Below are 144,179 nucleotides of genomic sequence, written 5' to 3'. Positions count from 1 at the left end.
AAATTGTCTCAAATCATAATGGTGACCATCTATTTACTCAAATTGAAGCATCATTTCAATTGTACAAAGTTTTTCTTATAAAATGACAATACACCATCATTTTGGGATAAGTTTCCATTAGATTATGCTACCTTATCCTACAAATAGATGCAATACTCTTCACTATCAACCTCTTTTCAATACCCAACCTTTAATTAGACAAATAGTTGGATAATCATATTTCACATTGTGTATATATGATGAAATAACACTTCCTTGAATGTTTAATCACAACATATCATAAAATTTCATCATTGAACCATGTCAACTAAGATTTTTTTTTGGGAAAAATGCTTTCACCTCTTTTAACACATATACTATGATTTATTTATTTATAATATGAAGAGGAGTTAATAAATTAAAATGGGGAGACTACGCCCATGGAATATATAGATTAAAGGGTATAGAAAGAAGATGACCAATAACAATGCATTCCATTATGATTTAAAAAAACAAACAACAACAACATTAGCAACATATACAACTTTCTTTTTGGTTACTGTTCCCTTCTCCCACTTTGAAGGTATGCTAGTTTATTTTAATAGCTATTGTAAGAAAACATGAGAATGAAAAACATGTAAAATAACATTATGGAGCATTACTAATCATTGCTTTCCTGCTTTCCATTTTAAACATTAAGGGATATATAATTAGATTTTTCTAAAATATAAAAATAAAGTATATAAATTATATAAATTAAAATGATTGAATTACTTTAAATAATATTTTTTTTTTAATTTATACTCTACAGTTTTAAATTAAAATAATTTATTTATTTTAAAATGTTTTTTTTTTTTAATTTGAATTTTTAGTAGTTTTAATTTTTTGTCATAAATGTAGGTAGTCTCACATGATTTGAATAGCACCATGTTATTTTATAATAAGAAAATTGTAATTGGGCATTACTTTCTCTTATCTAATGCAAAATTGAGGGAAAAATGAGTAACATAGCACTAAGTAAACACATGAAAGATAGTGCAAAATGTGCAAAATCTTGATGGTGTAATTTCTATGTATAACATTTGAATGATTTGTTTGGCCATATATACATAATTTTCCTTTAAGGAAGTTGGAAAGTAATTGGGAAAATACAAGATATTATAATTATATTTTGTATAATACTACTTGTACCTATTTTTCTTATCAATGTTGGAAAAAAGTAAAAAATTAGAATTGTATTTTGTGTTTTACTCAACACAATTATACTATATGAATATTTTGTATCTTTTTTAACAATTAATAATGTGTATTGTTGTTATAATACAATATGAGTTTGTTTGTATTCTTTTTGTTCAAGGCCCTATTTGAGTTAGACATTTTCATATTATAGATGTGCATCTAGTATTTTTTCCGTGTTGAAGCTTGGAAAGAATTTTAATATATTATGGAGGAAAATACATTGGTTAGAATGATATGACATAATCCAAGTCTCTATGGGAATGCCATTAATATATTTTCTTTAATTTGTCATTTTTGTGTTATATAGTATTACAAAGTATTTGAAAAAAGAGCAATATCATTGTTTAGTAATGACTCAATGAACAAATAAAACTTGTATCTTCAAGAGGTTAGTCATCAATGATTCTTCAATCTTGTATGCAATTTCTCATGAGGTTGCTTGGTGGGCTCGATGTTTGTTTTTAGTTAGTGCTTTGTTTCTTGAGTTGATTACATTGAAAAATAGCTTAATATATGCCACTTATCTCTTTGAGATCTTCCATTAAATCTCATAATTTCTTAGCCTTGATCAATTGGTCATGTAACATAGTTACATGGAATTTTTTTATTTTTTATTTTTGCTAGAACTAAGAAATTTGTATTAGTAAAATATGTGGCTAGAGTACATGACAAGAGTACAACAAAGGATTTCAATTTCAATTCTAGCTATACTACCTTGGTATAGGGCGTAAGCTTCTACCTAGTTATTTGTTGAAACTCGAATATTTTGCAAGAACAAAAAAGCAAATGTCATCCTTGATCACAAATAACCCTCCCATGCCCACCACCTTGAAGTTCAATGGAATTATTATCAATTTGGACCAAATACCCTTTTTTTTCACTTCTTGGAACTCAAGCTTTGGTTTCATCAGAATTTGTGCTTAGAAGGCATAACAAGAGTGCAGGAAAGGATTCCAATTTTAGTTCTAGTTATAATACCTTGTTATAGAGTGTAAGCTTCTGCCTAGTTATTCGTTGCAACTCTACTATTTTTCTATAATAAAACACCAAATGTCCTCCTTGATCATAAATAAACCCTCCCACAACTACCACCTCGAAGTTAAATGGAATTGTTATCAAGCTGCAACAAATACCATTTTTTGTCACTACTTGGAACTCAAGCTTTGATTTTACCTGAATGTAGCTAGACATCCTCTTTTTCAACAAGAAAAGTTCAACCTTCCCTTTTTTGGCTACATACAAAGTGCCTTCTTTTTTCTTCACAAATAAAGGGCTAAAAAACCATTTGTTATGGCAGGAACATGATAACCCCCCTTGTTTTGTAAGGTACCTACCCACTTTGTGAAAGGCCCTTTTCATAGCTTGTCATGTTGCAATGGTAATCCATGGTGTTGTCCTTTCCAAAAAAATGTGTAATTGATTTTAAGATTTTTGTACTTTGAGTGTTTGAATGATCCTACAAGTAGTTTGTATTTAAACTATCCACTAGGTGTGAAGTCCTTAAATTGGGCAGAATGTCATGCCATGTTGATGAGGTTTCTATTGAAAATGTTATTATTGATGTCAAAGGTTTTCCAAGTGAAGGAGAATGTTTCATAATGAAATAGAATATTTTAAGGCTTTTATGATGATATATGGCATGCCCTCTAACTCCTCATGGTTGAGAATAAATTAATATATTTAATATCCTACCTTTGCCCACAAGTCGGCCTAGCCAATGTACAAGTCAACCCCCTTGGCCCCCCACTTGTCTGGTATAATTTTTGTCATGTGGCTAATTTTATGTATGGAACTTGGTGATGGTGAGAGAAATAATGCCAGAAATACACCATGGAAGAAGGTCGATCTTGAGGAGCAGCGAGTATATTGTTAGGCTTCCAAGGAAGGATTATTGTTCCCCACCACTTGTGGGTGACACCCATATGCTAATTGTTTTCTCCTAGATTGTCTTCAGTCGACACCCATCGGATAGCTAGATGTGTCATCATCTGCACCACCAAATACAACCATTATATGCCCTTGCCCATCTGTTATGATCGTATGTTTGAAGGTGGGCCTTCTAACCTTGAAGGTATAGATTTCATTATGTAGTTGGATATTTTTTCTTACTGATCATCGACAATTCTCGTCATGGATTAGCGAAGGGATTTAGTGGAAAGAATGGGCATATACATAATAAATATGAAGATATTTGCATATACAAAAGTTGTTCATATATGAAAGTCGCACAACTTCTATATTGCACATTTTTTGAATCACATATCTTTCATGTACGCATGACTTCCAATTATGCACATGTCGTTTGTATATGTGCATATACAAAACATATAGAAAAGTTGTGCATATACGAAAAATATACGCATATGCAAAAATTGTGCATATACAGAGGTTATGTATATCCGAAGGCTACGTATATACGGAGGTTGAAGTTTTGCATAACTTCTATATATGCACATATCTAGAGGATGAAGTTATGCATAATTTATGTCTATGCACACACCTTTCATATATGTATAACTTTTGTATATACACATATCTCTTGTATATGTGCAACTTCTATATATGCACATATCTTCTGTATGTGTTTGTATCTTCCATATATATACAACTTCTGTATATGCACATATACGGAAGTTGTACATATATGGAAGCTATGCACATACATAAGTAATGTGAAACTTCCATAATATGCCTATGTTACAACCTTCATATATGCACAGTTTCCCAATATGCACACATTTTTTGTATATGCGCAACTTTCTTGTACATATATGGAAGCTATGCACATACATAAGTAATGTGAAACTTCCATAATATGCCTATGTGACAACCTTCATATATGCACAGTTTCCCGATATGCACACATTTTTTGTATATGCGCAACTTTCATATATGCACATATACGAAATATGTGCATATATGGAAGACAAACATCTTCTAGATATGCGCATCTTTTGTATCACGTATATTTCACATATATGAAACTTTCGTATATGCGAACATCTTCTGTATGTGCGTAACATTCATATGTGTATATATAGAAGTTGTGCACATACAAAATATATGCACATTTGCAAAAGTTGTGTTACCAAGGTTAAAGTTGTGCATAATTATGTGCATATATGGAATTTGGGCATATGTGGAAGATATATGCATATAGGGAATATATGTGCATATATAAAAGTTGTGCATATATAGAAGATATGTTCATATACGAAAGTTGCACATATATGGAATATATGTGCATATACGAAAGTTGTGGATATAGAATATTTGTGCTTATACGAAAGTCGTGCATATATGGAAGTTGCACATATGGAAGTTTCGCATATACAGAAGATATGTGCATATACACAAATTGTGCATATACAAAAGATATGCCCTTGGTAGTACAAGTTGAGTTTAAATTAAACCTTGGAGCTTAGGGGCTATAAAATTTCAGGTCGTGCATGAAATTATGCACATTTCATTTTTGTGGGAGTTGGAAAGCTCTAACAACGTCGTTGAAAGTTGAGTTGATCCACTGTCTTAATTTGTAGGAGATAAACCTAGCCCCTATATTCAGAGGCATAGTTGGGGAGATCGATCAACACCCCATCAATGTAACTACAAAGGATACTTTGTTTAAGGGAATAATTATGTTCTACATTGGATAGTTAATGTGACATCCTTAAAATAAATGTTGTACTTGATAATTTAATTTGTGATGATGATATTCCAATATTGTTAGATAACATAAAGAGGGTTTAATTGATATCCTGGAAAATATATTTAAAATTAGTTTCAACATTGTAAGTTTTAACATACTCAATTTTTGTATGGAATAATCTTTCTTCACAAATAATTTTAAGAAATATATGGTCATTAATTAACAATGAAATTTGATGGTGGAGATCTATGATATCAATTCTTATGGTTAAGAGAAATGGAGGGTAGTTCAGAGACAGAGATCAAAAAATTCAATGGACAAGGTTTCAATCTGTGGAATCTCAAATGGAGGATCTTTTGGTGAATAAATATTAGCATATCACTCTAGGAAACTATGCATATATGGAGGTTGTCGTATTTGCATATTATAGAAGTTGCACATTACTTTTGTATATGCACAACTTTAGTATATGTAAACTTTTGTATATGTGCATATACAGAAGTTGTACATATATGGAAGATACACACATATAAGAAAGCTGCATATATACAAAAGATATGTGCATATATATAAGTTGCGCATAAACGAAAGATATGCGTATATACAAAAATTTTGCATATACAAAAGAAATGTGCATATATGAAAGTTATGAATAACTTTAGCCTCTATATAGGTGCATATACAAAAGATATCTAGAACATCAACCTCCGTATATAAATAGACTTCGTATATACATAGCCTTCGTATATGCGCAACTTCGTATATGTGTACATATTTCATATATTCACAACTTTTATATATGTTTTGTATATGCACATATATGAAAGTTATGCATATATGAAAGACATGTGCATAGTTGGAAGTTAGCATATATGAAAGATATGTGATACAAAAATGTGCCTATATAGAAGTTGTGTGACTTTCGTATATGCACAACTTATGTATATGTGCATAGCTTCCATAGATGCACAACTTTTGTATATGCACAACTTCTGTATACACGCATATCCTCCATATATGCCCAACTTCCGTATATGTGTAACTTTTGTATAGACATATTATAGATGTTACATAGTAATTTGTCACTGCCTTCACCTCAGTCCTTCTACTATGTCATGTATCTAGTAAAACATGCTCATATTAAAGAAATGCTCTCTTATGTTTCGAATTGACCCTATTTTCCTAAGTTTTCTGCCTCGTCGTGAGAATACATTTAATACACGTGACAGACCCCTGTCATAAATAGTCCTTTCGCGACCACATCGTGGGAGTACACCTGTTTCTAGCGACTGTCGATTTCAAGCCCTGGTGCGATGCTATTAGCTATCTTTAGACCTTTTGCATGTCTCTAGACCTGGTTGTTGGGTTAGTTTGGGTCACCCTTCCCCCTCTGGCATGGTAGTTCTGTCTTTTGTGCTACTTTCGCTGAGGATAAGCTCCCTCTCCCTCATTTCATGGAGACTCCTTCTCCTATAAAATCACTCACCATTGCTATCATCTACTAGTTCTTTTGGTTGTACAGTGCTGCTACTGCTTTTGGGTTTGGTAGATATTTTCGGTGTGAGTGTGACAAGTGTGGGATTGCTATATATTTTGCAAGAAGGTGTGGAGTGCCCTTAACGTTGTGTTAAAGCTTGTGAATAACAGAGAGAAATATATTGCCATTTGGGAGACCCATCTTTTAGAGTGAATGCTTGAAGAAACACACTGGTTGGATGCTCTGAGAAGGCTTGCGACGTCAAGACTTGGTTGTAAGCTTTGCTCTTGATTTATTATTAATGCAATCAATGATGATTTCCTATGTCTTGTATGCAATTTACTTGATAGCTCATGACTTCTTGACTTTATGAGTAAATAGATCATTTTTGTTTCTCGGTTATGTGCTCTGTTGTTTCTTTGTGGTGTTTCAAGTTGATCGTTCATTAAGGAGAAGGAAACAGAAGCTAGAGCAGCACAATGTAACTTCATTAACCATCGGTTTGAGGTAGGCCTCCAACGATGACTATTTAAGGGAATTAATTATTGTTTTGTCCTTTTTGTGACTAGACCCACTCTAGGGCTAGAGAGGTTGCCTCTGTCCACAGAGGGAACACTTTCCTACATCACAATAGAGGTTTCACATTGTTTATGTATATGCACGACTTTTGTATATGTGAAATTTTTATATACACATATAACATAGGTTTCACATTGTTTTTGTATATGAGCAACTTTCGTATATGTGCAAATTTTGTATACACATATTACAGAGGTTTCACATTGTTTTTGTATATGCTCAATTTCCCTATATGCGCATACATGGAAGATATGTGCATAAAACAAAATTACACCGAATTTCAACCTGCGTATAAGTGTAACTTATGTATATATTTTGTATATATGCAAAAAAATATGCTCATATAAAAAAATTACGTATATAAGAAGCCTGCAAAGATATAGTGGTTGAAGTTGCTCATAAATTATTTATATTTTCATCTTCCATATATGCATAAATTATGTTAATATGAATTTACCGTATATGTGCAACTTCTATATATGTGCATGTATGGAAGCTATCCATATGTCCATAATCACAGTTCCACCCTGTTTTATAACTTTGACCTATAATGACAAAATCACTATAAACTGACAAGGGGTTTTCCATTTTCTTTGTTCCTCCATATATGCCTACATTTTCTCTGGATTGTGTGCAGAGGAAGATAATGTTGCTACACTACATTCTGACAGAGGAACAAGATGCTGACATTTTGAAAAAATATTTGTCAAGAGGGAATTTTGAGTTCGACATGTGAAAGATAGGGGTGGTTGATAATACCTTTCTTGCTGAGAGGGAGTGTTGAAAAAGGGAGAAAGAAATTCTCAATTTGATTTTATTATTATGTTATTGTGACATGTAGAATGCATATTTGTGACATGTTTGACGAAATGAAGTCATTCTTGATCTTATTTAGTTTCAGTCCTTTATCAAGTATTTTGTTAGAGGCTTTTTCTTGGTGTCATTCATTGTCTCAGAAAGTCTCATCAAGTTCCAAGCAAAGGTTTGGAGTCTAGCCCTAAAAAAGTGGATAAAATCTCATAGTCTCTAGCACAAAAGTCGTTGAAAAAGGTTGTAGTCTCTCCCTTGCAAGAATTGTAGGAGCGACTGTATGGCTCTAGTCGCATGCATTCCTTGTTATGGGAGAGACTAGGAGTTTAATTCATTGAAAGGCTGGGTTAACTCATGGGTTAGGCACCAAGAGTGTTGGATTAGCTCCTGGGGTCTTGTAGCACCCAAGGGAGGTCTGTAAAGTGTTGGTTAGTCGGTTCCACTTCCTTTACTGCACTTAGGGAGTTGAATCATATCATATTAATTCTTCATAACATGTTTATCCTGGTGGACAAGTTAGCTTGGGTAAACTTGGAGGAGGGTGTGACATAATATAAATTTTGTATTCAAGCATAAGCTTGTTTATTTATTTGTCTTGTTTTTACATCCTTATAATTTCCTCTAAATAACAAGAACTTCTCTCCCTAAACTTTGTCATGTAAGAAAATTGTATCATGACTTGTGCAATGAACCACCCAATCATGTTAGACATTGGCTTTTAGTCTTTCTTCATGTTGGAGTGCACCAACGATGTCGCAGAGATAAAACTACATGCATATTGGGGTTATTAAAGAAGACGGCTTGGTAATTTTTGTATCAGTCAATTCTTCTTGTGGGTGATATGTTGCAGGAAAAAATCATGGAGGAGGGTTACTTTGTATCATGCCATTTAAGGGTTACTTTGTGTCATGTCTTGTATTAATCCTTAGTGTTGTAGTGGTTGGAACGCCCTCCAAAATTTTGGCCTACATACAATTTCGAAGGCTTCCTTGGGTTTTTCCTTAATGTTTGCAAGCAATTGGGCCCAACCTGTGAGCTCGTGTTAAGTCTTTGCACCCTCCTCGCTTGACCATTCAAAGGACATATTCTTTCATATTGGTCATAATGTCATGCTTGAGGTCATTTTCTAGCCATACATAAGGTTCGCCTTCGTGTGTACAAGTTGTGTCGTCTATTTAAACATTCGTCACACTCACACACGAAGTTGTATTCACTCCCGTGCAAGCATCGCCGCGGTTGTTCAACGATCTATAACAAGTGTCACGCTTGTCGCTCACACCGTCGATCAGACACACTGAGTGTATGTTGTCTTCTTGGTTTGAGGTGTCTTGTCGACAAGTCATGTTGAGTGTGTGTTCGCGAGGTCATGCATGTACGAAGTCACTTGTTCACATTCTTAGTAATTTTGTTGAATTTTATTGACGAGACAATCATCCAATAGTCGCACATTTGCTGAGCTGTGTTGCAAACTTTCAACTCTTAGGTATTATGTATTGCTTCCTGGAATTGTACAAAACTTGAGGCTGCCTCATGGGTAGTCTGCATTGCGCAAACCTGTAATTGACTCAACCGACTCTCACCCAGAATAACGCAGAAGTTCCCAACAATCCATTTCAATCTCTGTTTCCCACAAGCACATAAACCAAGCCTCCAGCTGGTCAAACAGAGAGTTTGAACAGGCAGTGACCCCGGGACTCACTGCCCTCAAAAATTATGCAAAAGTTGTAGAAGTTGCCCGATCCAGTGACTGAGGAAACTATGCAGACAGTACAAACAGAAACCCAGTGTCTGTCCTATTTCCCTCATAAATTTGTGCATTTTTCCCAGCCAGCCACCAATTCAGTCGGTTAGCTGCTCACCTAGAAAATTGCACAGACTTCATGGGCAAGCCCCTCTTCATCCCAACAACCTGTTCAACTTAGAGACTGTGTAGAGGTGTTCAGCAGGTCAGCCTCCTAGCAACTGTGTAGTTTTTGACTCCAACCTTCTCGCAGCCTGCTACCACCTCCCCCAGGAGCTGCACAAATTTTTCTCCTAAGCCTCCCCGCAGCCCGTATTGCTTCCCTCTAGAAATTGTGTAGATCTTTCCTCCAGCCAAGCCATATCCCACGGACGGTCACTCTTGATCGAGATTGTCCATCTCAGGCTCCTAGTGACTTCTGCGCAATTTTCACCAACATTGCTTGGAGCCCACATCCCATCTTAAAAATTGTCTTGCCAGTTTCGTAGCCTTGTCCTCTCTCTCGATCACCTACATCTAAAAACAAGCAACATGCATCATGTTAGAATAAGAGTTTTATGGATTTGATGTCGTCTTGTCATGAGTGATTGCAGACAGAGGTACATGGATATGACATGACACGACGACGGATGGGATTAACAAAGAGAGTACATGCAAGGAGATGTGGTCGTGAATGGATGAACAATTGATGCATGCGAGAAGAGCCTTTCGTGAATGGACGAACATGTCAAGAATGTTAGAGTACAAGAAAAGGAGCAGCATGCACATGAAACATCAAGTGAACACCCATACCATCAGAGATCCTGCACACCTTGCCATGTGGAGGTCAAGTTGTGATACACCCAGAGTGCATCCATCACTTAGCAACATTCTAGATTGACATGGACACCACCACCAGCATGGACATACCAGCACTGTTGTGTCGAGTCATGTCATGAGTCATGTCGACCACATCACTACTGTGGGCCATATTGTGTAAATAAATGTAATATGACATGGAATTCCAATAGACCTACTTGTAATATGAAGAATCATGTAAAGTTGAAAAGTGAAGAAAGTCAAACAGTCATGAGGGAAGTCAAACAATCAAAAGGGCCAGTTTTACCCTTGTTTATAAATACCCCTCATTTGTACATGTGATGGAATTTTCACCTTGGCTCCTCCCACATAGCCTTGAGAGACTGTAGTCTTTTCTTTTAGGAGCGAGCAATGGCTCCAACGCCTGGCCCATGGGGTTAGTGATGTATGATGTACTGATGTGTCTTGGAACTTTCGCTTAATTCAGAAGCCTGATAATAGGATAACATATTTTCACACGTGTTGTATTTGTTTGTATGATTAATCTTAAACAATTGTAATGCATGTTTCTTTAACCTATGTTAAACAATTGAATTCATTTAGTTGCTCTAATACATATATTTATGAAAATGTGTTGTATAAGTTGTAAACGTTGTCCTTCCCGTGTTGGTTACATCCCCGAACATCAGACAAAAGATTTGACGTAAACTTGTTATAACAATTGTCGCACTCGCGTGGACTGTACCACTGGGTGTTGTACGTGCCATCTTCCCTTGTGTGTTATGACTGCTGCATCCATGTGCACTACTCCTCTAGAAGCTGTGAATGTCCTATTGTGTTGTGTGTCTCTGATAGAGTTGGGACTTCCTCCTTTTCAACTAGAGACTCATTCCCATCCTCTCTCTCTGCGGTGAAAGAACCCTTACACACGTAACACTAGCACTCACCAAGCACGCAAACCTCGCTATTTAAAGACAAAGCAAACCACTCTCACGTGCTGACAAGAAAGAGCTAAGGCAAACATTTATGATAACAACAACTGGGCCATCATACTGGATGGGATTCCCACACCAAATGATGTGAGGTTTAATTGGGACTTCATACCGGGGTGATCCCTTGAATGTTGGCGGGTCCAACACTGTCAACACTTAGTTATATATCAAATAATTATATATTCTAACAACGAGAATTATTTGTAAACGTGGTTGGATTCATGGAAATGTTGGCATCTAAAGTATATCCCTTCATAATCCAATTTTTGGTTGCACACATATCCTAGGTATTGGGGTGTCAAATTTACCACCAATCCATCCCTCATGTCGAGATAGACAAGGACCCTAGCATAAGACATTTCCCCCATCTCCGAGTATGATCTATCAAACTCAAGATAAGTTCTGCGGTCACCCTGTTGCGCACGGGATCCCCCAAGGGATGTTTTGGGGCTAAAAGCCCAGATTTCGCCTAAAAGGTGTAAATCCAATGTAAAGACTCTGCATTTTGTGGGTGTGGAGCACGAAGTTGTAAATGAGTCATAGGGTTGTCTGCCCTCAATTTTGTAATGTAATGTCAGCTTTAGGGATCTACCCATGGTACATGGACCATGGGATTGTATAAATAGAGCAAGGCTCTAAGTTGTAAAGAAGTCAATAGAATGAGAATAATGATGGAAAAGAAGGATAGCTAAATATCTAAGTGTAGATTCAATTATTTGGGTCATAGAGTAGGAGAAGGATCTGCAGCTAAGTGCGTAGAGGCCTAGTAGTCTGCAACTGAGTGCACGGACCCCTGCGGCTGAGTTCGCAGGGCAGGTTGAGTCTGTAACCATTGAATCATTAATAAAGAGAAGTTTTGTACCATTCCTGTGTATTTATTTACTATTTTCTACATTGAATATTTTGGGTATAAAGTAAATTTATGTTTTTTATATGATGCGTGAACATATATGATTGTGTTGATTAAGTAAATGTGAGATAAACAAGTTGTTTACGTGGAATTAACTAACATTTGTAAGAAGATAAGTACGATACAGAGTGTAACTTGGGGAAATAGCTTAGATTGCTGCCATAGGTGGCGCGAAAGCACCTCAACCCCAGTGAGGGTTGCGCAAGGGCGGTTATAACAGATCGTAAAGGTATCCTAGGTCAGGATAATACATGAAGTGACCTATGCGAAGGTATTCACAATTGGACTAATCGACCCCTTAGACATCTCGAGGGCATGGAAACTTCTGTCCAACATCCACCCTATACTGCTTTGGGTGAGACTTCAGTTTGCACACCATGGGCTGTTTCCGAAAGGGTCAGTAGTGTAGGGATTTTTTTAGCTAATTAACTCAGAACCTGGGTCAGGCCCCATCAAGCCAACAAATGGTTCCATTGTCAGGACCAGAATCTGCATAGAGATGTCTGATGTTGTATCATTGGAATCCAACTAAAAGGGAAATTGAAGGTTGGTTGGACAAGAGGATTCACGAGTTCGTGGCATAGGAGAATGGAATCTACGACTAACAAGTGAAGAGTGGTTAGACTCCTACCTATACACAGAAATCCATGAGATCTTTTTCGTATCTTTCCCTACTAAGCTGTATGAGTGGATCACGAAACTAGCAAATGGCCAAGGAAGGTGGAAACTCGATAGTCTTATTGTGTGGACTCCAAAGTTGGTGCACATATTGAAAGCATCGAAGGATCACTAGCTCGATGGGATTATAGCAGGATTCATTACTGAGTTTGCGGTAGACACTTCAGTTAGCTACAACAAGGTATAATGACACTTTCTCAAAGGACCGCGAGGTAAGTACGTAAAGTCTCTGAATACTTGGATTAAAATGCTATTGTGTGAAAATAAGGTTATGCAATTACCTTGATGTTTGGAGCTATGTGAAGTGGAAAAACCTACAGAAATGAAGGAAGTAAGGGACTAGAGAATAACCCTTTGATTTCACCTCTGCGAGGTGACGGGGAAGAGATCGTGAAGGTCTCTCCACAAAGTGCAGTCCATTTGATAAGGCAGAGGATTCCGCGAATACCACCCCGACCCACATCGCCACCAACTTCACCACCATCATCTCCATCTTCACTTGTACCACCTCTGCCACCATCGTGACTCAATATGGCAAGTACAATAAAGTTTCTTGTGTTCAAGGGATTAGGAAGTGAAGATTCAGACCAATTTTGGTTCATGGTAAGAGCCGTATGGGAAGTGCATGGAGTTGTAGATGATAATATAAAGAAAGTGATGCTGGTCAACACTCTGCAGGATCGTGTGCTGACCTGGTATATTAAGCACTCCAATGATAATCCAAATGTGGGGATCGCGAATATCCAAGCATCGCTAAAGAGAGAATTTAGCAGGCCAAAGTATGAAGCACATTTGATCATTGGGTTCAAAGAAATCATCATGCTACCAAGCGAAACTCCTTGGGAATTGGATAAGAGGTTGAATTGTATGATTCGTGAAGCTAATATGAGTCTGACAGATGGATAACATCGGAAATGGTTTGTAGCATCGCTAATGACACATTTAAGGAGTGGGCTATCACATCAGAAGTTAACGACTCAGGCAGAGGGCTTCGAGATTACGATGAGGTTGCATGAGATCTGGATGTAGGATCCTAACTTGGGGATTCAGCAAATCCATGTGCACTTGAAAAACTTATGCCTTGAGATACAGAGTCTGAAACAAGACAGGACAGCCTGACCAGAAGTGTGTGACGAGGTGTGCTGCGTAAAATGCAAGGGTGAGGGTCATGATAAGGACCATTTCCTGATGTTCGTAAATTACCTTGCAGGAGCAGGACTGATGCCATTAAGGCCGAAAGCACAAGTACGACCTAGCGCAATGCCTACTTTGTGGTGTCTGATTTGTCAAATAGGAGGGAAACATGGTACAGACAACTGCCATTTGTTATAGAAGTATACATAATATTCGCAGCAATTGTTTTGTAACATTTGTGGGTAAGTGGGACAGGATGAACGCACTTGTAGAAGCTATGAGCTAATGATGGATAGAACTCCCACCTACAGATTTCATACCGAAACGTGACCCCTAGACCAAAATGTAGGAGTGGCGCGAACAAGATTTCAGCAGCATGGACGAGGCCGAGGTGAAGGAGGACCTGGAAGAGGTAGCGAACAGCTAATATGCTACAATTGCAGAGGGCCAAGACATTATGATCGTGATTTACCGAACCCAACGCATCCATCATCTCTGTGTTGTACCTTGTTTGCTCATGAGATGGAAGATTATCCTACGCTAATAGATAGGATACGTGACAAGGGAGCGTTGCCACCTCCCTTAACTCAGACCCCGCAGATGATGAGGTCTGAGTCACGCGAGGAAGATCCAAATGTGAACATTGTGCTCCGAAGTCGAATTGCGATGGGAGATGACAAAGGAAAACAGACTAAAGATCTTAATTGGGTTTACAAAGCTCCGGCCAAAGAAGCGGAGTTTGATTTGGAGCACACTAAGGAAACCTTCATGGAAGCTAAGAAGAGCTTCGCTAATGCCTCCACTTCAATAGGCAAAGATAGACCGGAGCCGAAGATGGACCCATATATGCTGATGATGTTCCTAGAAACATCTTTGAAGTTACTGTGCGACAGTAAAACTGTAAAAGGATTACAGGAATTCATTAACAGATGCGGTGGGACCATGCCAAGAGAACTGCACGTAGTCGGGAAGGTTGGAAAGCATAAGACGAGAACAGGAAGAGAAATGAGGTTAACTGCGCAAATTGGAGGATATGAGATGGACCAAGTAATTCTGGATTTAGGATAAGACGCAATTTTTTTGTAGAAGCAGACGTGGGAGAAAATGGGGAAACCTATGCTACAATGGTCTCCTATTCAACTGCAAATGGTGAACCAGTAAAAGATAATACCTATGTGGATATTACAGGGAATCACTGTGGATATTGAGGGAGCGAGCGCGCTAGCAGACTTTGAAGTAATAGAGATTGTTGATGACAGAAATACCTACCCCATGCTCTTAGGAATTGATTAGGACACTGACATGAATGGGTTGATTAATCTAAAGAAGCGCAAAATGATTTTTGAAAAGATAACACTACGCATAGTTATACCTTTCGACCCTGCTGAGGGATCACGCTATATAGAGCCAGTGCACGACTATGAAAGAGATGATGATTTGGACTGCATCTATAAGATAATAGTACGAAAGTAGGACTGGGTGAATCCCACTGTGAATCGACAACTTGCATGGGAGCGCAAAAGCTCATGTATGTTGGATTCTGATGAGGAGATAGGGCGATGGCAGAACCGGTTACACGAGGTAACCATGATGAACTATACTATGATAACAAGATTGCTACGCTGCGTATCGATAGAAGAAAGAGACTTTCCTACTTATGATGGGTTATGTGAGGTAGATACTTTCTTAGATAGATTTGAAAGAGAAGTGCTGGAAAAGCAATGCTTCCAGGCCTTGAATTGAGTATTGCACGCTATGCCCATGAGATGGTGGGGTAGCACAAAGAGAGATTTGAGCACTGGTGCAAATGTAGAACGATTAAGCGCACATGTTTTGGGAAGCCTAGAGTGCAATTGACAGATAAATACAATGGGCAGGATAATCTGTGCGCACATCTAGTCAGGTGGATGGTGATATATGGAAAAAAACCTACGTGGATGTACATGACCTCTGCGCTCAGAGGTATCTTCAATAAGTGTGTGTTGGAGGGACATATGTGCAGTTGGCTCTTAAGGTTAGACAGACAGTATGTGGGAAGAACAGTCATGTAGAAGGTTATCCATGCGGAAGCAGTTGATAAGGTGTGCAATGTTTTGAACAAGATATGCAACGCGTAGGGAAGTGGTTGGGACCTCCGCGTACTAGTACTGACACATTTTCGGCTGGTATATGGAGTGGAAGTAGTAATGCAGATGGAATACATCATGCATAGTCTACGTATAGCACAGTTCATAGGTATGACAGACTACAGAGCCCTGGAGGAGAGGCTCGCAGTTGGAGTAACTCGAGGAAGAACAATTTTTTGCTAGCTTTCACTGTCAGGTACAAAAGTAAGACGAAAAGGCCTGGAATGATCGACATATTAAGTTGCACACCTTCAAGGTGAACAGTTTGGTGTTACTATATGATAGTAAGTTTGAAAAATTCCCGGGAAAATTCAGAATGCATTGGCTGGGACTGTATTTTATTAAGGAGGTCACAGATGGAGGCGCGGTGCAGTTGGTAAAGTTAAATGGAGAATCATTCCCATGAAAAGTGAATGGCAGTCAATTGAAGCCATACACAGGTGGGCCTACTATCTGACTAGCCGATAAAAGCATAGACTTAGAACTCTAGGCAACTGAAAGGAGGTGTGGGACTATAAACAGGTTCAGGGAAGTAGTTCATCTACAATAGTTTCTGAACAGCGTGTTCAAGAAGTACAAAAGGCAGCTGCTTGGTGCGTTGCCGATCATTTAGCAGTCTAGGCAGAATTGGGATGTCTCTACTTGAAGATCTCCCCACCGATAGAGTGACTCGAGGGTGAGTCATGATTTTTATGTTGGGGGCCTGTTGGGCACGGGATCCCATAAGGGATGTTTTGGGGCTAAAAGCCCGAATTTTGTCTAAAAAGTGTAAATCTAATATAAAGACTCCACATTTTGTGGGAGCAAAGCGCGAAGTTGTAAATGAGTCATAGGGTTGTCTGCCCTCAATTTTGTAATGTAATGTCGGCTTTAGAGATCTACCCATGGGCCACGGACCATGCGATTGTATAAATAGAGCAAGGTTATAAGTTGTAAAGAATTCAATAGAATGAGAATAATGATGGAATAGAAGGATAGTGTATGATCTAAGTGTATATTTGAGTCTTTAGGTCGTACAGTAGGAGAAGACTCTGCAGTTGAGTGTGCGGACCCCTGCAGTTAAGTGCGCAGGGCAGGTTGAGTCTGTAACCGTTGAAGCATTAATAAAGAGAAGTTTTATACCATTCATGTGTATTTAATTATTGTTTTCTGCATTAAATGTATTGGGTATAAATTTTATTTCTATTATTTATACGATGCACGAACAAATATGTTTGTGTTGATTAAGTAAATGTGAGATAAAGAAGTTGTTTACGTGAAGTTAACTAAAATCTATAAGAAGATAAGTAAGATACACAATTTAACTTGGGGGAATAGCTTAGATTGCTGCCATAAGTAGCACGAAAGCACCTCAGCCCCAGTGAGGGCTACGCGAGGGCTGTTATAATAGATCACAAAAGTATCGCAAGTCAAGATAGTGTGCGAAGTGACTTACAAGAAGGTATTAACAGTTGGACTTATCGACCTCTTAGACATCTCGAGGGTGCAGAAACTTGGTTCCAACATCCTGTTGGCATTATGGCTAAAGTGTTGTCCTTGATGGCAACCCATTCAGGTGATAGATCACAGTACTTCAAGTCAGCAGCAGAGATTGATGATCAGCTATCAAATATTGAAGAAAATAAGGGGTACGCAGGTACACCTTACATAAGGTGCGTACACGCAGGTCGGTGTTACATAAAGTGCGTACATACCCGCAGTTATCCCATTCAGGAGGTGCATACCCCCAGTGCACACATTTCAAGGCAGAGAAAAGCACACGTGGGGTTTCTTATGTTTAACCTTTGGTATTTAGCCGATGGTTTTGTGTTATTATTGTGTCGGCCCGTGGTATTAATCCATGATTTAAGGAAGAGATTTCCTATATAAAGCAAAGGAGATCATTTGGCTTGAGCATGTTTTGTGTTGAATATCTTATGAGGGCTAGATCTGAAATATTATGATCTCTTGGGAGTAATGTCTAGATCTAAATAAGGCGAATCTACTGATGGATTGAGATCTCTTCGGCGCATGTTCAGATCTGTAGATCTGACTGTCTAGGTTATTTCTGAAGTCTTGAAATCATCTATGCCCGAAGGTACGCAGGTACAGTGAAAGAAAAGTGCGTACATACGTAGGAACGAAGCGTTTCAGGTGCGCTGGTACGCAGGCACAGAAGGGTTGCAGGTGCGGAGGTCCACAAGCAGTTCAATGGATACAGTGCGTATGTAAGCAGGCGAGCAGTTGAGTAGGGTGCGTACGTAAGCAGGCGAACAGTTGAGCAGGGTGCGTACGTAAGCAGGCGAGAAGTTGAGCAGGGTGCTTACTGTAAGCAGGCAGTACATGGGTGAAGCTGCTTACTTCTCTTAAAATCTCTGTTTATCATTGTTGTGTTCTGGGTTTGGTTCTATTATTGTTGATCTGGTTACTACAGTTGACTGGGTGATTCTCTTATACTTGATGATCATTTGATGCTTATATTTATGAAAGGTGGTCCTTGTAAGAAAAGAAGTAGGGGGTTGTAGCTCCCTTCCAGGAGAGACTGGAAAACGAGAGAGAGTTGTAGCTCTCTGTAGGTTGCAGCCTGCGTACTGGTAAAGGACTGCACCAATACAAAACCATTGTAAAAGGAGTTTCTAATTTGAAAGAAGATAGAGACATATTGCAGCAGGTGGTTTTCACCCACATTGGGTTTCCACCTTACATCTTGTGTTCTTTGGTGTGACTATCTGTTTTCTTTGTTCATGCTCATTATTTTATGGTACTGACATGAAAAACTAATTCAAAGAACAAATAAGGAAGATTTATTAAAAGAATTAGATAATAATGATTCATCCCCCCCTCTCAGTATTATTTCCAACAATTGGTATCAGAGCAGGTCCTTCAGAGAAGCTTGATCGCTTGAAGGTAGATCGTTCATCATGAGCAACTATGAGAGAGAAGAATCAATCAGGCCACCAGTTTTTGATGGGACAAACTTCAATTATTGGAAGGTAAGAGTTACTGCCTATCTTCAATCTCTTGGTACAGAAGTTTGGGACATCGTAGAGACAGGCTACGCTTTTCCTTCAGCTACTCCTACAGATGCAGCCGAGAAAAAGAAGTATGAAACAAATGCGAAAGCAGTCAGTACTCTATTAGGATGCATATCTCAATCAGAATTCATGAAGGTAATGCACTATAAATCCGCAAAAGAGATATGGGACAAAATTGTCACGAGCTATGAAGGAGATGAACAGGTAAAGCGTGCTAAACTTCAAACTCTCAGAATTCAGTATGAGACTCTCAAAATGTATAATGACAAAAGTGTGGCTAACTATTTTCTTTGGGTAGATGAGGTTGTTAATTGTATGAAAAATTTGGGTGAAGAAATAAAAGAGGCTATTGTGGTTGAAAAGGTTCTAAGATCATTGTCCCCCAAGTTTGAATCTAAAGTATCTGCAATAGAAGAAAAGGAAAATCTACGAATTCTTACTATGTCTCAGCTACATGGAATTCTAACTGCTTATGAAATGAGAAAGGGAGGTCCATCAGACATAAGAGAAGCTGCTTTCAAGGCATCAGGCAAAGGAGATTATTATGAAGCAAGCCACGTCCCAGAAGAAGAGGAAGAAGAATCAAATTTTGTTAGAAATCTTCAAAGGGGTTCTGGAAGGTTCAGAGGTAAGTTACCTTTTAAATGATTTGCTTGTGGAAGAGTAGGTCATTATGCTACAAAATGTCCTTATAAGGATAAAGGAAAGGAACCTGCTAGATGGAACAAGAAACAGAACGCAAATAAGAAAAGCTACTACACTCATGAAGATAGTGATGGTCTATCAAACAGTGATGAAGATGAACAAGGTAATGAATATAAGTTGTTAATGGAATTTGAAGATGATGATTATATGGATGCTATAGATGTGGATAACATTTATGATGAAATTACTAGACTCAAGAGATGTATAGAAGAAAAGAACATGATCATTGATAATCTACAATTTCAAATTGATGAAAAGGAAAAACATCTTGAAAAATTAGAAGGTGAAATTGTTGGTCTTAGAAAAGAGATTGAGAAATCAAAAGCTATTAATCTCAAGTTTGTCAAAGGATCTGAAGCTTTGGATGAGATTATCAATCTGCAGCGGTCTCCACTAAACAAGACAGGTCTGGGCTATAATGGAGAAACTTCTCAAGCATCCACCTCAAAAAGTTATCTTGATGCAGCAAGAAGAAATGAGCAAAAGCACAATGAAGATCATCAGGTAAAGCAGGGACGAATTACAAATAGAAACTATCAGGGGCAATCCATCTTAAGGGTGAACAAAAGCTACAACCAGCCACAGGTAAAATCTTCTCAATTTGGTTCAAGAATAGATGACAATAGAAATTACAATCAATTGGCTGGTAGATTCGATAACCGCAGAAGTTTCTTCAATGGACAATGCTTTTCTTGCCATAACTTTGGTCACAAAGCAGCTCAATGTGTTTCATATAAAACAATCATGACTAGGGAAGCTCAAAAACAAAGAAGTATGACCGGGATTACAAAAAGGACCTATAACAACTTTTCGGTTCTTGAAAATGAAGTTGAATGTTCTATTTGCAATAATTTTGGTCATGAAGACTCTGAATGCAGGAGCAGGTTTCAGCAGAAAAAGGAACAAGCCTCAAGCACCAAAACATGGAGAATAAAGGAACCACAAACAGAAAGATGTGGGATAGCATTTTATGCAGAGGGACAGGAAAATCTATGGTACATTGACAGTGGATGTTCGAAGCATATGACAGGTGATAAAGAAAAACTTGAGTCATATTCTGCTCTAGAAAAAGGAAAGAAAGTCTCTTTTGGAAATGATACTCCTGCAACTATAAAAGGAAAAGGCATTGCTCAGTTAAAAGAAAAGGTCAAGGCTGGAAATGTTTTGTATGTTGATGGATTGAAGCATAATCTTCTAAGTGTCAGCCAGATGTGTGATCAAAGAACCGAGGTTATATTCAGATCAAATGGATGTCTTGTTCGTGATCTTGATACAGGTAAAACAGTGATCAAAGGCAAAAGAACTCCAAATAATCTGTACATATTTGAAGAAGGACAACAACAATGCTATCTGAGAAAGGATGATGAGCACTGGTTATGGCATCGGAGGTTGGGACATCTAATCTTTTCACAAATAAGGAAAGCATGCAAATATCAGGCAGTTCGCGATCTTCCAGATATCAAAATTCCTAACAACACCATATGCAAATCATGTCAGTTTGGAAAACAAACCAGAACTAACTTTCCAGAGAAAGAAGGTTCAGCTAGCATGCCTCTTGAGCTAGTACATACAGATACATGCGGTCCTTTCAGGAAAAGAACACCTCGAGGAGAAGAATACTTGATATTATTCATTGACGATTTCTCCAGGTTTGTCTGGTTAGGACTTATGAAGCACAAAGATGAAGCATTCGAAAAAATCAAATCCTTCAAAGCCTTGGTTGAAAATGAATCAGGTCACAAAATTAAGTGCCTCAGATCTGACAGAGGTGGGGAATTTACTTCAAATGAATTTTTCGATTTTTGTGAAGAACATGGGATAAGAAGAGAATTCTCTACAGCGAGAACCCCTCAGCAAAATGGAGTTGTGGAAAGAATGAACAGAACAGTCCAACAAATGGCTCGTGCTATGCTTGATGAGTCAGGAACTCCCGCAACTTTCTGGGGTGAAGCTGCACATGCTGCGGTTGTTATTCTCAACAAAACAAATGTCCGGGTGAACAGCACTCAAACTCCTCATGAGCTCTGGAGTGGTAGGACTCCTACGGTAAAGCACTTCAAAATCTTTGGGAGCAAATGCTATATCAAGAATACTGATGAGCAGCTTGGCAAACTTGAACCTAGAGCAGATGAAGGCATTCTTCTTGGTTACTCTCCACATAGCAAAGCATAGAAATGCTACAATAAAAGACTTGGCAGAATTGTTGACAACATTGATGTAGTGGTTGATGAGAAGGGATACATTCCTAGGCAAGTACATCATGAAGACATCGAAGAAGATGAAGGCTACCCCCAACGACAGAATGATGAAGAAGAAGAACCTCAAGAAGAACCTCAAGAAGAACCAGAGGAGCAAACAAGAATAGAAGAAAAGACTCCATCCAGATATGTTCAGAAGAATCATCCAGAATCTCAGATTATGGGGCAGAAAGAAGTAGGTGTACAAACAAGAAGAACAGTTGCAGAAGCATCAAGCTATTTGGCATTACTCTCCTCTGCTGAACCACAAAATGTGAAAGAGGCATGCAAAGATGAATGTTGGGTGAAAAAAATGGATGAAGAACTTGAGCAGATCGAAAAGAACAACACTTGGGAGCTGGTTTCTAGACCAAAGGATAAGAATGTTATCGGAACAAAATGGGTCTTCAAAAATAAATTGAATGAAAATGGAGAAGTAATTAGAAACAAAGCAAGACTTGTTTGTAAAGGGTATGCGCAGCAAGAAGGAATAGACTTTGAAGAAACCTTTTCTCCTGTTGCAAGACTTGAGGCCATCCGAATGTTCCTTGCTCTCTCAAGTTTTCAAAACTTCAAAGTATTTCAAATGGACGTGAAATCAGCCTTTCTGAATGGAGACTTGGAAGAAGAAGTATACATTGAACAGCCACATGGGTTCATTCTTGGAAATGATCCAAATCTTGTATGCAGATTGAAAAAGGCTCTCTATGGTCTCAAACAAGCTCCAAGGGCTTGGTACTACCGTTTGGACAAATATCTTCATCAACAAGGTTTTTCAGAAGGATCAGCAGATAGCAATCTTTACATAAAAGTTGAAAATGACAAATTGCTAATACTTGTTGTGTATGTAGATGACATTATTTTTGGGAGCAATGAAGAAGCTATGAGTCAAAGCTTTGCCTTGGTCATGCAGAAAGAATTTGAAATGTCCTTGCTAGGAGAACTGACATATTTCCTTGGTTTGCAAATCCAACAAAAAGAAGGAGGAAACTTTTTATCTCAAACACGGTATCTCAAACAGATTTTGAAGAAATATGGTATGGAAGATGCAAAACCAGTATGTACACCCATGGTCACAGGATGTAGCCTCAGTGCAAATGATGAATCTGCAGCAGTACATCAACCAACCTACAGATCTATGATTGGAAGTTTACTTTATTTGACAGGTACCCGACCGGACATCATGCATGCAGTTGGAATAGTTGGAATATTTCAGGCAAATCCGAAGGAGACTCATCTTCAGGCAGTTAAGAGAGTTTTCAAATATCTTCAAGGGACTCAAATTTATGGCTTATGGTATCCTAGAGATACAGATCTTACACTTCATTCTTATACAGATGCAGATTGGGTTGGAAGCGTGGATGACAGGAAAAGCACAAGTGGTGGTGCGTTATTTATGGGTTCCAGACTGGTATCTTGGTTCAGCAAGAAAAAGAGTTCAATTGCCTTGTCTACAGCTGAAGCGGAATATGTTGCTGCTGCATCTTGTTGCACCCAACTCCTTTGGATGATGCAGAATTTGCAGGATTTTCAAATCACTTGTACACCACCAATCCCCATCTTATGTGATAACACAAGTGCAATCAGCATCTCAAAGAATCCTGTTATGCATTCAAAAACCAAGCACATACCAATCAAGTACCATTTTCTCCGGGAACAAGTGCTTGAACAGAAGGTCAAGTTGGAGTATGTTCCTTCTAAGGAACAAGTTGCTGATATTCTCACCAAACCATTGCCCAGGGACACTTTTGAATACCTCAGGCAAAAGCTGGGGGTTGTTGATGCATCATCTTATTGCTGAACCTCTTCTGATTGATGGTACAGGTTCAGGGGGAGCATATAATGCATTGTTGGCATTATGGAGGATGTGCAAAAGGAGATCTTGGAAGTAGCTGCAATATGTCTCTATCTCTTTCATGGTGGATTATGGTTCTTCGTTGCAGATCTAGTTCATATTCAGGGGGAGCATGTTCTTAGGGGCAGCATAACCCTTTGCCCTTGATGTCAAAGGGGGAGAATGAAGATGAAGTTTTGAGGTTGCCATCAAGTCCAAAGGGGGAGATTTTTGGCATTATGGCTAAAGTGTTGTCCTTGATGGCAACCCATTCAGGTGATAGATCACAGTACTTCAAGTCAGCAGCAGAGATTGATGATCAGCTATCAAATATTGAAGAAAATAAGGGGTACGCAGGTACACCTTACATAAGGTGCGTACACGCAGGTCGGTGTTACATAAAGTGCATACATACCCGCAGTTATCCCGTTCAGGAGGTGCATACCCCCAGTGCACACATTTCAAGGCAGAGAAAAGCACACGTGGGGTTTCTTATGTTTAACCTTTGGTATTTAGCCGACGGTTTTGTGTTATTATGGTGTCGGCCCGTGGTATTAATCCATGATTTAAGGAAGAGCTTTCCTATATAAAGCAAAGGAGATCATTTGGCTTGAGCATGTTTTGTGTTGAATATCTTATGAGGGCTAGATCTAAAATATTATGATCTCTTGGGAGTAATGTCTAGATCTAAATAAGGCGAATCTACTGATGGATTGAGATCTCTTCGGCACATGTTCAGATCTATAGATCTGACTGTCTGGGTTATTTCTGAAGTCTTGAAATCATCTATGCCCGAAGGTACGCAGGTACAGTGAAAGAAAAGTGCGTACATACACAGGAACGAAGCGTTTCAGGTGCACCGGTACGCAGGCACAGAAGGGTTGTAGGTGCGGAGGTCCGCAGGCAGTTCAATGGATACAGTGCGTATTTAAGCAGGCGAGCAGTTGAGCAGGGTGCGTACGTAAGCAGGCGAACAGTTGAGCAGGGTGCGTACGTAAGCAGGCGAGCAGTTGAGCAGGGTGCTTACTGTAAGCAGGCAGTACATGGGTGAAGCTGCTTACTTCTCTTAAAATCTCTGTTTATCATTGCTGTGTTCTCGGTTTGGTTCTATTATTGTTGATCTGGTTACTACAGTTGACTGGGTGATTCTCTTATACTTGATGATCATTTGATGCTTATATTTATGAAAAGTGGTCCTTGTAAGAAAAGAAGTAGGGGGTTGTAGCTCCCTTCCAGGAGAGACTAGAAAACGAGAGAGAGATGTAGCTCTCTGCAGGTTGCAGCCTGCGTACTGGTAAAGGACTGCACCAGTACAAAACCATTGTAAAAGGAGTTTCTAATTTGAAAGAAGATAGAGACATATTGCAGCAGGTGGTTTTCACCCACATTGGGTTTCCACCTTACATCTTGTGTTCTTTGGTGTGACTATCTTTTTTCTTTGTTCATGCTCATTATTTTATGGTACTGACATGCAAAACTAATTCAAATAACAAATAAGGAAGATTTATTAAAAGAATTATATAATACTGATTCACCCCCCCCTCTCAGTATTATTTCCAACACATCCCCCCATACTGCTTCGGGTGAGACTTTAGTCCGTGCACCACGGGTTGTTGCCGAAAGAGTCATTAGCGTAGGGATTTGTTTGGCGAATTAAGTCTGAACCCGGGTCAGGCCCCATCAAGCCAACACATCCCCTATACACTGAAAGACATCTTCCATCCAATGTTGAAGGGGGAGGCTCGAGAACATGAACAATATTGGCCTTTCACCTAACTGTTCTCGCTCTGGGTCAAAGAGGGGTTTCCACCTTTTCAAATACACAAGGGACATTTCTATGTTTCATATCTATGTGTATATATAGAATTTATACATATATGAAGGCCATCTTTTGTATATGAAAAATTTCATATATATGTGCATATACATATGTTGCACATATATGCAATTCATATTCTTTTTATATTTGGTTTCTGTATATACTGTATATACAGAAAGTGACTTTTTTATACGTGCAACTTCTGTAGACACGCACACACACACACACAAAGATATGGAAGCATGCATATATAGAAGATAATTTCTGTATATTCAGAACTTTTGTATATTCTCAACTTCTATAGATGGACCAACTCTCTATTGCATAAAAAATCCCAATAAAATACATACGCTTAGAGAAGCACACTAATGTCTCTCAATTATTCACTTGGTTTGAGCTTATTTTCATGTATACAAGGCACAATTTTTACTATTAAACATGCATATATAGAAGATGGATCATGTATATGTACATAGATATGGAAGGCATATTATGTATATGCACGCTTCCATATCTATGTGCATATAAAAAAGTCGTGCATATATAGATGATCGCTTCATTATATGTAGATATTCTATATATGCACATATATATATATATATATATATTATATATATATATATATATATATATATATATATATATATATCGATGTGTGTATATACAGAAGATTCCTTCTATATACGCACAATTTCTATATATCCACATACATACACATATATATGGAAGTCATCTTCTATATATACATGCTTCCATATATGTGTCCATGTATAGAAGTTGTGCATATAAAAAAGTTGTGAATATATGAAAACTATCTTCCATATATAAACGCTTCCATATATATGTGTATATATACAGAGGATGGACATATAAAAAAAGTCATCTTCTATATCTATGATATATATTGAAATCAATTACAAACAAAAAAAGACTTTTGTATCTGTGCAACTTCTATAATTCCACATATATATGAAATTGTGCATATATAGAAGATGACCTCCATATAGTCATAACTTCTACATATACACATAGATATGGAAATCATCTTTCGTATGTGCATACTTATAGATCTATGCTATAGAATATGCACATATACAAAAATCATATACTGAAGTTGCGCATATACAAAAGTTATCTTTCATATATGCACACTTCCCTATATAAGTGCATATACAAAATATGCACATATATGGAATATGGATTTCTTATATGTGTGGCTTTTTTATATGCACATATTTATGGAAGTGTTGGGATAGGGTCCCGTGCGGTCAATTTTGGGGAAAAAGCTTAGGTTTTGGGGCAGAAAGCCCAAGTTTTTGTGATGTAAAGTGTAAAGTCTCCGCAAGTTATGGTTGTGGAGCGCATAGATAGTAAGTGTCATAAAGGGATTTTTCTTCTTCTATGTAAGTTGTGTTGGCTTGTATATTGTATAAAAAGGATAGTCTTAGAGAGTCTAAGGTAGTTCATTTAAGTTCATAGTTGATGTGATGGTTCATTAAGAAGTGATGAGTGAAGATTCCTAGAGTAGAAGAGAGGCTTTACAACTGTGTGCACAAAGGCCTAGAGTAGAGTCCACAGTTGAGTGTGCGGACCCCTGCAACAGAGTGCATAGTTCAGTCTTAAGTCTGTAAGAAAATTTGGAGCATCAATAAAGAGATTATTATGGAAATATTTGTGTTTTTTCTATTTACTTATGTTATGAAGGAATGCATTTATGTTATGATGAATATTGGGTTTATGATTTAATACTGTATTGATGCATGATTCTGCATGGTTCAAATTGTTGTACGAATGCAAGTAATAATATTTGTTTACGCGAAGAATATCTTAATCGATACTAAAGATATTAGACACTTAATTCAAACTAGGTAATAATAGACTTAGGAGTGACTACAAAGGCGCGTAAGTGGTTGATTTGCCTGTTTAGTGTCCACGAAAGGCAGTCGTAGACCTTCGCGAAGTTCTAGAGGTTGGTAAGAAGAAGTTATATCGATAAGACTCAAAGGCTTATTGATCTATGTGAAGAAATTTTTAGGGCATAAACGACACCACAATCATCTCTGGGTGTAGAAACTTGGTTCTAGAACCCCCCCATACTACTTCAGGTGAGACTTCATTCTGTGCTCCATGGATTGATGCCAAAAGGGCCAGTAGTGTAGGGATTTATTTGGCAAACTTAACTCTGAACCTAGGTCAAGACCCACTAAGCCAACAGAAAGTGTGCAAATACAAAATATTCCCTCCATGCATGCACAACCTCTATATATGCACATAGATATGGAAGCATGCATATACAGAATATGAATTTTGTATATGCACATCTTATATATATGCACATAGATATGGAATTCATCTTCCATATATGCACAATTCCATATCTATGCACATATATAAAATTTGAGCATACAAAATATGACTTCTATAAATGTACATATTTTGTATATGCACAAACACACAGATATGGAAGAGTTCATATACGGAAGATGACTTTTGTATATGAACACTTTCATATCTATGTTATAGAAAATGTGCATAGACATAAGCTATATATTGAAGCTACACATATATGGAAACTATCTTACTTATATGCATGATTCCATATATATATATATATATATATATATATATATATATATATATATATATATATATATATATATATATATATATATATATGTATATATATGTATATGTATATATATATATATATATATATATATATATATATATATATATATATATATATAGATATGTCTCTTTGTGTGTGCTTATACAAAATTTGCACATATGAAGAAGATGGCTCCTTTATATTGAAGCTACACATATATGGAAACCATCTTACATATATGCATGATTCCATATATATATATGTCTCTTTGTGTGTGCTTATACAAAATTTACACATATGAAAAAGATGGCTCCTTTATATGTGTGACTTTTGTATATGTACATATGTATCGAAGTGTGTATATATGGAATATGACCTCCATATATGCATAACCTTTATATATGCACATAGATATTGAAGTACGCATATATAAACTATGGCCTCCCTCTATGTGTGTATTCTATATATGCACATATATATGGAAGTCATCCTTTGTATATACTTCCACATCTATGTGCATATACAGAAGTTGTGAATATATGGAAGCCATCTTTTGTATATATATGTTTCCATATATATGTGTCTATATATAGAAGTCGTGCGTATAGAAAATCATTTTCTACATATACAATATATACGTAAATCAAATATATATAGAAGATGACTTATATATATGTGCAACTTGTATATAATTAGATATATATAAAATTGTTCATTTACGGAAAATGACCTCCATATATGCACAACTTGTATATATACACAAAGATATGGAAGCCATCTTCTGTATATGTACACTTCCAAATCTATGTTATAGAAAATGCACATATACATAAACCATAATAAATTTGTGCATATATGGAAGCTATCTTTCGTATATGCACACTTCCACAGATATATATATATATATAGAAATTTCATGCTATCTTTCGTATATGCACACTTCCAGATCTGTGTTATAGAAGATGCACATATATAGAAGTCATATTGAAGTTGCACATATATAGAAACTATCTTCCATATATGCATGCTTCACACACACACACACACACACACACACACACATATGAAAGTGTGCATATATAGAAGATAGCTTCTAGATATGCACAACTTTATTATGACCTCTCTATATGTGCATCTTCTATAACATAGATCTAGAAGTGTGAATATACAGAAGATGGCTTCCATACCTCTGTGTATATATAGAAGTTGTGCATATACGGAGGTCATATTTTGTAAATCCATGATTTCATATATATCTAAATATACAAAATTTGCACATATATAGAAGTCATCCTCTATATATATTTGATTTTTGTATACTTCTCTATTTGGTGTTCATATCCATAGGAAACCTCCATCCACCGTCTCAGAGGATGTTTTAGAGCTTTCCAATATAGGAAAGCAATGACTTTAGGTCAAGATTTACAAGGTTAGAAAATTACTTCCCTTGAAGCTTCATTCATACATAATTATATAAGTTAATTTCAAGGGTGGATTGGTCGAATCTCTAGGAATACCAAATTTCATTTTCCTTGTAAAGTAAAATATTTTCTGTGGCACAACTAAAAATTTATTCTTGTTAGATTTGCATTGAAATAGAACACCATTCCTAGCAAGAATAACACCTATCAAGATTGTTTAAGGTTTAGAGAACCAAACTAAAAACATTTTGTATTCATATACTTTGGGTGCAATTATGAGATGAGGGCCATTTTAAAATCCTTTTAGTGACTGACATGAGCCCCTCTAGGTTTCCATGGATGACAGGAACGATAGGTGCTTAGTAGTTTTATTATAATAAAGTGTTTGGATATACTATAATGTTTCAAGATATAGATGATCCAGAGTCGATTGTAATAGATTGATTACTTCCTTCCAATTTTCTCATAATTTGAGTATGAAAAGACCCCTGGTAGACATCTTGGCTTAAGTTGTAGGTCCATTAACAATCACAAATTTCACAATACCACTTTCTATATGCCCATCACAAGATTTTACATGGCTTTAAATGTTGAAGTAATTCCTTAATATAAGGAGATTCTCCCTTTTTCAAGAAACATTGATATTCATGAACATCTTGGATGCTTAAGTAGGCTGAGTTTCTTCCTCATTTTGTCCATTTAGAAATATATATATTTTTAATATGATTTATACATGTAATATATTTACAATATTTATTATATTTTTTTAAATTTCCTTTTTTTTGTTAGAATCAATTAGTATTGAACTAATAACACAAACATTATGAAGTTTTTTAAGAATACACTCCATCATCATTTATGTATGTTTCTATGAACCATAATTTTTTTTAAATTTTATGAAGAAATATTAACTTAATATATGTTAATGCATCCATAAAATAAAATAAATACATAATTATTCGCATAATACTTTTAAAAATGTTACATAATTATTATAAAGGATTCTACCTCGGGAAGTGAGGATAAGCAATCTGAATAAATGGACCCATCCATGCTTACTACCTTTCTAGAGACGTGTATGAATCTTCTACGAGATAGCAAGGACATGAAAGGATTACATGAGTTGATCGATAAATGTGTTGGTAAATAAAATACTCCCGGGGGATCGCGCATGGTCAAGAAAATGGGTAAGCATAAGGCAAGAACATGGAGTGAGATGAGGCTCATCACCTAAATAAGAGAGTATGAAATGGACAATGTTATTCTGGATCTTGTGTGAGATCAAATGTTTTTCCAAAATAGACATGGGAGATAATGGGGAGACTTTTCCTACAATGGTGTCATATTCAATTGAGGATGGCGAAACGGCAAAACATTATCCCCATGGGAATATTTCACGGAGTGACAGTCCATATTGAAGGCACAAGCGCATTGGCAGATTTTGAAGTAATAGAGATTGTCGATGACAAAAATCCCTACCCTACACTACTTGGGATCAACTGGGCTATCGACATGAACAGGGTGATCAATTTGAAGAAGAGGACAATGTCATTTGAAATAAAATCGCTCTGCGTATTCACGAATTCAGATGAGGAATTGAAACACTGGCAGAATCGATTGCACAAAGTGCCTACGCTACACTGTAACATGATGACCAAATCATTGCGCTGCGTATCATCGAAGGTAATAAGTCTACCTTATTATGATGGTTTAACTGATGTTGATAAATTTTTGGATGCATTTGAAAGTGAAGTGCTAGAGAAATATCGATTCCAAGCTTTACACTTGGCACTGCGTGCTACGCCCGCAAGATGGTGGGGTATGCATAAAGACAATTTTGATGGGTGGCACGAATATAGAAGAATGATGAGTGTGCGGTTTGGTCACCCAAAGGTGCGATTTTAAAAAAAATAAGATCGGAGGAGTGATCCATAAGACGACTTAGAAAAATTGACTGATGCTTATGGAGAAGAACCACAACCAGAGTGGGTGCATATGTCCTGTCACACTTTCGACGTAATACCAATGAATTGGTACTTGGAAATAAAGCTCCACCACGACGTAGATGAATGGGATATTTTGAGACAGTGATTCTTTATGGCATTCATATTTGAGGATGGATTCGAATGCATTGATGAAGCATTGTAGGAGGTCAAGGTAATGATATTCAAAATTCAAGCATATTGGACCACCCAGTTGCGCCATGCGTTGGAGTGCTACAATGTGACTGCTAAAGAAAAAGAGGAGGATCCAGGGAACATTAATATCCCAGAGATAGAAGGTCACCACAAAGTTGAGGGGTCGCAGATAGAGAATCCAGATATCACCGCGCTGCTGAAAACTTGACAAGTGAACATTGGGATAGATGCAGAGCTGAAGTTTGTGAAGGTAGGGGATTATTGGGATGATGAAATTGTGGATATGGTCACTGAGTTTCTCCATGAGTACCAGGATTTGTTCCCTACAAATTTTTTGTACCTGAAAAGGATAATAGGTGATTTCGAAGCAATGAAGATAACGTTGAAACCATACTTGGAGCCTGTGAAGTAGTGACCATATCGCCTTAATCCCAAGTATAAGGAAAAGATCTGCTTGGAGTTGGACAAAATGTTGACAGTAGGTATCGTTGAACTAATGGAGGAGTCTGATTGGGTAAGTCCTATGGTAGTTTAGGAAAAGAAGCAGAAAGATGAGATAAGGATCTGCGTAGATCTCAGGACGCTGAATGATGCTTGTGTGCATGATCCTTTTCCAACTCTATTCACCGACGAAGTGCTGGATAATGTAGGAGGACATGAAGCATAGTCATTCATTGATGAGTTCTCTGGATACCATCAAATCAAGATCACATTGGAAGATAGGAGTAAGACGACCTTCAAAGCCTAGTGGGGATGTTTTCAGTATACTGTAATGCCTTTTGGACTGAAGAATGTGCCAACGATATTTTTTTGTGTAGTCATTTTGGCATTCAAAGAGTTCATTCACAAGCTTTTGGAGGTATACTTTGATGATTGGACGGTGTTTGGATTGGTCAAACGTCATTTAGCTAGTTTTCCCTTGAGGTTGGATACGTGCTGGAGGTATCAGATCGTGCTCAACTTGAAGAATTGTCTATTTTGCATCCCTTTTGGAATCTTGCTGGGTCATGTAGTGTGCAGACAAGGATTAATGGTGGACCTAGCTAATATCATGGCTATAGTTAATTTAGAGTTGCCAAGAAGTGTTCAACAACAATGTGCAACACTGGGTCATACTAGTTATTACCGAAAGTTCATCAACATTTATGCTCAGAATACCACACCAATAGAGAAAATGTTGAAAAAGGACGCTACATTCTGTTGGAATGATGAATGTCAGCAGAGCTTGGATGTGTTAAAAGAAAAGATGGTCACCGTGCTAATCCTAGTCCTCTCGAATTGGAAGAAGGAATTTCATGTGCATGTGGATGCGTCATGTATTACGCTGGGAGTAGTACTGACACAAGCCGGCGAAGGAGAATTGGATCACCCGATATCTTTTGCAAGAAGAAGGATGTTGAAGGCTGAAAAGAACTATTCAACGATGGAGTGCGAAGGATTTCCTATGGTGTACGCACTCCACAAGTTCAGGCATTACTTGATAGGCGGACACTTTAAGATGTATACATACCATTCTCCATTAAAGTACGTAGTCAACAAGTCTGTGTTGGGGGGGAAAAATGTAGATGGCTTCTGTTGTTTCAGGAGTATGATTTTGAAGTCATTGTGAAGCCAGGGTGATTGAATGCAGGACCAGATCATCTGTCGCTCATTGAAATAGGAGAGGAGCCCACTAATTTGGAGGAAGGATTGCCTGATGCATAGCTCTTTGCAGTTTGGGTGGAAGATAATCATTCTTCAGACATCATCCACTTTCTGATTATGGGAATGACTCCAAAGGGGTACACTAGTCAATAAAACAAGGAATTGGTGGTGCGTGCGCCAGGTTTTTCTATTATTGCAGGTCACTTGTATAAAATGGGATAGGATGAGATATTGTGACATTAAGTGCCTGAGTTTAAATGAAGCAGTGTCCTAGCTGGAGCTCATGGAGGGGTTTCGGGAGGCCATTATGCAGGAAAAGGAACAACGCAAAAGATTTTATGTGATGGGTTGTGGTGGTCAACATTTCATAAGGATTCGAAAGCATATTGTAGGGTGTGCGATGCATGTCAAAGGATCGACCAGCCATTGCAGAGGGATGAGTTGCGTCTTAGTCAGCAAGTGTCGTTGCAGCCATTTGAAATGTGGGAAATCGATTTTGTAGGACCAATTCAACCTCCAGGAAAGAAGACGGGTGCACGGTATATCATCACCGCAACTGACTATTTGACATGGGGGCTTCACTCGGGGAGTAATACCATACCACGTGGGTTAATATTGGGGGATTTATATTGAGGAAAAAATGGCATAATATATTGCGGGATATATAGGGGGTGAGGGATTTTTATATTGGCACGTATAAAGAATGGAGCTCAATATTAATGATAAAATATAAAGGGGTATAAAAAATGCTAATGAAAAGATGAATACCAACAATATAGTGGAAGTAGGGATTTTTTCAATTGGGAAGGTATATTGGGTTTGTATTGGTAGGGGGTTAAATAATGTGATTTTAAGGATGCTTTCCAATATGTAGTCAAATTAAAGGTATTGTTTACTATGCCATGAATGCATGTGATAGGGTAGAGGTTCATTGAGAGAATCCCCCCTGGTATTTGACTAGATGTGCGGAGGTGCAGCCTGTAAAGGATTGTATAGTGGAAACAACCATAAAGTTCCTGTTTGAATATGTGCTGACCAGGTTTGGTTTCCCAAAGATTTTGGTGAGTGATTGCAGTTAGCACATCCTTAATGAAATGATCGGCATGCTGATGGAAGAGTTCAAAGCTTATCATCAGAAGAGCATGTTGTATCATCCGCAGCCTAATGGGATAGTGGAAGCATTTAATAAGATATTGGAGAATGTGCTGACAAAGGTTTTCAATGCAGAGAGGAATGATTGGGACGTGCACGTACTAGCGGTGTTATGGGCCTATAGAACTACTTGTAAAATGCTAACTGGACAAACACCATTTAGGATGCTCTATGGTGTAGAAGCAGTGATGCTGATGGAATACATTGTGCCTAGTCTATGCATAACGACGTTCATATGTATGGTGGATCATGGAGCCTTAGAAGAGAGGCTCGCACAACTAACAGAGATGTAAGAGGATAGATTCTTGGCTAGATTCCATCTACAAGTTTAGAAGGAGCATGAAAAGGCATGGAATGATCGGCACATCAAACTATGCACCTTTAAGGTAAACGATTTAGTTTATTATATGACAACAAGTTTGATAAATTTCCAAGAAAATTTTAGATGCATTTTCTGGGGCCATATGTGATCAAGGAGATTAACAATGGTGAAGTAATTCAGCTTGTGAAATTTGAGTGGAGATCCATTTCCCATAAAGGTAACTGGTAGCCGATTGAAGCCACACACTGGGGATCTGACTAGATAACTATATGATGATATCACATTCTTAGCACTCCAGGAAACTGCAAGGAGGCGTGGGACTATAAAATACACTGCCCAAGTTATAGAGCTGCACGATGAGGGGTCTGCGCGTAATAGAAGGTTGTCACAGTGTCAGCCAATGCATGAAGGGAGCTACACTACAGGACAAGAGATAGCGCAGCGTAGCCAAGAAGTTACCATTACTATCACTGTTCATGATTTGATTGCCAAAAGAAAGATAAGAGAGAGGTGACTAGAATTTAAGGCATTTAAGGCTAAAATCAAGTATGAAATATTTTGAAATCTGCCACCAATGTCGCATTTATGGAGGGATTTTTGGGGAATGGTCGAATTTTAATTCTAAATTCCCTATAAATTACAGATGGCCATCTAGCAAGAAACACTTTGCATTCTGATACATTTGTGTTGTGCTATCTGTTGCGCATGAACCATGAGCTCTTTGAGGACTTGATTGCTAGTTTTATGTTTGATAGATTACCTGAGGAAACCTAGAACCTCATTAACAACTTCATGTCTCCACTAGCTGAGACCGTTAGTACTGGGGGCTTTGTCGCCTCTGAGGGAGTTTCCCCTGAATTCTCTATTATGGAGGTTCCTGTAGCATTGCCTAAGGCACTGAGGTTGCCTAGGCCGAAGCCTATGCTGCCGAGAGAGGCTCCCAAGCCAAATAAGGATAAACAAAAGAAGACACTACCGATGCATGAGTCACTGAGGAAGCATGCAGCTACACAGGCATAGCGGAAAGAAAATCCAACCACGCAGAAGAAAGGCAAAGCGGTAGACCTGGAGGCCAACGAGGGAACGAAAGACATACATGTTGAGGGAGTAGATGTTGTTTCGAAGTTGTCGGAGTACATCCCTCCATGCCAAGGAAAGGTGAAGGTCCTGAAGGACCCAAATGAGTTATAGTTTCTCTTGAACACACCCCTGTTGTGAGAAAAAATCACTTTTGAAGGTCCGTGCTTGGGGCACGTCCCGCATCTGAAACTTGAAAATTTGGATTTGGGAGACATTGAGCAGTTCCCCTACCTAGCTACCAATACCTTCATGAATCAAGTGTTATACAAGGAGACTCGTGTCACCGCACTGGAGCCGGTGGAATGGATTCATAGGGAAAACCTCCTATGGGTTCCTCATTACCATCGCGGCCCTATAAATTTGAAAGTTATTAAGCAGTTGTTGTGCCTTGTGCATGACACGTGCTTGTGGTTGAATGAGCCCATACAAATCACTGATATGCTGATCCATAGGATCACATTGTTACCTCACTCTAGGTTGAATCCTACAAAGTCATTTGGAGGAAAGACGGGCGAACACGACCTCGCTGAGAGGATGAAGGACAAGTTAAAACTTGTCAAAAAAGCACGTGGGTATTCCATATCTAGTATTACTGACCCCAAAAAGAAGGTGGCCACCCAAATTTTGGTTGGAAAAATAATGATAAAGTGCCACGTGGATAAGGTGCTGACACCGATGGTTTCGTTAGCGGCTTAGTGCATAGAGGAGGTATAGTTCAACTAGGCTCGCTACCTATGCAACAGGTTCCTCACGAATTGCAAGGAGGCACAAGACTAAAGCAAGATATTTCATTATTCATGGCTACTCTTACCAATTGTGTTTGTCATGTGGGATTTGTTGGAGGAAATTTAGTTTCCTTCGATTTAGACAGATTTACCAGAAGCAGCGAAGTTTTCTTCGCTATGGACCATAAAGGACACTGTGCGGGTTCGAGAAACTAATTTTTTTTGGGTATTAATGGAGATGAGCATTCGTATGGCCATTAAGTCAAAGCCACGGTTGTCGCCAATCATTTTTGAACATTTATACGAGTACACAGAGTTCAAAGTGGACTTCCACCGCATGTACATCCAGATGCTAAAGGATCCAGATCAGAAATGGTATGATCTTCCTTACTTGGCTACAGATGATTTCATTACCAAATTCCTCAAGCGATGGCTAGAAGATTGGAACACACCATTAGATTTGGTCGTCGGGACTAGCAAGTCCACAGAGAAGCAGAAGAAGGAAGCAACCCATCTGAAGGTGCAGTAGTTGGCAAAAAAGAGGAAGAAGGAGACTGAGGACAAGGCATGTGTAGAAGCAGAGCGTGTCGCAAAGGAGCAAGCAGAGCAGGAAGAGCGTTACTCTGACAAGAGTCAAAAATCTCCTTCACCCCAAACTCAGGATGATGAGTAGTCAGAATAGGGAGGCAGAGATCTGGAGAGCACTCCTTTTCACGTAAAGCGACATAAGGAATAGGAAAAGGAGGGAAAAATAAAGAAGACCAAAGCCTCCAATTCATCGATCGATCCAATCACGTTGAGAGAGGGTGAATTGGACGATATTAGAGATAAGGTAAGAGATACGACCGCGGAACTGTTGCGGTAGTTAGAGAAGCAGCAAAAGTAGGCTCTAAGTGCCATACAGATGGGTCAGCTTGAGTTTCACTTCCAAACAACTAGACTGCAGGCAGGTTGAGGGTAGAGCAACCTAACATCAACTAGTTTGGCATTGGTGACCACTCAAACTACAAAGTTGGATCGATCGTTGGATCTCCAGGCAGTCACGTTGCTGGATGGAGCTTTGAGCATGGAGGCATGAAGATAATGAGCCTATTTTCAGCACGTTGAGGAATTTTGGCCTCAAATTGGCTGTGCTCATCAGTGAATTCCTTCACACATTACAAGTAGGTGTGATTGAAGAGCTTAAGGACTGAGAGCAGCGCGTGCTGAGAATGATCAGTGAGCAAAAAGTCAACAATAATCATATATTCATTGAGAAGAAAGCCACACCAGATGCTTGGAAGAAGGTTTAGGAGAAGAATGAGCACACTGGAGCAGTGGTAGCTGAAGCATGTAGAACTGCTCGAAGCTTCATATCCCAGAAGAAGCGCTAGTGGAGGCAAAGATTAGGAAGTTGGCTGCAACAGTGCATCATGCAAGGAAAGAGATGGCCAAGGTTCAGTTTGAACTGAACCTTAAAATCATTGATCTTGAGTTGAAGTCACAATCTTGAACTCCACCTGAGGTCATAGAACAGTGCCAGACAGCTGTAAAAGATGCAGTGGCAAGAGTAGATGCCACGGTAGCAGATTGAACCGCTCTCTTTGAACTATCTATGTAGGTTGTTACAACACTACAAGAGGATCTTAACCTGTAGAGTTTGAACACAGAGGCTCGGTAATTGTAGTAGCAATATGATGAAGCAAGATTGACGACGCGCACTGTTGCTATATCACAGTGACTGGCTAAGCTCCATGAGGCAAAGTAGTTGCTCGAATAGGTGGAGGTAGCACAACACAAAGAGGCGGTCCTGAAGGCCAGGTTGGGGCCTTGGTTGGACGAGACATATGTTATCTCTTTTGCCATTGAAGAGAAGCTAACACACCTATAGAGGACAAAATCGAAGGTCAAATAAGAGAATGCAGGACCAACGACTGAGGAGTTGGTTGAGCAAATCAAGTAGGCAACTACACAGACTGCAACTGAGGTACAAGTAGCATAATTCGCGCTAGGAGGTCTCTCCAGCAAGATCTCCGTGCCAACAGAGTGACTCGAGAGTGAGTCAAGATATTTGTGTTGGGAGCCTGTTGGCTCAAGGTCCCCTATGTCAATTTTGGGGAAAAAGCCAACATTTTGGTGCAGAAAACCCAAGCTTTTGTGATGTAAAGTGTAAATCCTCCACAAGTTATGGTCGCAAAGTGTGTAGATAGTAAGTTTCATAAAGGGATTTTTCCTTGTTTTATGTAAGTTGTGTCGGCTTGTATTGACCTACCCATGGTCCGTGGACCATGGGATTTTATTAAATTGAGAGTCTTAGAGTGTCTTAGGAAGTTCAATGAAGTTCGTAGTTGATGTGATGGGTCATTAAGAGAGAAGAAGAGAGGCTCTACAACTGTGTGTGTAGAGTCCTAGAGTAGAGTCCGTAGTTGAGTTCATGGACCCCTGTAGCTGAGTGCGTAGGGTAGTCTTGAGTCTGTAAGCAGATTTGAAGCATCAATAAAGAGATTATTCTACAAATATCTATGTTTTTCCTATTTACTTGTATTATGAATTAATGCGTTTATGTTATGACGAATATTGGGTTTATAATTTAATATTGTGTTGATGAGCGATTCTACATGGTTCAGAATGTTATACAAACGCAAGTAACAATATATGTTTACGTGAATAATATATTAATGCATGCTAAAGATATCAGAAACTTAAGTCGATCTCAAAAATAACATACTGAGGGGTGATTACCGAGGCACATAAGTGGTTGATTCGCCTATTTAGGGCTCAAGAAAGATAGTCGTAGACCTTCGCGAGGGTATAGAGGTTAGTAAGAAGAAGTTATATTGATAAGCCTCAAGGGCTTATCGATTTGCACGAAGATAGGTATAGGTCATAAACGACATCAGAATCATCTCTGGGTGTGGAAACTTGGTTCCAGCATCCCCCCATACTGCTTCGAGCGAGACTTCAGTCCGCGCTCCGTGGATTGATGCCGAAAGGTCTAGATGTAGGGATTTATTTGGCAAAATTAACTCTGAACCTGGTTCAGGACCCACTAAGCCAACAAAAAGTGTGCAAATACAAAAGATTCCTTCCATATATTAACAACCTTTATATATGCACATAGATATGGAAGCATGCATATACAGAAGATGAATTTCATATATGAACATATATATGGAATTCATCTTCCATAGATGCACACTTCCATATCTATGTGCATATGTAAAAGTTGAGCATATATAAAATATGACTTCTATAAATGTGCATATTTTTTATATGCACACATGCACACACACACACACACACATATATGGAAGAGTGCATACATTGAAGATGACTTTCATATATGCACACTTTGATATCAAAGTTATAGAATTTGTGTATATATCTAAGCTATATATTGAAGTTGCGCATATATGGAAACTATCTTCCCTATATGCATGACTCCATATATATATGTCTATGTGTGTGTGTGTGTGTGCATAGAGAAAATTTGCACATATACATAAGATGGCTCCTTTATATGTGTGACTTTTGTATATGTACATATGTATGGAAGTGTGTATATACGAAAGATGACCTCTATATATGCATAACCTTTATATATGCACATAGTTATCAAAGTATGCATATACAAAATATGGCTTTCGTATATGTGTGTATTCTGTATATGCACATATCTATGGAAGTCATATTTTGTATATGCACACTTCCACATCTATGTGCATATACAGAAGTTGTGAATATATGGAAGCCATCTTTCGTATATATATGTTTCCATATATACGTGTCTATATACAGAAGTCTCGCATATAGAAAAGTCATTTTCTACATACACTATATATACAGAAATCAAATATATATAGAAGATGAATTCTATATATGTGCAACTTTTATATATTTAGATATATATAAAATCATTCATTTACGGAAGGTGACCTCCATATATGCACAACTTCTATATATACACATAGATATGGAAGCCATCTTCTGTATATGCACACTTCCATATCTATGTTATTGAAAATGCACATATACAGAAGTCATACAGAAGTTGTGCATATATGAAAGCTATCTTTCGTATATGTATGCTTCTATCTATCTATCTATCTATCTATCTATCTATCTATCTATATATATATATATATATATATATATATATATATATATATATATATATATATATATATATATATATAGATATATGGAAATTGCATGCTATCTTCCGTATATACACACTTATAGATCTATGTTATTGAAGTTGCACATATAGAAAAACTATCTTCGATATATGCATGTTTCCACGTACACAAGCACACACACACACACACACACACACATATATATGTGAAAGTGTGCATGTACGGAAGATAGCTTCCATATATGTGAAACTTTAGTATGACTACTGTATATGTGCATCATCTATAACATAGATCATGAAGTGTGCATATACAGAAGATGGCTTCCATGTCTCTATGTATATATAGAGGTTGTGCATATATGTAGGTCATCTTCTGTAAATGCACAATTTCATATATATCTAAATATACAAAAGTTTCACATATATAGAAGTCATCTTCTATATATATTTGATTTTTGTATACTTCTCTATTTGGTCTTCATATCCATACGAAACCTCCATCCACCATCTCAGAGGATGCTTTAGATCTTTCCAATATAGGAAAGCAATGCATTTAGGTCAATATTTACAAGCTTAGAAAATTACTTCCCATGAAGCTTCCTCCATACATAATTATATAAGTTAATTTCAAGGGTGGATTGGTTTAATCTCCAAGAATACCAAATTTCATTTTCCTTGTAAAGTAAAATATTTTCTATAGTACAACTACCAATTTGTTCTTGTTAGACTTGCATTGAAATGGATCACCATTCCTAACAAGGATAACACCTACCAGGATTGTTTAAGGTTTAGAGACCCAAACTGAAAACATTTTGTATTCATATACTTTGGGTGCTATTATGAGATGAGGGCCATTTTAAAATCCTTTTAGTGACTGACATGAGCCCCTCTAGGTTTCGATGGATGACAGGAATGATAGGTGCTTAGTAGTTTTCTAATAATAAATTGTTTAGCTATACTAACATCTTTCAAGAGATAGATGATCTAGAGTCGATTGTAATAGATCGATTACTTCCTTCCAATGTTCTCATAATTTGAGTATGAAAAGACCCTTGGCAGACATCTTGGCGTGTAGGTCCTTTAAGAATTGCAAATTTTGGAATACCACTTCCAATATGCCCATTACAAGATTTTTGATGGCTTTAAATGTTAAAATGATTCCTTAATATAAGGAGATTCTCCCTTTTTCAGGAAACATAGTTATTCATGAACATCTTAGATGCTTAAGTAGGCTGATTTTCTTTCTCATTTTTGTCCATCTAGAAATATAATTTTTTTAATATGATTTATACATGTGATAATATTTAGAATATTTTTTTATATTTTTTAAATTTCCTTTCTTTTGCTATAATCAATTGGTATTGAAATAATAACTCTAGCATTATGAAGTTTTTTAACAATACACCCCAACATCATTTATGTAAGTTTCTATGAACCATAATTTTTTTTTAATTTTATGAAGAAATATTAACTTAATATATGTTAATACATCCAAAAAATAAAATAATACATAGTTATTAATATAATAATGTAAAAGCATACATGAATTAGATTCTAATCCGAGGAAAATTGTATTCACAAAAAAATAATAGTTTTACTAATTAGGTAGATTTTGGAGAAGGTTTTCCAAAATTTCAATTTAATTATCCATAATTATTAGGTGGATGGTTCAAAATTTAACCTGCATGGAATATTCTAGAATATTCTTAGTAGTATACACAAATCAATGGTTGAGACTTATCTCCACGATATTTATGCTCTTTTTACCATTTCAATTAAATTGATTAATTAGAAAAAGGTGTTATGAACACGTGTCGTATCAAATGAGTTCCTATTTTTTTGGGTATGTTTTATTCATAAGACATGGTATCGACTCATAATATGGTAAGAAATTCTATTACATATTAAGAATCTCAAAGATAAAGTGGGGGTAAATCTACATGATTAAGAATATTGCTCCATGTTTTCAAATATATGTGTGTGTGTGTGTGTGTTTAACTTATAAATTAATTATTTCTGTAATTAATAATAATAGTAATGTAAAATGAGGTTACAATTTAGTTATTTTTATGATTTATCATGAAGTAAGTGTTTTGAGGTTTCTTTTGGATTGATTTCTATCAACTTTTACCAACCATTTAATTTATATGAGTGCTATTATATTAGTTAGTTTGACATTACATAAAGTTCTGGGTTTGTAATATAGTTTTAATTAAAAATTTATTGTTTTTTTTTTGTATTGGAAAATAGTTTTTTTGTTCTAATAAAGTAATTAGTGTCTGAGAAAAAAATTAATCTCTTTCAATTTCATTCTATGCATCTAATTTCAATTTGCAAATATTTTACAATCAACTATATATAGATCATGAACGTATGCATTTATATTAAAACAAATACACATGTTAATCGCCCAAGAGGATAAAATATATATTTTTATACATCTTTCACATTTATATCTGAGTTTTCTAATAGATCCATGAAAATTTGCATGATCCATAACTTTAATAACCCTTTAAATGTTTTTCTTTTGTGAACTGACATAGTCAACAACTAGGGTAGGCTTGTACTTGGATGACACGGGGTCAATTCAAATACTACCACTATCACCTCTAGGCACATAACCCCTCACATGGCACACATGGCTAGTGAAGAGTTTGAACTAGTAATGTTACATGGAGTTCCTTAATAGTGCACCGTATCGCCAACTCATCTACACCCTATGGGATTTTCATAATTGAAGGAGATGTGGGTGAGATTTGATCCACTTATGTGTGCACGTGTCGTAAGGATATTTAATATAATTGACCACTACTTTATGGTGCCCCATGGATTCAAGCTAGGTACTCATGGGAATTGAACCTTGCACAACAGTAAAAAAAAAATCCTCACCTTCCAACATTGAATCCAACCTATTTTTACAATAACCCTTTAAATACTAAATTATAAACAACATCTTAAATAACTAATCCAATTTTTTAAATATTAAACTTTCAAGTTTTTACACATTCAATATTTTACAAGTAAACGGTGAAGGAGATCTATTTAAATTGTATATTAATTTTTTTAATTATATAATAAATATTTGATTTTAATTATAATATAATATTTTTATATATATAACCTTTATCTCTATCATAATATAATTTCAAAATATCCTTTTAAAATTCCTTTAAATTAGAAAAAAAACAATATAGTAATCCTTAAACTACGTAAATATTCTCTTTTTTCCTTACTAATTAATGTACAAAAGGAGAGGTATTATTATTATTACTATTATTATTATTATTATTATTATAGGATGCGTTTAGGCCTTTGTGGATGAGGTCATGGAACTTGTGGAATTAGACTATTTAAGGGATGCACTTGCAAGCCTTCCTAGTGTGGCTGGATTTTAAATAGAACAAGGGAAAAGGCTAAGAATAGTTGTTAACCTTGTTGCAAATCCTTCTATAATTTTCATGGATGAGCCTAATTCTGGTTTGGATGCTAGAGAAATTACAATTGCTATATGGGTTGTCTGTAGTATAGTAGATTTTGAAAGGACAGTTGTATGTACCATTCATCAGCCCAATATTGACATATTTGAAGCTTTTGATGAGATAAAGCAATGTCTAGATTATATGATAACTTATATTGTTTATTTCAGAGTGGTGATTACTGGCATACTATAATGGGTTCAATTATTGTTGATTAGAAGAGGATAGCAAGTCATTTACTTTGGGCCACTGTGTCAGAATTCTCACAATATTGTTGAATACTTCGAGGTAACTACCTTGCAATGCCATGTACCTAGAAAAGGAGTGGTTTCGAACAAAGTACTATCAACTTAGTGTCAATATGTGAGTTAATTTTCTTACTTTCACCATGTAAACTACAGGCTATTCCAGGAGTACCAAAGATCAAAGAAAATACAACCCAACTACATGGATGTTGGAAGTTAGTTCTATTTTTGTTGAACATAGTTTGGGGATAGACTTTGCAGAGCATAAAAAAAAAAAATCTCCACAAGTAAGAATTAAAGTTGCCATTCTTTTGGCACTAGAATCCTTCTTCTTAAAATAGCTAGCATTATAGCAAGTATAAAATATACAAATATATCCACTTCAAAGTCACATTCTAACAATGCATTGTTTTTCTTGGACATGAAGGTGAAATAGAACCTTGGTTAAAGAACTGAATACTCCATCTCTGAGAGAAAAATATCTATACTTCGCTACTGAGTACTCATAATCATTCTTCGAACAATTCATGTCATATGTGTACAAGCAATGGTGGAATTACTAGAAAAGTCCCAATAATAATGCTATTAGGTGATTTTCTCTTTGTAACAATCTTTTGGAAAGTCGACACAAAGTTGTATGCCTTAAATTTAACTTTGTATGGCATATTAGTACCCAAAACATTTTGTTTGAATAGAAAAATCTATAAAATGTGTGATGTAATTTCATATGATATAGAATCTCTTCTTAGAAACTAATGACTAGACTAATGTATATCAGGGACAACAAAAATGATCTCTTTATCATCGTTGGGGCTTTGTATGGAGTATTTATATTCTTAGCAGTCAAAAACTATTCAAATGTGCAACCTGTAGTTTCAGTAGAGAGAATTGTGTTCTACAGAGAAAGGGTTGTAGGAATGTACTATCATTGAACTATGCTAAAGCTTAGATTAGTCGTCTATCATTGTTTCATTTTATTCTAGACATTCAAATTTTCCATGTGCCAAAGTTTGTGAAACATAGAATGGGCTTATAGGATTTCTCATCCAAAAGTAAACTTTGGAGTTCAAATCCTTGGGTCAATATGCCCACATCTTCTCACTAGCTCATATTAGTATTATCCGATGCTGAGGGCATCCTTGGGCTTTTTGATGGGATTTTTCCTGATTCGGGAAGGTCTTGAAAGGTGCTACCTAAATTCCACTATGTTAACACCATTAAGCTAGAATATGGAAACTATACAATTCTCTTTCTATTTATATTTTTTTTGTTAGTTGTTCCAATATTATAATCGGATAGGGTTCTTGTTTACATATGTAATATTCGATGAATATTTTAATAGGTGATTGAGCTCCCTTGCATATCATTGATACAATCGTGATTTGTGAAGTTACCTTTCCTTATTAGTATAATAGAAACCCTAGCATACTTTTCTCTAATAGGAAATATAACAGAATTGTTGGATGAACTTACCAAAGAAATTTCATATTCTTCGAAAGAGGATTTTTTTATTGGTGACCAACAACAACAAAATATGTCAATAGCCAGTTGAGTTTCATATTGATCTACATTGATCATAGATGACAAGTCATTTCTACAAGGTTTCCTTATTTCTTGTGCACTATATTTTACAAGCATCTCTTGACACTGGCTTTTCCCTAGATCAGTGGTATCCGTAACCATTACTAAACCATTTTACGGAAACATTTGGACTTGCAAATAAAGCTATAGAATAGTAAATCACTATGATTTGTATTCCCTAGATTGGTGCTATTGTCACATTATCAGGAACTAATGAATGCATTCACACTCTATTATATGCTACATTTCTAAGCCTTTCTTGCATTATGAGTACGTAATGATTTCACCATCGCCAATTAAATCACATTTCACTATATCTTTTCATCAAAAAAGTTATGTACTAAGTTCTAATGCAGAAACCCCAATTAGGAACTTCTCGTAGCCAAGTGTGGCTTTCAAGTCAATGCTTTATTGCTGCAATGACATCTAAGGCCTTGCTATAATACGTAATCTTAACCAATAATCAATGAAATTCACAACACCAAATCTTGTCCACAATTTTTTTCAAATAGTTGGTCGGTACACTCCATTCTCCCACTATTAGTCAAATTTGATCAATGAATTAAACTAATAATGTGAGTATTTAAACAATCTAGGTGAGCACCCATAAATTGTTTGCTTGGGTATCCATTTAAGATCCTTCTTGACCATCGATGATTTTAGGTGAAAATAAACCATCCAATAATGGATGCATCTCCACTACACATTGCATGTCATGTTATTCCTCTATATTGGTAACAACATACAATAATAAGTGCAATTAGGGGAGCATACCCATGTCATTGTTTGCTAGTATATGATAGACATGTTTGGAAGGGTGAGGGGACAACTTGTAAAATAAATCCATTGATTAAAGCATAATGTCAACCATTATCATATTATAATAATCTTGGCAATATCATGATCCTAATTATTTTTTTGGAATGAGTAAGTTACTTATTGAGTACTTTATGTACCTATTCCTCATTTTATTAATCTTATTTTTCACTTAAAGGTAGCACCTATTTTATATGGCTACATTCATTAGGTGAGAAATTAATCATTAGGGGAAACTATCCCATAGGGAATATCCCATTATCTACTAGTTGTTTGGATTAACTAGGTTCGTATTTTAACTAAGAAAAACATTATAGGAGCCTATTACTTTTAAATTGTTATAATTTTGTTTAATGTAGTATATAATTATAACATCATGTTATAATTAATATAAAATAAAGTTATACAATTATACTAATTATAAATAAAACTAAAAGAAAAATAGTTATATGATAAGGTTAAAATATATGTAATTTTATATATGTTTTAAGTAACGAAAATAGGAAAATGAAGAATTAAAAGCTAAAAAGTAAACATTATGTTAGTTTATTGTAATAAAATAGAAGAATAAACATATCTTGACCATTTATAAATGAGAAGTTTTTGTTATATCTTAATTGCAAAATTCTAAAATAAAAATAAACTTAATTTCTATACCTAATCTAATCACTTCCGTAAATTATATACACAATAATAATAACATCTACCTATAATCCTTAAAACTTATAATCATATCATAATGAGTATAACCTTGATATTTCCATTAAAATAGGTTTTTTTTTAAAGTTGTTGGTAATGAATATGATGGTATCATTGACACTTTTCATCAGAATTTCTAACGAACATGAAATTATATTATTTAATTCGCTTAAAATAATAAAAAAATTCACTTTCTCTTAATTTAAACTTGATACTTAACAAACACAAATATTTTCCACCCCACATTAATGTCAACGTGCAATAAAATAAATTCATTTTTTCAATTTGTTTAGGTATAATTAATATTAGTGAATTGCAACAAACACTTTCAGTGACACCTACAATCTTCACTCTTCGGTTCTCTCTGTTGCAGTTGGCCATAACAATGAGCAAGGTGTTTTTCCAATGCCCTTTCGTCTATCATTTATCAACAACCAGCAGAATAAATGAGCCTCTATTCTCATACTATCCTCATTTAAATTCTTTGATTCTATCAAAATTCTCAATTTCTCCTCCTCCATTCATAGTCAGATCTTCTGATATCCATAACTTCATTTAAAATACCAAATCCTTGCAATCCTTGAGACCTTATACCTCTCCATACAGAATGATATACTCCACAAAATTGCCCCTCAAAAGGGCACCCCAACACCGAAATCTCATCATCCAAACAAATTCAGACAACGCCTCGGAGGATGACGAAGACGACGAAGAGGAGAAGAAGTAGGCCGAGAAACCCAAGGGCCCCATGGCCCCCAAAAAATGCAAACCCTTGTTGTAACATACCCTAGTAAACTCACATGTAAAAGAAGGGAGTTAGAATTTTCTTACACAAATTACCCACAGGTAATTATCCAAATCACAACTCCACATTCCTCTTTAATCATTAGATATATTTTTCATTAGTACATAAAGTAAATTTCAATAGAGGACAGTAAGTTGTATAACCATTCTCAACCATTGTTGTAGTACAACAACATAAATTTTCTTATGAACCTTGCATCCATTTCATTATTTCCTTAACCATATTAATTAATCACATACTTGACATTATGATTATCACATTAAAGAAGGAATCAACATCATCACGGATTCAAAATCATCAAACTGGCACAATAAGAAATCACATCATTAAACACCAATATACCCTGCAAACCCCATAGGGTGAAAACCAACAAATGTTTAATTTTATTATTAAACGCTCGTGAGGGTTTCCACCCCTCACTCAATGGCTTATAAGGGATTCCATCCCTTATCCATTGCTATAAAATATTACAATGAAATATCATTAAAATGTAATATAACTAGCTAAAGCTATTACATTTTCCGTGAAACCCTTTACTTACATATCACCAATCTCTACATCCTTGTGGCATGATTGTTCTATCAATCTACGATCCCGCAACTTGTAATCATGAGCATGGCCCATTAGTTCTTAACCTACCACAATGTTAAACACCATTTTTATTTGGCACAAACCATCATCATTTCCTGTCTTTGTTGTCGTTAACAAGCTTTGGCAAGAAGATTAGTTACAATATTAATCAACCATTAATCAGCCTATAAAAGTGATATTTCAACATCTATTCATGTGCATGAGTTGTAAATATATATCACAACATGCTTCTTCTAACAACGTTGTGCACAAACAATTATCAAGCATGTCATCATAAATAACTCATTCATTTATTCAAGTAAATACTTGTTTTACTTTCCACAATTCTTATTAACAATAATTCATAGTTCTCTTCAAAATATCTAACCCAATAGTTCTACAAATCCTTGTTCCTCTTTACAATATACAACACAATAGTTATATCTTCATACATGTAATAAACTATTGCTTCTATGCTTTTGCATATGTTTTCTTTTCACATAGTTATTTTTCAAGAACCCATCATGATTTCTCTATCATTTATGTACAAAGCTATTATGCATTTATTTCCATGAAAGTATCATAACAAGTTCCTCATGCATTTGTTTCAACAAGGTGTCATAATCAACCTTTCTTTTGCGCATAAGAACTAAGATAATAATAACGGTAACCGTTTATGTATTAAACCATGCAAATGAATCAAACTACCCAATATGCATGAACCAAATCCTTTACCATTTTACTCACCAAAACATGTAACTTTTGCAAACTCTTGCAAAAGGATTACACCATTAGCTTATATTTCATGAATAAAAAGATATATATCCTCTCCAAAGAAGGTTCCTATGACTTATCTCTGTGCATTTTAACTATGCATAGGTTATTATATTTTCCCATAACTAAGTATTTTTTTTCAAGAGAACTCTCTACCCATGAGAATATTTCACAATTTACCCTCTTTAATCTATATTCACTTCCAGGAAATGACTACAAAATCCCTTCTCAAGAAAAGAGGTTTCATCCTATCATTTCTTACATAAAAACATATGCATGTTATATAAAGACAATAAATGTTACTTATCTTTTTATGGTTCAATTATATATAATAACCATATTTTCTACATATAGTAATAAAAACCTTTAACTACATGTAGTAATATATTTTCTCTACCAAGAAAATATATATATGATAATCAATATTTATCTACATGCGATAATTTATTTTCTTTACAAGAGGAATATATAACCTTAATCTACATTTAGTAATATATTAAATTACCCATACTAAGGTTATTTAAGTAAAAACCCACTTTAGGTTGTTCTAGTAAAACCCTACTCCCTTTACCAAGAAAAATAGTATGAGTTTTGTGTAAGGACAAATTCCAAAGCATCTTCACTTATATTACATTCCAAGAAAATGACAAATCACACCAGATTCACATGTAATCTTTATAATAAAATCTACACATTTACTTAGATTTTGTTTGCCTATTTTCTTTTCAAGAAATAGAATTTAATAAAATGTATACTTACGTTTCTCTGGAATTGTCAAAAATATTTAAGATATTCTCATGAAAATTGCTCAAATTTTTATTGAAGAATAACAAAAGATGGTAATAAAATCTAACCATTTTCTTCCATACCCTTCGCCATTGTGTGGGAGACTTTCCTTGTTTCTTGCTAGGACTTTTAGTGAGAGGAATGCGGCACCTATCACAAGCGAGGTAGTGTCATCATCCATTTCAAGTTGTGACCCGGGTAGCCCTTCCTAGACCACCATCGAACAAAAGGCAAAGTCAAATTTGGTGGCAGCCCAGTTTGAGACTCCTGGGACTCGAACAAAGGCATTGTAAAAATCGTATAATCATCAGACATCTAGTCCGGCCCTTAATAATGTTAGATGCAAATGGCGGTTGCGAAGGGAAACATAGCTCTGGTCATGATTACGAGATCAGATCCCCTTGATTTTCACGCAATGGTTCTGCAGATGACGAGTTTTTTCCAGCAGCGTCGCCCCCTCCCCCTTTAAGCATAGCTAGAGTGGCCGAGCTAAGACGTTATAGAATCAAATTAACGGTTTCATTCCCCTTTTGCTTCATGATTTTAGGTCTTTCCACATAAAACCTCCAAGCGCTCTCCAATTTCCTCCTTTCTTATTCATCCTCAATTTAGTTTCATGAATATCAAGAATCAGTTTGTAACTGATGTGTAACTTTTAAAGTTACTATTCATAAATGTTTGATTTTACGTAGAGTTATTTTATGGATGTTACATACTCCCTCGCTTAGCAGGAACACCATCCCCTGTGTTCATCTCTCGCTGGGACCTTAGATTTTTCTCATCATATAACCATATAAACCGCACAAAAAGTGATCCTTCCTATTTAAAATCAAACATTTCATTCCAAGAAATGACAATAAACAAAATAGTAATGTTATAACATAAGAAAAATCAATAGTCATAAGCATTTATAACTGCAAAAATATGAAGTTATAATTTCCATCACTTGGCTCTTATTCAAACTCATAATATACAAATACAAATCTCTATATCATCTTACCATTACTTACCAATTACTCTTGAAAATCATGATCACTTTCACGTAAGCATTTTAATAGTGATTGAGCAACCCATCAACCCTCCATTGTAAGCAACCCATAATGTATGACTAAAAAATACAATCACATTAGTCACAATATTTTGAGTCAAATGAAATACTTTTAACTACCAATCAATTGTGCAATGTTAGATGATTTTTAAATCACAGTACTTTTATAAGTACTTAAAGAGCACTAACACTAATCATCAAAATGATAAATCACTGCTCCACATGCACACTGAATTAATTCTCACTAAAGACATCCACAGAGTACTTCTAAAAGTACCAAAAGAGCACCTAGCTCTCTAATCATCAAAACAGTCAATCACTGTATCAATTGAAAATTGCTTAGCCTCTACTAAGACATTTACAAGATTAATGATACAATAAAGGAACTAAAATTCCAATAACTCCTTACTAAGCACTAAAATCCTTTCATGTTAAATGTGCATAACATTTTTTTACACAACTATATATAAAATTCATTTTTAACATAACGTATAGCTAATTAGTTAATTTCTTTAGCTATGACAACCACAATAGGCTAAAGAATTCTCCTCCCAACCCATGGGAATTCGTTTCCACAACCAAGTGGAGTCATTTTCACATCCAGACAGTTTATTTGATAGAGACCTTACTAGGTCTAACATGGAATTCCACTGGCCAACCAGCTCAAGAATTCCAATGACCACATAGGGTCCAATATAGGATTCCTCTTGGTAGCGTCCTACCTATTCCTCTGACAGCATCCTGTTTATGAGGAATTTTGGGCCTCCTCCAACAGACCTCAAATCAATAAAGTTTCCTCAGTATTTTTACCCTCTTCGCCATCTTTGGAAACTCTTTCCCCTTACTAAGATCATTTATCTCTAAGGAGAGGAAATCCGGGCAGACAAGTACCATCAACCCCTCCGAGCAGGTAACTTTCATCAACCCAAGGCATTCTAGCCTTTCACAACTATCTGCAACTATCTCGAATGTTAAATTTCTCTTTTATCACTCTTTCCCAAAGTAATTTACATAATGAACCATATTAACATTATCATTAACAAAATAAACATGCATGTACACCATGCATTTACAATTAACCCTCAACATGGGTCCACAAAATCTAGATTAATAGGAAACATAACTAACATACATGTTTTATGCTTTCTGATTTTCCAAATAACACAATCATGCATATCATATAACATTATTCTTTCTCATTTACGGTTGCAATTCACATTGCAACATTTTATGCGACGAGTTTCCTTGTTGCCATTAAGCTACCACTACTTAATCCTATCAGCAACGTTAGTTACAAATATGCATCATTTAACAAGTTTTCACTTTCCAAATCATTTTAGTTTCGTGCATAAAATATTGTCATGCATAAAAGTATATCCAAATATTCATCAATGTGTAAATTTCAATAATAGTTGAGTTAACAATCTAAGCATTTCCAATTTCCCATAGTGTATTGTCATCAACAAACCGATACATGAAGTAACTACCATAATCACTTGTTTACGAATTGTAATAATCTTAAATCCAGTTCAATTAATGCATATAAGTTCTATTAGTTAGTCATAAAACACTAACCAATCACAACTACCAACCATCTTCATGCATCCATGACAAGACTTAATTAAAAATTACTTATTACAATCAAGTCTCATTACTCGGCTCATTGTTTATTTTCGATATCTAAAGGGGTTCTTACAATGTCCTTTTAAAACACTATATTGTCATATTCAAGGACATTCCTCGTATATTACATTCATGCATTGTCTCGCTAAAATTAGTTGATTGTAACTTCAATCATGTTCATTAAAAGTATCATTATTATTGCCATATTTGCAAAGCAAAAGTTGGTAGTTGATTGTCACTTTCCTTAATGAGTGCTCAATATTGTTCATAAGTGTAATGAGTGTTCAATATTGTTCATAAGTGTGAAAAAAAAATTATTGCCTTTTTTCGTCATCAAGAATCTTGTCATGAACATAGTTTTGTAGCACACTTTATTACTTACTACTCAAAGCAGTTATAAACATGATTCACACATATCATGTTAAAAGTAGTGTACCACATAAATCAATATGTAGCTTGTTAAAATCATACCTAAGTTAATGCCCACTGGTGGCATACCTCAATTTCTTTTCCGCTTACCAATTCCCAAAGGCACCAGTGTTGCAACCTTTAGCTCTGATGCCACTTGTAACATACCCCGATAACCTCACATGTAAAAGGAGGGAGTTAGAATTTTTTTACGAAAATTACCCACAAGTAATTATCCAAATCACAACTCCACATTCCTCTTTAACCATTAGATATATTGTTCATTAGTACATAAAATAAATTTCAATAAAGGACAGTAAGTTGCATAACCATTGTCAACCACAGTTGTAGTACAATAACATAAATTGACTAATGAACCTTGCATCCATTTCATGATTTCCTTAACCATATTAATTAATCACATACTTGACATTATGATTGTTGCATTAAATAAGGAATCAAGATCATCAAGGATTCAACATCATCAAACTGACACAATAAGCAATCACATCATTGAACACCAATATACCTTGGAAACCCCGTAGGGTGAAAACCACTAAATGTTTGATCTTATTATTAAACACTCATGAGGGTTTCCACCCCTCACTGAATGGCTTATAAGGGATTCGATCCCTTATCCATTGCTATAAAATATTACAATGAAATATCATTAAAATGTCATATAACTAGCTAAAGCTATTACATTTTCCATGAAACCCTTTACCTACATATCACCAATCTCTACATCCTTGTGGAATGATTGTTCTACCAATGTACGGTCCTGCAACTCATACTCCTGAGCATGGCCCATTAGTTCTTAACCTACCACAATGTTAAACACCATTTTTCTTTCGCACAAACCGTCATCGTTTCCTATCTTTGTTGTCATGAACAAGCTTTGGAAACAAGATTAGTTACAATATTAATCAATCATTAATCAGTCTCTAAAAGTGATCTTTCAACATCTACTCATGTGCATGAGTTGTAAATATATATCACAACATGCTTCTTCTAACAACGTTGTGCACAAACAATTATCAAGCATGTCATAATAAATAACTGGTTCATTTATTCAAGTAAATACTTGTTTTACTTTCCACAATTCTTATTCACACTAATGCATATTTCTCTTCAAAAGATCTAACCCAATAGTTCTACAAGTCCATGTTCCTCTTTACAATATACAACACAATAGTTATATCTTCATACATGTAATAAACTATTATTTCTATGCTTTTGCATATGTGTTCTTTTCACATAGTTATTTTTCAAGAACCCAGCATGGTTTCTCTATCATTTCAAAAAGGTATCATGATCAACCTTTCTTTTGTGCATAAGAACTAATATAATAATAACGGTAAGTGTTTATGCATTAAACAATGAAAGTGAATCAAACTACCCAATATGCAAGAACCAAATCCATTACCTTTTTACTCGCCAAAAAATGTAACTTTTGCAAACTCTTGCAAAGGGATTACACCATTAACTTATCTTTCATGCATAAAAAGATATATCATTTCCAAAGAATGTTCCTATGACTTATCTTTGTGCATTGTAACTATGCATAGGTTATTATATTTTCTCATAACTAAGTATTGTTTTTCAAGAGAACTCTCTACCCATGAGAATATTTCACAATTTACCCTCTTTAATCTATATTCACTTCCAGAAATGACTACAAAATCCCTTCTCAAGAAAAGAGGTTTCATCCTATCTTTTCTTACATAAAAACATATGCATGTTATATAAAGATAATAAATGTTACTTATCTCTTTATGTTGCAAATATATATAATAACCATCTTTTCTACATATAGTAATAACAACCTTTAACTACATGTAGCAACATATTTTCTCTACCAAGAAAATATATATATGATAATCAATATTTATCTACATGCGATAATTTATTTTCTTTATAAGAGGAATATATAACCTTAATCTACATGTAGTAATATATTAAATTACCCATACTAAGGTTATTTAAGTAAAAACCCACTTTAGGTTATTCTAGTAAAACCCTACTCCCTTTACCAAGAAAAATAGTATGAGTTTTGTGTAAGGACAAATTCCAAAGCATCTTCACTTATATTACATTCCAAGAAAATGACAAATCACACCAGATTCACATGTAATCTTTATAATAAAATCTACACATTTACTTAGATTTTGTTTGCCTATTTTCTTTTCAAGAAATAGAATCTACATAACATGTGTACTTATGTTTCTCTGGAATTTGTCAAATATCTTTAAAGCATTCTCATAAAAATTGCTCACTTCTTAGTTGAAGAATAATAAAAGATGTTAATAAAATCTAACCATTTTCTTCCATACCCTTTGCCATTGCATGGGAGACTTTCCTTGTTTCTTGCCAGGGCTTCGAATGAGAGGAATGCGACACCTATCACAAGTCAGGTAGTGTCATCATCCACTCCCAGTTATGACATGGGCAGCCCTTCCTAGACCACCATCAAACAAAAGGCAAAGTGAAATTCGATGGCAGTCCAGTTTGCGACTCTCGGGACTCGAACGAAGGCATTGTAAAAATCGTATAATCATCAGACATCCACACCGGCCCTTAATAATGTCAGACGAAAATGGTGGTCATGAAGGGAAACAGAGGTTTGGTCATGATTATGAGGGCAGACCCCCTTGATTTGTAAGCAATGGCTCTGCAGATGATGATTTTTTTCCAGCAGGGCTGCCCCATCCCCCTTTAAGCACATCGATACTATCCACACTAAGACGTTATAGAATATGATTAATGGTTTCATTCCCTTTCCGCTTCATGATTTTAGGTCTCTCCACATAAAACCTTTGAGCGCCCTTTGATTCCCTCCTTTCTTGATTCATCTGCAATTTAGTTTCATGAATATCAAGAATCAGTTTGTAACTGATGCGTAACTTTTAAAGTTACTATTCATAAATGTTTGATTTTACGCAAACTTATTTTAGGGATGTTACACTTGTTCAACGCCTTCAACAAGAACGCTTTGATTTAGGGGCCCGACTACCCCACAGACCTGTAGGAGGTCTTCCACAAGATCAGAGAGGAAGGCCTCGTTCGGCAGGTCGTCAAGATGTTCGATGCCCTCTCCAAGGACGGGCTAACCCATGAGGCCATGAAGCTCTTTGGGCAAATGAAGGCCAAGTCCTGGATGCCAGATGTCGTTGCACAGACTGTCATCATGGAAGCCTATGCCAGGGCTGGCAAGCCCAAGGACTCCCTCAAGGTCTTCATGAGAATGAAGTCCTCAGGGTGTTTGCCCAATTCCTATAGCTACTCTGTTCTCATTCGAGGGTTGTGCCATGGTGGAATGCTTCAGGAGGCAGTAAATTAGCACATCCATATTTACTAAGGTAAATATCGTTGATATACGCAGATAAGCCTATATCAAGCACATATATCAACCATATTTTCGAATGTGGTTGATATACTCCGATAGGTTTATATCAACCACATTAATAATTATTATGGGTATTTATAATTATTAATAACTATATAGGATTATTAATAACTATATAAATATTAACAATGAGATTATTTATATATATTACCGTATAAATATTGTATTAATATTATAATAATTGAATTGAGGCTTTTACGATCCATAATAGTTGAAAGAATAACTTTGACGTAAATCACATGTAGACAGACATTTGTCAACGTGTTTCGAACCAACTAGTGTGGTTCATCGTCAGGACAAGCTATCCTTACGATGAACCACACTAGTTGGTTCGAAACGTGTCGACAAATGTCTGTCTACATGTGATTTACGCCGAAGTTATTCTTTCAATTATAATAATTATATAAACTCCTAATATATATTAATTAATAAGAAGAATAGCTCATAATAATATTAGATTATTTTTATATTATTTAAATAACCTAATAATATAAAATTATAAAACAATAATAATAATAATAATAATAATAATAATTTATTATAATATTATATTATTATTATATTATTATAGTTATATACAAATATAATTATTATTAAAATAAGCACAATAAAAACCAATTATTTATTATTTATGATAATTAATAACTATACAAATAATAGCAACTATATTCTTATATTCTTGTATATTTATCATTATTGTATTAATATTATTATAATAACATAAACTCATATTATTATTATTATAATAATAGAATCAATATTATTATAATATTATATAATAATATATAGAAATAATCTGGTTGTTAATATCTATATAGTTATTAATAATATTTGATTATAATATAATAATAATATTATATTATTATTATATTATTAAAATAATATAAATTATAATTATTATAATAATAATATAATCATTATTATTATAATAAGAACAATAAAGACCAATTATTTTTTATTTATGTTGATCAATGGAGTTATCTTTAAAGATAATTTTTGGAAGCTTTTCCGGTGGGTTTTTCCGGTCAAAATCCGGCAGCAATTTATTGAAATCGCAAGTTTGATAGCTAATTTCTACACAATCAAAGCGTCCCAGGGGTTTTTCTGGGTGCTGAATCCAAATATGCAATTAAAAAACCATTTTAAATAATACAAATCAAGATTTAACCTCAATTTTTTCTGCCGGATTTCGTCACCGGAATCTCCAAAAGGTCGCACTAAAGACAACTCCGTAATTAATAACTATACAAATAATAGCAACTATATTCTTATATTCTTATATATTTATGATTATTATAATAATATAAACTCATTATAATATTAGTATTATTAATTATTGTTATTATTATTATTATTTTTATTCCTAGGCTTTAGTATTTTTAATATTTATGTTAGGATTTGTATACATAGGGTTAATTATTATCACTATTCAAGATTATTTTTTTTTTCTAAGTAATACTAAACTATTATATTACAGCAAGAGCAGAGTTACATTGTGAAAATTACAACGGGGCCGCGGCCCTGTAAAATTTGTCCGTGGACAGACAGTAGACACTTGAGAATTCTTGCCAGAATTGCATAGGACACATGGACAGAGGACACATGGATAAAAACTTAGAGCCACATTCATGCAGCTGACACATGGACATATACACTTGCAGAACATCGACACAGAACAGAGATAACATAAAACCGACACCATTACATAGAGACAGAGTGACAGACTCATATATAACCGCATAGGAAGCTGACTGAGAAAAATTCTTGCTGTAGAACCTGGAGTGCGAGCTGGGCATGTCAATCTTCGTCAGTGGTCTGCGGCTCATCTTCTGCCTTGCAGCGTGGAGGCTGAAGGATAGCTTTGCCAATGTTGCGCGCTCCACGGTCGCTTGGGCCAGCGCCTGAGTCACCAACAGGCTCTCTCAGGCTCGCTCCCGGGTCATGTAAGGGCCGCATCATCTCAACAGCAGGGAATTCCATATCCACCATGGGAACAATCCCAGGAACACGCGGAGGGTTGGCCCGAGGGATGTCATCCTCATCTTCCCATGGATTGCTACAATGCTCAACAGAGACAGTCACAAAGAAAGTGGAATTAGCTAAGGTGCAGGGGAGGCGGTAACGCACCATTGGGTGTTCCGTGTGCCCACAATCCATGCGCGCAGGCTGTTCCCCCATTCTGCCTCTGCCCGGGGGCCTTCCCCTCGGCCTTCTGCATTCAGAGGATTCCTCAATTGAGGAGGAAGTCGAGGGGGCTCTGCCACTATACCCACCCCTGCCGCCGCTGCCTCTTCCCCTAGTACGCTGCATGCTGGTCTTATGAGCAGAGCGCTTAATTCCACAGTGAAACAGCGGAGTCGGCCTAGAAATGCTGCCAGACCAGGTTTGAGTTTCCCAATTGCCGAGAGAAGTGGCAGCAGAGCCTTGACCCTCTTTCTTAATGTTTGATTGAGGGCTGAGACTCTGAGCCTCCACACTTTCTAACGAAGCCAGAACAGGACTTAACAATGGACGCGGATACGAGCTGAAGCTCCGAGTGCCCTCACCTTCTAACGAAGCCAGAGCAGGAGCTAATGAAAGGCGCATACAGAGAGGCGTTACCAAATTCTCAGAGGCGCAATTGGCTTGCTTGTGAGCTTGCCAATTGCCCCACTCCTCCGCAGCATCACACTCACATTCACAATCAAAGTTCAGAACCTCCGTCACCTCCGGCGAGAACGAAACAGTTGCAGCGAGAAATGGCGTAAGAATGTCTGGGAGAAGGCTGTTATGAAGCGCCATGATGCGCTTCTCAAGAATCGCCTTGATGGTCGACAGGACTTCTCTGTCAACCTTCTTAATTCCCCTCCTTAAATGCTGAAGGGTGGTAGAATGTGTGCGTGTCCTTCTGTCACACTATTCAAGATTATTAATAACTACATAAATAACTATATAGGATTATTAATAAGTATATACATATTAACAAATATATATTAATTAATAATAAGAAAAGATCATAATAATATTAGATTATTTTTATATTATTTAAATAGCCTAATAATATTAATATTAATAAGTATATAAATATTAACAATGTCATCATTTATATATATTGCTGTATAAATATTATATTAATATTATAATAAGTACATAAACTCCTCATATATATTAATTAATAATAAGAATAGCTCATAATAATATTAGATTATCATTATATTATTTCGATAATCTAATAATATAAAATAATAATAAAAATAATAATAATAATATTTGGTTATAATATTATAGTAATATTATTTTTAATTCTATTAAAACCCTTGCATATTTTAGAATTCTTGGAAGTTGATATTGACGCTCAGGCAAGGCAGAGGGAAGTTTGGTGAGATTGAAACTCGCGACGCATTATGGCTGAGGACAGCAATGCAAGCCCTGGTTTCGGTCAGTCGTTAATCCCTGTGATAAACAAGCTGCAGGACATATTCGGTCAATTGGGCAGGAGTTCCACGATCGATATCCCGCAGGTCGCTGTGGTCGGAAGTCAAAGTAGCAGGAAGTCCAGCGTCCCAGAAGCTCTGGTTGGTCGGGATTTCCTCCCCCGAGGATCAAATATCTGCACACATCGGCCACTTGTTCTACAACTTTTTCAAGTGCCTCAGCCGGCCGAGTGGTAGTATGTCGAGTGGGGAGAGGTTACCCTCAAATATGGAACCCTGGAGGGACTTGGGATGGGTGCCCCCAAGGTAGATCTTACCAGGATGACCATGGATGGCAGTCATCTGCTCAGATCTGCCATTGAACCACCAGATCAGAAGCCCAGAAGAACAAGAAGCCTTAAAAAAACCCAGATCTGTGGGCATGTAACCGTCAGGCGGCAACCTCAGACGGGCACAAATCCTAGAGAGGCGGGTCTCATACAGCTCCTCTTAAAAGCACCGGACGACAGAAGTTACTGCATGAGGATACGGAGGGACAGTAGTATCCTGGAACTATGGAACAGAATTCAAATCCCTCAGAAGGCATTACACATCGACTGCATCTGTGCCTCTCATCCAGCTCTGGTCAATGCTCAAAGACTAGCGAATCTGGACTTGGATTTGTCTGCTGTTGGTTGGAAGCAGCTTCCTCTCTTGAACCAACCAGATCTGCCTGAAGACACACATGCATTTCAGATCCAAGTTAATCTCTCAGGCAAAATGACAATGCAATGGGTACGCGCAACAGATCTCTTACAGGATCTTTTGCAAAAACTTCAACGTCAGCTGGGGATCCCCTCCTCTTACCTCAGACTACTATATAAGGGTAAGCAGCTCATGAATCCCCTTCCTATCTCCTCTTACAACATTCATAAGGATGCCTCTATTGTGGCTACCTTTCGTTTAAGAGGTGGTTGCTTTAGGCAGACCTCCTCTGCTCCTTCTTTCTCTTATAAAGATGCAGTCCGTAAAGACGCTACCCAACCGCAGCCCTCTACGAAACCAACCCAACCATCTGGGGCTCCAAAGCCATTTTTGGTAGACAAATCAGAGGAAATTCCTTCCATCAATCTCTCTCATCCTGGGATTGACGGTCGCTATCAGCTTTTTGCAGAATCTGCACTCATATGTAGATTTAATGGGCTCTGGCCTCGCATATTATATCTATACCAATGGATCCATACCAATTGGACTAAAAAAAGCGAGATCTACTTATGTTCAAAAGGATTCTTCATTGTAGCTTTTGACTTAAATGAAGATTACCAGAAGGCCTTAACGGGAGGCCCTTGGTTCTGGGCTCGGTTGGGTTGTTTCTCACCCCCTGGTTTTCAGACTTTGACACTTCTACAGTTGTCATCACCAAGATTCCCATTTGGGTCAGGCTCCCAAATCTTCCGGCGCATCTATGGCATATCTCTGTCTTCTTAGCCATTGCAGATACCTTAGGACACTACCTGAAGGTAGGTTCATCACGAAAGGAAAATGGACTCTACACCTATGGCAGAATTTGTGGAAAAATAGATATTAGCAAAGGATTTCCGGACCAGATTATCTCAAGTATGGAGATTTCCGCTGGACTCAAACCTTGGATTACGAGAATACAGCCTTCCGTTGCCGCCATTGTCATCAAACGGGGCACCTCCAGAGTTCCTGTACCCAGTTCCTCGACAAAAAGAAGAATGTGAATCGCAAACCCAAATCCAAAAGCTAGAATCCATGTGTGCCTCCCCCTCCTATGGACGATTCAGATTCCTCTAGTTCGGATGAGGAGGAAATTGTAGCAGATGGGAAGAATGTTGAGATTTTGCTGGATGCCCCCTTGGTCGATCCGACAAACCCCTCCGCCCCTCAAATCTCTCAGAAACGTTCTCATTTATTTTCGTTCTCAGACTCTGATAAGGATATTCCGCCGCTGGGGCATAATATTCTACTACTTGTTACGACTTAGTCAAACTCCTCTCGATGGGTCAAAGTAAGCAAGACAAAAGGCAAAGAATTTTGTGTGGCAGTAACTGCCCTCTCAGGGTAGATCTATCTGCTTAGTTCTAGCTTTTTGTATTCCCGTGTTTTCTATGGACCTTTCCTTGTATGTCTCTATGGAGCGATGTGGATAGCCTTTCACCTTCGGCTCCCTTGCTTTTCTGTTTTGCTTGCATGCAAGCTTCATTGTACTATACTTTTCTAATCTTAATAGAATTAGTCTTTACTCAGGAAAAAAAATATTATAGTAATATTATATGATTATATTATTATTATATTATTATAATAATATACAAATATAATTATAATTATAATAATAATATAATCAATATTATTATAATATTATCAGGAGTTTATATTATTATTATAATACTATATAATATTTATATAATAATATATAGATATATTCTGGTTGTTAATATCTATATAGTTATTAATATTTTTTTATTATAATATTATAATAATATTATATTATTATTATATTATTATAATAATATAAAAATATAATTATTATAATAACAATAATATAATCTATATTATTATAATATATTATTATAATAAGAATAATAAAGAATAATTATTTATTATTAAGATAATTAATAACTATACAAATAATAGCAATTATATTGTATAATAATAATAGTAGTAGTAGATTATAATATTATATTATTATAATAATATACTGTAAATATAATTATTATTATTATTATTATAATATAATCAATATTATTATAATATATTATGATAATAAGAACAAGAAAGACCAATTATTTATTATTTATTAAAACTAATAACTATACAAATAATAGCAACTATATTGTTATATAATTATAATTATATATTTATGATTATCATATTAATATTATTATAATAATATAAACTCATATTATTATTATTATTAGGCTTCAGTATTTTTAATATTTATCTTAGGGTTTGTATACATGGGGTTAATTATTATGAGTATTTAGGATTATTAATAACTATAAATATATTAACAACTAAATTATTTATATATTCTTCGCATATTTTCTTCGGTGGAAGAGTTCTAAGGCTCAGTGAAAGGGTTAAACAAGTACTTTATATATTCTTCGCATATATTCTTTGGTGAAAGAGTTCTGAGGCTCGGTGAAAGAGTTAAAAACATACTCTATATATTCTTGGCGTATATTCTCACTCTATATATTCTTCGCATATATTCTTTGGTGAAAGAGTTCTGAGGCTCGATGAAAAAGTTAAACAAGTACTCTATATATGCTTCGGTGAAAGAGTTAAACACGTACTTTATATATTATTCTCATATATTCTTCAGTGAAAGAGTTTTGAGGCGCGGTGAAAGAATTAAAAACGTACTCTATATATTCTTCGCATATATTCTTCACTCTACGGGCTGCGGTGGGCATGGGCGATCTGCAGCCAGGTTTGTTGATATCAGGTGCACACATTCCTTATCTTTTTCTTTTTCTTATACATATTTTCTCATATAATTTCAAGTATGAATATTTCACCACAGTTACCAAAGATTACCAAGGGCAGACCTAGCACAGTTACTCTATAAGGCCTTTATGAGTATATAGAGTCTTTAGAGAAACATAGAGAAGAAAGAGAAGCCAAGCTATAAAAAGAGTTAGAAGCCATGCTGGAAAATGAATTTGCATCTCTTGAAGACAGGATCCAAAAACAAATAGAAAATAGAATAGAAATATTGGAGAATAAAATGGAGGCAATGGAGACTAGATTGTAGGTTATAGAAAAACAAAACGAGGATACTAACCAACCATCCCAGCAAGAAGATGCTGATACTTTAGAGAGTCTTACAATGAAAGACATGAATAAAGAACTAGAAGAAAAAGTTAATAGTCGCCTCACCCTAAATAATGTGGTAGATAAGTTAGATATCAAACCAATTAAAGATGAAATGAAAAAATTAATAGAATTAGACCACGAACATAACAAAAGGGCCTTCAACCTTATAATCTTCGGTTTAAAAGAGGAAGTATATGAAGATAATTTAGCCTTAGCCCAAGCAAAACTACATAATAGATTACAAATTGATACAACGTCTCTCATAGAAGGAACAAGGTTGGGGAAATTAACCGAGAGTAGAGGAAGACTAATCTGCATAAAGATGAGCTCCATTCATCATAAGCACGACATACTTAGTAAAACCTCAAGTCTAAAAGGAATGGGAATATTCATAAATGAAGTTCTCATTCCAGAAGATCAACCAGAATTAAGAAAGGAGGTTTAAAAGGTAAAAAAAGCTAGAAAGGAAAGAAAATGGGCAATAATCAGAAATAGAAAAGCCTTTATTCGAGATAGAAACCAAAAAGATAGTAATCAATAGAAATCAAACATGCTCCGGATCCTTTCTTGAAATTTTCGGGGCTTCCCATGGAACAAAGGCCCCAAGCTAAGTTGGATTTCAAATGATGTTGATATTATTTTTCTTTTTGAAACTTGGGAGCACGAAGAATCTAAGGTCCCTAACATAGATGGCTTTACGCTATGGTCTACCTGGAACAAGCGATCCTCCCGTAGAGGCATTAGGGGAAGAGCTTGTTACATTAAGAAGAACATCTCCCCCCATATTAGGATTTATAAAAACGACCCTCACAACCAATATATTTGGACAGAGATCAAAGACATTAATAATAAAAAGTCCTACATAGCAATATGTTATTTTCCCCCCATCAATTCTAACTTCTATAAGAAGAAGAATCTAGATAAAACTAACCCTTACAACGGTTTAGAGAATGATATTTCTAGCCTAAGGAATGACAGTAATATCCTTTTAATAGGTGACTTCAATGCTCGAACTTGAAACAACCAAGCTATTATTCTAAGCAATCATTCCAACCCTAATCCTCTTTGGTTAAACGAAGACCCTACTCTCACTAGCAGGTACAAAAGGAGCTCTGAAGACCTCGGGGAAAATTTGTTTGGGTCAGTGCTAGTCAGCTCTGTAGTGTTCAAGATCTCATAATTTGCAACGGTCTAAAGAAGTGGCCCAATTCCAGCAAGATGACCTGCATCGATGGACTTGGTAGCAGCGTGGTAGACTACGTTATTTCCGATCTCCCATTACACAACGAAATAATAAATTTTGACATCTTAAACGACCACAAACCTAACTCTGATCATAGGCCTTTACTTATAACTCCTAATTTTGTCATGCAAAGAGTTCCCATAGAAAATAATACTTACAACCAGAAGAACTTAATATTTGATAGAAATAAAAATGATCTCTTTCTCAATGAATTAAAAACTAATTTGCTTCCTTTATCTAGTATAGACAACATAGAAGACCTCTATCATAATTTTACTACAACCCTCTCATATTCTATTAACAAGTTCTCAATTGAAGTTTCAAATAATAAAATAAATAGTAGAACCAATCCATGGTATGAAAAAGATTGTAGAAGTGCGAGGAGAGCAACTAAGGAAGTTGTTGATGGATCTCTTAAAATGGACAAGATAAAAATATGCAATGCCCTAACTAAAAGGAAAAAGGGGCAGTACATTTGACGCAAGAGCATCTAGCTCACCATGACCAGGTGAAGTCTTTGCCAGGTTGGAAGGTTGTTGATTATCTGGATTGTCTTTTTTAGTTAGTTTATGAGGTCATGAGATAGGACTTTAATTTATTCTATTTTTAAGTTGTTGTGTTAAGTCAGGGTTAAATGGACAATTAGGGTTATTAAGGTCCAAACAATAATACAATAGTAGTTAAGACTTAATCTGTTCGTTTAGAAGAGAAAAGACAAAATTGTCTAAATAAAATCTTGTAATGTCAACTGAACTGTGGTTATCAACCATATCATGTTTGTTCAACTGAAATCCATGACAATTTTAATTAACTGTAATCAAAATGTATAAGAGCAGAAATGTAAGACAAAAGAAGGGCTCAGCAATTCTAGAACAGAGAAATAAAGAAAGAGGAGACATATCTTATTTACAGAAATAGTCCATCTGATTCATTGCCTATCTCTGTAATGTAATATTATATTCTTTTTATCTATTGTGTGATTTAGAATAGTTCCAGCATACCAAAATTGACCACTGCAGGTTCCATTTCCAGACATTTCCAACGAAAAGTAATTCAATAATGAACACAGCAGAACGAGAACATGCAAACTGGAGAGTGTAAGGAGAATAGCCAATCACAACGAGACCTCTAATAAAGTTACAGTGGAAGAGAGTGATGAAGGTGACGAAATTAAAACATAAGTAACCCGATAACCTTTCCAAGTTTTCATAATTAAACAAAGATACACAGAATAGTATCCCAAGATATTGTTATCCAAATCATATTTATAATACAGTCGTTATAAACAAAAGACGAGTACGAGCATCTAGGAAGGACAAAACCCTGGGTAGGATTTCATAACAGGATTCAGTTCTTTTATCAAAATATAACTGTAAATTCAACCAGAAGTAGAAGCCAGACCAAATTACATTCCATTGACAGCGTTTCGAACAAAACGTGGCTACCAGATAGCAAATGACAGACCTTTCAAGAAACCAAACCAAACCCCTAACCGTAAACTGACAGGACTCAGACACCAGAGCCTACCAGACAAGGAATTGTTGCATTGGAAAGCCAAACCGTAGAAGAGTCCATGCGCCCAGGTCGAACCACAAACCTGCACAATCAAACAAGGTTATGTTAGCCATTATTATAACGAAACAAGAAGCAAAATGTTGAATAGAGGACAAGAGGAAGTCCTAGCATACCTGAGCAAGCAAGAGCGAGGAGTTGTAGAATAGAGTCGCTGTTAAGTCAACAAAGCCTGTTACAGAAGGAGCATTCCATGGTTAGATTCCACACCAGATGAGGGGAAGATTAAATTAGGGAGAAGAGTAATTACCTGTGCGCTGTTGCCGAAGCTGTTTACCCTGTTACCTGTGTTCACAACCACAAACAACAGAATCAATTTGTAAATCGAATAGAAGCCAGAAGTAGTGATAACAACAGCAAGGGGAAAACATAGACGGGAGACCACATTCAAGAGATTAATGACTGAACGGAACCGAGGGAATTACAACTGAGAAAGAGCTCACGCACATACATCTCTAGAACCTAGACAAGTTCGTGCCATAGAAGAAAACCACAGACAACCACATTGTCAAGCTTAGGAGACGAGCAGGCATTTCCAACCATAACTGGAAAAGGAACAAGGATCACTATGTGCATTTGAGGAGGAACTATACAAACCCTCACTAGGCTACACAAAAGCGGGGAAGAGTCACGAATGACTAGACCACCGAAACCTTTTGGAAAAAAGTGAACGGAGGGAACCAAGACCGAGGCTTGTAGCTGGGCAATAGATGTTGCATTAAAAACATTCCCATTACCAACATAAAATATCAATTGCCACATAACATACAACCACCCGCGACAACAGACTTAATCCACCACATCATAAAATCACAACCCAAGTGTAAATCCAAGCTTAGGTGTAAAGTGCGGACCTGTGTGGGCTGGGTCACATCAGAGTGGTACCAGAGCAGCTTTTTATGTTAGTAGGAGAAACGGAGAGAGGAATTCGAGGTCGTGGTAGAGGTGCTCGAAGATTCGCAGAGGAAGGGTTGAGAGAGGAGATCATAATTCTTGTTGCATGTTTAGAGGCAGTAGAGGCCGGTAGACGAAGAGATCCAGAAATAGGTGATGACAGTGAAGAGGAGGTTGAAGTAGCAGCAGATGGACCAGAAGGTGAAACTGCAAAAGTGAGATTGTTGAGATCTGTTTTAGTAGCAAGCAGTAAACCTAAGCCAGAACTCCCGACGTATGATGGTAGCCTGTCTATCGAAGTTTTATTAGAATGGATTAGTGAGATGGATAAGTATTTCGAGTGCGAGGAAGTAAGTGAAGACCACAGAGTTAAATTCACTGCGACGAAATTGAAGGGACACACAGCCCTATGGTGGGATAGTGTTCAGAACGAGAGGAAAAGATTGAACAAGGTGCCGATTAAAACCTGGTCAAGAATGGTGGCCAAGTTAAAGGGCAGATTTCTGTCGAGGGATTATCAGATTGCATTGCATAGGTAGGTGCAAAATCTAAGACAGAAAGGATTGATGGTAAGGGAGTACACGGAAGAGTTCTATCGAGTGAATTTGCAAGACGGATACACAGAGGATAGCGCAGAAAGAACAACCAGGTATGTTAATGGGTCGAGGTTAGATATATTGGATGAAATCAGTATTTTGTCTCCGAACAACACTGAGGAAGCGTATCAGAGTGCGATGAAGGCTGAGGAAAAAATTAACAGAAGGCAGAATCCCCGGAGAGGACGAGCGGCTAGCAGAGGGAAAGGCCAATGCTATGGCAGGGGCTGAACTACTAACAGCAATGAGGAAGCCAGCAGCTCTAAAGCTTCTGGATTAGCATATAGAGGTGATAGCGCGAGAGGTGGTAGGTCATCCCAGCGAGGTAGGGGAAATGGCCAAGGTAGAGGGGTTGGTTATCAGTGTTATAGGTGTCATAAATGCGGGCGCCGCTCATTTGAATGTCTAGAAGCAGAACCAGCTGGACAACGGGGTGTGTATGTGGCGCAATTAGAGGAAGCAGTAGCACCTCCTGAAGAAGCAGAGAATGCTCCAGAGACAGAAGAAGCTTTAGTGCTGAACAAGGTGCTATTAAAACCAGTCAAGGAGGTCACCGAACAGACGTAGCGGAAGGCTTTGTTCAGGATGATTTTTAAGTCGTGAGGTAAGTGTTGTAAGTTAATTATTGACAGCGGTAGTACTGATAATTTATTTTCCACGGAGATGGTGGAAAAATTGGATTTGAAATGCTCGAAGCATCCCAACCCTTACAGAGTTTCATGGTTGCAAAAAGGCCATCAGTTGCTAGTGGATGAACAGAGCAATGGTGAGTTTCAGATAGGCAGATACGAGGATAAAGTTGTTTGTGACATCATGCCAATGGATGTATGTCACATACTACTGGGTAGGCCTTGGCAGTATGATAGAAAAGTGGTCCACAATGGATTGATGAACTGTTATAAGTTTGAGAAGGATGGAATCAAGCATACGATTGTACCCATCAAGGAAGAAGGGATAGCAGAGACTAGTGAACCAAGAACGTTTTTGGTCAGCGGCAAACAATTTTTAAAGCACGTTGACGAAAGTGAGACAGGTTATGTAGTTGTAAAGAAAGCGAGGACAATTTTGTTGCATAAAGAGATATCAGATTTACCTACGGAGATCCAGCAAATGTTCGAGGAGTTTACAGATATAGTTGTAGATGACTTACCAGACAAGTTACCCCCCAAATGGAACATAATTCATCATATTGACTTCACACCCAGAGCCAGTTTGCCGAAAAAAGCGGCATACTGAATGAGCCCCAAGGACAATGAAGAAATTAGGAAGCAGGTGCACGAGCTGTTGGACAAGCGATTGATAAGGGAGAGCTTAAGCCCTTGTGTTGTTCCAATGGTCCTTGCTCACAAGGAGGAGAATGGCGGATGTGCACCAACTCAAGGGCCATCAATAAAATCACCATCCGGTATGGGTTCCCATTGTCGCAGATGGATGATATGATGGATTGTTTAAGCGGGGCAACTTATTTCTCGAAGATAGACTTGAAAAGAGGGTACCATCAGATTCGGATACAAGAGGGGGGCAAATGGAAGACGACCTTTAAGATGAATGAGGGGCTGTACGAATGGTTGGTTATGCCATTTGGGCTGAGCAATGCACCCAGTACATTCATGAGGTTAATGAATGAGATGTTAAAGGAATTTATTGGGAAGTTCATGATAGTATACTTCGATGGCATCCTTATTTTCAGGAGGACAAGAGAATAACACCTTCAACATGTGAGTAAGGTGCTAGAGAAATTACAGCAGAATAAAATGCTAATACATTTGAAGAAATGTACTTTTTTGTAGAAGGAGTTGATTTATTTGGGGTTTGTAATAGAAGAGAATGAACTAAAGGTGGATCCTGAGAAGGTGTCAGCGATAGTAAATTGGCCATCTCTGAAAAATTTATTTGAGGTATGTAGCTTTCATGGATTACCAAGCTTTTACAGGAAATTCATCAAGAATTTCAGCGAAATTTGTACGCCAATGCTAGATACCATCAAAAAGGCTAGCCAACCTTTTCGATGGACAGAGGCAACAGATAGAAGTTTCCAGTTGTTGAAGAGAAAGATTACTGGGAGGACGATCTTGAGATTACCAGATTTCAAGAAGCTATTTCAGGTTCGCTGTGATGCCAGCGGCACAACAATTGGAGTTGTACTCAGTCAGGAGGATAAGCCTGTAGCATTCTCCAATGAGAAGTTGAATGAGAGTCGACAGAAATACTAATCGTATGATAAGGAGTTTTATGTGGTCATACAGGCACTAAAGCACTGGAGGCATTATCTACAAGGAAATGAATTTGTGGTTTTTTTAGATAATTCTGCACTACAGTATGTAATGCAGCAACACAATCTCAGCCACAAACATGCCAAATGGGTAGAGTATTTGCAGAGTTTCAATTTTGTATTGAAGCATATTAGCGGGCAAGCAAACAAGGTAGCGGATACACTGAGTAGGAAAGATCTACTTCTGCAAGAGAGCATTGTGCAGGTGCTAGGTTTTGAGCACTTACAGGACCTATATCAGATGGATATAGATTTCAAAGAAGCCTATGAGGCATGCCAAGACCCTTTAGTGAGAGATAACAGTCCTTGGTTGGACTACAATCTACAGGAAAAGTTGTTGTTTAAGGGAGGATAGCTGTGCATACCTGACTGCTCGATGAGGGAGAATATTATTCGAGAGAAGCATAGTGGAGGTTTGGCAGGACATTTCGGCATGGATAAGACCCTTGAGCAACTTAGTCATTTCTACTTGTGGCCGAAGATGCGGAGAGATGTACAACGGTTTGTGGCTAGATGCAAAGTGTGTCGGTTAGCGAAGGGTCACAGTCAAAACACAGGACTGTATACACCGTTACCTGTTCCAGGAAGACCATGGCACTCAGTCAGTCTGGACTTCGTCTTAGGTCTATCGAAGACGCAGCGAGGATACGACTCGGTAATGGTAGTGGTGGACAGATTCTAAAAAATGGCGCATTTTATTCCGTGCAGAAAAATGAGTGATGCCGCCCACGTGGCCCACTTGTTTTTCAATGAGATTGCCAGGTTGCATGGATTGCCTAAATCTATCCTTTCAGATACGTATGTGAAGTTCACGGGACACTTTTGTCGTACCTTATGGAAAAAAATGGACACGCAGCTAAACTACAGTTCTGCATATCACGGGCAAACAAAAGTTGTAAACAGGAGTCTGGGAAACCTGTTACGAAGCTTAGTCGGGGAGAATTCGCGGATGTGGGATCGTGTGCTAGTAGAGGCAGAGTTCTCTTACAACGACTCGCCTAACCAAAACATAGGTTTCAATCCATTTCAGATCCTGTACGACATGGATACTCGCGGACTGCATGAACTACGAGACCTTGGACTGCACGAAAGGCGAAGCGCAGACGGAGAAGATTTCTCTAACACGATGAGAGATTTGCATGAACAGGTGAAAATGAAATTACAAGACAACAGCTGAAAGTACAAAAAACACGTAGACATGAAGAGAAGGGAAGTACAGCTTGATGTGGGGGATGAAGTCCTCATGCATTTACGCAAAGAACGCTTTCCCAAAGGTACATACAATAAATTGAAGTATAAAAAGGTACGGCCTTGCAAAATTCTTCAGAAGTTTTCAGCCAATGCCTACGAGATACAGTTTGCACCCGGAATAGGCATTTCACCTATCTTTAACATAGAAAACCTATTCCCTTACATGGCTAACCTAGATGAGAGGGAAGAAGATGGAAACACGCAACCCACACAGAGTACCCAGGAAGACGGAGAAGCTTGGAAAAGACAGATGCCTTACGTTCAACCTACCAATATCGAAAGCATTCTTGACACTCAGGTGGTTAAACGAACTCAACGGAAGGAATATATGCAGTACCTGGTCAAGTGGAAGAATCATCCTATTGAGGACAGTTCGTGGCTTGATGCCAGGAAAATTGAACAGACAGGAACTTCAGTCGAGAAGCTCATGGGCCGGAGACATGATTTCTTTTTGCCCCGGGAGCCTGATGCAGGAGCATCTAGCTCACCATGACCAAGTGAAGTCTTTGCCAGGTTGGAAGGTTGTTGATTATATAGATTGTTTTCTTTATTTAGTTTATGAGGACATGACATAGGACTTTAATTTATTTTATTTTTATGTTGTTGTGTTAAGTCAGGGTTAAATGGACAATTAGGGTTATTAAGGTCCAAACAATAATACAACAGTAGTTAAGACTTAATCTGTCCGTTTAGAAGAGAAAAGACAAAACTGTCTAAATAAAATCCGGTAATTTCAACCAAACTTTGGTTATCCACCATATCATGTCTGTTCAACTGAAATCCATGACAATTTTAATTAACTGTAATCAAAATCTATAAGAGCAGAAATGTAAGACAAAAGCAGGGTTCAACAATTCGAGAACAGAGAAATAAAGAAACGGGGAGACAAATCTTATTTACAGAAACTGTCCATCTGATTCATTTCCTATCTCTGTAATATAATATTATATTCTTTTTATCTATTGTGTGATTTAGAGTAGTTCCAGCATACCAAAATCAACCACTATAGGTTCCATTTCCAGACATTTCCAACGAACAACAATTCAATAATGAATTCGTATAACACAGCAGAACGAGAACATGCAAACTAGAGAGCGTAAGGAGAATAGCCAATCACAACGAGACCTCTAATAAAGTTACAGTGGAACAGAGTGATGAAGGTGACGAAATTAAAACACAGGTAACCCGATAACCTTTCCAAGTTTTCACAATTAAACAAAGATACACAGAATAGTATCCACAGCTATTGTTATTCAAATCATATTTATAATACAGTCGTTATAAACAAAAGACGAGTACCAGCGTCCAGGAAGGACAAACCCTAGGGTAGGGTTTCATAACAGGATTCGGTTCTTTTATCAAAATATAACAGTAAATTCAACCAGAAGTCGAAGCCAGACCAAATTACATTCCATTGACAGCGTTTTGAACAAAACGTGGCTACTAGACAGCAAATGACAAACCTTTCAAGAAACCAAACCAAACCCCTAACCGTAAACTGACGGGACTCAGACACCAGAGCCTACCAGACAAGGAATTGTTGCATTGGAAAGTCGAACTGTAGAAGAGTCCATGCGCCCAGGTCGAACCACAGACCTGCACAATCAAACAAGGTTCTGTTAGCCATTATTACAGCGAAACCAGAAGCAAAAGGTTGAATAGAGGACAAGAGGAAGTCCTAGCATACCTGAGCAAGCCGGAGCGAGGAGTTGTAGAACAGAGTCGCTGATAAGTCGAAAAAGCCTGTGACAGAAGGAGCATTCCATGGTTAGATTCCACACCAAACAAGGGGAAGATTAAATCAGGGAGAAGAGTAATTATCTGTGCACCATTACAGAAGTTGTTTACCCTATTATCTTTATTCACAACCACCAACAATGGAACCAGTTTGTAAATCGAACAGAGGCCAGAAGCAGTGAGAACAACAGCAAGGGGAAAATAGAGACGGGAGACCACATTCAAGAGATTAATGACTGAATGGAACCGAGGGACTTACATCCGAGAAAGAGCTCGCACACATACATCTCCAGAACCCAGACAAGTTCGTGCCACAGAAGAAAACCACACACAACCACACTGTCAAGCTCAGGAGACCAGCAGGCGTTTCCAACCATAACCAGAAAAGGAACAGGGACCACCATGTGCATTTGAGGAGGAACCATACAAACCCTCACCAGACTGCACAGAAGCGGGGAAGAGTCGCGAATGACCAGACCATCGAAACCTTTTGGCAAAGAGTGAACGGAGGGAACCAAGCCCGAGGCTTGTAGCTGGGTAATAAATGTTTGATTAAAAACATTCCCATTACCAACGTAAAATATCAATTGCCACACTACATACAACCGCCGGTGACAACAGACCGAATTTTCCACGTCATAAAATCAGAACCCAAGTGTAAATCCAAGCTTAGGTGTAAAGTGCGGGCCCATGTGGGCTGGGTCACATCAACATTCGTCAAACACAGGAGAATCTCTTACACCTCTCTAAGTTAGCTACTAAGAAATTTTGGAGGCAGATTATGACTAGGAAGACTAAGGATAATAATAAAATTTCTCTTCACTATTGGAATTCCTATCTTAAAAGGCTTTATTAATCTCCAAATGTCATGGATAATTTGGAAACCCTTCTCACAACGAAAGAATTTTTGTCTTTAGAAGGAATTATGTTTGGGGTTAATTGCCACGCTAATGGGAAAGATAAGGACATTGAAGGTTACCAGGTGGAAATCTTAAAAGTTGGAGGTCCTGTCCTCATCTCCCACATCCACAAGCTTTTCAATCAAGTAGTCAAGCAAGGGTTCCCTAAACCTTTGACTGAGAGCCTCATTATCCCTATTTTTAAAAGTGGGGATACAAATAACCCCTCTAATTGTCGGACAATTATGATCAGCCCTCTCTTAGCCAAGTTATATGGTAGTATTTTGGAAAGGAAGTTAAGCATATGGCTTGAAAGTGAAGGTAAGCGGGCTAAAGGGAGAGCAGGTTTCTGAAGGCATAACTCAACAACAGACCACCTTCCTACGCTTAGGATCATTGCGAAGGATTTTCGTAATGATAAATCCAATTTATTTTGTTGCTTTGTGGACTTTAGAAAGGCTTTCGATACGATTCCTAGATACAAACTTTGGAATAGATTACAAGAGCTAAAGGTTCCTCTCGAGTTGAGAGCTACCACTATAAGGTTATACAAGAATGTAATTGGCAAGCTAAAGAGCAATGAGGGGTGGTCGAAAGATATTAAGTGTAACATCGGAGTTAAACAAGGTTGCCCCCTCTCCCCTACCCTATTTGGCATTTACGTCGATAAGCCTGAAGGCTATTTAGAGGAAGTAGGATGTGATGGCACGATCTTAGTTGGGATAGTCGCCATCCTTCTTCTCTATGCTGATGATATTCTTCTTTTGGAAAGGTGCCCATCTGATCTTGATAAGCAACTCAGGCTTCTTAAGGATTTCTGCTCTACTATGGGTATGACTGTTAACACTGACAAAACAAAAGTTATGATTATCAAATCCAAGAAGGACACTTATGCTAATTTTATGGATGAAAATAATAACTTTGAGGAAGTGTTTTCTTACAAGTACCTAGGAATTGATATTCATCACAAGCTCAACTGGAGCCATAACATTGATAAAAGGATTAATGGGGGGTGGAAAGCTTAATTGTGTCTTGAAAATAATTGTAAAACAACAAACCTCGTAATATGGGATAAAAAGAACTTCCTCCTTGAAACTTTAGTCACTCCTGTTATCTTATATGGCTGTGAGGTTTGGGGTTGCAGCATCTCCAGATAATCATGAAGAAAGATTAAGCAAATCCAGAAGCATTTTATAACTTATAACCTGAAAATTAAAAGTAATACACCCTATCCTATTCTCCTTATAGAAGTAGGTCTTTCCCCTATTGAGAGCCTAGCTATGCTTAGGTTTCTGTTGTACAAGCACAAACTCAATAACATAGACAATCATAGACTTCCTAAGCTAACTTTAAATTCCAACCAAAACGACCTAAGGCTCAATTGAGGGTGGCATAAAGACACAAGGGCCTGGTTAAACTATTGGGAGATCAACGAAAATGATGCATTTCAAAACATAAATAACATTAAATATATTGTTACTTCTAAGTTCAAGGAAAAAATGTGGTGTGAGAAAGATTTAGCGGCTAAAAGAAAATTAAGTTATTATAAGAAGGTCATCAACCCCACCCTAGAAGATCAAAAGTATCTCTCTATTTTAACTAGCTCAAAGAAGAAAATTAATATAGCAAAGATTAGAATGAATTCCCATGAGCTCCATAGTGAAACAGGTCGTTGGGTAGTTCCTAAAATGCCATGGATGGAAAGGATCTACCATATATGTGAGAATAGGAACATCGAGGATGAAAACCACTTCCTCTTAGAGTGCCCCACATACAACTAGATTACATCTTAGACTCACAATCTTTGTTACAATACTGACCTTCCTAGCCTTTTACAATGTCAAAATTATAGTGAGCTCAGGAGGTTTCTCTCCAAGCTTTTTGAGCATAGGAATAAAATCTTAAATCAAAATAAATAATTTGTTTCTTTATGTCTGATAGACCATTGTTTGGTCTCAATGGATTTTAACCATCATCATCATCATCATCATCATCATCATATATTATTATATAAATATTATAATAATTATATAAACTCCTGACATAAAAGTGTAGTTCATATTTTAAGCTTTTTCCTAATAACATTTCTATAGAAGAAATTGCGCCTGAGAAAGAGGCAATGGCGACCCTCTGCAATGGAATCGCGATGGGTTGATCGTTATGGTTATCATGGGTATAGGCTACTGCAGATGCCGGCACCTAGCTGCAGCTACCCCTGACATGATTTTCTTGTTCGGCGTGCCTCCTCTCCCCTCTTTTTACCTGCCTTAGCCTTCATTTACACTTTCACTGCACCATTTTTACACTTTCATTGTTCAGGGTTTCTGGTCTTCTTTATTTGCACTCTGGCAGGTTTTGCTTTCACCCTTCCCTTCTCCCGATGGTTAGGCGCCTGTGCCTACCCCCGCTGCCCCGGCGTTTGACCCCCCACCCCCCACCCCCCCCAAGGTTTCCGTCCCTCCTTTGGTCCGTTTTCTTTGCTACTATCGGTGTCGGTCTCCCGTCGGCATCTGGTTTCAAGGTATAGCATTTAACAGTGCAGTTATCACTATGGACCTTGATGAAGTAGATTATTCGGAGGATCCTCTGGTGGAGGGCTCCATCTGGCAAACCTCGTTTGCTGCCTCTGAAGGTATGTATTGCGAGGAACTTTCTGCTAATATTGTTGATTATCCGCATCCCTTTGGTCCTATTCTCCCCTCCTCCGGTTTGCCGGATGAACCCTCATCCTGGTCGCAGTTTTCTGTGCCGTCCCCGGCTACTCTAGGGTTCCTATCAGACTACTTCCAACCCTATCTGGATTGTGCAGGTCCTTCTGCTCTGCCAGATCCCTTGTTTGCCCCTCTTCCCGGCTCATCATTTGACCCCCTTCCGCCTTCCGCCCTCCCCCCGGTCTCTGCACCTTCCATTCCCTCGGGCAGCTTTACATCGATCCCTCCCCTCTCCGAAGCCATCCCTATCAACCCTCTGATCCCTAACCCTCCCCCCCCTCGCCCACTGCCCCAGAAGCAGCGAAGGGTTCTGCTCCCTCTAGGCATCCCCCCTCCCGCTCCTTGAAGAAGCAGAGGGTTTTCAAATCCCGGCTCTCCGAGATATTCTTAGACTTGAGGAAGATATCCGGTGGGGGGACATGATGGACTATGCAGGCAGGGTCCTCGTAGGTCGCATTAGAGGGAGGGACTACTTGGCGGCTCATCTAAAAGCCTGGGCCACAAAAATATGGGGACATCACTTGGCAGATATCCCCTTCGTTCAGACGTTCATTTGAGGGTGGTTCGCGTTACGCTTCACAACGGCTTACCAAACTAGTTGGGTTCTCTCTTCTTTCTGGTACTTTGAAAACGCTCCTGTACTTCTCAAGCACTGGACTCCCCTCTTCGATCTGGAGACAGAACAAATTGGGGTTGGCCTAGTCTCGATAAGGCTTCCCGGTTTACCCCTTCAATACTGGTCAGAGGAAATTTTCAGGAAAATTGGGAACTCCCTTGGCATATTCATGGATTTTGACAAGTCGTATCAATCCACAGGGATGATGGCATATGCTAGAATCCTTGTTCGCCTCGATACCAGAGGCGGTCTAGAGTAATTCATCACTATTCAATGGAGGTCCTTCTCACGAAAACAGCCGCTTGATTATGAAGGTATCCCCTACCGCTGCAGACGATGCCACCAGGTGGGTTATCTTTACAAGGCTTGCCCTCTCTTACAGAAACTAAAGCAGGCTTCACAGGACCAGGATCAGGAATTGCCAGCGGAACAACATCCTCCCCCTGTGGTGGAGACTCAGCCGACTGAACATAACAAGACATCAGACATAGTGGATGCTCCACCTGGTCTAGCTTCGAAGAAGCGTGGCAAGACTCCTTTGCGACCTCCCTCTCCTCCACTGATACATTCCAGGGCTGCAAAAGGTGACGTCCTCTCTTCGGGTATGTCTCCTTCCACCTTTATCTCTGCATCTCATCTATCGGCTTCTATTTCGTCGCACTCTCCCCTTACATCTTCCCTGGATTTGTTCCCCCCTCCCCCTTCCTTATCTGGCCTCTCTTTGGGCTCACATATTCCCCTCTCTCCCCGCCAATCCGCCCCCCCTCCTATCCTGCCCCATCCCCTTGTCCCCCCCCCCGTTTACGCCACCTGCTCCCTCTCCTCTAACCCATCCCCTTCCCTCCCACCCCCGCCCCCTCGGTTAACTCTACCCCGAGGTATTCCACCCACTCGAGAGCGAAGGAGAGGCCCCTGGATGCTGTAGGTCTTGATGTGGAGTCCCCCCTGACTTCGCCCAAACCCGCAATAGGTAGACCCTCAAATCTTCACAAGGCGAAGGACGAAGCTAGGCTGGAGGTCGCCCAGAGCAAACAGAAAACTATTGAAAGGGTTCTTAGAGCAAAGGACACCCTTTCCCCCTCCCTCCATGAAGCTTGTCTCCTACAACTGTAGGGGTTTGGCTAGCCCTGAGAAAGAATTAGCCCTAAAGCGACTATTACTCTCTGAGATGGTCGACATGATCCTTTTACAAGAGACCCTCTATATGGCTAACACGATCATTCCCCTCATGAAATCTTGGTTGACTGACTGGAAATTCCATGCATTGGATGCCTCTGGGCGATCTAGGGGGGATTTCCATGGCTTTCAAGAACAAAACTATTGATATAAAGAACATTTGGGGAGGTGAGGTATTTATTGGAGGTTATATTTCCTCCAAAGATTTGGAGAGGGAGATTCGAGTCATAAATGTCTACGGGCCATGTCAAAACAGAGAGACCCACTGGAGAAGGCTTCTCAGCACCTCTCTCTTCCAGGCAGATAATGTAATCCTTGGTGGTGACCTGAACTTCTCCTTGGGTTTCATGGAATCATGGGGCCATATCGCTTAGATAGACCCGCTATCTGATGCTTTCCTACAATTACTCGAAGACCATCTCTGGATTGACATCCCCTCGGCAAGCATACAGCACACCTGGAAAAACAATCGTTCTGGTAGCCAAAGTTTGGCTCGGAGACTGGACCATTTTCTCATTAAGGAAGCCTTTTATGCCAGATTTCCACGTGCTAGGAAATGGGTAGGCAATGGCAGTATCTCGGACCATCGGCCCATTTTTCTGGAACTGGATGATAGCTCACCCAAGATCTCTGCCCCTTTCAAATTCAACTCTATCTGGCATAGGGACCCCTCCTACATCAGTTTGGTCACTGAGTACTAGTAATCTCACCCGATCACAGGGGAGCCGGATCCAGCAAAAGGGTTTGTTAAAAACCTCAAGGAGATTAAAGGTCTATCCAAGAGATGGACGCACAAGAAGAGGGAATAGGAGGATAATTGTCTCAAGCTTGCCAAACAGGTCATCTCTCAATCTCAAGAGCAATCAGAGGGCACCTTCTCCTCCCTCGATCAAAAGGAACAATACATCCATCTGATCAAGCAGAGAACCCAAACTCTCATGGAAAGAGAAGGAAGCTGGTGTCTTAGAAGCAGAGCAACTTGGCTCAAGGAAGGCGATGATAACATCAAGTTCTACCACCGCTTCGCAAATGGGCGAAAGGCCATAAACACCATTTGGGAGCTCTAGAATGACCAGGGATACAAAGTTAACACCTCCAGAGAATTGGCTGCCCTAGCCACCTCTCACTTCAAAAGCATATACCCGGCCTCCGGTGAGGCCAACATTCTAGAGGTAATGCGCAAACCAGAACTTTTCCCTCGATTTGTTGAGGGGGATGAGGCAGATGAACTATCCAAGGAGGTATCCCTGGGGGAACTTGAAGTCACCATTAAGGGCTTTCAAAGAGACAAGAGCCTAGGACCCGACGGCTGGCAGGCTGAATTCTACCTGGCTTTTTTCGACATCCTGGGCCATGACCTGCTAAGGGTGGTGGAGGACTGCCGCCTCTCATGAAGAATGTCTCCTGCTATAAAATCCACCTTCATCGCCCTCATCCCCAAAGCTGACAAGCCCTCCTCATTCAATTATTTCCACCCCATCTCTCTGTGTAACTGCCTGTACAAAATCATAGCCAAAATCATTGCTAATCGGCTTAAGCCCATCCTCTCGACTCATATCTCGTCCGAGAAGTTTGCTTTCCTTCAGCACCGACAAATCCATGAGGCAGTTGGAACTACTCAGGAGCTCCTCCACTCTATGCACTCTAAGAAGCTGAAAGGCATGATTCTGAAGGTGGATTTAACAAAGGCCTTCGACAAAGTGAATTAGCTCTATATCTATCTGCTCCTCACACACCTGGGTTTTCCCTTCCTATTGATCAAATGGATTATGAGTTGTGTCATAGATGTCACTTACAGTGTTCAATTAAATTGAGCTCCCACTCATTTCTTCTCGGCCGAAAGAGGCTTAAGGTAGGGATGTTCGCTCTCCCCCCTACTCTTCATCATCATCATGGAAGGCCTCAGCTGATCAATTGGAGCCAAACATAGCAGGGGCAGGATTGTGGGCATCATGATCACGGAAAAGTTTCCATTTAATGCACCTTCTGTCTGTGGACGATGTCGTCATCTTCTTGAATGGCAACATCTGAGACACCACAGTCCTATAACATGTCTTTGAACTCTTCCAGAAGGCAACAAGCATGGCTATCAACATCCACAAGTCCACTTTGACTGCTACAGATTGCTCCCGGCAAGAAGTACATTTTTCCCTTCGTCGTTTCCCTTTCACTCTACTTTCTTTGGAGGAAGGACTGAAGTATTTGGGCTTTCGACTGAAGGCCCTGGGCTATAAAATTGCAGACTAGACCTAGCTCATCTGTAAGGTAGAAAAGCGACTTAACAATTGGTACAACAGATACCTTTCATGAGCTGGTAGGTTGGTCCTCATCAAAGCTGTATTGGAAGCAACCCTAGTTTACTGGATGACCTTGGCTTGGATCCCTAAGGGAATTTTAGCAAGGCTCAAAAGTATCTGCAACAGCTTTCTATGGAAGGGAAAAAAGTAGGGTAGCCTCTTTCTTTGGTTAAGTGGGACACCATCTGTCGACCCAAAAAATGGGGAGGATGGGGCATCAAGAAATTGGACATCTTCGCCAAAGCTCTGGTAGCAAAATTGGGATGGCAGCTCATAACTACATGGAGTCTCTGGAAAAAAGCTGCCCATGCTAAGTACATCTCTCCATCTAGCTCTATGGACTGGATCAGCCAGGACCACCGTAACACCAACATCATTTCCTCCATCTGGAAGGCAGTACTAAGCTCACTCCCCCTCATCCCAGAGGGTCTAACATGGAGGATTCGAGAAGGAAATGTTGTTTGTATTGGGGTCAACCCCTGGATTGGATGTTGGAACACCCACAGGATCCCAGTTGAAGTGTTGGGTTTCCTGGTAGATCATGGATACACACACCTATGTCACATTGCCGATTCCACAAATTCCACCTTATTTCAGCAGTCCTGGAAATCGGCCCATGACCTACAACTTCCGGCCTGGGATTTATTTACTGATGCCCTCACACAAGCTCACATTAGGATCACTGAAGGAGAAGATGAAATTGTGTGGGCTCATGCCAAGAACGGCATATACTTGCCAAAGGAAGGATACTTAAAGCTCATGGAAGCTCACAAACCGGAAAATCTAGAACCATGGTGGAAGGCTCTTTGGAAATTAAAAGCAGCCCCTAGAACGTGAGTACTCATGTGGTCCATCCTTTTCAACAAAGTACCGATTGGCCTAAACTTGATGAAGAGATCCTTTCATGGACCTTTCCGGTGTCACTTGTGCAGATGCAACGGGGAAAGCACTGAACACCTCTTCCTAGATTTCCCTATCATCTCTGAGCAATGGAACCTCACACTGGCATAGTACCCCCACCTTCAGGGTTGGCGTGGGGGAAACCTCCGAGAGGCTTGGCTTTGCTGGCTAGGTGGACATAAAGGAAAGGACCGAAATCTGTCGTTGCTGATGAGCTGGGCCTCTTGGACAGCTCACAACCGAGCCATTTTCGAGCTCAAAATCCCCCACTGGCCTTCAATCAGATCTTGAGTCATAGCTGATTTTGACTCTATCCCTGAGGATCCCCCTCAACCTCCCCCTAGGTACCTCCACCCGGAATCCATTGACAAATCATATGCATGGGCCTATTTTGACGGGTCAGTCCAAGATGAGGGCTGCGGAGGGGGAGCCATCCTCTACCTTAGTGACTCCCACTGCTTCAAACTCCAAATGCACCTGGGCAGAGGCACAAACAATTTTGCTGAGCATACCGGTACAAAACACCTCCTTCATTTTGCCCTTGAGAGAAACCGCACCCAGCTCCAACTCTTTGGGGATTCCAAACTGGTCTGCGACTGGCTGAATAGATCATCTCATTGCTCTGCTTTATCATTGACGCAAATTTTGGATGAGGCCCATAGATTGATAACATTGTATGCCGTCACATCTACAAGGAGCACAACACAGGGGCAGATCACCTTTCAAAGGAGGCAGTGTTATAGACATTTTTGGGCACTACAACCCCAAGCATGAAATTTCCATAAACCAAGGGCTCCTAAGTCCCTAAAAGTGTTGTTCTAACCCCCAAAGGAACAAGGTCAACAGATTACAGCTTCTCCCAGAAGTTCTCAATGAAAAACTGCTTAGAATTGGTCAAAACAAGATCATTTCAGCTGCTCCACTAGCCAAGTGCGTTGCATCTCACCTAAATACAATGTGTGGGTGTGTTGAATTTCAAAAATCCCTTCTATGGGGTGTGATGGACGAGAAATGACAAATGGCAGTGTCATTCCGCAAGGTGGAGAGGCAATGGAAGCTTCCAGAAACTTCTCCTATGACACTTGCCTCTCTGAATTCAACCAAGGATGAGTAAGAGCTCATCAATCTCCAAGTGGAAGCAAGAACTATCGGAGGGAAGACACTAATCAAATCATAAGCTGACTCATCTCCATTACAGATATCTATATATGGATCCCTCATCCCAGAGATCCAGGGGTTGGAATTTTGCATATTGTAAGGAATTGCTATTGGTTTTTTGAGACAAACATCAGATTGTTGGGTGATCTAAGCTTTGTATGAGGTGAAGAGGGGCTTCCTTGTTGAGAGGTTGATGCTGGGTCAGAACAACTGGTTGTAACTCCTCTTGGCTCTTTCTTGTTTATCAATAAAAGCTATTCAATTTTTCCTCCATACTCTTGTGTCATTGATATTTGCTGCATTTGTATGGTCAATTTACATCTGATCCTAGATTGTTTATGATTATAGATCAATGTCTTTGTATAGTGCTATGCTACTGTGATCTTACAGGTACTTTGTGAAGCTGGGCGTGCAAGGGAACAAGTAGCGAAAAACTATCAAGGAAGAGAGGAATCAAATCAGGAGATTAGCGCAAGACAGAGGTTGGTCTTCTTGTTCCTCTCTATCTATAATTCATAAAGGAAAAACGAAAGTAGCTTTACTCTATTGTTTCTAAGGTAGCTGTCACACCTTAGTGGGATAGACCAGTTCTGTATAGACACGTTTCCCTGTAACAAAATGGCGACTCCTCTGGGGACGAATTAGTTTGTTTGTTTATCTTCCTTGTTGTCTATTTCATGAACTTACAGGTAGCATTCGAACTGCATTTGCCATAGAAAATGCAAAGTAGATAAGTGCTACTTCAGTCCATCTACGGGATCTGTTTATGATTTAAACAACTGATTCACAAACTCTCTGATTGCCTTTGTGATAGCTCTTAGATCCTCCTTAGATCTACCCTTGATTGTTGTATTACTGATTACCTTTTGCTCGGCCAAAACCAATGAACTGAACTGCAAACTGTGACCCGGAACCCAAACAGAGTCTCATTTCTGGCCCAGCGCAGGTACTGTTTAGAGAATCTGAACTTCAGCACACTTCCCGAGTGGAGAAAGTGTGCTGCATTTCAAATTCCCTATGTTGCAGGTGCGTTGATCAGACTAGGCTTTGTGCAGTTTTGGTTTCTGTGATTCATTCTTTCCAGTTCTATTCCTGAATTTTGCTGCCTGTGATCAGTATATGTCTATTTGAAACCCCTTTTCCTTGCTGTTATTCCGCCTCCTTTGTAAAAAAGAACTGTAAATTTTTTTGTGTGTTTGTTGCGTCATTTTCAGTTCTCCTTTGCAAAAGTAGCGTAATCGTACTATCGTCCTTCCATTTGAAACTATCGCAAGTGTCGATTTCGATTATAGGAAAGAGTTTGATTGCTGTTGATGGCCGATTATCCCGTTAATATTGTTTTTGGTCTGAATTTGTAAATTTTCTAGTGTCGAAAACAAGTATTCATTTCAAAATCATAAGGTGTTGTGATCGTCTCCATTTTTGATTTCGAAAAGAAACTTGTTGATATTTGTCGCTTGAAAAGAAATTCAGATTTGTGCATCAACTTTCTTCTTATCATTCATATACTAAGAAAGTCAAAAACAAATACATGCATGTGCATTTGCATATAGACGGTTTGATTGGTTTGATTTAGGAAAGTGCATTTAGAGTGTGCTCTTTGCTCTTTGTGAAAAGATTTTGTCTTTCTTTGCTTAGTAGCTAGGATTTTCATTGCACAAAGAAGATAAAAAGTTTGTTTATCATCTTAGATTGAATTTTAGGAATTACATCTACATCTCACGGTGAACCTGAAAGGTAAACTTCATAAACAAGATCAACTATAAAATAAATTCAATGAAGCTAACAATGCTTTGGAACTTAATGCACAACATTTAGAAGTCTAGGCTAGAGACGTATTCCAGTGTCATAAAGCCTGGTAACTGTTGTTCTCACTGATGGTTGGGTGATTCCTCCACTTTGAGACGATAAGTGCCTGTACGGACTTGTGCTCCCACGTGCCATCGAGTATATTTTGGGAGACCCCAGTAGGCTTAATCCTTTGTCCATAGGAAGCCGTGTCTACCGCCCTATCGATCGCAGTGCACTGAACACAACATTCGCGAAGATTGACTGTCGTACCGTAAAAAGTATTCTACAGTTTTGCGATTGGTTTAGTAATCCCTCTACCTAGATTTCAGAGCAGTCCCTTTTGTTCCTTTTCAGACTCTTTAACAGAAAAGGTCCATTTGAGCACTTGTCACTTCAGGCTCATTAAAAATCGAAGGAGACTAGAGTCATCTTTTGTTTTTTCTTGACTCTTAAAAATTGAAAAAACAAGTTGTGTCAAAGCGTCTAAAATTTATTTTAAACAGAATATTCATTACCCTTTCCTACATTGATCTTGGGTCGAGAAAATGGAATCCACCAACCAAGGAATTCCCCTTGGAGGAAATCCTAGTCCCTTCTCCTCTTGGGGAGATGTTGGTGCAGCCCATATGGCCACATTGTCGCTTCCAGGACTGATGATCGGTTTGCCTGCATGGCTCTTCTCAACCTCTATCGTTCAGAACACCGCAATTCCTGAACAATCAAGTCAGCAACTAGATGAGTCCAGAGTTACCCACCAACCTTGTACTTCCTCTAATTCTTCTTCTCCTCCTTCCTCTTCACTTGATGGGGCTGGTAAAGCCAAAAATCAAGTACCTGAGAAGAAGAAGGAAAAGAAAAAGAAAGAGAAGAAGAAGAAGGAGCCAGAAGCGAATGGGGGCAAACGAGCGTCGTCTAGCGAAAATCCGCACACTGCACCGACCAGGCCTAAATTGCCATGTGTCATTTGCAAAGGAGACCACTGTCATAGAGATTGTCCTTGCATCCCTCGAATCTTAAGGGACTGGTCTCCTCATTTGCACAACCCAGTGTCGTCAACCTCTGATGATCATGTTGAAAACACACCATCGACTAGTGAAAGTGAAGCCTTAGGACAAAAAGCAAAATATAGATTTCCTTGTAAATTGTGCGAAGGTGATCATGCCATCCACCGTTTTCCCTTCTTAGGCGAGGCTAAAAGAGTTTTGGACGATCGTCCTGTTTCACCGTTACGACTTCCTCCTGGATATAAAAAACTCTTGCCGAGTCCGTCACTAGTTGAAAATCCAGCTGGCCCGCTCAGGTGGTCGGCTGAAGCATCTATCATTGAAGATAAACCATCTGAACCCATACCAGATGAAAGTCAAAAGGTCGAGGTGGTAGTTGACCCTGTCATGCCTTCAAAGGTTCCATCTTCAAATGATACAGTCACCGAAGAGAACAAGGATGACACCGTCCAAATTATTTTCGTAAGCACAGACTCCAATGAACATGGGGGCAATTTACTGGTTCCTTTACTGCAGGAAGGAAGTTCGTCAGAGTCATACCCGGCCGTCTATTCGGTCCCACCTCCAAGCAAACTAGTTGTCTCCTTTGATTGGAATCAACTAGGCAGACCCCATTTACCAGCTAGTATACCATTCCGAATCGTTGTTCAACTATACAGAATGGTTATGGCTGGTACCATCATAGATGAAGGGGCTTCTGTGAGTATCCTTTCCTCGACTGCTTGGAAAGCTCTTGGTTCGCCATCTCTTTTGCCTGAGATGAGAAATCTAACAGGATTTGATAAAGGAACCAGTCGACCGTTAGGGATTCTTCCCAATGTGCCCATAACATTGAGGGAGAAAACCGTTCATATGAATGTAATGGTAGTTCAAGGACCCTTGGATTATAATCTACTCCCTGGACGAGACTATATTTATTGCATGGGAGCGATTGTCTCCTCACTCTTTAGAGTAATGTGTTTTCCGCACGAAGGAAGAGTGGTCAAGCTTGTAGACCAGCTTTCATTCCCCAGATCACACAGAGAAAATAGTCATATACCATCCCTGAATGGTCTTTTCACGCAAGAAATGTCCCAACCTCCAGTTCGTCCACCCAATGAGCACGAGTAATCCGGGGGATATGACTGAAACCCAGGGGTCATGCACCCTGGTCTGCTTCGACAGGAAAACTTCGGGTATAGGGTAGGTTTCCGCGAGAGCATATGACCTCCATACTCCCGTCCGTGATTGGAAGAGGGAGTTGGACTGGAATAAGATTCTCTTGTCAAAGTTATGTGAGTTGGCGGGCATCGCCACTCACCTTTGTCTATTTCGGTAGACATCGCCGAAGAAGTGTTTTGTTTGCGTTGTGAATAGAACAATATTTGGTAACCTGTAAGAGGTAGACCTCTCTCGGTAAAACAAATGTTTTGACGGAAAGAAGAAGGGGTAACCTTGAAACTCTGTTTTATACCTGGGGGCATGAAAACGTTTTGGCGTGCAAGAAAAGAGCGATCATTTATCTATTTTTTGGATTGGTCGTTTCCTAACTTGCATTAAGAAAGGATCTGGGACAAAACTCTAAAAAATTCGTTTTTAAATGAGACATTCTTATTATACGACTGGATTAATCGAGCAGTTTTAGCACATAGTTCAAGCTCGTTAAAAAATAAACATAAGCCACGAGCAAATGTTCCCCCCCGCATTTAAGCTCATTAAAAAATGAACTATTCCCCGGTAAATAACCATCATGAATGTAGTACTTCAGCCATTAATGCCTTGGTCATGTTTGCACCATCACCTCCACTTTGGCATTGGCCAATCGTTCACCTCCATTTGATTGTTTACCCATTTTGAGGAACAGCTGCGAAGAGTGATATCACTAGCCATCCTTGTAACACTGCCGTGATTGGAAAATTCCAAACCTTACTTGGAATCAGTTGCTACCCATTTTATCACTCGTTCCTCAAAAGACGAGTCTCCTTTAATCTCTTTTCAACTGACTTGTAAAATATGAAAAGTTTGTCGAGCCATTGGCCTCTCCATCTCGTTAAAGGGACCGGAAGTGCTATCCCTCCTCTAAATTTTAATCTTTTTGGGCCTGAGAGATTATTACACAAAAAGATCGAGCGCTTGTTTTGTTCGGCTCATTAAAAGTATCGAAAATTCATCCCTTCTGTATTGTTTTATACTTTTTTGGACTTAAGGGATTAGATGACGAAAAAGGAATTTTGGAGTTACCTTTACGTTCCTTTTCAGACTCTCTAAAATTGAAAAGGACCGAGTTATCTTTGTCGTTAAACTCATTAAAATTTTAATAGCGACAAACTTGTCTATAGACGAGAATGAGTTTCACTATTGCTAGGCTCGTTAAAACATAGCGATGGGTTTGCCTGAAGGGAAAATTATAGAACAAGCATATGTTATCCTCCTCAAGCTTGATAAAAACAAAGAGGTACTCGTCAGCAATGACTGGGGAAAATTGGGAAGAAAACTTGAAGAAACTTTGTTGCTAGATAGTCGCTCTTGAACATGGCACTTTCACTCTGCATCCAAGTCGGGTTGGGTTGTTTCATTCACCGGTCACATCACCATGGTCCCATCATACCATCAACATTTGGGGTTAATGCTACCAATCCATCACGTCAGTGTCGCCGATATGTTCAAGAGAAGTCATTCAGAGAATTCACCTGTGTCTCACCCAGTACAATACATTTATACTCCATTCTTTCATTACCGCCACCCTGAACCTTATATCACCAGACCGTTTTCACCTCCATTAAAATCATTTGCTCAGTTCCGTGTCATTGATGTGGGATTCATTAAGGCCCTCCTATGACAGATCACTTCTTGTCGACATCAGCTCATTATCCAAGAAGTTGATCCAGGAACACCCCATTCAGTACTTTGAAGCTTGCATGCCTCAATGGCAAGTTTCTCACTTCCGGCGATAGGTTTACACCAATTACCTTCGACCGAAAGATTTTGCGTGGTGTTTGACGCCAAGTCCTTTATTCACACCACATGAATTGTACTGCAGTACCTTGAGGGTCATTATCATTATCGGTGATTCCTCTCGCGCTTGTTAACAGCTTACATCATTGGCTGGTAATCAAGCGATGTCTTTCCATGTTCGACTTCAAAACATTTCTCAGATGGATAGACTTGTACTTCGAGTGAAGATCAAACGAGATTGAGGACCCAAGGTCTAGTTTCATCCATCTGGGCTGCGATATACATTCAGGAAAATAAAAACATCAAATGTACATCATTGCTGCATAGATAATCATCCAATCAAAGGGATGATGGCTCTATCAGAATCATCAGTCTTCACTCAGACGATTGTCTATCCTATATACATGAAAATGAATTTATAAGGTTGAACATGGGAATGTCTGCCTTAGATAGATCATGAAAATATTATGAAGATAATGCATTGTATTGTATCTTATTACAGGTCTCCTCCCGGCTTGAAAGAACTTCAGATCCTCATAATAAAGCATTTCACCTGACATCAAAAGATTAACGACCTCATGCTTCAGGTGGCAACTGTTATAGATATTTTTGGGCACTACAGCCCCAAGTATGAAATTTCTATAAACCAAGGGCTCCTAAGTCCCTAAAAGTGTTGTTCTAACCCCCAAAAGAACAAGGTCAACAGATTACAACTTCTCCCAGAAGTTCTCCATGAAAAACTGCTTAGAATTGATCAAAACAGGATCATTTCAGCTAATCCACTGGCCAAGTGCGTTGCATCTCACCTAAATACACTGTTTGGGTGCGTTGAATTTCAAAAAGCCCTTCTATGGGTTGCGATGGATGAGAAATGACAAATGGCAGTGTCATTCCGCAAGGTGGAGAGGCAATGGAAGCTTCCAGAAACTTCTCCTATGACACTTGCCTCTCTAAATTCGACCAAGGATGAGTAAGAGATATCAATCTCCAAGTGGAAGCAAGAACTATCTGAGGGAAGACACTAATCAAATCATAAGCTGACTCATCTCCATTACAGATATCTATATATGGATCCCTCATCCCAGAGATCCAGGGGATGGAATTTTTCATATTGTAAGGAATTCCTGTTGGTTTTTTGAGACAAACATCAGATTGTTGGGTGATCTAAGCTTTTTATGAGGTGAAGAGGGGCTTCCTTGCTGAGAGGTTGATGCTGGGTCAGAACAACTAGTTGTAACTCCTCTTGGCTCTTTCTTGTTCATCAATAAAAGCTATTCAAGTTTTCCTCCATACTCTTGTGTCATTAATATTTGCTGCATTTGTATGGTCAATTTACATCTGATCCTAGATTGTTTATGATTATAGATCAATGTCTTTGTATAGTGCTATGCTACTGTGATCTTACAGGTACTTTGTGAAGCTGGGCGTGCAAGGGAACAAGTAGCGAAAAACTATCAAGGAAAAGAGGAATCAAATTAGGAGATTAGCGCAAGACAGAGGTTGGTCTTCTTGTTCCTCTCCATCTATAATTCATAAAGGAAAAACGAAAGTAGCTTTACTCTGTTTGTTTCTAAGGCAGCTGTCACACCTTAGTGGGATAGAGAAGTTCTGTATAGATGCTTTTCCCTGTAATAGGCAGCACGCTGGCAGGAAGAGGATTGGTTAATACAGGAGCAAATTGATGACACTTTCCATCAATATTATCATAGGCCTTTCATAGACTGACAGAGGCACCTGGAGACTTAAAAAACTCTATATTTTAATTTCTTAATGGTTTTTTTAGTTTTTTGTACGCAGTTTAAATTTCTGTACATACCGGCTATAGAACTTCTGTTAAAACAATCTAGTGTTATCACATTTTTGAGACAACAGGATCTCCCTGCGTGGAGAATACAGTTCCACTGCTCTTTTTCTGTCGTTGGTTATTTTTGAAAACTTTGATAAACAACAGCATCATTGAGATTTACATGACCTCCCTACGTGGAGAGTATAGTTTCTTTCTGTTGGCAGTTTCGTCAAACAGTCTGTTGAGGCAACCAGCCTCAATATGAATATGCTATGGCACCTACAAAATGTAATTTCTCTTTTACTAATAGAAATTACAACTTTTTCCAAGGGAAAAAAAAATAATTATATAAACTCCTAATATATATTAATTAACAATAAGAATAGCTCGTAATAATATTAGATTATCGTTATACTACTAAAATAATATAATAATATAAAATTAAAAAAAATAACAATTATATTGTATTATTATTATAATAATAAAATATAATAATAACAATAATAATATCTTATTATAATATTATAATAATATTACATTATTATTATAATATTCAAATTTAATTATTGTTATAATAATAATAAAATCAATATTATTATAAAATATTATTATAATAATAACAATAAAGGCCAATTATTTATAACAAGTAATAACTATACAAATAATAGCAACTATATTCTTATATATTTACATATTTATGATTATTATATTAATATTATTATAATAATATAAACTCATAATAATAATAATAATAATAATTATTATTATTATTCTTAGGCTTTAGTATTTTGAATATTTATCTTAGGGTTTGTATACATTGGGTTAATTATTATTGGTATTTAGGATTATTAATAACTATATAAATAACTATATAGGATTATTAATAACTATTTACATATTAACAATTTATATATATTATTATATATATATTATATGAAATAATATAAACTCCTAATATATATTAATCAATAATAAAATACCTCATAATAATATTAAATTGTCATTATATTATTAAAATAATATAATAATATAAAATTTAAAAAAAATCATAACAATTATATTGTATTATTATTATAATAATAAAATATAATAATAATAATAATATCTTATTATAATATTATATTAATATACAAATATAATTATTATTATAATAATAATATAATCAATAATTTTTTTCTAGTAGGTAAGCACCCACAGGGGATTTGAACGAGTGACCTATCGCAAGGACTCCCTTAAAAATGCACCCATTCACCGTCAATCCAAAGCCTTATGGGCTATAATATAATCAATATTATTATAATATATTATTATAACAATAACAATAAAGACTAATTATTTATGATAATTAATAGCTATAGAAATAATAGCAACTATATTCTTATATATTTATATATTTATCATTATTATATTAATATTATTATAATAAAATAAACTAATAATAATAATAATAATAATAATAATATCATTATTATTATTATTATTAGGCTTTAGTATTTTTAATAGTTATCTTAGGGTTTGTATACATTGGGTTTATAATATTAGCCCCTTTTGTTTATTATTAGCTAAGGGTTTAATACTAAAATCCCAAGGGATTATGAACCAACAAAAATAATATTAAACAAAAAGGGCTAATATTATAAACCCAAGGAACTTATAAACTCAAATCTTTAATATTATAAACCTAAGGAATTAGTGAACCCAACAGATAAATATTAAAAACCTAAGGGATGAAGAAGCACAAGGAATTAATATTACAAACAGAAGAAAAACATAAAGATGACCATGATTGATATTATAAACCCAAGTTAATAATAAACCCAAAGGATTAATACTAAAACCCTAAGGGATTATGAACTGAAGAAAATAATGTTAAACCCAAGGGACTAATATTATAAACCCAACATTGGTAAACCCTAATATAAATATTAGAAAGACAAAAATAAACATGGTTTATTTTCATGGTGAGAGAATCCTTGTCACAATGTGACATTCAACCATGGTTGGCCATGGTTTCCTATGATTGACAATGGTTGACCATGATCGATATTATAAGCCTAAGGGAATAATAAACCCAAGGTATTGATATTATAAACCCCAAGGAATTATAAAACTAAGGTATTAAAACAAAAACCCCAAGGGATTATGAACCCAAGGGAATAATATTAAACCCATGGGACTAATATTATAAACCCAGCATTGTTAAACCCAAATATAAACACTACAAAAACTAAAATAAACATGGTTTATTTTCACGGTGAGTCAATATTTGTCAAAATGTGACATTCAACCAAGGGACTAATACTATAAAACCAACATTGATAATTCCAAATATAAATACTACAAATACTAAGATAAACATGGTTTATTTTGATGGTGAGACAATTCTTGTCACAATGCGACATTCAACCATGGTTGACGATGTTTGGCTATGATTGACAATGGTTTACCATGATTTATATTATCAAGCAAATGGAATAGTAAACCGAAGAGATAAATACTAGAACCCAAGGGATATGAAGCCAAGGGAATAATATTAAACCCATGTGACTAATATTATAAACTTCACATCGAGTAAATGCAAATATCAATACTATAAACACTAAAATAAACATAGTTTGTTTTGATGGGGACACAATCCTTGTCCCAATGCGACATTCAAACATGGTTCACCATGTTTGGCTACAATTTATATTATAAATGTAAGGGAATAAAAAAACCCAAATTTTGATATTATAAACCCAAATGAATAATAAACCAAAGGGAGTAATACTAAAACCCCAAGGGAGTATGAACCCAAGGGAACAATATTAAGCCCAAGGGACTAATATTATAAACTCAATATTCGTAAACCCAAATATAAATATTACAAACACCAAAATAAACATGTTTTATTTTCATGGTGGGAGAATCTTTGTCAAAATGTGACATTCAAGCATGGGACTAATATTATAAATCCAACATTGGTAAACCCAAATATAGATACTACAAACACTAAAATAAACATGGTTTATTTTGATGGTGAGACATTTCTTGTCACAATGCGACATTCAACCATGGTTGACCATGTTTGGCTATGATTGAAAATGGTTTACAATGGATCAATACCAAAACCCAAAGGGATTATGAACCTAAGGGAATAATATTGAACCCATGGGACTAATATTAAAAACCCAACATTGTTAAACACAAATATAAACACTTCAAACACTAAAATAAACATGGTTTATTTTCATGGTGAGTCAATATTTGTCAAAATGCGGCATTCAACCGAGGGACTAATATAATAGAACCAACATTGGTAAACCCAAATATAAATACTACAAATACTAAAATAAACATGGTTTATTTTGAGAGTGAGACAATTCTTGTCACAATGCGACATTCAACCATGGTTGACGATGTTTTGCTATGATTGACAATGGCTTACCATGATTTATATTATCAACCAAAGGTAATAATAAACCCAAGGGATTCATATTATAAACCCAATTGAATAATAAACCCAAGGGATAAATAATAAAACCCAAGGGATTATGAAGCCAAGCGAATAATATTAAACCCATGGGACTAATATTATAAACTTCACATCGAGTAAAGGCAAATATCAATACTACAAACACTAAAATAAACATAGTTTATTTTGATGGTGAGACAATCCTTGTCACAATGCGACATTCAAACATGGTTCACCGTGTTTGCCTATGATTTATATTATAAACCTAAGGGAATAAAAAACCCAAATTTTGATAGTAGAAACCCAAATGGATAATAAACTGAAGGGAGTAATACTAAAACCCCAAGGGAATATGAACCTAAGGGAACAATATTAAGCCCAAGGGACTAATATTATAAACCTAATATTCATAAACCCAAATATAAATATAAAAAACACTAAAATAAACATGTTTTATTTTCATGGCGAGGCAATCTTTGTCAAAATGTGACATTCAAGCATAGGACTAATATTAGAAACCCAACATTGGTGAACCCAAATATAAATAATACAAACCCGAAGACAAATATTATAAACATTGAAATAAACATGATGTACCATCATTGATTTTCATATTGAGACAATCCTTATCACAATTCCATGTCGGACCATGCTCGACATCTTAATAAACCGTGTTTGACTCAGGAATAATAAACCGAAGGGAATGATATTATAAACCCAATGGATTAATACTAAACCCCAAGACATTATGAACCAAAGGGAATACTATTAAACAAAAAGGAATCATAAGATAAAACCAAGGGAATAAAAAACCCAAGGGATTGATATAATAAACCCAAAGGAATAATAAACCCAAGGGATTATATTTATTTCCATGGTGAGACAATCCTTATCACAATGTCACATTCAAGCATGGTTGACCATGGTTGGCTATGATTGACAATGGTTTACCATGATCGATATTATAAACCTAAGGGAATAAGAAACCAAAGGGATTAATATGAGAAACCCAAAGGAATGATAAAATGAAGGGATTAATACTAAGACCCCAAGGGATTATGAACCCAAGGGAATAATATTAAACCTATCGGACTAATATTATAAACCCGACATTGTTAAACCCAAATATAAGCACTACAAACACTAAAATAAACATTGTTTATTCTCATGGTGAGTCAATCTTTGTCAAAATGCGACATCCAACCAAGCGACTAATATTATTGGTGAGCACCAGTATTGTAGCAATAATGCTGCAACTCCTAGGTTTCCTACTTTACTTTTATCAACCTGGTAGTTCATAACAAACTTGGAAGCAACGTTGCTATATAAACAAGTACTAGTTCTTACTACAGGCTGTCACCTGGTCAGCTAGCGCAAGATCACTAGATAACTTCTATGAATTCCAAAAGAAGCTTTATATGTGATGAACTAAAGGAAATCTTACCCTATAGAGGCTACTCTACTTACAGAAAGTGAAAGAAGATTGAAATGTGAAGTAAACCTAGCAAACCCTGATTAACCAGCTAATCCTACTTTTGCAGAAAGAGAGATGAAACACCATAAATGAATGCCATTACCTACTTAGGAAGTAACCAACATCTATTCATGCTATTTGTAGAAGGAAATGAGAAAAAAAAAAAAATGGATTTTTATGTATTTTTAGGTGAAATTGTCATGCATGTAATTTATTTGTATGTGAATGTGGGAGCGATTAGGTTGTAATGGAGGGTGAATTTGGAGCTTTCAGAGGTGTACGAAGGTGTGGAGGGGTCCTAGGAGGTCCCAGGTGACCTTTTGGAGGCTTTCCCTATAATCGGACTTCAAAAAGACATGTACATGAAAATCTACTGGAGGCTGCAGGGGATCTACAAGAGGTCTACATGAGGTCTATAGGAGGATGCCGAGAGATATTTGAGAGGTTTTTAAGGTGGGAAAATGGGTGGAAAGGGTAGCTGATGGCTAGGAGGATGTGTTAAGGTTTCTAAGGTTCATCAAGGAGGATTAGGGAAGAGAAAGATGGTTGGACTTGTTCAAGGAAAGAGAGGAAAATTCATGAGAAAAGTGCATAAAATTAAGGCAGATTTGTGAGGGACTTTGGATGACCTGTGGAACATGGATCAAAAAGTGATGGTGATGGATTATTGGTTGACTTAGTGTGAGCAGAGATGTACTGCAAGAGAACTAAAAATCAAACACTAAGACTAAGCAGGCAAAGAAACTAGCTACACTAAAAAATAGAATTGTTCATAAAGCTAGTCTAAATTCTGATCTAGGGAAGTAAATGCTGAAAAATTCTATATGGAAAGAAAACAAGGAAGGAAATTTATTGTAAATACATAAATGAGCATGGTGAAATGGATCTACAGCAAAGCATGAACCTTCTAACAAGCTGCAACACTGTAAATCCTATGGCAAAGGCAAATCTGTGTTTTTTGTGGCAGCAAGAGGGTCTTGGCCTCAGTTCATGATCCAAAAGGGATGAAAGGAGGCCAAGGCTCTGTTGATGGCCTTTTTGTATCTTTTTCCTATCATTGTTCGACTTGATACAACAAACTAAAATGGGAACAACCTTTTAAATCACCGAAAGTAACCTATCCTTAAGCAAGAAAGAAATCTATCTAACAACAATGAATTCATAAACTGAAACAAACATATAAATACAAAACAATAGGTGCTTGGCTACCTAGATTGGGCCCTAACTCAAGAGCTTCAGCCCTCTGAGGTAACTCAGTGCTATCTGAGAAACAATCTCATCTTCATTATCAAAATAACGGTAAGATTACATGAAATTGTCTACAAAAGTAAGCTCGAATTGGAGTAGAGCAAAGTTGCAAAAAAAGTGCGTAAATTTGACTAACATCCAACAACCTAATGAGGCCCTAGGCCTCTCTACTTATACAACTAGAGCTCCCAACATCTCCCTTAAAATCAGGGAGGCTTGGCTCCCAAAACATGAGATAAACAACAATTATCTTCCACTTCCTCGGCTGCCTCTTTGGTGCATTGATGTGGCTGCTTGTGCTCCAAGCTTTCTGAAGGAGAATTCGAAGTAGGGAGTCATAAATGAGGGGCACACCCTCCTATAAATCCTCTCCCTTGTCTTCTTCAAATATTTGCTGCCAAATGTTCATTAAATCTTTGACTTTGTCTCCAAAATTGACCAAAAATCTGCATTAAGTACACATTAGACTTCATGGCATAATGACCAACCCAACTCACTCTAGTAGCATAAGTATAATAAAAAACATGCAATAAACTAATGAGAATGGTGGATTAAGCGAAGTTAGGAGGAAAAATGAGCCCATATCATTACCCATTTATGAGGCTCATCACCACCCCCTACTGAATGTGTTTCTCATGCTCTGAGAAACTAGTCCATCTCCTCATCTTTGATGGCCCTGATGGCCTCCCTAGCATCCCATCCTTCTGATGTAAGGTCCTCTTCTTTGCCATGGAATCCTACCTTTCTGTCTACCTCTTCCCACTGTTGTTGTTCTTCTTCCTCTTTTCTACCTTCTAGTAGGCCTAGCAGCAATGGGGGACTGAATTTGAGGCCAATCCAATTGGCCTTCAAAATCTGCATAGGACGCTTGTACAGTGGCACTCTCCTTAATGCTTCTTTGATCATTGTTGGGGAGTGATACTCCCTAATTTGTAGACTGTGTGGGAGAGTGTTCCACCTCCTCATACAAGCATAAATACAGTCTTCCCCAAGTAATCTTTACATTTCCTCAAAATGTGCAATGGCCTGAGCCTACTCATTGATATACTTAAGGGCATTTTGAGTATCCTTTCCAAGTAGCTGGTCGGTGTTGATGACAACCATGGGGTCTGATGGCTCATCTCTGACCATTAAGGGTTCATTTTCCTCTTTTTCCATCAACTTTTTTATTTTCGTTTCCCTTTTCTCCTCATGATTCATCCATGATGCTATGGCCATCAGTTTCAAGTCCCCTAGCCTAGTATTGGGGTCCCATAGGTTCATATCAATGAGGGCCATGTTATGCAAATAGAAATCTGCTATCTTTGCCTTGTCTTCTGCTGAACTTTGGTCACATAGGTCTGTAAACTATTTATAATCTTGGAAATTCATGGTGCCTCTTTGTGCCAAAGTCTTGATCTGAAACTGTAGCCATTGGTCTTTCAACTATTCTCCATATGATTTTGTTGGTGTTCTGTGCTATAGTGCCTCCATAGAACAACTTGCCATGCATGCCAATTGTGTTTGCTTTCCTTGCAGTTGCCTTCTTAGCAACTCATTTTCTGATTCCAAGTGAGTTCTTCTGATTGCCTCTCTATGTCTTACAACACTTAATTCCTTGCCCACCTCTCTAAGTTGGTTCTCCATGTGGCCAATATCCTCTACCCCATTGGATTTGGTGATTTTCATCCATCTATGGCTCCTTATTCTTTCTTTCTCAAGTTCAAAGAAAAGTGGGACTGTAAAATTTCTGTGGAATGATTTTTCCCCCCTAACAAAGATTGTAGTAAGAGTACAAACTAGGCTGGGGGGTCAGGTTCTTGAGTCTCTGTTATTTCCCCCTTCCCCTTTGGTTGTTCTTCTACACTTTCCTCACATTCTTCTATCTCATGTAGCTTAGTTAGGGTCTCCTATAGAACATACTGTGCTTCCTGTGGAGCTGTTTTGGAGTCTTGTAGTTGCACTCTTTCCTTCCAAGTGGAAGATATAGGACTTCCTCTTTCATATGTGATGGGGGTTTTAGAGGGAGATTGTTCCCCTTTGACAGTGGGTGAATCGTCAATTACAATAGGCACTGTTGAAGATAGCTGTGGTTTTCCTATTTTTATCCTTGTGCTTTTCTCAGCCCTTAAGTACATTGATGTTCGCCTCTTCCTCTTTTGTTTGGGTTTAACAGTGGTGCTGAGGGTAGCAAGAGCAGCTGCCTCCCTTTCTAGGGTCTCAGGAGACACTTCTGTCTTTTTTGCCCCTTGTTCCTCTCCTTTTGTCTTCTATGTCTCTGCTGGTTTTTTTTTCTATTGACTTGTTTTGGTTCCTTCCTCCTCTGTTTTAGTTTCCTCCTTCTCTGTTTTGATGTCTTCCTCCTTCGTTTGTTCCTTAGTTTTCTCCCCTTCCTCTCCTTGCTACTCTTCCCCCTCACTTTCAGAAGGACTGTGTTCATACTTGAGGGCCTTTATATCATCTTCTCTTTTCATATTTATGAAGATTTCCCATGCTATGGGGATTGTGAAAATGTGGAGGGCTTTTTCCACTAATAGTTTAATTAACCCATGGTGAACCAACTGATCTGGACCTCCTACCTTTAACTTAATGTTGGAGCTTATAAGGGACTGCAGGAGAAAATACTGGATGTTAAGTTTTTGGTGTGTGGGAGTGTCCATGCCATATCTCAGCTCATGGAGAAGCCTAAAATGGTAGCCATAAACTATGTTATACCTCCCTTCACAAGAAATATACTTGACAATTTGGTAACTGACCTCATCCCAAGGGTAAGGTATGCTTGTTCTTCTAATGCCATTTTTTTCTTCTACAAGATGTTCATTTGGTTGGAAGAAGGTTTTATTGGCAAGTTGTCCCATTGGCTTTTCATCTTTGCTCCATGGTAATCCAAGGGGAAGACTGGTAACTCTAATGATAAATTCTGGGGTGATTTCCATGGTGAGACCTTTGAAAGTAACAGTGGCATGGGACTTTGAGCGAGGTACTAAAGCAAGGGAAAACTCATAAGCCACTTCTTCATCAAACCCTCGAAATTTTCCGAAAAATGGCATCCAATTTTCTTTGGTGGAAATGGCTACCACTGTAGGATGTTCATGGAGCCTGAATGAATTTGTGGGTTCCTTTCTCATGAATCCCCCTATAATTTTGCTTATATTCTTTTGGAACAGCCCAAGTAGAGATGGAGACAAAAAATTTTGAAGACACAGGAAACAGAGAAAAACTATTTTTTTTTTTTAGGAAAACAGGTAGAAATGTTTTTATGGAATTTCTCTCCCTCTACAGGGTTAATTCCTCCTTAAAATTGTATCATTTCTTGCACATATTAATATTCAAGATGGGTCTGTATAGAACCTACCTCCTCAAGCTATAATTTGAGCAAAAACGATGTGTTTCCTCCTTCAAAATTGCTTACTGCCCCTCGTGTAGAACTGGCTATAGGCACTCCTATAGAACCTGTTACTCCTCCTCTAGAACTTGTTACTGCTCCTGTAGGACTGATAGCATAAGGATGGCTGAAATTGACAGAGAATAATGTTTTTGAGGCTATGGAGGTGGTATAGAGCTTGCTGCAGCTAAGTGGAGGAGGACGAAATGGAAGAAAAGGTGGTGAAGGAGTTTCGAGGAGGAATAGTTATGTCTTCTTTGAGATATTTCCAGTGACGGGGTGAGCTGGCAAAAAGGCACGTTGCCATATTTGGACCGTTGGTCCCCACTACTCTGTCATCATGGCTCTTCATGACTCTTTCCCACAATCACTTCCCATCATTGCATCGGAGTTCCTCAAAGTTTGTATAACCTCCACTACCTGTCCTTTGGATTTTCTGTGAGTTGACTAGGCACACGTGTGGTGGCATCTCTAGATGAGCGCAATCAACTCGATGAGGGTGGCCAGCTAACTGGATAACTTTTCTCGTTCAACCCTAACCATCTCATTCACTTATGCATATTTTTGAATTACACAAATGCAATAGAGGAGAGGGTTAGACACTTACCTACAAGTCGAATGTTCGTGTTGTGGTGCATCTTGGTTCCTTTGCTGCTACATGCTTGTATTTTAGTTTCTGCGTCCATGTATCTCCTCTGTTGTATGCTTTCTTCTCCTTCATGTGTGGCTTATTTTCTTTGTTCAGGTACCCTCTGGCTGGATTTTCTTCATACATCCTCTTCAATCATATGCCTGCACCTAGTTTGCTAATGTGGCTTGATTTTAAGGGGATCAACTACTACAGGGAATCCTACAGGAGCTCCTATAGCTGCTTCTCCCTGTCAAATTTTTAGTTGATTCTTATGCTAGGATCTGTGAGGATGCTACCAGAGATGTTGATGGAGATGGAGAGGTATTTTATAAGCTGCAGGTGAGTGTTGGAGGTGTTGTTCTTTTTATTTCTTTGTTTTTTACTAAAAGTTGGTTTCTGTGTTTTTTTCTTTTAGCATGAAGGAAAGAAATCCATGATAATGAGGTGGTACATGTGTGGGATGGATGGCCAGGAGGGTGGATAGCTATAGGAGGGCCTTCCTACTCTTCTTGAAACTTCCCAGCTCCTCAAACTATTTTTAAAATCCATTTTGACCTCTCTATGATTTCTACAGGAGCCTCCTGTAGAACACACAGGGCCTCCTGTAGGATACACAGTGTTCGGAAAAAACACACAGTGAGGTGGAAGAAAGGTAAAAAATGATTGAGAAGAGTGTGGAGGAGGTGAAATAGGCTTTGTGGCATCTCTCTTGCTTCCCGTGGTCCACCTGTAACCTGTAATGCATTTTAAAATAAATTTCCTCTTCCTTCTTTTCTCTGTTTTTTCTTTTTTTTCTTATTTTTTCTCTCTTTTTTTTGAAAGACAACTACGTCCCCTCAAGGAGCTTTTCACCCTAATTTCCTGCCCTGGGTGCCTCCAAGGGAGGTTTTCACCCAGGGATCTTATTCTCTCTCTTTTTTGTTTTTGTCATCACTATGCTGCCTCAAAAGAGGTTTTCAACCCAATGATGGGACTCAAGTGCCTCATGGAGGTTTTCACTTGCGTCCTTATTATTTTTCTTTTTTCTTCTTTTTTAATGAGTGGGTGGAGTGGAGGTTGAGACCTACTCCACTACCAACACTGTCTTATTTAGATCTTCAATGAACTCTCGCCTGGAGAGGGGCTTCTTGTAAATTTTCAATCTATGTCCATTGATAAGCATGGGGATGGCTTCCTCATCAATGGTTGTGATCAGAACTAAAACATTTTCATTGGTTTCCATAGTGTAGGGTCATAGAGAAGTTCCCAATCTCCCTCTTGGAATTGCTTCTCCCTTATATTTTTATCATGCCATATTTTCCTTTGGTGTTGGACTACCTTTATATGGAGAAGGGTCTCCAATCTTTGTTCATCCAATCCATTGAGCTGAAGTAGCCTTTCCCTCTGTGCATGGCTGAGGTCTAGATCTAGCTAAGTTGCCATCCTTAGTGTATTTTATTCAAATTCTGTTGAGAGCAAAGCCTTCTTCCCATAGACCAGTTCATAGGGTGTGAACCCTATGGTGGTCTTCCATGTTGCGTTGTAAGCGCAGGTGGCCTCAACTATTCTATCTGCCCAATCTTTTATGTTGTTGCTCACTAACTTGATCAAAATTCCTTCCAAAGCTCTGTTAGTGACTTCCACCTACCCATTGGCTTGTGGATGGTAGGGGGTGGAAGTACTGTGCTTGATTTTATGATGTGTGAGTAGGTCTTCAATCAAATTAGAAGTGAACTGACTGCCTTGATCTGTAACCAGTTCTCTTGGATACCCGAACTAATAGAATATGATTTCTCTTGAAAACTCAGCTTCTTTTTCCTCTATTGTTGCCTTGATTGCTTTTGTGTCTGCTCATTTTTTCAAATAATCAGTGCACACAATGATTTATTTCCTCTGTTTTGAAGGAGGGTTGATAGGACCCACAAAGTCCATCGCCCACTTCTCAAATGGCTCAAAAGTCACTTGAGGTTGCACGGGCATCTCATCCTTTGGAACCGATCGTATTGGCTAGTATATATCTTCGCATCTTGATGAAGAGTGGGCCAATAGTAGCCTTCTTACAAGATTTTGAAGGCAACCCTCTTTGCTGCAAAATGGCCTTCACAAGGTTTGTCATGGCAGGTCAGGAGAATGTCAAAAAATTCCTCCTCCCTGACACATCTTCTAAAGATCTAATCTGGGCCAAGTTTGGAGAGATTTCCCCCAATGCAAGTGAAAGGGGTGCTTTTCCTCATGATCTTGATCTTCTCTTTTGAGGACAGGTGTGTTGGGAACTGTGCTGAAACCAAGTAATTTGCTATATCAGCAAACCATGGAGAGAGTATTGAGATAGAAAATAGGTTCTCATTTGGCATTTGATCATCCACCATTTCTTCCTCACCTAGAGGAAAATTTATTCTAGAGAAAAAGCCAGTAATAACATTTTCTTTACCAGGCTTATCAACAATGGTTAAGTCAAACTGCTGCAGTAAAAGCAACCATCTAATAATGCAAGCATTTTCATCTGGTTTATTCATTAAATACCTAATTGTAGCATGATCAGTGTGTACAAAGGTTTGATAGCTTGTGATGTAATGTCTGAACTTATTTAAGGAATGCACTACAGCTAGGCGTTCCTTCTCGGTGACTGTGTAGTTTACCTCTGCCTTTGACAAATTTTTATTTATGAAGTATATGGCATAAGGTAACATTTCATCAATTTGTCCCAAGGCTGCTCCTATTTCTTTGTTCGAGGCATCTGTGTGAATGTGGAAAGGTAGGGCCCAGTTTGGGCCTCTCAAAATTGGCGCAGTCACAAGTTTGCTTTTCAAGGTATCTAGGGCTTCTTGACAGTTTTCAATCCATATGAATTCGACATCCTTTCCCAAAAGACCAAACAATGGAGAGGCTAAATTACTAAAATCTTTAATGAATCTTTTGTAATATCCTACTAAGCCTATGAAACTTTGGACATCTCTCACCTTTTGCGGAGGTGGGACCCTTTGAATGGTGGCAATTTTGTTGGGGTCCACCTGCAATCTTTGTTGAGATATTGCATGACATAGCATGGTTCCTTCAGTCATAAAAAGTTCACATTTTTCCGGACTGACGGACAAGTTCATTTCAATACACTTGTCCAAAACTTTCCCTAGGTTAGATAAAGCTTCTTGAAAGTTAGAACCATAAGGAGTAAAATCATCCATATATATTTCCACTGCATCATGAACTAGCTCAGAAAATATACTCAACACTGCTCTATGGAAAGTGGTTGGAGCGTTGCACAAGTGAAAATGAAGGACCCTATATGCAAAGGTACCCCAAGGACAAGTGAAAGTGGTCTTATCTTGGTCTTCCGGGCTGATTTGAATATGATTGTACCCACTAAACCCATCTAGGAAGGAGAAAAACTTTTTCCCCGCCAGACCATCTAACACTTGATCTATGAAAGGAAAAGGAAAATGGTACTTTTTAGTGGCCTTGTTTAGTTCTCGATAATCGACACAGATTCTCCACTTACCCATTTTCTTTGGCACTAGCACCAAAGGAGAGACTCATTCACTGTCGAAGATGGGGTAGATGAATCCCGCATCAAGTAAGTTTTGCAATTCTTCCTTAACAATGTCTTTAAGTGCTGGATTCATCCTCCTTTGAGGCTTCCTGACTAGTTTGCAATCTTAATTAATGTATATGTGATCAGTACAAACTGAAGGGTGCACTCCCTTCATCTCCTTATAACTACAATCGAAGGCATTTAAATGTTCTCTTAATAAGTTGCATAGTTCCTTCTCCTGGGGGGTGGATAGGGATGAGTTGATTTTCAAGGTTATTTTTGGGCTGAACTCTATATTCTTAACAGAGAGAGAGGTTGGATGGACCACACAGAGATTAGTTAGGGGATTGTCTTGGTTTTCTTTCACTAGATCTCCTAATGGAAAAATACTGGGGGTGGATTCTGAATTAAATTTCCAATGATATCATCCTCATTTTGAGGTTTCCACCCCATGGCAGTTTCTACTGCACACAGTGGTGCAGAATAGACTTCATCTTCATCCTCCTCCTCCAACCAGAGAGGTAGGAGGGTATAGGATTAGCTGCTTGGACATATGCCCGTTCTTGATGGTCATGTTCCCAGCACAACAACTGATGTAAGCATTGGCAGTGGCCAACCAGGGTCTTCCCAGGATGAGAGGATACCTAGTGAGCTTTGCCTTCGACTGGAGAACCAAGAAATCAACAGGGTACTCCCAAGAATCAATAGAGACCATCACATCCTCCATAATCCCTTCAAGGGTCACGTTGGAGCGGTCTGCTAGTTGCAGTACTGTCGTGTTCTTTCTCAAGGAGCCTTAGAGTTTGAGCTTGAGCATGGTGTCCTTTATCATCACATTAATGGTAGCTCCCAGATCAATCAAGGTATGTGGGATCATGGTGCCATTGATGTGGACATCAGCTACTGGGCTTCCAGGGTCTAGATATTTCAGACAGATGACCTACCCCAACATCAAGTCAGACAGTTGTCCTATGACATTGATGGTTGGGGCATCTCTTCTGCACCTTCCTGGATGCCCGAAACACTTCTCTTTGATCATCTTATTGTATATAGGCACATCCTTTATGGCTTGGACAAGCGGTACCTTTATACATAACTGTTTCAATTCTCCCAGAAGTTCACTTTCTTCTGGGTTGGGTTGTGCTGTCTCGAATTGTCTCTCAGGAAAAGGTGGAATTTATTTTTGTTCACGTTCCTCTTTATCTTCCTCAACCTCCTGAGGGTAAGGCTGGCTATCTGGGAGAACCTTCCCAGATCATAGGTTAATCTCCTGAATCTCCATGGCATAGGTTGGGCATGATGGTTCCCCACTATATACTTGTTGAGCCTGTCTATTGTTCAGGTTCAGGTTCGGTTGAGGAGGCATTTGTGGTTGCCTTGGTGGAGAAGGAGGCAATGGTTGTGGTTGAGTAGGTGGTGGAGGAAAAAGAGTGGGAGGAGAGTTGTACTGGGCCCTCCACCCATGTTAAGGTGCATTTAAATGAGGTTTTTGCTGAGCATAGGATTGAAATGCATGAGTAGTTGGTTGGGCATGATACTGAGATGGATAGGACTAAGGAGGAGGTGTGGACCAGGAAGGATGAGTAGGAGGGCCCCAAGAAGGTATGGAAGTGGCTTGGTTGGGGTTGTAGTATGCCTAAGATGTCCCTTGCATTCTCTGCTGGTATGGTCTAGGTCCATGCAATCTGCTTTGGTTCATGAAATAGAGTGGTTCAGTGGCTCCTTTTTCCCCTTGGTATAGAGCTTTAAGTCCAAGCAAGGAAGGGCACTTATCTGTAGAATGATCTTCTTCAAAAACTGTACAAACCTCTATAGAGTTCAATGGACATTTGTTCCTAGGATGCCTTCTGGTTCACCTAGGACAGAAAATGGCCAAAGCCCTCTCTTCTTCCTCTTGTTTCCTTTTGATATGCAAGGTATCCATTTGCATGGCAAGAGTCTACAACATCTCACTCTTGAAGTCTTCGAACATGTGTTCAAGTTCACCTTTTATGGATGAACTGGATGAGGAGGTACTGGCTATGGGTTGACTCCCCTACCTCTCTTTCTGGCTGCCCTAGAATGGTTTCTAAAAATAGTCTTTGTGTCTTCATAAGGTAGTTGGTAGATGTCTACCCTAGCTAGTATATGTAGGGTGTCTAGAAGGTCTTCCAGAATTCCCCTGAGTAGGACCAGCTTCAGAGATTCGGGGTTCAGTGTGCACCTGGCCCTTTTATAACTGAGCTGGAACCTCTCTTCATAATACTCCAATGATTCATCACTTCCCATGGTCATTCGAAACATGTCTTCCTTGGTGTCTTTAGACGTATAGTAGTCTTGATATTTGTTATTGAAGGCTTGCTGCATCTGAGCCCAAGTTGTGATGCTATTGCTAGGTAACCCCATGAACTAGCATAATGCTGCATCCTTGAGGGTAGAAAGAAATAGTTTCAACTTTTGCTCATCTTCTGCATAGTCATAGGTTCGACAGATAACGACAAGCTCAAACAAAAAGGTGTTAGGATCTTCTGTATTCAATCCATGGAAGTGAGATAGGGTTGAAGGTCTTATGTTTTTCATTTTAGTGTCTCCATTTGTCTCTCGGATGGGAAAGGTACCCTCTACTCTTTCTCCATTCCCCCTAGCATTTATGTTTTCAGTCATTGTCTCAGGAGGGATGTTTTCTTCTTCTTCATCCCCTATAGGTTCTTCAAATATCTCTGGTTGTTCACCTAAAGGTTCTTCTTGATCACTACCACCGAAGAAGAGAGAAGGGTGGCTATGTGATGTGGTGGGGGTGTTGGGTAAGAATTTTCCTGAATTATCTCTATTCCTACGAGGCATGAAAGGAAATCTATTTTTTTTGGGTTGGTTTCTGTTTTTTTTCACTGCTTGTACCTGCAAAACTGAAATTGATTGAACAAACAAATTGCAGCTAACTGAAATGAACTTGTTGAAATGAAATTGTAGAACTGGAAAAGGAAAGCAAATGAAATATAGAAAGGAAATGACTAATCTACTTTTGCTGAAATGGAAATTGCAGAGATGAAGTGAAAGTAAGGAAATGACTAATCTACTTTTGCTAGAATAGAAATTGCAGAATTGAAATGAAAGCAAGGAAATGGCTAATCTTCTTTTTCTAGAATGGAAATTGCAAAATTGAAATGGAAGCAAGGAAATGTAGAAATTGAAAGAAACAACTACTCTACTTTTGCTGAAATAAACTACTTAGCAGAATGTTGCAGTAGGAAATAGAAGAAAAGTAGTACTCACAAAATACTCTGACGCTTCCCTGGCAATAGCGCCAAAAAATGGTGAGCACCAATTTTGCAGCAATAATGTTGCAACTCTTGGGCTTCCTACTTTACTTTTATCAACCTGGTAGTTCATAACAAACTTGGAATCGACAGTGTGGTATGCACAAGTACTACTTCTTACTACAAGCCATCACTTCGTCAGCTAGTGCAAGATCACTAGGAGCTCAAGCCAACTTCTATTAATTCCAAAAGAAGCTTTATATCTGATGAAATAAAGGAAAGCTTACCCTACAGAGGCTACTCTATTTGTATAAAGGGAAAAAAGACTGAAATGTGAAGTAAACCTAGCAAACCTTGATTAACCAGTTAATCCTACTTTTGTAGAAAGATACATGAAACACCATAAATGAATGCCATTACCTACTTAGGAAGTAACCAACATCTACTCATGCTATTTCTAGAAGGAAATGAGAAAAAAAAAACTTTTGGATTTTTATGTATTTTTAGGTGAAATTGTCATGCATGTAATTTATTTGTTTGTGAATGTGGGAGCGATTAGGCGGTGATGGAGGGTGACTTTGGAATTTGCAGAGGTGTAGGAAGGCGTGGAGGGGTCCTAGGAGGTCCCAGGTGACCTTCTGAAGCCTTTCCTTGTAATCCGACTTCAAAAAGACACCTACATGAAAATCTATAGGAGGTTGCAGGGGATCTACAAGAGGTCTACAGGAGGTCTACAGGAGGATGCCAAGAGATATTTTAGAAGTTTGGAAGGTGGGAAAATGGGTGGGAAGGGTAGCTGATGGCTAGGAGGATGTGTTAAGATGTCTAAGGCTCATCAAGGATGTTAGGCCCCTATACTACTAGTGTAACCCCTTATTGTTATTAGTATAACCCACTTATTATATTGATGTACCCATGTAGTGCCCATATTGTTACTATTGTGCCCCATAGAAGCCCACTATTGTTATTATTGTGCCCTTACATTATTATTGTTATGTCGGCTCTGATTATGTTATGACCCCTTAGACTCCTATATATAGAAAGGAGGTCTTTTTATTTGTATCATCCAAGAATTGTTCATTTATGTAATGTAAAGGAGGTTTCCCCCTCGAAGAGGCTGAATTCTAAGGCGTTGATCTTTCTTTTCTATCTTTTCTTGAGCTGGTTTCATAACATTTGGTATCAGAGCTTTGGATTCTAGGGTTTTGCTGCTCCAAACAGGTCATCGTGGCATTTTCACTATAACGTTTTTTCTGTGATGTTTCAGAAGTCGCAAAAAAAACCCATTTGAGAAAACATCACGCTGAACCTTGGGCCCGAATTTCAGATATTTTCAAGCGATATTTGCGGAGATATGATCTGAGGAAGTTGGTTTTTTTACAGACTCCTGAATTACATTCAAAACAGGTGACCTGGGGAAAATCGTCATAACTTTCTCTCTAGGGATTGGATTGAAATTTTGTAAGAAGGTGTAGAAAGAGGACGGACTTTAGTTTATTGTATGCATTTTTTAGATCCAAAGGTTGAAACAGGGGCTCGTGGCACGTCGTACAAGTTCGCTCTACTGAACTAGTCTATAATCAGGTCATCTTGGGAGATTGTGCATAACTCTTTCTTGGAGAATCCAATTTGGATCATATTGGTGGCATTGGAAAGAGGACACAGAGGGCTACTACAGGTCACAATTTCAGAACTTAAAGATCTGAAAGTACAGAGTTACAGTCGTTTCAAGGTAGAGATCCTAAAATCAAGAAAAAGCAAGATGACGAAGTTTGATGGCAAGGATCCGCTAAATTGGATACTTCAGATGGAGCAATATTTTGATATACATGGTGTACAACTGTTACAAAAGGTATGTATTGCATCTTCATATTTAGAACCAGATCAATTTTTATGGTACAAAGGGCTTTGTTCTCGTAAACAACTTGTTACGTGGTCAATTTTCACGGAGGAAATGATAGCACATTATGAGGGTACAAAGAGCAACACCTTCTTCAGAGCAACACCACAACAATTGGAAAGAGTAAAAGGGCTTTGTGACATAGTGGAAAGCAAAATTATGGAAACCAGGAAGTGTACCCCTCACAACTATAAAGATGGAAGTGTTGTTTCTCCTAGCCTTCCACAACCTACAAGGGTTACACCACAAAAATTGGAAGAAAAAGGAGAAAAAGGGCTTTGTTACAATTGTGATAGCAAATGCACTAAAGGTCATAAGTGTGCTGAGAAGAAAATATTTTACATAGAATATGAAGAGGAGGAAGAAAAGGATCAAGAAACAACAAAAGAAGAAGATATACACCAGGACCCCACCCCAGAGAAAGAAGAAATGAATAAGACCATATCTTGTAAAGCATTGGCAAGAATTACCACTCCTCAAACTCTCAAGATAGAAGGACATATCAAGAATAAAAAGGTGCAAGAAGTGAAAGATCACATCGAGAAAGAAGAAATGAATCCAACCATATCTTGTAATTCATTGTTCAAAATTACCACTCCTCAAACTATCAAGATAGAAGGACATATAAAGATGAAAAACGTTCAAGAAGTGAAAGATCACATCGAGCATCAAGAAATAAATCCGACCATATCTTGTAAAGGATTGGAAGAAATTACCACTCCTCAAACTCTAGAGATAGAAGGACATATCAAGAAGAAAAGGGTTCAAGCAGTGAAAGAATACATCGAGTATCAACAACAAGTTCTCCAACTTTTAAAGAATAACGCCACTTCGGTGCAAAATCAAACAAAACAACAGGCACTTAAAAAATGGCGACCTTACCGAATGGGAAGACTCTTCAAGGATGAGGATGTGGAAGCATTGTTTTGTGCTATTTATATTATCCAACCAGATTGGATAAACGAAGCAAGGGATGAATGGAAGAAGGACGAAGAAGTATGGCCACTCATTCAAAAGTTGCAAAAGATCCCAATTCAAACAACATTGCCAGAAATTAAAGAGGAAGGAAAAATCATATTGGAACCTGGAACAGTCACAGAAACAAGAACCCGACAGCTACGAAATCGATCAATTTCAGAGTATCTCATCAAGTGGAAGAACTTACCCGTTGAATATTCCACATGGGAGGACAAGAATTTTATACAGAAGCATCAAGGACTACTCAAGCGTTGAGGACAATGCTTTTTGAAGGAGAGGGGCATGTTAGGCCCCTATACTACTAGTGTAACCCCTTATTGTTATTAGTATAACCCACTTATTATATTGATGTACCCATGTAGTGCCCATATTGTTACTATTGTGCCCCATAGAAGCCCACTATTGTTATTATTGTTCCCTTACATTATTATTGTTATGTCGGCTCTGATTATGTTATGACCCCTTAGACTCCTATATATAGAAAGGAGGTCTTTTTATTTGTATCATCCAAGAATTGTTCATTTATGTAATGTAAAGGAGGTTGCCCCCTCGAAGAGGCTGAATTCTAAGGCGTTGATCTTTCTTTTCTATCTTTTCTTGAGCTGGTTTCATAACAAAGGAGGATTAGGGAAGAGAAAGATGGTTGGACTTGTTCAAGGAAAGAGAGGAAAGTTCATGAGAAAAGTGCATAAAATTAAGGCATATTTGTGAGGGACTTTGGATGACCTGTGGAACATGGATCAAAAAGAGGTGCTGATGGTTGATTGGGTGACTTAGTGTGAGCAGATATGTACTGCAAGAGAACTAAAAATAAAACACTAAGACTAAGCATGAAAAGAAACTAGCTACACTAAAAAATAGAATTGTTCATCAAGCTAGTCTAAATTCTGATCTAGGGAAGTAAATGTTGAAAAATGCTATATGGAAAGAAAACATGGAAGGAAATTTATTGTAAAGACATAAATGAGCATGGTGAAATAGATCTAGAGCAAAGAATGAACCTTCCAACAAGCTGCAACACTAGAAATCATATGGCAAAGGAAAATTTGTGTTTTTTGTGGCAGCAAGAGGGTCTTGGCCTCAGTTCATGTTCCCAAAGGGAGGAAAGGAGGCCAAGGCTCTGTTGATGTCCTTTTTTTATATTTTTCCTATCACCTTTCAACCTTTTACAACAAACTAAATGGGAAAAACCTTTTAAATCACCAAATGTAACCTATCCTTAACCAAAAAAAAAATGTATCTAAGAGCAATGAATTCATAAACTGAAACAAACATGTAAATACAAAACAAGAGGTGATTGGCTACTTCGATTGGACCCTAACCCAAGATCTTCATCCCTCTAAGGTAACTCAATTCTAGCTCAGAAACAATCTCATCTTCATTATGAAAATAACAATAAGATTACATGAAACTATCTATAAAAGTAAGCTCGAAGTGCAGCAGAGCAAAGTTGCAACAAAAGTATGAAAATTTGACTAACATCCAACAACCTAATGAGGCCCTAGGCCTCTCTACTTATACAACTAGAGCTCCCAACAGCTCCGTAAAAATCAGGGAGGCTTGGCTCCCAAAACGTGAGATAGACAACAGTTATCCTCCACTTGCTTAGCTGCGTCTTTGGTGCATTGATGTGGCTGCTTGTGCTCTGAGCTTTCTGAAGGAGAATTTGAAGTAGGGAGTCATAAATGAGGGGGACACCCTCCTATAAATCCTCTCCCTTGTCTTTTTCGAATATTTGCTGCCAAATGTTCATTAAATCTTTGACTTTGTCTCCAAAATTGACCAAAAATCTGCATTAAGCACACATTATACTTCAAGGCATAATGACCAAACCAACTCTCTCTATTAGCATAAATATAATAAAAAACATGCAATAAAGTAATGAGAATGGTGGATTAAGCTAAGTCAGGAGGCAAAATGAACCCATATAATTACCCATTTATGGGGCTCCTCAGTTATAAAACCAATATTGGTAAACCTAAATATAAATACTACAAATACTAAAATAAACATGGTTTATTTTGACGGTGATACAATTCTTGTCACAATGCGACATTCAACCATGGTTGAAAATGTTTGGCTATGATTGACAATGGTTTACCATGATTTATATTATCAACCAAAGGGAATAATAAACCCAAGGGATTGATATTATAAAACCAAATGAATAATAAACCCAACGGATAAATACTAAAACCCAAGGGATTATGAAGCCAAGGTAATAATATTAAACCCATGGGACTAATCTTATAAACTTCACATCAGGTAAAGGCAAATATCAATACTACAAACACTAAAATAAACATAGTTTATTTTGATGGTGAGACAATGCTTGTCACAGTGCGACATTTAAAAATGGTTCACCATGTTTGGCTATGATTTATATTATAAACCTAAGGGAATAAAAAAAACCCAAATTTCGATATTATAAACCCAAATGAATAACAAACCGAAGGGAGTAGTACTAAAACCCCAAGGGAATATGAACCCTAGGGAACAATATTAAGCCCAAGGGACTAATATTATAAACCCAATCTTTGTAAACCCAAATATAAATATTACAAAGACTAAAATAAACATGTTTTATTTTCATGGCGAGACAATCTTTGTCAAAATGTGACATTCAAGCATGGGACTAATATTATAAACCCAACATTAGTAAACCCAAATATAAATACTGCAAAACCCTAAGACAAATATTATATACATTGAAATAAACATGATGTACCATTATTGATTTTCATATTGAGACAATCCTTATCACAATTCCATGTCAGACCATGGTCAACATCATAAAAAACCGTGTTTGACTCAAGAATAATAAACCCAAGCGATCGATATTATAAACCCAAGGGATTAATACTAAACCCCAAGGGATTATGAACCAAAGGGAATACTATTAAACAAAAGGGACTCATAATATAAAACCAAGGGAATAAAAAACCCAAGGGATTAATATAATAAACGCAAAGGAATAATAAACCCAAGGGATTATTTTTATTTTCATGGTGAGACAATCCTTGTCACAATGTGACATTCAAGCATGGTTGACCATTGTCAGCTATGATTTGCAATGGTTTACCATGATAGATATTATAAACCTAAGGGAATAATAGACCCAAGGGATTAATATGCGAAACCCAAAGGAATAATGAAATGAAGGGATTAATACTAATACCCCAAGGGATTATGAACCCAAGGGAATAATATTAAATCCAAGGGACTAATATTGTAAATCCAATGTATATAAACCCCAAGAAAAATATCATAAACATTAAAATAAACATGATCAACCATCATTGATTTTCATATTATAAACCTAAGGGAAAAGTAAACCTAACTTATTTACATTAATACTTAAATCGAAAGGGATTAATACTAAAACCCCTAGGGACTATGAAAGCAAGGGAATAATATTAAGCACAAGGGATTAATACTAAAATCCCAAGGGATTATGAACCCAAGGTAAAAATATTAAACCCAAGGGACTAATATTATAAACCCAATATTGATAAACCCAAATATAAATACTACAAACACAAAAATAAACATGGTTTATCTTGATCGTGAGACAATCCTTGTCACAATGCAACATTCAAACATGGTTGACCATGGTTGGCTATGATTGACAATGGTTGACCATGATTGATATTATAAACCTAAGTGAATAGAAAACCCAAGAGATTAATACTAAAACCCCAAGGGATTATTAGCCCAAGGGAATAATATTAAACCCAAGGGACTAATATCATAAACCCAACGTATATAAACCCTAAGACAAATATTATAAACATTGAAATAAACATGATCGACCATCATTGGTGTTCATATTGAGACAACCCTTATCACAATTCCATGTTGGACCATGGTCGACATCATAATAAACCATGTTTGACTCAGGAATAATAAACCAAAGCGATTGATATTATAAATCCAAGGGATTAATACTAAAACCCCAAGGGATTATGAATGAAAGGGAATACTATTAAACAAAAGGGACTAATAATATAAACCCAAGGGAATAAAAAACCCAAGGGATTGATATAATAAACCCAAAGGAATAATAAACCCAAGGGATTATTATTTATTTTCATGGTGATACAATCGTTGTCACAATGTGGCATTCAAACATGGTTGGCTATGATTGACAATGGTTTATGATGATCGATATTATAAACTTAAGGCAATAATAAACCCAAGGAATTAATATGAGAAACCCAAAGGAATAATAAAATGAAGGGATTAATACTAATACCCCAAGGGATTATGAAACCAAGGGAGCAATACTAAATTTAAGAGACTGATATTATAAACACAACATATATAAACCCTAAGAAAAATATTATAAGCATTAAAATAAACATGATCGACCATCACTGATTTACATATTGAGACAATCTTTGTCAATGCGATGTTGGACAATCATTGAAGATGATTGATTTTCATATTGAGAAAATATTTGTCGCAATGTGATATTGGACCATGGATGCCCATGGTTGATTTTCATATTGAGACAATCTTTGTCCCAATGTGACATTGTACCATGTTTGACCATAAATGACCATGGTTTTTATAATGTGACATTGGACAAAGAGACCATCTTCATCACAATGTAACCATGATTATTGACCATGGTTGACCATGATTGATATTCATTTGAGACAATATTTGTCACAATATGGCATTTGACCATGGTAGACCATGATTCAAGATGGTTGACATGGCTGATTTTCATATTGAGACAATAATTCTTATAAATTGATGTTGGACGATGTTTGACCATGAATGGACATGCTTGATGATGATTGACCATGGTTGATTATCATATTGAGACAATGTTTATCACAATGTGACGTTGGACAAAGAGACAATCTTCGTCACAATGTGAACATGATTATTGACCATGGTTGACCATGGTTGATTTTCACATTGAGACAATCTTCATCAGAATGCGACGTTGAAACATGGTTGACCCTGGTCGATAATGGTTAACCATGGTTGATTTTCATGTTGAGACAATTCTTTCACAATGTGATGTTGGACCATAGCTACCCATGATTAACGATGGTTGATTTTCATATTTACCATGGTTGACCATTATTGACCATGGTTGAGCATAGTTGACCATGATTGATTTTTATATACAATCTATGTGACAATGCGACATTTGAATAAAAATTATAAACCCTAAAATAAACATGGGTGTCCATCATTGACCATGGTTGATTTTAATATTCCCATAATATTTGTCACAATGCGATGTTGGACCATGGTTGGCCATGATTTATTTTCATATTGAGACAATATTTGTCACAATGTGACACAGGACCGTGGTTGATTTTCATATAGAGACAATCTTTGTCGCAATGCAACATTAGACGATGGTTGACCAAGAATGACCATGGTTTTCATAATGTGAAATTGGAGCAAAAGACAATGTTCATGACAATGTCATCATGATTATTGACCATGGTTGACCATGATAATATTATTTAATGCTATTAATATTAATAATTAATGTTAAAATTAATATTTATAAATATTAATAATATTAAAAGTAATATTAATATTTGTATTCATATCAATTAATATTTATAAATAAATGAGAGTACCTTTTGAATTAATCACATTATGAGGATTTGGTCGACATTTTGAACGAACTAATGTGGTTCATCCATATTAGATGCGGTTCATCCACATTAGTTGGTTCAAAATGTCGACCAAATCCTAATAATGTGATTAATCTTAAAGACACTCTCATTTAAAATATGGATCGCAAAAACCTAATATCTAACATTTATAAATAATATTAAAATTTTATTAATATATAATGTTATTAATGTTGATGGTATATTATATTAATTAATTAATTAATATAATATCAATAATATTAATAAATTAAAATAATAATAATAATAGATAAGATTGTAAATTAAAAAAATTTAATATTATTTTTAATATTAAATGTTGATGATCCCGGATGTGGGTGTGTAACATTGCATTTTGTACGCGAGCGGCTTGGTGTGTTGGCGCGTGGCTTATTACCACCACCATCCGGCCTCGCGTGATGCCAGTCTTTAAGTCTTCTGCTAACATCTTCAATGCTGCGTTAATGCAGCACCTCCCTCCACAACAGCCTGCAAGTTCATCTGTCATGGCACCCCTCCAAGAATTTATTCATGCTCCTCCCCTGTGCTCGTGTTGTTCCCTTGTTGCCGCAAAGCCTCGCTCTCGGACCAACACAGGGAATCGTTGTGCTTTGGAATGCTGTGTTGATTTATCGTCGAGATTTCATGTTTCGCAAAGCCCATTCTGCAAATTCAGTTGTCGCTCATCCTAAGTATTTTCCAGTGCTCCTCTGTGAGCTAAGGCTAGGCCCCTTTCAGTCCCCCCCTACCTTCACAGTACTGCTGCCTATTTAGCACCTCCTGCTCTTTTCATTATGCCTAGATTGCGCCAGAGAATGCACTGCACGAGGGGAAGTTCTCGTGGGCGAGTTATCCGCCAGCCCTCCTCCTCTACTTCGGACTCCTCGTCTTATTCCTTGGACTTCTGCTCTGACCGCTATCCTGTTACCAGGAGTGGTCATGGACAGGGTCGAGGGCAGCATTATTCAGCAACGCGCTCTCATAATTCTCAATTTCACACCACTCGTTTCCAGTTCCCCTGTACACTCAATAATTTCTCCTTCATAGCTTCAGTCACCATTGAGCTTCGAGAGGATACTTCTGGTCTGGTTGTTGTGACACCAGGGGTGACTCTGGAGACGAGGGCAGAAGATAAGCATGGAACTTCTCAGATTAACAACAAGCAGAGTAAGGATCCTGGTGGCATTGCAACCCAGGACATGGACATTCAAGTTGGTCTGAGCGTCCCTACTGGCGGTGGTTCTTCAGGCAAAGAGGGCCATCCCTCTGAGGATGAAGATCCCTACAAATATGGGCGTTGCATCGTTGAAGAGTCGCCTTCCACCTCTCATGAAGCTCAATCAGGTCTGCATTCAATGGTTTTTGATTCTCTGTTGCTTGAAGGTGCTCAATTCCCTCCTGTTTTATAGTCATTATATGCTCTACAGTTCTCATGCTTAGACCTTTTTTCTAAAGTTAAATTATCGGTTTCCCCTGCGCGGGCAGCATTCTTGTGATTGTGTCCTTGGGTCTCAGTTACGGTTACAATTTTTTAATGGGTCAGATTTCAGTTTTGAATTGGGCAACGCTTCCCTGTTTATTTTTATGGGCCCAGTCAACCTGTTTCGGTCTTTAAATTACCTCTGGACAATCTCCAGTTTCGATATTAGCGTATTGTGTTTCTATGAACTAGTCATGGTCATGGTCCTAGAAGCTCTTCTGGTGAGTCTTCAACAAGTCTTTTTGGTCAGTGTTCAACTATGTAATGTGAGCATGCCGTATCTCTGGGCTAGACTTCTCAAGGCCACTGCCTCTTTGTAAAAATATTTTTGTATCAATATAGGAGTAGACAAATTCAAAAAAAAAATATATTAAATGTTGACGATGTTATTTATAATAATAATGTTAATGTCATTAATAATTTTAATATTGTTAATTAAATGTTATGGATATTAATATTGGAGATCTATAATTGAATGCATAATCTATTCTTCTAATTATATTCATCATCTATTTCAATTTATTCTTTTAATCTATTTCATATTTTGAATTTCTTTTAGAATTGCATTTAAAAAATTATTATTTAACAAATATATTTCAAAGCTTACTCATTCACTAGTATTGATATCTATAATTTTTCAAATAAAATTTAATCTACTTTACATTTTAAGAATTTAATGTTCAACAAACATAATTTTAGAATTATATTTCAATATTTAATATTTTTTTTAAATAGATACTTATAATTTCTTAATTGATGTTTTGTTGTTATTTTCCACTTGACATTTAAAATTTCTACGTTTAATAAAAATAAGTTTTACAATTACATTTCAAAATTTGTTGTTTCACAATGAACATGGATAATTTGATACATATACCTTTTTTCGTGATTAATTTTAATATACACTTCATATTTTAACATTTCTATCTTTAATAAAGACAAAATTAATATAATATTTCAAAATATTATGTGTTATAATTACAACTTGGAATCTATATATTTATGATTTGTTGTTATTTTCCAATTTACATCAAATTTTTTAATGTTTTTCTACTCTTTCAAAACCATGTATATTTATAATGTTGTATTGTTCTTCCCCACTTTACATTCTAAAATTTCTATTTAGTGAAACTATAAATTTTTAAAAGTAAGCTTCAAAATTACTATTTCGCAAATATGAAGATGTATAATTTAATAGATACAGAAGATCTTTAATTAATTTTATATTCTATGGCCTAATATGATAATTTTGTTATAAAAATACATTTTCAACATTTATAATTTAATAAATATGGGGATAAACAATTTTGTATTTATATATTAATATTATTCTTTTCCCTATTATGTGTGTGTGTTTAATAAATATGATTTTTTGTTAATTACATTTCAAGGTTTATTGGACATCTATAATTGAACGCATAATGTATTCTTCTAATTATATTAATCATGTATTGTAATTTATTTTTTTAATCTATTTCATATTTTGATTTTTTTTAGAATTGCATTTCAAATATTATTATTTGACAAATATATTTCAAAGTTCACTGGTTCACTAGTGTTGATGTCTATAATTTTTCAAATTAAATTTTAATCTACTTTACATTTTAAGAATTTAATGTTCAACAAAGATAAATTTTATAATTATATTTAAATCTTTATTATTTTTCAAAAAAAAATACTTATTATTTATTAATTGATGCCATGTTGTTATTTTCCACTTCACATTTTATAATATCTATATTTAATGAAAATAAAGTTGACAATTACATTTCAAAATTTGTTACCTCATAATGAATATAGATAATTTGATGCACATCCATTTTTTTATAATTAATTTTAAGATGCACTTCATATTTTAATAGATGCACAAGCTTTTTTAATTAATTTTATATTCTATGGTCTCAAATGATAATTTTATTATAAAGATACATTTTCAACATTTATAATTTCATAAATATGGGGATAAACAATTTTGAATTTATATATTAATATTCTTTAAATTTGTTATCTAGATGAAGGCTCAGTTTGAACTACGTTAATGTAATAATATATAATATATAAGAAAGAGAACCTTGCAAAAATCTATGTATAACATAAGAGAAACCGTAGATATTTAAACACAGAAAAATTCAAGTATTGTGAAATTATAGAATATAGTGTTGTGAAATTAACAGAAGGGGAAATATTTCGCTGTATATTCATAGCTACAGTTTGATAAAAGAAATATAAACAGATTTTCCAGATAGCTAGTACTATAAAAATACCATTTCCGAAAATAAACATCTTTATAAAAGGAAAACTTTATATCTAAATTATAGATAGATATCACAATAAATATGAATTATCTAGAAAATGAACATAAACTTTATATCTAAATTGTAGATAGATATCACAATAAATATGAATTATCTAGAAAATGAACTTTATATCTAAATTATAGATAGATATCACAATAAATATGAATTATCTAGAAAATGAACACAATGACAAACAGGAACAATATAATGAATTTCATCAATGATTAACACTGCTCCCATGGTTTGCAGAAGGGTTTTCAAGTTCGGGTGGGGTACCCTGTGCCTCTTTTATGCCGTCAATTGTAGCCGGAGCCAGTGTTCTTGTCGGCCCTAGCTACACTCGACTCTGGATTGGACTAAGCTAGCCGGGTGACGATTTGATAAATTATAAAGAAGTTGTTTCCTACGTGGCTTAGAAAAATGATATTCACAACTGAGTAATTCTATTACAAATTTAAGAAAAAAACTGGAGTTGTTGACCCCGGACATTGTTATTCAACGCTACATAAAGAGTTGTTGTGCTTTACGGGACTTCTTTCGCAAAGTAAACAAATTGACTTTGATTGAGAAAACTAGAATGAGATGCACACAAAACGTGAGGAAAACCTATGAGTTCAATTGTATGTGGGGACAGATCCGATGGTAGTCGTTCGGAAGCCCTCATTATAGATCTAGATCCTCCTCGACTTAAATAAGATGTGCACAAAACGTGAGTAAAACCTAGATCTGATATGTGGGGTCGAATATTTTTGATATACCATAGGTCGTTGATGAGCGTCGATGTAGACAGTGGTGTAAAAAACCGCGGATCTAATCCAGACAACCTATGTGAGCCCAGATCTGATGTATCACAGCAAGTCATTGAATGGATTATCAGTGCTTTCCGCAAGTTCAGGGTGGATCTATCCCCATCATCGTAGTGTTGAGAGATTCAAGCCTGTATGGGTGTAGAAGCGGTAGAAAACTCATGGAAAAAACTGAAAGAGGAGTTGTGACACAACACTTCTCGTTCAAATCTAGCCCTAGACAGTGGAGAAATGAAGGGTAAATTGTCGCCATCACTATCACATTCAAAATGACGTTCAGATCTGATATTCAGATGTGTTCGAAATTGGATCTCTTTATGCCCTAATCCCACAGAGCAGTAGCTTCCAAACAATCCTTCTATGTCGTGTTCAAGATATGCCTCCCTTTTGTCAATTCTTTGCTCGCTTGCAATGAGCCTCGTAGCCCAAGACACATGTAGTAAGACTCTCCATGACGCAAGTTGCCCCTTGGATTGCCTGTGTTCTGAGGGACCGATGAAAATAATAAATTCTTTGCACCTTACAAATATTTTTTACAAAATCAAAATTAAAAATTTACCGTATGTATTATTTATAAACACATTAAAATTAGCGAAGAGACAATTCAAGAAAAAAATTATGAAACATGCATTGATCATTTATTTTCATTGCATTAATCTAAGAGACGTGTATCAAAGAGGAATAAACGACGAAAAGGGTTGTGAAAAGCGATGCCTACACTTATGACCGCATTCAATATTTCTAAAATGTGGTCACTTAGTTATGAAAAGCCTTAGTGTTGGAATTCTTCTCCACTCATGTAAAAGGAGCGTTCATAGCGATGGGGATGAAAATGAAAACATTAATCAGCGCTATATTACTTACAGTGTGTGTGCTTATGCGCATGCCCCTCAATAGATTAGGGGAGATTTAAATTCTTCCGATCGCCAACAATGTGCATCCACGGCGAAATCGAGACTTGTTGACGGATGCCAGAACACTTCTTGATTCGGCGATTATAGTGACAGTGGGCTAGTAAAAGTTATTTGCAATGGCCACACCAGCACTCACTCAGCCACAACAATTCACAAATCATAATAATCACATGCTCCTAAGTATTACAAATCAAGCACTGCAAAGAATTGATTTTTTTTTCTACAAATTCAACCGTTGCCCCTTATAATTTGATAGACCATATCTGTTGGAAACCATAAGTAATTCCAACAAGACAGGGATATTCAACCATCATTTAATGTTGTATCTAGAAATCAGCTAGCCCCTGTTCTAGAAGTCGGCCGATACATTGACAAAGGAAAGCTTCTCCAACAAGCCACTGACTGAACCTGCTCCAGAAACTTCTCCAGCATGTATATATATGTGATCAATGAAAGCAAGTTCTCATGTTCTTGTGTTCAATAGTTAGTTCTGTGTTGTGTGAGAGCAGTGTGCGCCTCTGATCACTTATATGGTATCAGAGCCAGAGTTTTGAGAGTTGAGGGCCCTAAGGCATTGGCCTGAGGAGCATTGGTGTGCTGCCTGCAAAAGTCAGTTTTTGCAAGAGAGCGTAGAGCAGTGTGATGCCTGTGGAGATCTGAGTGAAGTGCGAGACTGTGAGGAGATATGAGTATGGTAGAACCAGTGTGTGCATGCTAAAGCCTGTGCATGTGTGTATGAGCCTGTTGAATGTGAAGAAATAAGCTGATTTGTGTGTGAGTTCTATGTGTAGAATGCATTGATTCAAGAGCCGAAAAAGTGTAGAGACAGAAACACATTTTGAAGGTGAACTTGTTGCTGGAAAGCGCGGAGGTGGGAGCCTTGGACCATTGCGCAGGCCGAGCCTTGCGAAGTGTGGACGAGTCTGCTACGAATTCTAAGATCGATTGCTGTTGGAAGAGGCGCGGAGGAGCAGAGTAGCTGTGAAGCTGTGTATTGCTGCGTGGACTAGAGCTGTGTGAGCCATGAGCGAGGGCGACTGAGCCGTGAGTGAAGCAAGTTGAGGTGTCGCTGAAGCAGACCTGTGGCAGTCAGGGTGAGCGAGGGCGACTGAGCCGTGAGTGAAGCACGTTGAGGTGTGGCTGAAGCAGACCTGTGGCAGTAAGGGTGTAGCAGACCGGCAGCAACGCATTTTTTTTGGCATGGTGTAGGCAGAACAAGTGCTTGATTGAAGGGAATTTATGTTGATTTCTATATTCTTGTATGCTAATGGTTGAATAGAAATAACTGTAAGGCTTGTTGTAGTAAAGCCATTATTTTATTTTATTGAAGCATAAAAAGGGTGTTTATTTTTTAATGGAGTGATAAGGTATTTAGTATGTGTTTAATGTGGTGAAAGACTTCTAAGATTTAGTGAAATTTGGTATATTTAAATTTAGATTTGGTGGCATTTTGGTGATTGGAGAAAGCTTCTCATCATGGCAAATTTATTGCTTGATAATTATATGAATGAATCCACCAAAATTGATGGAGAAAATTATGTGAACTCGAAATTTAAGTTAATGACTATTTTAGAAGGAAATAATTTGTGGCCCATTGTGAGTGGGGAAGAGCCCAAACCCACTGTTGCACGTTCTATTCCAGATTGGGAGAGAAGGGAGACAAAAGCAAAGGTCCTCGTGAGTATGTCCGTAAAGGACAACATTAATCCTCACATGAGAGATTGCAAGACATCAAAAGAAACATGGGATATGTTGAAGGGTTTGTATGAGACAGCAAATACAAACCGAATCTTGTTTTTGAAAATTAAGCTTTTATCTCTAAAAATGGAAGCAAATGAAAATATAAGCAATTTTATATCTCATGTCAAAGATTTAAGTGATAAGTTAGGAGATATTGGTGAAAAGGTGTCTAATAGTGACTTAGTCACCATCATATTAAATGGGTTAGTGCAAGATTATCAAATTTTTGTTTCAAGTCTTGCAGCTAGAGAGAAACCCCCTTCATTTGATGAATTGACAGGAATTCTTCTACAAGAAGAGGAGAGGATGAAGAACTTTAATTTGGGCTCTAGCAGTTCAGATTTGGCATTGGTGGCCAAGGGAAAATATCCATACAGAGGCAAACCATGGGACAAGAACAAAGGAGGCAAGTTTCAAGCAAAGCAAAAAGGTATGATAGAGTCTAAATTTCCAAAGAAGAATGATGAGTGTTATTATTGGGGCAAACCTGGGCATCATTCTAAATATTGCTATAAAAGGAAATATAATGAGTCTAGGCAAAGAAATAGAAGGCATAATAGAAATTTTGTGGACAAAGATATCAATGATGGATTTAAAAATCTTAAATTGTTTGTTTCTGATGCTGCATTGTCTCTGGAAAATGATGATAAGAATGCTTGGTTCATTGATTCTGGTGCATCACTCCATATGTCTTGTAATAATGAGTGGTTTGATGAATATCATGAAAATATTGATGGAACATATGTTTGCCTAGGAGATAAAAAATCACTTAAAGTTCAAGGTTATGGAGTAATAGGTGTGAATTTGCCTAATGGACAAGAGAAACAGATTCATAATGTGATGTATGTCCCTGATATCAAAAAGAATTTAATTTCTGTTTCTACTATTACTGACCAAGATTTGAAGGTGGAATTTGTTAAATCACAGTGTGTAATAAAAGACATTAAAGATAAATACAAGGTTATTGCCATAGGAACTAGAGTTGGAGGCTTGTATAAGCTGGATGTGACCAGGAAAAGTCATCAAGCATTGGCATCTACAGCAATATCAACAGTAGATTTATGGCATCAAAGGTATGGACATCTAAATCACAAATATTTAATACTACTTCAAAAGAACACTATGGTTGAAGGTCTTCCTATCTTGAAAAATGATCATGTTGAATGTGAGGCATGTGTACTTGGCAAGCAACATAGGGAGGAATTTCCTATACATAAAGAAAAAAGACAAAGGGAAATACTTGAATTAATTCATACTGATGTATGTGGACCTATGCAAACTAGATCTATTGGTGGAGCATGGTATTTTCTTATTTTTGTGGATGATAGATCTAGATATACATGGGTTTATTTCATAAGAAAGAAGAATGATGTTTTTGAGTATTTTAAAGAATTTAAGAATATGGTAGAAAAACAAACTGGTAATTATATCAAAATCTTGAGATCTGATCAAGGGGGAGAATTCAAATCAAGATAATTTAATCAATATTGTAAAAGCAATGGGATTCAACAACAATTTACAGTGCCACATACATCTCAGCAAAATGGAGTTGCTGAGAGGAAAAACATAACACTAGTTGAATGTGCACGTAGTATGCTTCTAGGGAAAAATATCTCTAATGTTTTTTGGGATGAAGCCGTTAATACTGTTGTTTATTTGAAAAATAGAAGTCCAACCAAAAGTTTAGAGCTTAAAACACCTTTTGAAGCATTTTATGGGTACAAACCAAAAGTGAGTCATTTAAGAGTTTTTGGTTGCAAGGCATTTGCTCACATTCCAAAAGATGAAAGAAGAAAACTTGATGCAAAGTCAATTAAGTGCATATTTATTGGCTATTCTGATAATTAGAAAGCATACAAGTTGTTTGATCCCAGTACTCATAGACTGCTTGCAATTAGGGATGTGGTGTTTCATGAGAATACAAATGAAAGTGATAAAATAAATAATACTAGTGTGTGGCATGATATTGATGACTATGTCAAATTAGACACAAGTGTTGAACAAGAACATGAACAAGCACAGGGACAGGTACAAGCTGAAGAGCAAGGAGCATCAATCAGTCATGATACTCCGAAGAGAGGAGAGGAGACTCTACAAAGCCAAAAGAAAGATGAAAGCAGTAAAACTCCAAGAAGATCATCACGTCAAAGTCAGGTACCTGTAAAGTATAAAGATTATGCATTAATGTCTCATGTTATGAATGTTGTAGAACCTTCAAGCTATGATGAAGCTAAAGAATATGAAGAATGGAGAAATTCAATGAATGAAGAATATAACTCTATAATGAAGAATGACACATGGGAATTAACAGAATTGCCTAAAAACAAAGTTCCTATAGGATGCAAATGGCTTTATAAATCAAAATTTAATGCCGATGGAAGTATTGATAAACATAAAGCTAGATTGGTTGCTAAAGGATATTCACAAAAGGAGGGAATTGATTATGAAGATACTTTTGCACCTGTAGCTAAGTTGAACACAATTAGAATCATGATTGCGTTAGCTACAAAATATAATTGGAAAACGCATCAGTTAGATGTCAAATCTGCATTTTTGAATGGTGAGTTAAAAGAAGAAGTTTATTTACTTTAGCCTGAAGGGTTTGTAAAACAGGGATAAGAGCGTTTGGTTTGCAGGTTAAAGAAAGCTTTATATGGCTTGAAACAAGCACCAAGGTCATGGTATGTGAAAATAGATTCTTTCTTTTATGAGAAAGGTTTTATAAGAAGCAAGAATGATCCTAACTTATACATCAAGGAAGATAAAGACAAGAATGTTGCTTTAATATCTGTATATGTTGATGATCTAATCATAACAGGAAATGCATGCAAGTTGATTGAAGAAATGAAAAATCAGTTGTCACATGTATTTGGGATGAAGGATCTTGGTGAATTGCATTATTGTTTAGGTCTTGAAGTTTGGAGGGAGCCTGGTAAGATGCTGATCACACAAAGCAAATATACAAGGGAAATCCTTAAAAGATTCAATATGATTAAATGCAAGGCAACATCTACTCCTTTAGAACATAATGTAAAATTGTGCAGTGATGATGGAACCAAAGAGGTGAATGGAACTATGTACCGTCAATTGGTGGGAAGTCTGAACTATCTCACCGCTACCAGGCCAGATATAACATATTCTGTCAGCATACTTAGTCAGTTCATGGCTAAGCCTTGTAAAAGCCATTGGAAAGCAGCAAAGAAAGTCCTTCAGTATCTGAAAGGAACACTTAATTTTGATATTATGTATACTGATGAATTTGATGTTGAATTGGCAGGTTATTCTGATTCTGACTGGGCTGGAAATCCAGATGATAGAAAATCCACTACTCGATACGTGTTCAATATTGGTTCAGGACCAATATCATGGAGCAGTAAGAAACAACCAACTATTTCATTGTCATCCACTGAAGTTGAAGATAAAGCATTATGCAGTGCAACCTGTGAAGCAATACGACTTAGGAGGATCCTTGAAGATGTTGGAGAAACACAACAAGCACCTACAGTAATCAGATGTGACAATCAAAGCACTATCAAATTGGCAAACAATCCTATATATCATGCAAGGACAAAACACATTGAGACACAACATCATTTTGTAAGAGAAAAATTGCAATCAAAAGAAATTGACTTATCATATTGTAATACAAATGAAAATGTGGCTGACATATTCACCAAGCCTCTTGGAAAGGCTAATTTTGAAATATGTAGAAATATGTTGTACATTGTAGAAAATCCAAATTTTGTTGTAAGCCTAGCTGAGACTTAGACCAGCAGGAATGACAATTAAGAGTATAGTGTCTTGTTTATTGTATGTAGTTGGAATTAAGGGGGAGTGTTGGAAACCATAAGTAATTCCAACAACGAGACAGCGATATTCAACAATCATTTAATGTTGTATCTAGAAGTCGGCGGATACATTGACAACAGGAAAGCTTCTCCAACAAGCCACCGACTGAACCTGCTCCAGAAACTTCTCCAGCATGTATATATATCTGATCAATGAAAGCAAGTTCTCATGTTCTTGTGTTCAATAGTTAGTTCTGTGTTGTGTCAGAGCAGTGTGCGCCTCTGATCACTTATAATATCTACAATATAGCGCAGCATTAGAGAGATTTAGCCATATTAAACTGTCGATCGTGCCTGAATTCTGCCCTTTTACAAATATTTGCATGCCCAGATGGACCTATTGGCTCTTAGTTCATATCCATGAATTTCTATTTGCATTCTGAGTAGTGTGACGGGTCATGTAATTGTTAAATTAATGGAGAAAACACTTGGAAAACAGTTGAATAACCTTACATTTCAGAATACGAAGAGGTATAAGATGAACGTTTTCAGAAACCTGAGCAAAACCATTTATTGGTTGTTCATCTTTGATCCACGCATCCTTAGGTTAATGTAACGAAATGAAATGATCATGCGAATAGGCTTATGTTTCAGAATATGAGGAGGTATAACATGCACGTTTCACAATCCTCAAGAAAATCGTCGCTCGGTTGTTCATATTTGATCCACGCGTTGTTAGGTTAATGTAACTAAATGAAATGACCATGCATGTTTCATTATTTATTTCTTAAATTTTGTATTTTTTTTTATTTTCTTAAAATTTATTTGTCCTAATCCTTAGAAGTGTCTATAAATAATAAGCACAGTAAATTTTTAATCATGCTTTGTAAAAAAATAATTTAAGTATGGTCTAAGTATATGCTCTAGACATGTAAGAAAGTTATTGTAGTGAATTTGATTCATTGATTTAATGAAGACTACAAAAATATATTGGCATATTTCAGTTCATGCCATCCAATCAAAAAGATTAATTAAGAAAATGATTAACTTGCCGATTCTGATAAGGAGAACGCCTATCCATGTAAATATACACTTGAGATGTTGGGCTATGCCTAGAAGACCAATGTTGCCACTTTGGTTGGTTCCTACTTGAGGGCAGAGAACACTCATGAGATGCGGCAACACCTGGTAAAGTTGAACGAGAAGGGGTTCGTCGCTAACGACAAGGCAACTCGGCAACACATGAAGAGCATGGTTCGATTCAACAATGTAGTCATGAATATGTTGTTTGGGCAGTATAAGTAAGTGATAGAAAGAATGAAATGCACGTATTTCTGAATGATTTTATGCTCGTAATATTTTTGGTACAATGAATTCCCGCCACTCACTTTGCATGAATGAAATGCACGTATTTCTGAATGATTTTATGCTCGTAATATTTTTGGTACAATGAATTCCCGCCACTCACTTTGCATGAAACTATTCAGCGAAGAACATTATTCTTTATACAGTGGGGGCGGTGCAGGTAATTCCACTTTTTGAATTTTTTTGTAAACTGTTATAATTCCCACCCAATACATGGGTATCCGGTAGCAACTATTGGCATTCCACCTTGGCGCACGCCAGTCGCGAAGGTAAGCCAAGCTACACATTTCTGATTTTCTAAAACACAATATGAGGGGTGATTGTTCACTGGATATTTTAATTTTCATGCTTACCTCCCTCTCATATTTGATTTCAAATTTTGAAATTTTCCGGTTGACTTTGAAATATATTTCCCACCAATTACATTTACTGCATGTACGTCAGAACAGTTAAAGTCAAATGGGTCTCGCATGACTACATCACTACGTACGTCAGAACAGTTAACGTCAAATTCTTCTGGCGTGACTGTGTCACTACATATGTAGAACCAAGAATCTGACCTTAATCACAGGAGAACCAAGTCTTTTGATTTAGCAGAGCATGTGGAGAAAACCAATCATCACCTCTGCATCGAGGACGCTAGTGTTATTACTAATGTTTCGTAATTCCATCGCCGGAAATTTAGGGAATCCATTGAGTCTGAAAAATGGCTGATCAATCTCAATAGAGAGGATGGCTGGAATATTAGTAGTTGCAGGGTCCAAGCCCTCTTTTCCTAGTTGTTTTCTTCCTTGCTTCCCCTCCTTAGGTTTAGCTTGATCTTGTTGTCTTTTAAGTAAATTCCCTTTGTTTCCTGTATCCTTTGTTATTCTTTAAGGAATGGTTGTTATTATTTGAGGTATTTTAGTAGCACTTAATTTATGCTATTAAGTTTATTCTAATAATGTTAATTAACAATAAAAATAATCTTCAAATTAATCTTTAATAAGATGCTAATTTTAACCATTAAATAAGCTATTAACTAATTTTAAATATTAAAATATTATTTATTCATTTATTTATTTTATTTATATATTTATTTAGTTTATAATATGTCCATTTAACTTGTATTTTAATAAGAATATAACTAACTATATTACTCTAATATTTATATATTTAACAACTTTTATAACTAACTATTAATTACTCTAATATTTATATATGTAATAACTTTTTTAACTATTAATTTATATTTATTTATTTATTTTAATATATATTTATAACTATAAGTTTATTAATTAGTCTCTTTACTTTTATTTTAATTAATTAATTTATTTAAATATAGGTTTTTCCCCTAATCTAGTCCATCTAACTGTTTCCCAACCAAATTTAGTCGTTAGACAATATAGCCGTTATCTCGTCAAGAATTATAGCCATTGGATGTTCTGATCTAACTATTTAAGATGCTAAGCTAGATCTAATTCTTCAACTTGTCCTGACGATGGACCACACTGGTTGGTTCGAAACAGGTCGACAAATGAAATTTCTTGTTATTTACACCGAAAATCTCTCATAAACTTGATACGGATCACAAAAGCCTCAATTCAACAATCAAATCCACAAGGCTAGATCCACCCGTGAGTTGATATATATGCATATCCGTGAATAAATTGTACGAATACAGCAAAATACGTAAATAAAAAATCAATAAAAGTTTTAAAATAATAATGATAACTATCTTTACAATTTTTTAAATTTGATGGAATGAAATGTTTCAATAATTACTTAAAAATTATGACAAAACAATTAGTTAGATCTATTTTAAAGATGAAATTTCTAAAAAAAATTGTAGAGTGCAAAATACAATGTCATTTTTAATTATTTAAATTATATTGTTAAATGTTAAATAAAATGTATATAGAACTAATTAAAAAAATTAAACTTATTTTATTTTTATCCTTATTTTAAAAAAATATTCATAGACAAACTTACATATCCTTATACTAAATTCTAGAATAAGCTTCTAGACTCAATTTGTATGACTTTGACCTCCCAAAACAAGTCAGATATTGGAGTAGCACCTTTTTCTTAGGAGCACATGAAATAAGGAGAATGCAAGGAAAGCGATCAGAGAGCTTACTGTTGTGCGTGGTACCCATACATCTGCCACTTCGGGGCCGCGATCAGACATTGCAGGTTGGACATCTATCTCTCGTCAAAAGTGTTGCCTGCTAAGGTTGACAGCTTCACAACAACATATACACGTCGTGGTCGTCTCACGTCGACGATATAGCTTACGTACAAAGAGAGGGAAGGTCCCTATTTTCCTTGATGTTTATTTCTTGGTAGTTAAAGGGAAAAAAAAGGCCTTAATTTCATTCCTTAGGATCAAAGTTACATTCGGTTTATAAACACTTCAACGGTGTATTCTAGAGACTTAAAAGCCCAAAAAAAACCTGCAGACATCTGGCATCATTAAGTCTCTAATGTTAGATCAAAGCATACATAACACACAGTGGATTTATACTCAGATACAGACAAATGGAGAAACAACAAGATTACTCAATCAGAAACAACGAAATAGATAAAACAATCAGTGGAGAACAGAAATCACTTTGCATTACGTAACAGGCCTGGACCTTGGCTTGCTTTCCTTGGCTAGAGAAATTACAAATTTATGGAGGCAGAAGAAGGATCTAGAATCCTCTATGTGATTCAGAGGGAGATCTGGAATGATCTAGAGACTAATGGCAGTTTTAAGATCTAGAAAGATCTAGAAACTAATGGTTGTGTAGAAGAATCTAGAATCCTGCATGTGATTCTAGAAACTACTGGCAGTGTAGAAGGATTTAGAATCCTGCATGAATTTGGATTCACACTTAACATTCTCCCACTTGAACCCAAATAAGAGTCGTTAAGTCACACTGAGTCCTACCATGCCTCTAGATAGCTCATGTTTATTTCGTGGTAGAATCTTAGTGATCATATCAGCAGGGTTCCTATCTGTATAGATCTTTTCCAAGGATAATTTTTCTTCCTCCAACACATGCCGGATCCAATGGTACCTTAAGTCAATGTGCTTGGTTTTTGAATGAAATGTTGGGTTTTTCACCAAGTGAGTGGCACTCTGACTATCACAATATAACACATACTTGTCCTGCTTCATTCCTATCTCTCCTAGGAATCACTACATCCTCAACATCTCTTTACAAAATTCTGTTGCAGCTATGTACTTTGCTTCTGTCGTAGAGAGGGATACTATTCTTTATAGCCTTGACACCCAAGATATTGTTGCACTTGCAAATGTATAAAAATAACCTATAGTGGACATTTTGGTATCCATATCTCTAGCCATATCCACATCTGTAAATCCTTCAAGCACAGTCTCATCATGACCAAAACATAAACAATAATGACTAGTACCCTTGAGATACCTCAAAACCCATTTCATTTCTTGCCAATGTTGTTTGCCTGGATTGGAAAGGAACCTAATCACTACTCCCACTGAATATGCAATGTCTAGTCATGTTCATACCATGGCATACATCAAACTACCAACTACTGAAGCATAAGGAATCTTGCTTATTTCTTCTCTCTTTGTCATTACTAAGACATAATTTAGTACTTAGCTTGAAGTGGGCTGCAAGGGGTGCACCAACTGGCTTGGCATCCTTCATATTAAACCTGTCAAGAACCATCTTGATATATTTTGCTTGTGATACCCACAGCCTTTTGTTTTTCCTGTGATGCATAATCTACATGCCCAATATCTTTTGTGTTGGTCCAAAATCCTTCATTGCAGATTTGCTACCCAAATCTTTCTTCAACCTATTGATCTTATTCTTATCATGCCCACCAATTAACATGTCATACACATATAGCAATAATATGATATACTTTCCTTGATCTTACCTCTTGATATAGACACAATGGTCAGCTTCCAACCTCTGAAAACCATGTTCCAACATGAATGAATCAAATTTCTTGTACCATTGTTGAGGTGCCTGTTTCAACCCATAGAGACTCTTCTTTAACCTACAAACAAGGCCTTCTTTTCCTTTTTCTATGAAGCCTTTCGGCTGCTCCATATAAATTTCTTCCTCCAATTCACCATCAAGGAAAGCAGTTTTTACATCTAACTGTTCACATTCTAGGTTTAAAGCAACAACTAGTCCAAGAATGACTCTAATGGATGACATTTTAACAATAGGTGAGAAAATTTCAGTGAAGTCAATACCTTCTTTTTGGGCAAAATCTTTCACCACCAGCCTTGCTTTATACCTCTCCTTCTTTTCATCACCTTCATGCTTAATCTTGTACACCCATTTGTTTTGTAGATCCTTTCTACCTTTTGGGAGGTTTACCAACTCCCAAGTTTTATTTTCCTGCAAATAGTTCATTTCTTCTTCCATTACTTTCTTCCAGTCTTTACTGTGCTCGACTTTACAAGCTTCTTGGAAACAACTAGGTTCACCTTCATCAGTCAACAAAATATAGTTTGAAGGAGGATACCTTTGTGAAGGATTATGAGGCCTAGAGATCTGCAAACCAACTAAAGTGGTTCATTATCAGGTTGAATCTCCTAAAGTTTCCCGCAAGATTCCTTCTTGTTGTTGTTCATCATTTTCCACTTGTTCTTCTTCATGCTCATGAATTTGTTGTTCATTTTCTTGTATTGGTGGTATGTTTTCCTGCTACTCTTCAAACCTGTCAATAACCTTCTTAACCTCCAACTCACCTACAGTCCTCTTGGACATTTCTGACTCATTAAATATAACATCCCTGCTTCTAATAATTTTTGTTTGACTAGATCCCATAGACAATAACCAAAATCTTCATCTACATATCCCAAAAAAATGCATTTCATAGATTTATCATCTATCTTAGTTCTATTTTCTTTGTGAATATGTATGAATGCTTCACATCCAAAGATTTTCAAGTGAGAATAATTCAAATTCTTACCGCTCCAATCTTCTTCAGGGATACCGCCATCCAAGGTTGTAGTTGGAGATCTATTTATGAGGTAGCAAGCAGTCCTGACTGCTTCGGCCCAAAAGTTCTTCTCCAATCCAGAATTGGACAACATACTTCACACCTTTTCCATAATGGTGTGATTCATCCTTTCTGCGACACCATTCTGTTGAGGAGTACTGGGCACAATCTTCTCAAGCTTTATGCCAAACCCGTTACAATATTCCTTAAATGCATTTGAGAAATATTCTCCACCATTATCTGTTCTTAAACACTTCAGCAATTTGTTAGTCTCTCTTTCAACAGAAACATGGAATTTTTGAAAAATTCCAAACATTTCACTTTTATTTTTCATAGGATATGCCCAAACCTTCCTAGATGCATCATCTATAAATGTTACAAAATATGATGCTCCTGCTAATGATTTGATGTTAACAGGCCCAAACACATCTGAGTGTACCAATTCAGGCACATTTTTCTTTCTATCCTGGCCACCTCTAAGGAATGAAAACCTTATTTGTCTACCATATATACAATGCTCACAAAGATCAAGATTGTAGGATTTCAAACCTGGCAATAAATTTTTACCAACAAGGATTTTTAAACCCTTCTCGCTCATGTGACCCAAACGCTTATGCCACGGATCTATTGAATTTCCTTCTTTTGTGACAACAGCCAAATATGATTTTTCTATCAGTGTCTTCAATATGTATAATGTTCCTGTCTTGGGTCCTTTGGCCACGACCAATGCACCTTTTCTAATTTTCCAGCCTCCTTTTCCAAAGCTTGTCAAATAGCCTTCATCATCCAGTCGTCCCATAGAGATTAAACTCATGCGCATTTCTAGTACATGCCTAACCTGTTTCAACAATATATCTTATGCATCTTTCATCTTGATCTGGACATCTCCCACACCAAAAATACTGCAGAAATGATTATTCCACAAATGCACTCTACCATAATCACCAGGATTATATGAAACAAAATTATCTTTGCATCACGTTACATGGTGAGATGCCTCAGAGTGAAGGATCTAATCAAAGCTACTGCTAGATGTATATACACATGCATCCTCTACTGAATCCAGTAAACAACACATCACCATTTGTGGCTACAACAGTAGTCTCACCTTCATTTGTGTTGGATGAGTTGTGATTTGTACTAGATGGTCTCTGATCCTTTTGTCCTTTCTTCCAAAATTGACAATCTTTCTTCATGTGCTCGGGTTTGCCACAATGAAAGCAAATGATTCTGCCTCTCCTTGATTTTGATCAGCCTCGATCCATTCTCCTACCACGATCAGCTAGAGCTAGAGCCTCTCCTCCCTGGTTTTCCACAATTGACTTGTGTCGCAGCTCCTCATTCATTAAACTATTGCTAACATCATTAAACGTCAGGGTCCCTATAGTTTCTAAAGTGCTCATAGCTACAATTAAATTTTCCCAGCTATCTGACATAGAACACATTAGCAAAATAGCTCTAATTTCATCATCTAAAATGATTTTAATAGAGGCAAGTTGATTAGTAATAATATTAAATGCATTCAAGTGCTCAGCAACTGAAGCACCCTCCTTCATTTTTGAGATTATAAAGCTTCTTCATCAATAAAACTTTGTTTGATGTTGTGCTCTTCTCATATAGATCATGGAGCTTCTTCCATAATCCTTCAGTTGTCTTTTCTCCTAACACATTGAAATACACATTTTTTGCTAGATATTGGCGGATTGTTGCAATTGCCTTTCTATCTAGCTTATTCCATTCTTCTTTTGTCATCAATAAGGGTTTCTTTGTTGTGCCCTACATCAGAAATTATTGATCCTTTAAAATCAGTATATCCTCCATCTGTGATTTCCATAGGGTAAAATTAGCCCCGCTCAACTTCTCCATATATGTAACTGTTGTCTCCATTTTCAATCAAATTCACGCCTGAAAACACAAAAACTCCACTTAAAAAAAAAACGTTAATTATTACTCCTTAAAATTTAGTAATAATGACCTTCCTCCTTTTAAAATACCCTTTTCAAAATTCCTGCTCCTTTTAAAATATACTTTTCAAACTTCCAGCATATAATTATATATGTTTCATAATATATATAAAAAACATATATAATGTTTTAACCTTTTCACATTTCACACATACATATGTTGGTTTGAGAAAAAAATTGACGTATACATACAAGCTTGATGTAAAAAAAACTTACGAACACCACGTTTCAACTCCAAACTCCACAGATCTCCACGTTTCAAACTCCAGCAACATGTTTCAACATAAATCCATGACCTTGTTTTTCTTGCAGCAACTGTCTTGTAGTTCCAGCGTTCCTCAACTTTTTCCTAGACAGATCCCTTTCCTGGACTCTCTTCTTTGCTTTGATACCAGTTGTTAGATTAGAGCATACATAACACAGAGTGGATTTATACTTAGACACAGACAAATGGAGAAACAACAAGATTACTCAATCAGAAACAACAGAATAGATAAAACAATCACTGGAGAACATAAATCACTTTGCATTATGTAACAGGCCTGGACCTTGGCTTGCCTTCCTTGGCCAGAGAAATTACAAACTTATGGAGGCAGAAGAAGGATCTAGAATCCTGTATGTGATTTAGATGGAGATATGGAATGATCTAGAGACTAATGGCAGTGTTAAGATCTAGAAAGATCTAGAAACTAATGGCGGTGTAGAAGAATCTAAAATCCTGCATGTCATTCTAGAAACTACTAGCAGTGTAGAAGGATCTAGAATCCTGCATGAATTTGGCTTCACACTTAACGTCTAAAATGCCTGAATATGACAAATTCATGATTTTAAAACTAACGATATTCTAGATCTCTAAGACTAACAAAAATAAACTGACAAAAAACCATGCAACAATTAAGGAATAATAGCAAAACATAATGATTCCGATGAACAAAATTTGTGCAAAAGTGAAAAGTAGAGCATATCGAGTGGTGTTTATTATCATTTACCTACGGGAACCTGTTCTGTCTCGTCCATGAAAAGCCTGTGGAAAAATTCGTACGACCTTCTTTGATGAGTAAGGGACCATGAGAAAACTCTATTTAGAAAGGGAATTCTTTGTCTCGTTCCTTTCCCTATAGAGATGTGAGGAAAAAAAAAATTCTCTTTATCCTCATAATATATTGAAGCACACATGGGCAAGTTTTGACATTGATGACTATTATTGAACCAATTGATACTAAGCAAAGAACAAAAAAAAACAAGTAAAAGATCTCTTTATTCTCATAATATATTGAAGCAAAGGCATGGGAAAACACGTTTTGACATTGATGACTGTTCTTGACCCAATTGATAGTAAGCAAAGAGTTGCCATCTACTTGAATCTAGCAAAAAGTTGCCATATACTTAAATCAAGTCACATCCGTTATTAAAAAAATAACCAAAGTTCAACTAAGTAGTTGATTCCCCCTCCCAAAACCCATCTCGACGTGGAAACTTGATAGTAAGCAAAGAGTTCCCATATGCTTGAATCTAGCAAAAAGTTGCCATATACTTAAATCCAATCACATCCATTATAAAAAAATTAACCAAATTTAAACTGAGTAGTTGGTACCCCTCCCAAAACCCATCTCGACGTGGAAAATAGAACTAGAACCCTTAGTAAGAAATAGGACAACCCCCTCTACTCTGGTTAGCTTGCTCGGTGTCACCGTGAAAATAGCCTCAAGGAATGGATTTGTCCGGGTTCTCAACTCTAATTTGATGCACTTTACCTAAGATGAAATGAGATATCATAAATTCAAAATACAAGAAATTGATAAATTATTTTAAATTTAAAAGTTAAGATATAGACATATTTAAATGAATGGGGAGAAAACAAGACAGGTAAGAATACAAGAAATTGATAAATTATTTAAAATTTAAAATTAAGATATAGAGATATTTAAATGAATGGGGAGAAAACAAGATAGGTAAGTGCAATTACTCATAAGATTTATATTAAATTTGATATATTGTGATCCGATATAAGTGTAAATTTTTTTATAAATAAAAATATGGTGAAATAATAAGTTTTTAATTTGATTTTTTAATTAATAAAATAGTTTTTGAAAAATTATAATGGTATATGATTGACTAAGTTTAATCTATTTCATGTCTTTATGGGTAGCTCAATTGGTAGTCCTACCAAGTTTACAAACAAAAAAGTTTAGTTTATTTGTTAATTAGATTTATTTTAGATGTTTGGAAATAATGGTAATTATTTTTTATATCTACATTCAAGTCTCACAAGCAATATACTAAAGAAACTAAAACTTAAAGTAACCATGATACCAAGAAAGCTGAAAGTTTAAGTATGTGCCAATACTAAAATGACAGTTGTGCCAAGTGGACACCCACATGTTAGAGACATGGCACCATGTGGGCTAGGTGTGGCCATGTGGACACCGTGTAGATTCTTTTAATGACATGGCCTCCTTAATGAAGTAAAATATAAATGACATAACATTCTATTTAGCATATGAATTTAGGTAAAATTCATATTGTCTGAAAACTCTCAACACGCTAAATGAAATGACGATATTACGAAATGACGATATTAATTTTAGAATTTGAAGATTGAAGAAAACAATTTATTGTAACTCATTCATAAAAAACCTTAGCGATAAACTTAAATTAGTAGCATTCCCACAACCTAAAATGCCATAAGGGAGTGAGAAGTGTTACATAGTACTTTCGGTCGTCATATGAATTGGGGTTGTCAATCCTAACACTCATTGACACTACTTCATTGCTTCCATTTATAATGACCTTTTCAATGTTTATGGAAAAGAGATGTGGTCCTATTAATGTAGTTTCATGGCTCATAGACACTACTTCATTGCTTCCATTTATAATGACCTTTTCAATGTTTATGGAAAAGAGATGTGGTCCTATTAATGTAGTTTCATGGCTCATTGACACTACTTCATTGCTTCCATTTATAATGACCTTTTCAATGTTTATGAAAAAGAGATGTGGTCCTATTAATGTAGTTTCATGGCTTCCATAGATAAATTGTTTATGAAGCAACCCATCTTTCCATCCACTTTGTAATGAGACATATAGTTTTAAGCAAATTATCAACACCACGTAATCCATTATTGGTCACACCGCAGAAATTTCATGTCTATCAATTATAGTCATATATATAGATAAGATAATAGAGGAAACTGCAAATATTTACATTAAAAACAAATTGTTGAGTGATTTAATAAGTCTAGATTAGTAACAATGTAGGTTGGTGAAGAAAAAAAGCCAATAACGTTGTTAGGAGTGAGTTTCATTTTCTTCTCGCTCTAGATTCAAATAACACTTTTTATTAAATCCATTTATTATCGGTTCATCGAAGAGGATGCTATTTATTATTTTTAGCAATTTCTACCTGTATTAACATTATTTGAATTTTGTTTTGCTGACTTGGGATTTTTAGTAAAAAATGGGGACGTAAGTCAGAGCGAGGCTCTTTAAATAGAAAAATTTGTTTGGATGGTCTCTCGTTACGGATTTTAATGCTCCATTGGCTTATGGATCCTTCCTCCTACGAAGAGAAAACTTGGAAAACCTAAGGGTAACTAATTTTTTATATACATAAAATCTGTTAATAAACCTAAAACTACTATTTAATAATTAAAAAAATATGATACACAATTTATAATAGCATCATCAATTAAAATATAATAAATATGGTACAAATGATATAAGACTTATAATACAACATGTAAAATGACTAGAACTTAATGTAATTAGTCTGACGAAAAATTGTGTTTATATTTGCTATTACATTACAAATGAAAACTAATTTTAATTTACATATGTAATTATAATTTAAAATTAAAGATAATATTCAATGTGAATAAGTAAAATATAGATAACTATGAAAATGTAAATTTCTTATCTTTTAAAATTAACTATAATATTCAATGTGAATAAGTAAAATATAGGTAAACTTCTTATCTTTTAAACTAACACAGAACAATTAGTGTTTGTTTTAATAATTCACATTACGAATAAATCATATATAAAAAAAAAACTAACCAATGTTATCTACTTGTTAATTCTCGGCGGAAGTAAACTAAAAACATAATTGTAACAATTTCCACGAATTAAACTATGTTTCAATTATTTGTTTATGAAACAATTCAATAAACCAATAATGAAATAAAATAATAGATTGGAAACTGCTACAACACATGTATTAATTCAATTTATATAAATATAACATTCTTAACCATCTAAATCCTTAGAAACAATTCACAACAACCTGGACTAAAACAATGTTCAAATCAATCTCATCTTTAGTACACAAGTCGTTGAGTTAAAACTATGATCAAATATAAACAGATAGAATTGAACTAATACATACAAAAGTAAATACAATAATTCATTGTTGGTTCATGGATCCAACTCGCAGAATGATAGAGTGTCTTCTGTGAAACTTTCGTAAATCAAATTATATAAAATTAAGAAAGAAATGAAATAGAAGTGACTATGGAAAACAAACTCGTATAATTATTACTTTATTGAGTCAAATCGAATCAACACACTTACCCAAAAAAAAGGTTTTCAAAATACTTCCATAGTCACTGTATATTTATTCAGCATTTCTTTTTAGTTTTCTTTCACTTCCTTCACCTTCCAAATTAAATCTTTATATAGAGGCTAATAAGGCTCGCCATATTCAAACATAATTTGCAAAGTCAAAACTGTTTTTACAAAAATTACAATCCATTGTTTTTTACCTCTCGGTGGAATATTAACTACTTAAAAGAAATAGACATAAAAGAACTAGCAAGTCATCCACACATGATTCAGGACAACTAAATGGAATTGACAATATCTTCTTTTGTTGAAACCAAGACTGCCATTGGGTATATAGGAACAAGGTGTCAATGAATGAGGAAAATGATATTATCAACTTATATTGATATCAAAACAAGGTTTCTATAAAATCAAGATTTTGTAGTGGCCTTTTAAATTTAGTAAACAAAATCAAAACGAAAGCATACCTTAAAAACTATGACCATGAAACATAGATAAACATTAAAAAATTTATTTAGTAGGGTTCAAATTTGGAGACATAACCAATATAACATTTGATGACTTAATGATTATATGTGTATCTCCTGCGTATGTTTTCACCTCTGGTTCTATATATATATATATATATATATATATATATATATATATTTATTTTATTTTTTATTTTTTCCCTTAATTGATTTAGATATTTAAGTTGATTTTTTCTTGAATGGGCTAGCTAATGTGATGTTGAAGATAAGGAGCTGTGACAAGAAACTATTGACGATAGTACATATCGAGTGTGGATGGATCATAGCTAAAATTTCTCTAAGGACATTTTCTTGGATTATTGTTACCATCTTGAACATATTTATCATTTTTAGCAAAACCAAAATAATCCTTAGTCTGAGACTTTTTTTTCAATAGGGAAGGCTTAGCAACCATTTCAAGATCAACAAAAACCTCCTTTACTAGGATTTTCTTCCTTTGGTTACACCGAGCCCTTGATACTTTCCTTTCAATTTGTTTAAATATCACTCTAGACTGAGGATTATACTCAGGCTAATTAACTTCCTCTTTCTTTGAAGGTTTAAATTTAGGACTACGGTCCAAGGCTTTTAGCTCATATTTTTCCCTAAATTATGGTTTCAATTCCACATGATGTAATTCATTATTCTTAGCCATAATCCTGGTGACATGAATACATACAGTTTCATAGTTTTCAACTCTATTTCAATGCGAAAAATCTTTTTTCTAGGCATGGAATGATTCATCATGGTGATCTTCATCAATAACACTAGCATCATATGAAACTAGGTCGGTTGCTTGAGGACTAAGTGAAACCAAATTTTCAAGATCTGGTTGATCAAAAACTTGGGGTTTATCACAACCATTATGAAGGAGAAAAGCATCCCAAATATCGCCAATTTTGATCAAATGATGCTTCGCCAAAATGCAGGTAAGTTCATGATGGAACAAAGACCTATCAGGGTTATGTTCGACCTAATGTGCCTTTTCCATTTTAGTGAAGCTTTTGTGCAAATAATATGGAAGGTTAAGTTTATATCCTAAAAATGTAATGAACATGTGAATATGGTAAATAAACACTATCCTGCAATGCCCTTCACATGTTATGTAACAACGCACAAAAAATAGATCTTTCCATATAGGTTTGAGGAAGGAACCAACATACCTTTAACATTCTATGCATAAACCTTATTTTCCAGGAACTTCCTCCATGGTATTTCACGTACAGGATAGTTCTCTAACAAATTCTCACCTTCTATAGGGAGATGCATTTCTTCATCTATGAAACTGACATCCATAGAAATATCTAAGTCATTGATCTTTTCCCTCTTTCCAATAATGGTAAAGGCGAAGGAATTAACTACTCCCTCACTAAAACCCCGAAAGTGTTGGAAAAGTTCCCACCATCTGACCTGCTGGAACAATTGCAAATATTGGTCATATGACTCAATAATATCGCTCCCAATTCTCTCAGTTATAATCGTGGGGGGAATAGTAGAATACTTCGTGAAATTTTATTCGAAATTAGGTGCGAATAATAGGTAAAAAAAGTCAAGAGAGGATTTGAAACCTAAAAAAATTTAAAGAGGAATGAAAAGGTTGGGCAAAGAAATGAAATGCATAAGATTCAGAGATGAAACCCTACACCGTGTATTAGATGACCTGCAAACTCAGTCCAAAATGTATGAATTAGTAAAAATCACAATGAGAGGAGAGTTATGACTTGAAAACATGAGTTATGGAAATAATTAAAGACGAATACAAATGTCGATAACTGGGGTTGACAACCTAGCTACTCGGTGCCATGTCACCCAAAAACATATATATTTGATTCAACACAAATCCCATTGAATTTCCATACCACCGCCACATATCATTTCACTATATAACACATTGAGAATGTTGGATACTAGTATTAAATTGCGCACAGAACCATAGGTTGTATTATTAAATTTGATGTGAATCAAACCATAGAATTAATGAAACATGAATACAAAGTTCAATAATGATAAATAATATCACAAGGTTATGGAATGATAACACTTGGAATATTGAGATACAAACTTATCCAAAAATATGTATACCTATGTTAAAAGAAGGTCTAAGAGCACAATACATAACCTTTGGACCTATATAATGTATAAAAATGATAATTCACACAAATTTAACCCAAAAATTAAAGTGAGAGAATACATAAAACTCAATGAAAGCTTTAGTATTCATAGGTTCGCTTTGTTAAATAGGTTCATAGCATCATGAAGTTGCTTAAACAACATGGATCATTATTATTAAGATAGAAAAGGAAAAATAAACCTCATGTAAATAAAATGACCAACAACCATAGTAAACAAACTTTAAGATGAGTTTCCTAGTTATTTGGAGCTAATAACACACCAATTATGAAATGAAAAGAAAGTCATATAAAAATTGATATTGAAACCCGTGTTTCAAAAACATTATCATCATTTCATTTTAAAGTTATGTATGAAAATAAAGAACAAACAAATAAATCAAAATAGGGTCCCATTTCATGAAAAGTGAGAGGGGGGCTTGTTTGATAGCCAACAATTGGCGACTCACTCAATGAACAATTTATCTCTATCTAAAACTGTATTATATGTTAGGGGAAAAATTAAGATATTGTATGAGAAATAAATGCTAAACAATCTGAAAAATGATTGCTTCATTTTTTCTCTAATGAAATTAATGTTATATTGCTAAAATATATTTGTTCATAAATTAAATCGCTATACACAAAATTTACATAAAATCCATATAGATTTTCAGAGAACATATAACCAATAGATTGAGGGAATGAAATATGGAATCAAGTAGAAGGTGTAATTATGAATTTAATTCCATAATCGTTTCCTCTATTTCTAGCAAGTTCCCATAGCCTCGACAGGGGTGCCTTTTAACTTGAATTAGATGACTGGATCCAAGCACACAAGTTATAAACTCATGGTTAAGAATTACAATTATTTTCTACTGGGGAAGGAGATTCAAAATCCCCTTAAAGGCATGGGATGACATGTAGATTCTGAAAGGTTTGCACATAAATTAATTCAAATATTGATTTGGAATCCCATATGTCATAAATGGAGCCACC

General features: G+C 36.8%; 1 pseudogene; it reads left to right on the top strand.

Annotated features, from left to right (window-relative positions):
• Positions 1-48,130: 48,130 nt before the first annotated feature.
• On the top strand, positions 48,131-129,008 carry LOC149204800 (pentatricopeptide repeat-containing protein At2g27800, mitochondrial-like; annotated as a pseudogene).
• Positions 129,009-144,179: the final 15,171 nt, after the last annotated feature.

This window comes from Pinus tabuliformis, chromosome 1_2 (assembly GCF_031772625.1).
Source record: "Pinus tabuliformis cultivar Carrire ecotype Pingquan chromosome 1_2, CPIR1, whole genome shotgun sequence".
NCBI lineage: Eukaryota > Viridiplantae > Streptophyta > Pinopsida > Pinales > Pinaceae > Pinus > Pinus tabuliformis.
Note: the sequence above shows the minus strand (reverse complement) of the source record. Positions and strands in the feature narration are given on the sequence as shown.